The sequence below is a fragment of the Diabrotica undecimpunctata genome, chromosome 1, assembly GCF_040954645.1.
Source record: "Diabrotica undecimpunctata isolate CICGRU chromosome 1, icDiaUnde3, whole genome shotgun sequence".
Lineage (NCBI taxonomy): Eukaryota > Metazoa > Arthropoda > Insecta > Coleoptera > Chrysomelidae > Diabrotica > Diabrotica undecimpunctata.
In genome coordinates, this window is record NC_092803.1 from 32,300,226 (window position 1) to 32,423,417 (window position 123,192).

The following is a 123,192-nucleotide window of genomic DNA, read 5'->3' on the forward strand; positions in this document are numbered from 1 at the left end:
CTTGAGTATAAGAAAATCTGAAGACGTATCCTTAGCAAAAAATCGAGGCATGAACAAAAAGGATGTAAACGATTTTTTTGATCTGTTAGAGCAAGTTATTCTAGAAAATGAGTTGATAGAGAAGCCCGATAGTTTATTTAATATGGACGAAACAGGACTCCAACTAAATAATAAACCTGCATTTGTTGTAGCTTAAAACGGATCTAAAAATGTAGCATTAGTAACTTCTTCGGAGAAGGGGAAAACAATTACATGTATCACCTGTTGCAATGCTGAGGGTAACTTTCTTCCCACGACCTGCATATTCAAAGACAAAAATAAAAAGCAAGAATTCCAAGACGGAATGCCCCCAGGATCAAAGGTTTACATGAATGGAAAGTCCGCTTACATAAACACATATATATTTATTGATTGGTTAACACATCACTTTGTTCCTAGAAAGCCTCCAGGAAAAGTCCTACTAGTTTAGGATGATCATGCATGATATTGCAACTTCGTCCAAATGTTGGAGTATACAGACGAAAATGTGTCAGAAAAACATTCTACTGTGTTTACCGAGCCACACTACACAGTTTTTGCAACTATTAGATCGTTCATTTTCAACGTCGCTGAAGTCACATTATTACAATGATTGTAATTCATTTGTTAAAATGAATCCTACAAAGAAGATTAATCGCTTGCAGTTCGGCAAATTATTAAATGAGGCTTGGACAAAAGCTGCCTTAGTACAAAATGCCGTATCTGGTTTTCGCGCATGTGGTATTTATCCAGTCGACCGGAATGCAATTTCAGAGTACGCCTTTCTTGAGAGTTCAACAACACAAATTACTGAAATAGATGATTTCCAACGTCTAAACCTACCATCTACAAGCAGTTCGACGCCGTATCACATGTCACCATTAGAACTACCATCCATACCTGGTAATAAGTCGACCTGTAAAGAAAACATTACTTTCGGTAAAATTTTAAATAATATCTCTCCAGTACCTTCTACATCAGGTATTTCACAAGTAAGGAAACGCGGTAGACAATTGGCTGCAGTACTTACTAGCCAAGTCAATTTGGCGATACGCAAAAATTTAGATGTAAAAAGAAAAAAAGGATGCTAAAAAGAATAAAGGGCCTCTGGAAAAAAAGTCAAGAAACTCAAAAACCAAAAGAAGATGTTTTGTGAGTCATCTTCTTCCGAAGACTCTGACGATCATATGGAAATTACTAAAGACTCTAGTGATGATCTACAAGATGAAACAAATTGTGAATGTGCCGGCTGTGGGGAAATATATTCAACCACATCGAAACAAGAAGACTGGGTAAAGTGAGTGCATTGCAATTCTTGGTTTCATGAAAACTGCTCAAAATATGTTAATTTAGGTGATATACGTGGAAAAGTGTTGGCAAAAAAACGTGCCAAATAAAGTTTATGATCAAGCTATATCACCCTTAGTGTCCGAGTCATCTCACCCTGACACATCGGGTGAGTTGGCCTTTTACAATTTTTTGTGTTTTGATGTTTACTATTTTTGTATGTAAGTGTTTAGCTTAACCAACTCTGTACACTTTCTTCTAATGGTATTTTAATATAAATATATAAATATTTCAGAGCGTAGCCTTTTTTGTGCTAAGATACAGATAGTCAAAAAAATGTGAGCCATCTCTCCCGGACTTACCCTATCAACAATTAGATAAAGTAGCGGATATACATGTTTGTGTCCCTAACTGAAAAGTCTATTATTATAGAGACTTGCGTAGGTACCATTTTATTTTAGAAAAGATTGATCTTAATCCTATTACAAAGTCATTTGTATTAGAGTAATATCGATAAATTTCGAGAGATGAACATACTGAGTGGCAAGTAAAGAATCCGCCAAATTGTAACTTATATCCAAACCATTTATCAATTTCCAAACAAAAATATAACGATCTGAATAAATTGTGCCATTCGAATGTAATACCCTTGCAATATCATAACGAATATTCAAATCTACTTAGAGGTAATAGTGTAAATGATGTCCTTCCAGAGGCTTATGAAGAAGATAGAGTTGAACTTTAATATTGTTGATGTGTTTTTATTATTTTTGTCATAAACCTCACTTGTTTTTCTGTAGAAATAAAGTATTTTCTAGTAACTTAAACTATTTCTTTTTGTCTTTTGATGTTGTGTCACAATATAACTATGTGGGTATCCTTCTAAGTTGTTGGAAACGCCGTTTTACAAATCTCTCAGATGAGAGACGGCATAAAAATAAAACAGTGACTACTTTTTTGAAAATTGACACATTACATCGAGTATAATTCACTTTTTTACAACAAATTTGCCGGTTCCTCCGAACTACCCACTCCGCGTCTGCTCTCTATAAAATCTCTTCCAAATCTGACTTACTGCACAATTAACTGCCACAATAGTACTAAACTTCACTATTTCCGATAATAAAAAAAAAAACAATAAGGAAAAATCATTACGAATTAGATGAAAATTCGGACCAACTGCCTCTGACAGCGGCTGAGAGTAACTTCATAAGCCTCAAAAAGCATTTATCTCTCCGCATAACGTTCCCATTGATCTAAGTGACTAATATCCTAAAGTGACTCTCGATCAAAGAATACCGAAGAAATACGCATCTGTGATATATAAACAAACTTTAAAATGTGTTTAATATCAATCTCAGCGACGCAAAAAGGATTGAAATAATATTTCGATGTTTTAACTTATACAAAGTGATTTAAAATGCTACAATGACACTTTCAGGATACGTAAAGATTTCCACATTTTCAATCTGCATGTTGTTGATAGTAAATAGTAAGTTGTTTCTTGCATTTACTCTCATGGATTTGGTTTTATTAATATTGATTTTGAAACCTACTTTATTGGCTTCAATAAAAAGTGTTTCCAATTGATCAGTCACATCTTGGAACCTTTGTTCTAATAGGCAGATATCGTGGGCGTATTCCAGATCACTTAGTCGTGTGGTTAACGTCCATTGCATCCCTCTTGTGTCGGAGTCTAGTTTGGAGAGAACATGGTCTACTCCTATGTTAAAAAGAATCGAGAGAGCACGCATCCTTGTCTGACTCCAGTAAGTATGTCAAATTCTTCGCGTGACTATATGATGGAAATTATTTTTAAGAAGCAGTAATATACTTATCGAATGCAAACGGTGGTATGCTGTAACGAAATCAGAACTAAGCAGTCTATATTATTTTTATTATTTTACTCTAGTATGGAGTGTTACGAAATCATTTTTACGAAAGGATTTCTTTATAGACAAATTGTGATGATGTGGGATACAATTATAAACCCCTTTTCCAGCGCATTTTTGTGGTCAGCTTGTTTTGCAACGTTTAGAAAACACAGATTTAGGCTGAATCCTAAATTCGATTTCCCATTTATATTCTCCGATTTATATTCTCAAATAACTAATACTTTGTACAACGAATAAGTTAAAAATACAGCGGCTTAATTTATTTTACTTAACACAAACAAAAATTTTATTCATATTCCTATCTTGCATTATTTTTCCAATTTCTTGAAGAATGAATCTTGAATGATCTTGAATTCCGGTGAAGAAATTCCACATTCTCAGTGTTTACGTTCAGCCTGAGATTAAACTGTAGGAAATAATAATAAGGAAAGTTAAGAAGAAATTAAAAGGAGGAAGAAAAGACAGCCGGAGAATATCTTTGTCTTGAATTATATATGGCCTAGGAGGACAAATTCGTTAAACTTCCCGTGCTCGAATCGGTATCAATAAAGTGTTATGATCATTTCGGCCTAGCCCAGCCTCATCCGCCACTTTGGGCTGATACAAATTCAAACTCGGAAAGTCCAACGAATGTCTCCCAAAACTTCACTACAACATTAGTTAGCTACAAAGGCGCCACCTGCTTTGGCGGCCGTGAACGAAAACGATATGATAATATCGTTTTCTGTATCCTCTACGCTATGCGAAATGTGTAAAAGATATAATCTTTTAGCGAAAGCCGCTATCGCTTTATTAAATTAAAATTTAATAAAGCGATAGCGGCTTTCGCTAAAAGATTATATCTTTTACATCTTTGTCTTGGTTTACATAGGGACGTGCAAGCCACTGAAAAGCATGATTAGAACAAAATAAGGATGTCCATTGGAACCTCGGCAGAATATGTCCTAACCGTCCAAAAACACCTTTACCTCAATAATATGCAAACAATAATAGACTTAACAGAATGGTAGATATAATAGATATATGTAACAGAATAGAATAGTCTCGCAAGTTACTAGCTATTTCCTCGTATCAACTTGACCACAAAGATACTCAGTATCTAGTCAAGTCTAGTCTCCTTTCTCGTTTCTGATTGTAAGTCCATGGGCTCCGATGTACTGTATGTTAATCCGATGTATTGTGTCCTGGAATTTTCTGTATGTTTCTGTTGATTTCTAAATATAACTCAGTTGCTTCTTCTTCCTCTTTCTGCAGTGGGAACATAAATTTAAATGATGTTTATATTGATGGGTTTGTCTTAGACTTCTAGTAACATGAGTTTTCTGATATTCGTGTAAAGTTAGTAAAGCATTTGCCAACCTTGAGTGAAACGATTACTTTGACACCATATTCATGTGATCCTTTTTTCCCGTGTCGTATACCTTTTGGTCTTTCATTTGTATTTCTTTAGAATCTGACCACATTATTTGATGGAGATTAAACGGAAAAATCGTACGTGATGATTTAGATTTCATCGAATCAAATCTAAACATTAGTACCTTGTTTAAGGTTACGCTTCTTCAAGGAGTGGCTATTCCCTTATTTTGCTAGAATTTTTCAGAGGGGAGCGAGCAACGCTAGTTGCGAGTAGTGTCTTTTGGAGTGGTATGCGGCTATAGAGCGGGAGCTTAGATGGTAGTGATGTAGAAAAGGAGCGCTTCGAGGGAGAATTAACTCCCAACCTAGCTATAAGCAGAAGGTACCTTCGGTGTTACCAGCCATAATAGGAACGGTTCCGAATTAGCGTTTTTGGCGTGCAGTTAATTTATCTGCGATATTTGAGGTGAGTTGCTTTAAGGATGTCGTAATACTCATCAGAAAGTTCGTTGCCAGTAAAGTGCATAAGCTTGGCTGGAGGGAATAGAACTTTTGTTAAGGAAAGAGGGTGAATATGTGCCCTCTACAGTGACAGGGAGTACTTTAAGTTTACTTAACTCTGCTGTTTTACCTAGCTATTGTGCAGAGGACGTATATTTTGCTGAGAGATGGAACTCTGTCCTTTATTGATGTTATATTTACAATTTGCTTGAATTAGTGCTGACTGATAATCTTCACGTTTTCTAATGCATTTTCTGAGAATTTGTCTCCCAGTTGCCATTATCGCGTTGGTATGACGAGAATTAAGTAACGCGTAGACAAACGCCTTGTATTCGACAATAGGCCTGATGCAAGTCTTGTAGGTGAGCAAGAGAGTTTTATTGATTTCCGAGTTTTCCAGATAGCGCTCCCAGGAGACTAGCTCTTTTTCTTACCCTGTCTAAAGTGTCTTTGATGTCAATGTCCCGCTTAAATGAGAGTCCTGCTTAAATGAACTATCTATCTATCTGGAAGAACTATCTGGTTCCTCCCATTATCACGGCTGTGAGGTGATTTGAAAGAAATTAATTGGGTTCTGGAGTGGTACTATCCACATAATAGTGTAAGAACTGATATAAAAAATTAGTATATATTAAAAGATGAAATCCAATAAAATTGAAGTTAATAATTTTTTTTAAAATTGGGTAATGGTGGTTGCCTAACAACGGTAAGAGACCTGGTGTGTAAATCCCTGAGAGTCTAAAAATTTAATTAGTAAAATGAATAAGCCTATTAAAAAATTTTATGAGATAATTTGATACAGAATATGATATTCTAACTATTATTATATTGTAGTTTTGATAGTGTTAATATAATACTACCATATTGTGAAGTATACTAAAATGAATATAAATGAAGCTGAGAAAGAATGAATGAAAATATTAATATAGAAAAGGGGAAATGTAAAATGTTGGTTGAGTAATATACAGCAGCAAGAATAAATTGCATACTATGTTGTTGTGAACTGCATGGACAAAGTTAGATAATTAAGTATGTAAATGGAAAACCAGACAAAATAATATGTGTGTGAATATGTATTAGAGAAAGAAAGAAATAATAGAGACTATATTATGTTGAGTTTACTGTGAGGGGATTAGATTGACTGCTTATCTGAGTTGGTTAAGTGAAATGTGTAGTATAGCTATATATTCTATACTACACATTTCACTTAACCAACTCAAATAAGCAGTCAATCTAATCCCCTCACAGTTAACTCAACATATAGTTTGTATTATTTCTTTCTTTCTCTAATACATATTCACACACATATTATTTTGTCTGATTTTCCATTTACATAATTAATTATCTAACTTTTTCCATGCAGTTCACAACAACATAGTATCCAATTTATTCTTGCTGCTGTATATTACTCAACCAACATTTTACATTTCCTCTTTCCTATATTAATATTTTCATTAATTCTTTCTTAGCTTCATTTATATTCATTTTAACATACTTCACAATATGGTAATATTATATTAACTCTATCAAAACTATAATTTAATAGTAGTTAGAATATCATATTCTGTATCATATGATCTCATAAAATTATCTTATATTATCTCATGAAGTGTTTTAACTTCTGTATGTTTTTTTAAACGATAGTCTACAGCCAACTACTGGGATTTCCCCATTAATTTTTATTTATTGATCTAGTCAACGGGATGCCCCGGGTACAGTTGGCTCCTGGGTCAAGATTGGTGCTACAGTTGGCCCCTGGGGAACTTCAGCTTGTGGATTAAATGGTACTGATAGTGTGTTAGAGACAAATTGTTCGATTGTTGAGTAGAAGTAGATTATTTTTACAAAGGAATAGGCAGTCCAGTAGGGTGGAGCTTTTAAAACAGGCCTGTTTGCCAAACCTGATCGAAGGCCTTCTGGACATCAAGGAAGATGCCTATGGAGTATCAGTTTGTTTCATTAAGTTCTTGTGATATAAAGTCTGCTGCTTTAATCGATGCATTTTGTGTGGATTGTTCAGCTCTGAACCCTAATTGACACTTGGATGTGCGTCTAGGCATTCTACGAGTCTCTCCTTTAGAATCCACACGCAGACTTTACCTAGGCTGTTGAGTAAAAAGGTATGTATGTAGGAGTCAGTGTTGGTTAGGAGTTTCCCTGGTTTAGGAATTAAGACTGTGTTAGCTTTTTTCCAAGAAGTAGTAAAGTAGTTAAATAGAAGGCATGCATTGATTATGTTTATATGCAGCGGAAGAATACTCTATAGGAGTTTTTGAGGCATCTTATGTCATCAATGCCAAGGGATGTGTTTCTACCTAAGTTACACATCTGCCTGACGGTGTCCTCTAGCATAGGTGTCACCATCGGATGAGGATGGAGCTCCATCCTCATTTAGCCGAGCTCCATAAGAGCTCGGCCTTATCTTGTGGTTTATTGATGATAATAATTTTGAATAAAATCCTTTATAAAAAGGTATATAAAAAACCCAGTTGGGCTATGTTGCATTGACAAAACGTTTTCGAAATAAATATTCCATCATCAGTGTCCTAAAATAGTATTTAACCACTTAATTAAAAAGAACATGAAAAGATTTAAGTTTTGACTAAGGTTAATGTAAAAGTGTGGTTAATACTTACAAGTTAATACATGGATGTAGCCACTAAATATGTGGGTAAAAACCCTTTAAAAATTATTAAATAAGATTTGATCTACATTATGTCTAGACATAATGTAGATCAAATCTCGACTTGCGCTTATATAAGTTTTATTGTCCAGATAATACTAGTCTTGGATTTATAAGGATACGCAAAATTTGGTAAAGCTTTATTGAATTAGCATACAACAGTTTTGGTACAATTATCAATAAAATGTAAATGTGAAAAAAATATAAATTATCTTATTATATTTGTGTTATGTGCTATGTTATAATTGTTGAGCTTGGGGATCAATCCAGTAGTTCAAGTTCATTTGGTAGATAAATGCGCATGGAATTGGAGAGTATCTAAAAAATAAAAAGATTTGTTGTCAAATACTGGATATAGAAAAGATTATTAACTATTTATTGTCATTACATATTATTTTAAACGCCAAGTAGAGTAATCACAAAGGTTTGCATATTTTCTGGTAATGCTTAAAATAGATTCCTGACAGGTATATTTTAATTCACGTGTTAGCCTAACATTACATCTCCATTGATTTTTAACTCTATGCACAAATGTAGTTTAGTGGCCTAAGGTGTTAAGCCATTCTACTTTAACAAAATTCACAGTATCCTGACTGTAAACTTTTAAGAAATTTTGAGAAATTTTGAGAAATTTTGAGAAATTTTGAGAAATTTTGAGAAATTCTGAGAAATTTTGAGAAATTTTGAGAAATTTTGAGAAATTTTGAGAAATTTTGAGAAATTTTAAGAAATTTTGAGAAATTTTGAGAATGAGAGAAATCTAATAAAAAGGTAGATGGCAACAAAAAATAAATAATGCTAAATAATTTAGCAGAAAAAGTGAAACTGATAATAATACTTAACTGTAAGCTATTATTTGAAATAGCAAAAAAGGTCTTCAAAATATAAATAATTACAAAGTAAATAAGGGAAAATAAAAAAAAATGTTGGAAGACCTAGTTGTTAGAGAAACATCTAAAAAATCTTGTAGTCAAGGCGTGAAGTTCGGGTTCGTCCGGAAAAATATTCCCATATTTTTTTGCATAATCACTCTTATGAGATAGGTATTCCAAAATAAGGTTCAAGAGGTCAGCCAGGCGAAATTTTTTATACATATTGTAACAAAATATTTTTTTGGATCGGACATTTTTTTATATTGTTTTTTTTTATCAATATGAACAAAACATGTATAGATCTAGTTATAAATTAATTAAAATGGAAATAAACGAAATATATGACGATTTTCAAGACATTTGACATATATTCAATATATATTATTAAATACGACTAAAAACTGACACTTTTCGTTTTTTTAGTTTTAAATTGTTATTGCATAACTCGAAAACTCGAATCAAGTTTACGGAAAAAATAAGTTATTATAAAAAAAAATATAAAATGTTAATAAATACATAAAATTAAATAAAATTTAATAAAGAATAAGTAAAATTAAATAAAATTTAATAAAAAGCAAATAAAATTAAAAAAAATTAACTAAAATTAAATAAAGTTCAATAAAATTAAATAAAATTCAACTAAATATAATTAGATAAATTTAAATAAAATTAAAAAAAAAATTTAATTAAATGAAATTAAATAAAATTATATAGAATTAAATAAAATTAAGTTAAATTGTATAAACTTATATAAAATATAATAGCCTTAAAAATTATAAGCCTTATGAGCCATTTACTTAAAACATTTCTAAAGGTCATTCACAAAAGAATATATACAAAATGTGAGTAACAACTAACAAGAACACAATTCGGATTTCGTGATGCTCTGGGAACACGGGAGGCCCTTTTTGCTGTAGAGGTGCTATTTCAGAGATGCAGGGATGTGAATTGTGACATATACGTATGCTTTATAGATTACCAGAAGGCATTTGACAGAATAAAACAGGACAAATTAATGACTCTAATGCAAGAAATTGGAATTGACAACAAAGATCTTAGAATTATCAGAAACATTTACTACAATCAAACGGCCAAAATCAAAATAGAAAACCAGTTAACTGATAAAATTGCAATAGAACGTGGAGTACAACAGGGCTGTATTTTGTCTCCATTGTTGTTCAACATTTATTCTGAATGGGTATTTAAGGAAGCTTTAGACGGTTGTGCGAAAGGAATACTAATAAACGGTGAATGGTTGAATAACATTAGATATGCAGATGACACTATAGTTTTTGCCGATAATCTGAATAACTTACAGATATTAACAAATCGCAAAACAGAAGTCAGCAACAGATACGGACTAGCTCTTAACATAAAGAAAACCAAATTTATGACAATTAGTAAAAAACCAATACTAAACGCTCAACTTACAATCAACCAACAGAATATCGAAAGAGTCGAGCAATATATATATATATATATATATATATATATATATATATATATATATATATATATATCTAGGCACCAATTTAAATAGCCAATGGGACCACTCAACAGAAATTAAACAGCGAATAATAAAAGCAAAAGCAGCATTCGTTAGAATGAGAACCATTTTCAACAGTCGAGACATATCATTAAAAACAAAATGCCGTCTATTGAACTGCTACATATTCACAGTTTTGCTCTACGGAATGGAAGCATGGACACTGACTGTTGCATCTATGAATCGGCTCGAAGCTTTCTAAATGTGGTGTTATAGGCGCATCTTACGTATATCCTGGGTTGACAGAGTTACTAATGTGGAGGTCCTGCGTAGAATGGGGAAAGAATGTGAAATTCTCATGGCCGTCAAAACTAAAAAGTTGGAGTATCTAGGACATGTAATGAGAAATCAAGAACGTTACGGCCTTCTCCAGCTGATTCTCCAAGGGAAAGTAAATGGTAAGAGCGGACCGGGAAGAAGACGCATTTCCTGGCTTCAAAATTTACGAAAGTGGTATAACACGACTACCACTGAACTGTTCCGCGCTGCAATAAATAAAGTAAAGATAGCCGTGATGATCGCCAACATCCGGAACGGATAGGCACTTTAAGAAGAAGAAGATATAAAATTAAAAAAAAAAACATATAATTTAATACCTAAATATATAAAATTAAATGAAATTAAATAAAACTAAGTAAAATTAAATAAAATTCAATAAAATTAAATAAAATTAAATAAAATTAAATAAAATTAAATAAAATTAAATAAAATTAAATAAAATTAAATAAAATTAAATAAAATTAAATAAAATTAAATAAAATTAAATAAAATTAAATAAAATTAAATAAAATTAAATAAAATTAAATAAAATTAAACAAAACTGGTGACAATGTCGATAAGCTTTAAGAAATCTAATCGAATTAAAACGAAACTACTGTGACAACAAAAAAAGTTAACAGGTGTCATGAAAAGTTAGGTTCAGTAAATAAGGAAATAAAAAGAATTATGAGGTTCTACAGGTACTTAGAAATGATAGATAAAGTTATCAAATTATAGGTAATGAATTTGGCAGGAAGTCATCGTTTTTAGTTTGGTCAAGCTTTAGTGAGTTTTATACAAAATGATAAAAACTAAGATTCTCGGTATTGCTATTAAAATAATACTTACAATCCCTCCGGTGGTTGAAGTGCGTCTACTTGCATCGTATCTATATCATTGCTCATTAAACAGATCAATCCGGCAAACGTGGTTTTTCTGATTTCCGCTAGCTGGAAATTTGTGAAGACGCCAGGGTGTTCGAAGAAAAGCCTGTCGCATCTGCGGAGTCGCAAGAACTGCTCTGTTATTATACAAAAGCCCGTTGGACCCACCTTTGCACCAGACTTAAAATTTTCAAGATGTATTCCCACTATTCCATCTATGTCGTCCACCGATTCGTACAATGAGGACAATTTAGCAATATTCTACAAAATTAACAAAATCAATCAACTACTGTATTATGTATGACGCAAAAAATTATTAAAAAAATATAAAACTGTATTTTTACCATGTTGTGCTACTAAAATATTGATATCTAAAATTATTATTCGTCAAAAATAAACAGGATTTGGAAGACAATAATATCAACCTTGAGTTATAGGCGACTTAAATTCCTTCTGATTCTTTCGTAGGAACGTGTTTGAGACTATTTGGTAGGTTTGGAGTATACAGTGATGAGTGCCTTAACAACCGGCAAAATAACGCAAAAGATAGAAAACATAATACGTTGCGAAATAAAAAGAGAGGAAAGTAGTAGAGGTGGGAAACTATCGATAGAAACCTCTAATATACATTACATTATATTAGGACTATCGATAGTTTCTTACCTTTAGTTAGCTTATGAGCTAGTTGACTTCAGTCATAATATTACAAGTATGACGTCGAACATTAACATTTGTTAAATTTCGCATAAAGTAAAAACGAATTGAAGGCAATAAAGCAAATACAAATAAACAGTTTAATTAGTAGTAATTTGATAATTAATTCTGTGTTGACGAATACAGAATAACAAGCTATGATCATTTTGTATTGAGAAGAGTGTATGCGACGTATCAAATCATAGTTTATTTTTGATCAATACTTTAATTTTGGATAAAAAAATACTCCTACTTACACTGTTTTTACTTACATTACGTGATACGTATTACTATGACTGAAGTCAACCAGCTCATAAGCTAACGTCTAAAGGTGGGAAATTTTCGATAATTCTAATGTAATGTAAAGTAAATTATAGGTTTATATCGATAATTTCCCACCTCTACTACTTTCATCTCTTTTTATTTCACAACGTATTATGTTTTCTATCTTTTGTGTTATTTTGCCGGCTCTTAAGGCACTCATCCCTGTATGCAAATTACATTATGCAAATATACGCTGCGTATTTTTCATGTTTTCATTAAATGCATATGCCTTGCAGTATTTGCAGATTTAAAAGCATATAATTGCATATATTGATAGGATAAGCAGTATACTAGTGACATATGTTAAAATAAAATGTGAAAGTATATATTCGGCTGACAAGCTCATCTGTTGTTAAACCCATAAACATAACGGGCATTCACTACAAGTATTACCGTCCGAGTGTTTAGAATTATAGATTTTCCAGAAAAGATAACGTTAGTAAATACCTATTTTATTATATTATTTATATTATTATATTATACTATTATATTATACTATTATATTATACTATTATATTATACTATTATATTTTGAATATTACAAATGCTACCAGTACTTTCTGCTGTATGAATTATTCTAGAAAAAGCAAACGAAATTAAATTTTAAGTTAGCATTGGACACCAATTTTAGTCGGTTTGCAACGTGGCCAGATAACTTAATTCGTAAAATAGTTATTTGTAGAGTTTTTATTTAAAAAAACTAATAGGTGAAATAATTTATTAAAATTAATAACGTAAGTGCCGTAAAAAATCGGATTCTGAGTGCACAAGCAAGTGAAATCATATACTCTTTTAAAATTGATGCAACCGGAAGCAAAAGGAGTCTTATTATCTTGAGTTATTCAAAGTACAATAACGACAGCTGCTTTGACAGGTAAATTGATGATATATTTATATTATAAGAAATATTTTATAGTTCTTCAAACTTAGATTACAATTTTTTTGTTATAAAACAAATATAAAAAAAATGTGTAAAATTATGAAGTCGTGAGGTTGAAAAAGCAGAAACTCTTGGATTCGCCACACCTAATAAATAAAGAAATAAGTCCTCAAAATACATCTAGATATATGTTATCAAGGTATCTTATGAAGACAGATATAGTTTGTATCTTATCGTTTAACAAGTTCCCACAGTTTAGAAAATTCATCAGAATTTTGTAAGCGAACTCAATTATTCAGGAAGTAGACAAAAATCGGTAGAGGAAGTCAAGGTGATTTTATTGGAAACTTTGGACTGGGCACCCGTAACGAGAGAGGAGACAGATTGGCTCAATTCTGCCAAGAGACCGATTTTATTGTCGCGAATACTTATTATGATCTGCCGCCCAGGAGACTCTTTACATGGAAATCTCCAGTAGACAGCCAACATAACGTCATCAGAAACCAAAATGACTACCTTCTCATCTGCAAACGATACCGAAATTCCATAAAATTAGTGAAATCATACCCCGGAGCTGATGTGAGATCAGATCACAACCCAGTTGTAGGAAGCTTTAGAATTAATCTAAAAAAGCTTGTGGCTAAAACTAAAGTAGAGAGGATACAAGTATCCCGTTTGAGAGATCCATCAACAAAAGAGCAAGTCACACTAAAAATTAAAGAAGAGCCCACCAAAATAGAAATTATTCCTACTGAAGATGCGAACAGGAAATGGCATATGTTAAAAGATGTTCTTATATGCACATGTGAGATAACACTAACACCTAAGCTGATCAAGAACAAAAATGAATGGATAACCGATGAGATTCTGGATCTCATGGAAGCAAGAAGATCCTATAAAACCAAAGACAAAAACATGTATAATATTATACACACGCCATGTAGCATAGCCATATGTAGCATATGGTCCACGATGGACCATATGCTACATATGGGCCATCTTGCTTTATGGCATGGAAACGTGGACTTTGAAAAAAACATCTATCAACAAACTTGAAGAATTTGAAATGTGATCATTAAGAAGAATGATGCGCATACCTTGGGTGGATAGAGTTCGAAACGATGACGTCCTTAAGAGAGCCGGCGTGGAAAGAGAACTCTTTAAATTAATTAAAAACCGCAAGATTGGTTACCTTGGGCGCATATTGAGAGGAGCAAAATATGAAATACCACAGTTAATCCGACAAGGGAAAATCGAAGGTAGGAGAGGAGTCGGCCGCAAACAATTATCCTAGTTAAGAAATATTAAAAAATGGACAGGAATACACAATACAGGCGAGCTGTGTCACGCCGCCAAGAACAGAATTCTAGTAATGAGATAGTCGCCTACGCACTTTGGTGTATGGCATGTTAAGAAGAAGAAATTAGGAGGTAGATCACAGATGCAAAGAAAATATGGTATAGTGACAGATGCGAAGAGATTAAACAGTTGGTACAGAAAGATAATAACTTAAACATTCATAAAAAAATTAGGGAAATAACAGGCACTTATATTAAGAAAAAATCAAACATACTGCTGGATAAAAACGGCAAAGGCTGGAGATAGCACTAGAGCAGGAAAAGTTCGACAACGGCCCAGACATAACAAAAGATGAGGTATTAGAGGCGATAAAGCGAACAAAGAACAACAAGGCAACGACGAAATACCTGTAGACATAATACGGTTAATAGAAGCACAGCAAATTGGAATATTGGTCGAGTTATTCAATACAATATACATTATAGGAATCATTCCCAGATATTGGCTGATGTCAACATTCATAACACTACCAAAAAAACCAAATGCAAAAGAATGCCAAGACCACCAGATAAGTTTATTGAGTCATACGCTCAAAATATTTTTAAAAATTATACACCGAAGAATACACAACAAACTTGAGCAGGACATAAGTGATAGACAATTTGGATTTAGAAATGCACTGGGAACGAGGGAAGCCCTGTTTGCTGTGAATGTACTTGTGCAAAGGTGCATGGATGTTAATCAGCCAGTATATATGTGTTTCTTGGATTACAACAAAGCCTTCGATAAAAACTTAGATATGATAGACATTAGGATCATTAGCGCTATCTATTATAATCAGATCGCTGTGGTAAAAGAGAACAACGTCTTTTCAAATGAAATACAGATTGAGAGGGGCATCAGGCAGGGCTCTGACCTGTCTTCTACTTTGTTTAATTTGTATTCAGAGGAAATAATCCAAGAAGCACTAAAAGAACTAACTATGGGAATAAAAGTAAATGACCGACCAATCAACAATATACGGTTTGTCGACGACACTATTTTATTAGCGAAATGTCTTGATGATTTACAACAAATGGTTGACAGAGTGGTAGAAGTCAGTGAAGAAAATGGACTGTCACTAAACACAAAAAAGACACAATTTATGGTAATAACAAAAGCCCAATAGCGCCAAGAAAACATAACAATAGATGGAGAACAAATATCTGGGTACAATAATTAACGAAAATAATAAGTACACACAAGAGATTAAGGCAAGAATAGGACAGGCAAGAAATTCTTTCAACAAACTGAAAAAAGTACCCTGCAGCAGGACATTTCAATTTTTTTAAAGATAAAACTTCTGAGATGCTACTTGTTCTCCGTATTATTTTATGGGTTGGAGGGTTGGACTTTAAAGAAAGATGTTTCGGACAGATTGGATACATTCGAGTTATGGGCCTACAGAAGGATATTAAAAATAAGTTGGGTGGATAGAGTCACGAATGTCGAGGTGTTGAGAAGAATGGGAAAAGATAAAAAGGTTTTAAATACAATTAAAGTCAGAAAACTGCAATATCTGGGACATGTCATGAGGGACGAGCGTTATAACTTATTGCAATTATTAATGCAAGGAGGAATATAGGGTAGAAGGAGTCGCTGAAGAAGACGCATCTCCTGGTTGAATAATTTGAGAGCTTGGTTTAACTGCACTTCTGATGACCTCTTTAGAGCAGCGATGATGAAAGTGCAAATTGCCATCATGGTTGCCAACCTTCTTAGAGAAGATGGCACGTGAAGAAAAAGAAGATAAAGTATGAGAAGGGAATGTCATAAACTTGAGTTTCGATGAAAAAAAAAACAGTTGACAATAGAAAAATATTGATAGAAAAACATAAAGTTAGACATTTAAGACTGCAATAACTGAGGTACATTAAGGAAGCTAGAATAGCAAATAAATTTATGGTGTTTACTGACGAGACCTATTTATTAACGAGTCCTATTTCCATAAACAATTGCTGTGACACCAGCAATAATACAAGGTTTTGTTCCTGGATCTTATTTGAGGTGGAACTCTACTTCAAAATATAGAGACTTTTATAATAACATGTTGAAATAACCTGTTATTCTTCCAACAATAACAATTGTTGGAAGAACAACTTTTGAGTAACTTGCCTCAACAAATAGTGTAACAGTGTTGCACCAGTAGAGTAATGCACCATATCATAATAAACAGGAATTTAAAATGTCCCACATCCTCATCGAAGAAGTGTGTTATGCATGAATGTCTTCGAGAAAAAATCATCCCATAATACTGCTTCTATGTAGAAGCCTTGATCTCTATAATATAATAGCATTTCATAAACCTCGTTATGTAAAATATGTAATCGATGAAATTATACGAGCAGAAGGACATGATATATTTAGACTCCCACCATACCTTCCCGATTTAAATTCTATTGAAATGGTTTGAGGAGCTTTGAAATCCTATGTGGGAGCCAGAAATATAGATTTTATATTTACGTCAATACAGCAGCTATCGGACGAATTTTTTTAAACATTTCCTGTGAAAGAATGGAAAAAAATAATTGAAAAGTCATCGCAACTGAACGTGAACTAATTTTAAAAGAGCCATTAATTGATGTAGTCGTGGATAATATGGTTATCAATGTACACTAAGGTTCAGACAGCAAAGATTTTCAAACAAATTCTTATAACGAAAACAGCGATTTCGATGATGAATAAAAACTGGTTTTTTTAAAAGTTTATTTTTATGAGCTATTACCTCTACCGTTGAAAAAAATTGATTTTACCTAAAAAGGATGTTAGAAGCCTTTTAATTTAGTAGACATTTGTCCATTTTAAAAATTATGACGAATTATTCTTCACCTAATCATTTTTTTTACACATTTTATCAATTATCTCAAACAACTTCGATGTTAGTGCTCTGATAATAAATATTTCATAAAACCATTACTGTAATTGTAGAGTATTAATTATTTTACAGTTCAAAGACAAACCTCTAAAATAATAATCGATTAGGCAACGCCACATGAATGACCCTCTCTATCGCTTCTCCTGCTCTCGGTTTCAGATAAATATGTTCTACTGTAAGTATATTAGATTACTATAAAGTTGGTTGGTTTTAAATTAATCTCGGGTTGTTCAACTTTTGTGATTACATGTTATTTTCTGTTGTGTGGAAAAGAAATGATTGTATTATTTCTTATGAAAATGTCTAAAGTAGCAATTAAAAAATCAATTGGTTAAAAGCAAAAATCAACTAAAAGCTTTTGACAATGTATTTGTGATAACCTTTGTAAATTTGTCAAACTTCTTTACACATCTTTGTGTCTGTCGCTATTTAATGTTCTGAAGCTTTCTGAAGAACGATTTCCGAAGTGGAAATTGAAACGTCAATAAACGTACTTTAACCTTTAATTGTGGCTTATTCCCATTTAAAAAGTAATTATCGTTATTTCAGGTGAGCAACAGTCCCATAGTTTCGTGATTATCTTGCTTGCTCAATGATATCTCCACTATTAAATAAGAACCCTAGAAGTAAAGGGGAATAAGTGACATTTTTATAAATATTGAGAAAACTGCATCTTCTTCTTCTTCTTCACGTGCCATCTCCGCGACGGAGGTTGGCAATCATCATAGCTATTCTGATCTTAGATGCTGCTGCTCTAAATAGTTCAATTGATGTGCATCCGTACCATTCCCTCAAGTTACGCAACCATGAGATTCTTCTTCTTCCTACACTTCTCTTGCCCTGGATTTTCCTTTGTATAATCAATTGAAGTAGGTTGTATCTCTCATTACGCTTAACATGCCCCAGGTATTGCAGCTTTCGTGTCTTGATGGTTTCCAATTTTTAAAAACTGCATCGCTGAACTGTAAATCTTTCAATATATTTGAAGGAACTAAGCGATAAGTCTAATCGGTGCTGCTTTTTAGGGGCAAGTTACTTAGCCTCCTAGCCAACTATAAATAGGGCTTGGAAGAGAATAGATACAAGTGCACTTGTACACCTGTTCCACTGTGTCAGACTGTTAGTTGCGTTTGTTATCGTTTTGGATAGGTAGTAGTATAGCTCTTCTAAAGCAATATTGTTTCGTTGTTAAAGTAATACTTTAATGTAAATTTCAGCGTTTCACGTTATTATAAAGTGCAGTGTTTTTAGGAAAAGTTCGTTTCGGATTCGTAGGCCAGATAAGTAAAAAAAATAGAGCTAAAATAGCAAGAAATTTAGGTAAGCGTATATGAACAAAAAACACAATACCAATGAACCAAAAAAATTATGAAAATCATAATTGTAGGAATAAATGTACCAATATTTCACAAGAACAAACACTTTCAATTTTTAAAGAGTATTGATCATTGGGCACTGGAATCTCCAAAAATGGATGGTTTTGGAGTATGTAAACAGTTTATAATGAAAACTCTTGAGGTCTTTAACAAACGTTTACAAAATGTAGTTAAAAACAATAAAAGTCTTCTAAAAAAGACAAAGGCGTGTCATGTATAGACAAAAGAGGAAAGCAATCACCCACGAACAAAACTTCTGAAAGGGCAAATTGTTGTAAGTAAGTTGTTGCTTTGTGCGTGTGGTTTGAGGTTGGTATGTCTTTCGTTGTCCAAGTACTTGCGCATGGTGAAGACGGTGTGGATGATGATTGTGTGGATTGTGTGGACTTCGCTCAGAGTTTAGGTAGTGTGTCGCTAGCGCGAGGGAAAATTTTCTTCGTCTAGTTTTTCCTCGTAAATTTTCCTCTGGGAAAGGGAGGTGTTGTTACGTTCCAAATTTAAAGTAGAAAGTCCCACCTCTATTTTATCAAAATTTAAATAATTCAGGACGTGTAAGAGCGGTTGCCTATAATATATTATAAGCAAGGTGGCGAAAATAAAATTAGTAATTTTCAAATAGGGGTAATGTCTGGCAAATTGTGCTGAAGTTAAGGGAACACGTCCTCTTTTTTGTGAAGAAACTAATTTAGATCGTTCTTTCTAGAGTTATCTTGGAAGAATTGGGATCATAAAATTGAAATTTTTGAATCTCGGTACTATTCGGTGACCTCCGTGTGTCAAGTTGTCAAGTGTTCGGAAAGACGACGGAAAGAAAGTGATTCCAGGTTTGAGAGTGTTACTGAAAGGTTGGGCTAGATTAAAAACGGCATTTTTGTTTTTTTGCTTTTGCTGCTGTTCCATGTGGGATCTGGACTAGTCCGAACCGTGTGGATATTCAAGGGGATTTGCTGCCTTCGTGGAAGGGTTTTTTTTGGAATATCCACAATTTCGCTAAAAAAAGCGGATCTACAGTACACGTGAATACCGGGAGTCGTATTTAGATCAAGAAATTAGCCTTAATCACGAGTCCAAATAGCCGGCTACGCTTCGGTCCAATTTGGGATATTTCAAACCCCTAATCTGGCTAAGAAGGGGTTGGTTGGTTGGTTTGTTTGTTTTTTTCTGCTTCTTCTTCTTCGTATTTTTCCATCTGGCTGTAATTTTCAACTTTTCAACATTGTCACACAAGTCTATGTACATCGGCAATCGTATGGGATTTTGGATTGAAGACACGCTGAACTATAACTGGAATTCCACGCGGTGAAGTATATGAATATTCGAGGTATGGATCGATAATTAATTTTCAACGGAAGATTTAAGCACCGTCTAATTTGGTTTGCGGAATACAATAGTTTTTTTTTAAAGATTATTTGCTGTTAGTTTTTATTTTCATATTTACAAATACTTTACAGATTTTTTTTAAAGATAATTTGCGGTTTATTTTATTAATTCAATATTTACACATACCTATTTTAATTTTGTAAACTGCGTCTAAGGGGGGGTTATATATTTGAGATTTATTTTTTTATATTATTTTCTGCGCACGCACTTGAGCTCACGTGGTGTCCTATTTGCGTTAATTATTTTTTTTTGGTTGGTATTGAACCGCACACCCCTTAGCGTCCGGTACTTTTGACACGTCTTACCTTTCATTTTGTTCTGTTAAGTAGAAATAACTTATGAATTTTTGTTAGGCAAGCAGAAGCCGCATTTTTATATTATTTTTTTATTAAGCCTATGGTAAAGTTAAATAATATTGTAATATGTAATATGTATGTATTTATTTTCAACTATCTTGGGAATCTATTTATTAAAATTGACTAAATTCTAATCTGACAATTTCATTTATTTTTTTATTTATTCAGGTTGTATACTGTTACTTAGTATTTTAGTAGTAAACCTATTGGTAAGTTGGTGGTTTATTGAATAGCAACGTAGGGAAGGCTGTGGGCCAATTTACCTGGCGCCCCTGATATAACTTCGGATTTTTTTGTTTTGTGGACCGCACGACCATCTCCACTGTTTTGTCTAGCCGCGAGCCATTCCCAGACTGTCACCGTATAGTACTTTTCTTTCCGGGTGTACGTCTGATTTATATTTGGTACAATTTGTAATTTTTTTATATAGATTCGGTTTTGTACGCCACATATTTTGGCGCCCAACGTGGGGCCCTTAATTAATTAACCTTTTTTTTGTCAACCCCTTGTGTAGATTCCTTTTAATTAGTTAACCTAACGTGTTTGGGCTTTAATTGACTAACTTTGATTTATTTACTTTACCACTGGTTTTGCACTTAGTAGTAGTCTTAGAACTTCGTGTTTAGTGGAAGTGTATGCCAAGAAGTGCTTACTAGTTTTTTTTTGTGTGACGTGAAGTTGGAAGAAGCCAAAAATGGAACTTAAAAGAAGATACTTTGAAGTGGTGTTGTGGAACTTAGAAGAATTATGGATATATTAGGACTTTGAAATATTTCTATTTCAGTTGGAGTTCAAATTTATTTTTTTGAGAAGTTGGACTTCGAAATTCTACATTGTGGTTTAACTTACTTATGTTAGGGAATGTAAAATCTTTTTTTTTTGAGATTATGTTGTGACTTGTAATTTGTTCTGAAACAATGAAATTTTGAAAATCTTTTGTGAAATTTTATAGATTGAATAAAGCGACTATTACTTTTATTTTGCTTTTGGTTTGCTCCCATTAATAAAGTAAACTGTACCTGTGTGTTAATATTTTTACTTATATCTTGATTTTGTTTGAATATTTGCTCCTTTCGGTTGATACATTTTTTTTTAAATTTTGAACTTTGGCAAGATGGTGCGAAAACTTGTACCCAACTACTTAAGGAAAGAGGAACTGGAATATGAACTCAAAATTCGTGGAGTGTCTACTGGCACTGTTGAGTCTATGAGGTCTAGTCTGTCTGATGCACTTAGTCGTGAGGCAGCAAATGAAAGCTTTAGATATCCTGAGCACCCATTCACCTTTTCACAGGATAAAACTGCAATCGAGACTAAACTTGCGGAGCTGAATACGGCTGTTGGAAAGTTTGCCGGAACTCCTACTTGTGCTGAGTCCTTGAGATTGCGGACACAGATTAACCATGTCTTGGGGAGAATTGATCTTATGGTATTGCCAACAGGTGATGATGCAGACGCAGCCCAGGTTGTTAAGTCAGACTTTCTTGCTGAGATTTTGAAGTTGTCACAGGATTTACATGATAAGCAGCATCCAATCGGATCTGGTTCGGTACCAGTAGCGCTCGATGTGATTTCGGTTTTAAATCAGTCTTTTCAGGCAGGGGTAGGACAAGTTCATGCTTCTTCTCCTGGAGCGATGTCACAAGCTGGTAATAATGTTTTTTCAGGGTCTGTCTCTAGTTTTTCTTCTGGGATGATACTTCCTCATAAATGGGGAATAGAAAAGTTTTCAGGTTCTGCTAGGGGTATGTCTATTTCTGCATTTTTTGAGATGGTGAATGAATTGAGTCTCGCTCGTCATGTACCAGATAGTATACTTTTGGAATCAGGTATAGATTTATTTTCGGATAAAGCCTATCAGTTTTATAAAGATGTTCGTCTACGTGTAGGGAGTTGGGCTGAATTAGTTGAAGAGTTTCGTAGGGAGTACCTGTCAGCTCACCATGGGGAAGCGCTTTTTGAAGAGCTTCGGAGGAGAACTCAGCATTCGTCTGAGACTATTGGAGTTTACTTGGCAATAATGAATAGTTACTTTAATCGCTTGCGTTGTCATGTTCCAGAGGAAGTTAAATTGTCTATAGTTATTAGGAATTTGCATCCGTTCTATCAAGATAGATTACGTGATCCTTTGCCAGCTACCTTGGAGGAACTTCGTGTTCTATGTCGCAGTATGGAGGAAAGACGTGATTGTATTAGGAACTATGTTGAACCGAATAGTAGGAAAATGAATACTTTGGAAAAGGACCTAGCTTATATCAGTGTGGATGCTGAAAGTTGTAGTAGTGTTAGTGAGGGTCCTGTTGTTTCATCCGAATCGGAGTCCGCTAGAGGAAAGTTTAGGACTTTAATCTGTTATCGTTGTAATCAGTCAGGCCATAAGGCAGTAGGGTGTCTAATGAAGAAGGAGGCTGTTCACTGTTTTAAGTGTAAGAAAGAAGGGTTTACAGTCAGAACTTGTCCTTCGTGTAATTCGGGAAACGGAAGGAAGCGCACCTAACTGGTCGAAGAGGTGTTGCCGACGTTGACTCGACCAACCTACGTCCTATTTTAGACTTTATTTTACATCATTCCGAAGGAGATGAACGTCCATATTTGAAAGTTAAAGTCTTAGGAAAGGAAATTTTGGGATTATTGGATTCTGGTGCTTCAAAGACCATTGTAGGAAGAACTGGTTGGAAATTTTTACAAAACTTGGGTTTAGAGTTGGATACTTCGAAGAAGACCGTTTGTAGAGTGGCGAATGGTCAGATGTGTGAATCGTTGGGGGAATGTTTAGTACCTTTCATGGTTAGGGATCGCTTGCGTGTCTTGCCAGTATTAGTTATTTTGGACGTACCGCACATTCTGATTTTAGGATCTGATTTTTGGCGTGTTATGGGTATCGTTCCAGATTTGAGGCATAACGAATGGTATTTTTCGGACGCTCCAGCAATGGTAGGTTCAGTGGATCATCTCCGAGGTCAAACTATTTTGACCGATGCAGAGAAGTCGCAATTGGAGGAAGTTATTAATAGAAGTCGTGAACTAATGGGCACTTCTCTTGGTTGTACTGATGTCACTGAGCATGTGATTGTTTGTAAATCTGCACCCATAAAACAACGTTACTATCCTGTATCCCCAGTAATCCAAAGCCATATTGATAAAGAGCTAGAAGATATGTTGGCGAAAGGAGTAGTGGAGCGATCGAATAGTGCTTGGTCGTCCCCGATTCTCTTGGTGAAGAAAAAGGTTCCAGAAGGTGAAGAACCAAAATGGAGGTTCTGCGTAGACTATCGAAAGCTTAATGCCGTAACAGAGAGGGATGGCTACCCATTACCGTACATCTCTAATATTTTAAATAAATTAAAGAACGCGCATTATCTTTCCACCATAGACATTAAGTCGGCGTATTGGCAGGTACCTGTTGCTAAGGCTTCCAGGCCTTATACTGCTTTTACGGTTCCTGGTCGAGGTCTTTTTCAGTTTTGCAGAATGCCTTTTGGATTACATAATGCCCCGGCTACATGGCAGAGGTTGATAGATCGTGTCCTCGGTCCGGAGTTGGAACCCTATGTTTTTACTTACTTGGATGACGTGGTCATCGTGACAAAGTCTATTGAAGAACATGTAAGGATCTTAGAGGAAGTCTTTAGACGCTTGAGAGAAGCTAAGTTAACCGTTAGCTGGGATAAATGTCAATTTTGTAGACCGGAACTAAAGTATTTGGGTCATGTGGTTGATAGGAATGGACTACATGTTGATGGTGATAAGGTCAAGGCTATGCTACGTATCCCAACACCCACATCCGTCAAGGAAGTTCGTAGCATCATAGGCACATTTTCCTGGTATCGAAGATTTATTCCTTCCTTTGCGACACTACTAGCTCCAATTACAGCGATATTGAAGAAAGGAAGAAAATTCAATTGGACCCCGAGTTGTGAAGAATCTTTTCAGAAAATAAAAGAATGTCTAGTTTCTGCTCCGATACTTAATTGTCCTGACTACAATTTGCCTTTTGTTGTCCAATGTGATGCCTCAGGATATGGAGTGGGCGCCGTGTTATTGCAGCCAGGCCCGGATGGTGACGAAGTAATTAGTTTCCTGAGCAGATCACTAACGCGTCAAGAAAGGAATTTTTCCACGACGGAACGGGAATGTTTAGCTGTGTTATGGGCAGTCGAAAAACTGCGTCCTTATTTGGAGGGTGTTCCGTTTACGGTCGTGACTGATCACGCATCCCTCGTATGGCTTCAAAATTTGAAGGATCCTACTGGAAGATTAGCTCGATGGGCGGTAAGATTGCAACAATATGACTTTAAGATTGTGCATCGGAAAGGAAAAGAACATGTTGTCCCCGATTTGTTATCTCGGTCAGTTCCCGTGCTTGATATGGTTGAAGAGGTTGTACCGCTTCCTAGTGGTGATAGTTGGTATGATAAACTTTGTAGAAAAATCGAGTCTAATCCCTTGAAGTATCCTCAGTGGAGAATGTCTGGTGGCAAACTTTATAAATACATCCGTCCCAGTTATGGATTTTTGGTCGAGGAAGCGGACAATTGGAAGGAAGTCGTTCCTAAGGGTCAACGATTGGAAGTGCTGAAGTTGTGTCATGATAGTCCTTTAGCAGGTCATATGGGGATCCTGAAAACTTATAAGCGTATTAACGAGAAGTATTTTTGGCCGAAACTGCGGAGTGATGTGTCTCGTTACGTTGGACGTTGCTCACTGTGTGCCATGCATAAGGTGGAACAAGGTAAGCCCAAAGGCTTTATGACTCCTCAACCTAAAGCTACTCAACCATGGGAGATAGTAGCAACCGATCTTATGGGACCTTTCCCAAGATCAACTCAAGGCTATAAGTTTATCTTAGTGGTAATGGATGTGTTTAGTAAATTTTCTTTGGTATTTCCGTTGCGATCCTCAAAAGCCGTGCATGTCGTTAAGAAAATAGAAGAAGAAGTTTTCCTCGTATTTGGAGTTCCACGTCTGTTACTATGTGATAATGGTGTCCAGTATACTTCGGGTATTTTCAAGAAAATGATGGAAACCTATGGTGTCTCAGTTCGTTATAATGCGTTGTATCATCCACAGTGCAATCCATCTGAACGCTATAACCGAACCCTTAAAACAATGATGGCAACTTATATAGCTGACAACCATAAGAAGTGGGATGAAAATTTGGCCAAACTAGCATGTGCTACGCGCACTGCATACCACGAGTCGACTGGTCAAGATCCCTACTTCATAAATTTCGGTCGGAAGATGGTAGTGGATGGACGAGATTTTTCCCGAAAGGACAAACTCGGAGACCCGGAGGACGAAGTAGCTAAAATGGGATATAATCGATCGCGTGGACTCCAGGAATTATTTGTTGATGTTAGAAAACGTTTAGATAAAGCTTCGGCTAAGTGTGAGAAGACCTATAATCTACGGAGACGTCCAGAGGAATTTCAGCCCCATCAGTCAGTATGGCGGAGAAATTTTGTGTTGTCAGATGCCGCTAAATATTTCACGAAAAAGTTAGCTCCTAGATGGATAGGACCCTACTTCGTGAAGAAGAAAGTTTCCCCCTGGACATATAGTTTAGAGGATGAAAATGGCAAGGATCAAGGTATTTGGAATATTAAGGATTTAAGGATTAGTAACCCGACTGGTGATCCCGATAGGATTTAGGTCGGAGTAGAACGGACTAGCAAAGTTTTGTCTAGTCTAAGTAAATTCTTCTGAAATTGGTTGTATTTATTTTTTTTTGTTGTGTCCGTGAAGGATGACTGAGTGTTGGCTATGATCGGTTCTTAGGATGTATTTGGATGGTCAACCGATTCGTTTTTTTTTTGTGTTAGGTAGCCAATACGAAGTCGTAGGGTTGCGGTAGCCTTAATTTCTTTTGATTTATGGAATTGAATGTCACTTAGGTTTGGTCAGAAATATGTTGTCTTCGATGATATGGCGTTGGGATTTGTTTTGATGTTAGTAAGCCATTCTATTTAATTGGGATTTTTTCGAAGCCACATAATTATGTTTTGGTGAATCTTGTTGGATAATAGCTTAGTTTTGGATGATTCACTAAATTTCGTTGTATACGGATTTAAATTCTGAAAGACCTATCTCATTTTTATTTTAATGAACAATTGGAATTACACTACTGTTTCGGTAGATGTTTCTCGCAGTATCAGTAAGAGTCGAGTGGTGGAGAGTTTCTTATGGACTCATGTTATGCGAGGTATAGTGAAGTACTAGCGATGCCCCAGAGCTGGGAGGTCGCGAATAAGGGCAACATCCAGTAACCGACCAAATCAGTGTTGTCAGATTGACGTTGGAATTTGAAACTATTCTACTTGATCTCATACGATGAGAGATGACTGTTGTGTGGAAGTGGAGTAAGTGTTGTAAGTAAGTTGTTGCTTTGTGCGTGTGGTTTGAGGTTGGTATGTCTTTCGTTGTCCAAGTACTTGCGCATGGTGAAGACGGTGTGGATGATGATTGTGTGGATTGTGTGGACTTCGCTCAGAGTTTAGGTAGTGTGTCGCTAGCGCGAGGGAAAATTTTCTTCGTCTAGTTTTTCCTCGTAAATTTTCCTCTGGGAAAGGGAGGTGTTGTTACGTTCCAAATTTAAAGTAGAAAGTCCCACCTCTATTTTATCAAAATTTAAATAATTCAGGACGTGTAAGAGCGGTTGCCTATAATATATTATAAGCAAGGTGGCGAAAATAAAATTAGTAATTTTCAAATAGGGGTAATGTCTGGCAAATTGTGCTGAAGTTAAGGGAACACGTCCTCTTTTTTGTGAAGAAACTAATTTAGATCGTTCTTTCTAGAGTTATCTTGGAAGAATTGGGATCATAAAATTGAAATTTTTGAATCTCGGTACTATTCGGTGACCTCCGTGTGTCAAGTTGTCAAGTGTTCGGAAAGACGACGGAAAGAAAGTGATTCCAGGTTTGAGAGTGTTACTGAAAGGTTGGGCTAGATTAAAAACGGCATTTTTGTTTTTTTGCTTTTGCTGCTGTTCCATGTGGGATCTGGACTAGTCCGAACCGTGTGGATATTCAAGGGGATTTGCTGCCTTCGTGGAAGGGTTTTTTTTGGAATATCCACAATTTCGCTAAAAAAAGCGGATCTACAGTACACGTGAATACCGGGAGTCGTATTTAGATCAAGAAATTAGCCTTAATCACGAGTCCAAATAGCCGGCTACGCTTCGGTCCAATTTGGGATATTTCAAACCCCTAATCTGGCTAAGAAGGGGTTGGTTGGTTGGTTTGTTTGTTTTTTTCTGCTTCTTCTTCTTCGTATTTTTCCATCTGGCTGTAATTTTCAACTTTTCAACATTGTCACACAAGTCTATGTACATCGGCAATCGTATGGGATTTTGGATTGAAGACACGCTGAACTATAACTGGAATTCCACGCGGTGAAGTATATGAATATTCGAGGTATGGATCGATAATTAATTTTCAACGGAAGATTTAAGCACCGTCTAATTTGGTTTGCGGAATACAATAGTTTTTTTTTAAAGATTATTTGCTGTTAGTTTTTATTTTCATATTTACAAATACTTTACAGATTTTTTTTAAAGATAATTTGCGGTTTATTTTATTAATTCAATATTTACACATACCTATTTTAATTTTGTAAACTGCGTCTAAGGGGGGGTTATATATTTGAGATTTATTTTTTTATATTATTTTCTGCGCACGCACTTGAGCTCACGTGGTGTCCTATTTGCGTTAATTATTTTTTTTTGGTTGGTATTGAACCGCACACCCCTTAGCGTCCGGTACTTTTGACACGTCTTACCTTTCATTTTGTTCTGTTAAGTAGAAATAACTTATGAATTTTTGTTAGGCAAGCAGAAGCCGCATTTTTATATTATTTTTTTATTAAGCCTATGGTAAAGTTAAATAATATTGTAATATGTAATATGTATGTATTTATTTTCAACTATCTTGGGAATCTATTTATTAAAATTGACTAAATTCTAATCTGACAATTTCATTTATTTTTTTATTTATTCAGGTTGTATACTGTTACTTAGTATTTTAGTAGTAAACCTATTGGTAAGTTGGTGGTTTATTGAATAGCAACGTAGGGAAGGCTGTGGGCCAATTTACCTGGCGCCCCTGATATAACTTCGGATTTTTTTGTTTTGTGGACCGCACGACCATCTCCACTGTTTTGTCTAGCCGCGAGCCATTCCCAGACTGTCACCGTATAGTACTTTTCTTTCCGGGTGTACGTCTGATTTATATTTGGTACAATTTGTAATTTTTTTATATAGATTCGGTTTTGTACGCCACAAAATAAAAACATATTATAAGTTCCCTAACAAGCCACTACACTAGAAATAAGACTCCGAATATGAAGTATCTTCATCGAGAGTGTAATTTGAAAATAATGTGTAAACTTTATTTTGATTTCTGTAAGGAAGAAAAACAGAAAGAACTTGTAAAGGAATATTTATAATACTCAGTTAAACCTTAGTTTTAAAAAGCTAAGTACAGATACTTGTGATAAATGTGACAAATAGCAGATAGAAATAAATCATGGTTCGGCAAAAAAAACCCTTTAGCTCAGACAGAAAAAGATTTTTACTTGCGTAAGGCGGAAGCCGTATGAACAGCAAAAGATAAGTGTCATGAACTAAAGAATGCTAGCAAAATTATCTTTAACTTGCCAAAAACTATGCCAAGTCCTAATGTGTCAACTTCTAAAGCATATTATTTAAGACAACTATAGATGTATATCTTAAAAGTCCATAACCTACAGACTGGAACGACCCATTTCTTTATGTGGCACAAAGGTCAGAGTCACGTGGATGTCAGGAAATATCGTCTTGTCTCCTAAAATATACCAGAAGCCTTCCCCATCTGTAAAACTCATGACAGCATTTAGCGACAACTGTGGAGGCCGAAATAAGAGTCACCTGACTGTCAAATTTTAGCTCTGCATTGTCAGAAACACTACTATTCAAACAGTAGATCATCGCTTTTTATAATTGGTCATTCTTATAATGAGTGTGGCCAAGACTTTGGTTTGATATAGTTAAAAATGAAAAGAACCAAAAAGGACCTGTATGTATCCTAACATTGGATGGAGCTAGTAACTTCTACAAGTAGAAATTCTTTTACATTACATATGGAAAATGACGATATTTTAGATTTTTAAACACTTGTGCCATACTTTAAAAAGAACATAAGTAAAATACAGAGCATCCAATGGTTACATTTTCAACAGGACAAACCTTTCACCCTGTTTTACAAGAAAACAGCTGGAAGTATCATAGAAGAGTTTAGTGAGTTATGTATGAAACCCACTCGAGCTGGCAAAACTCCGCCGTTCTTCCAGATCTCTTGCCAGTACCGAGATTGACAAAAGGCCTCTCATTAAGCTAGCTAAATATTTAAATCTTCAACAGTTACTCAACTACGTACCATGAGTTTTTCCTAAATCTTGGACATGATGGTCAACAAGCTGGAGAACTAGTAAACTTAGAAGATGACACTAATGTTGTTGAATAATAAGTTAATTATATATTAATGTTAGAGTGAAGAATAAATTTATACAAAAACTTTATGATCTTTTCATATTTTTTACCTTTATGTTGCATTTATTAGAAGTAAAAGGGTACAAGTGCTACCTAACAACCTAAAAATAGCTCCAAGATAAGTAAAATCAATAAAATTATGATTTGTTGTTACAAATAATAATATTAATAATGCCTAAAGTTACGAAATTATAGAAGAAAACTAGCATTAAAAAATCATTTTTAATTTTGAAAATTAAAAAAAAATTCTAACCGTGGAATGCAAAATTATTATGCAAAAACTGTTAAGCCTATCTTATGAAATTAAGCATACGTTTAAGTAATATTAAAAATGTTTTCCTAGACGAACCATAAAGGCTTTAAGTTATGTCTAAAAGATCAAAAAAATTGAAAGCAAACACTCAACTTTTTATACTTTTCTTTCCAATTATTCTTCTTCTTCTTGTGCCACTCCTATCGGAGATTGGAAATCATCAAGGCTATCCTGACCTTGTTTACAGCTGACCTAAAGAGTTCATTAGTGGTACAGCCAAACCACTCTCTCAAATTACGCAGCCATGACATTCTTCTACGGCCTGGATTCCGTTTTCCTTCTATTTTTCCTTGCATTATATTTTGAAGTAATGCGTATTTATGTCCTTTCATCACGTGACCCAAATACTCGAGTTCTCTTCGTTTGATCGTTGACAAAATTTCTGGGTCTTTTCCTATCCTTAGCGGGTTAAATACGTAGCCTGTTAGCATTCTTAATCGGAGAGGGATGCTTATATCTCTGTTGCAGAAGAATTTCCTCATCTTTATGAAAGTGGCCCTGGCAATTTCGATACGTCTTTTTATTTCATTGTTTTGGTCTCCAGTTTCATTTATTGAAGTACCCAAGTATTTGTAACTTGATACTTTTTCAATTTGAATGCCGTTTATACTAACATGTGTTGGTTGTGTCATGTTCTTACTGAAGACCATATACTTAATTTTTTTTGATATTGATACTTATGCCATAATTGTTGCAGGCAATTTTTATATTTGTAAGTAATCGTTGTAATTCTTCTACTGTTCTTGCAACTAGTATAGTGTCGTCTGCGAATCGAATATTATTTACAACCTCTCCATTGATTACGATTCCTTCGTTTGCTTACAAAAGGGTTTATTGGCAGATGCTTTCACTATAAACAATAAATAGCAGCGGTGACAAAATGCATCCCTGTCGTACTTCTCTACGTATTTCTACTGCTTGTGATATCCCATTCCAATTATTACTATTTTTTAAACAGTAAACATCAAATTTTTAACTGGTTACTAGTCGAATATTATGTATAATTGAAAAATAAAATTTTTGCCCTGTATATGTTTTTTGTACGAAAAATATCTTTGGAGATATATTCGAAAGTATGAGCGCAGAAAGCAAAAAGTTTCGATTTTTTTCATAGTTTGTTAAATAAAGAATTACAAATAAGTACAAGGTTCGCGTGATTGTTGATGCAATTACTTACCGCATCACTCATAACGTCTAAAAGATCGCTGAAAGTCGTAGCCCTAGGCAAACCGCAGTGAACTCTCAAATTATTGTAGGTTGGTACAAGATGATCTCTGCTTCTCTGAATATCAACTGCAACTAAATCTAGTCCACATTGCAGTAGTCGTAGAAATAGTCTGTTCGTAACCTAAATAAAACAGATTTATTTATAACTACTTAGCATTTTATCAAAATTATTTAAGAAAAATAAATTTTATATTACCTCAGGGTCATATTCCGGACCCAACTTGTGTGCTCTTTCTGTAACTGATCCCATAAGTAATGGTTGAAATTGTTCTTTAGTAATTTTAGGTCTGAACAGAGTGTCTCTAAGTGGTACTGAAGAAATGTGATTTCGGCAGTCATCATAGAGGCTATAAAATAAATACAAAAATATAGTAATGGGATTCTCGATTGAACCTCCGAACAGTAAACATATCAGCAATTAGCGATAATTGATATTTAATATTAGCTTGTTAGTTTGGACAAAATAAAAAATTTTTTGTTTCAAACGTAGAATTTTGTTTATATCTAAAATTTAAACCATGGTGCAGTGTAAAAGTGTTACTTTTTCTGGACTAAAAACTGTAAGTGTGATTTTCCTATTTCATCTATAACAAATCAAGGGTAAACAACTATTTTGCCGATTTGGCGTGAGCTTAATTACCAGTTCTTCCGGTAATGATCCATTATAAGCCCCAGTTCCGTATTCGGGTTATTTAGCCCAAGCATGGAAATGGATTCAGCAGCTGGAACTTTTACCATGGAAATTTTTTGGCAATCTACTTGTAAACCAACCATCAAAATTATATTCTACAGCTCTTAATCAACCTACAAATAAATTTCCAAACAAAAAACAAACAATTCTTCTGCCAAACTCTAATATCGAAGTTTACCTTAATGCAGTAATTTCTAAAGTAGATCCCAGAAAAATACATTCTATTTCTAAAATTATAAATGATCGTATTTTTATCTCCTTTACCAGTGAACAGACAGTTGATAAGTTTTTAGCAAACGACAATGGAATTGTAAGAATTAATCAAGAACGTATTCAAGCTCGAAGACTAATAACACCAAATGAACGACACAGTCGAAGTATTCGACACAGCGTTATAGAAGGACAACTGAAAAACTTAAGTATACATCTTATAACTCCAACTGATTTTCTCAGGATAGGGACTTCAAATCCAGCATTCAAGCATATCTTGTTAACTAACTTAGACAAATTACCTGATTCTATATTAATTAACTATGAGGATAACAATTATCTAATTTTCTTTTCCATCGAAAAGCAATCTTGCTACTTATGCAAGCAGCAAGGACATTTTGCATCTCAGTGTCACAATAAAAATAATCAGACTCCTTTAAACAATATCCAAAATACTGTTCATCTAAACTCTCTACAGAAAGTACACCAATCAGCTCCCCTTTCGATAATTTCTTCTACACAATCCTCTCCTACTGTGACTGAAACTACAATACAACAATCAGCTCCTTTGTCGATAAATTCCTCTACACAATCCTCTTTTACTGAGGCTGAAACGTCTAGAAAAATCATTACCTCTTAATCAAATAAGCATACTCCAATAAGCTGCGACCTACTCAATGAGACTCAAATGAATACCTTTGATCAAGATACATCCTCATCCCAGCACCCTAAACAAAACTTATCTGAAATAATATCCCCCCAATAAGAGATAACGAAAATGCCTTCGTTGAACCGAAGCTACGAAGCAAAAAACCAAAAACTCAACAAGAAAACAATAGAAACCTAGTAGAAAATTTTACCAAATGCACCAGTCAATTCTTCAAAGAAAACTCCAACAATGAATACTTAAGACAGGAAGAACTTTTTGACTTCTTTGAAAATGCGCATGGTTCTTCAGATCCTCTCAGTGTCGCCAGAACGTACTCAGAGGATATCGAAGGATTGATAGACTGTCTAAAGAAAATACATCGTATGTTAAGTTCAATATATTTTAAATACCGTTGTTCTAGAATTAAAAACAAAATTATAGAACAAATTTTAAGTTAAAACCGATGATCCTAGTGATTCCTCTGCGGAGACTTATTAATTAAACTATTTTTAATTCTATTATTGAATGGAACCTAAATGGATACCATACCCTACCCATTTAGAAGATCTTAAAATTCTTATAAATAAATTTCATCCATCCATCCTATATTTGCAAGAAACACATTTCAAAGGAAATTCGTGTCAGAATCTTAAAAACTTCATGTCCAGACTACGATTAGGACACACCAAGATCACACATGATTCCTTACTACTGAAGTAACCAAACCTTTGTGATACGCGTGTGATAGTGATCTAACAATACATCACTGATTAGTGGAGTGTCCTTTATACGCATTTGAAAGACAATATTTATACCTACAACAATAAAAGACATTCTAAGTGAACATAGTGTCCGCAATCATACCATACTTTTTTTTTGGTTTCCTCAGAACTAATTAACAAAATCGAATTGTATTCTTTATTTTTTTTTATATTTGGGCTATCTGTAAAATAGACCATCGCTAATAACCCTTGTGTTTGTATTTTTTTATATTTATGCTATCTGTAAAATCGACCATTGCTAATAACCCTTGTGGTTGAAGCAGTTTCAAATATCTATATATATTTATATATATACTGTTATGGATCAGTTTATCGATCAGAAATAGAATAAAGAGTTTTTTTATTATTTTAATATACCGCGGGCATATAAGTTAAAATACAACCCTGTACTTATTTGTAATAGACCATAAGAGAAAACATTGTTCCGTGAAAGACTGAGTGAATAGTGAAAGGACAATGGAACCCGTATAATTATAGATTTAAGGAATAAACTTTGTAATTGTATTTTGCGGTGGGCATTTTTCGAAAGTTAATAAGAATTAGATTTAGATATGAGATAACAAGAATTTGGAAACTTATTTCTGTTGAAAAAGGTAAAATTGTTAATGGTTTCTGAAAAGTAATTTGAGTGAAAGTAGTTTATTTGTTTTAAATATCATGTTGGAAATTTTCTAAATCGAAAATAAGTGGGAAAGATGAATGCTTATGATTGGTTAAAAAGGAATGGTGGGAATGAGAGAGTTGAGAAGGTTGTCTGGGGAGATTGAAAAATTTATTATGTTACCGGCAGACCAGAAGAGAAGACGTGTTTTCGTGTAGTCAATCTGAGTACTAGTGTTTTCGTTTGTTAGTGAAAAAGGTGGAAGCTGAGAGCAGATCAAAATCGAGAAGATTAATACCTCTTTTGAGTCTGCATAGTCCACGAGATATAATTGAGAAAGAAAGGAGAATTTGTGAATAAAGAGTACCGGTCAAAAGAGGCTTGGGCTTGTGTTTTCAGAGGAGTAGTTTGCTGGTATGCGGTTTGGATCGATGCTGAGAACGGGAAAGATTTGATGGTAGCCGGACATAATCAATCAAGGAAGGAACTGTGGTTTGATCGAGAGGAGACATCATTGGTGTAAAAAATAAAGGTCAGTCAAATAATTTGAATGAAAGAAAACTTTAAGATATTCTAAAGATAAAATCAAATATAAGCATACGAACTAAGATTCCAAGTTTCAAAGAGTTATTTTTTTGTGAATAAATTATATTTTATATGGTCAATTTTTTTAGTAGTTATTATTATAAAACAGATCAATAGATAGTTTGTAATTAAAATTAAATTTAGAGTATAGGAGTTTGTTGGGAAAGATAATTGCCCACAAAAGTTATTTATTAATATTCATCGTATTGCTTATTGAAAATAAATAATAATTTGTGTGCATATTTATGTTGTTTTAATGTTAGTTGCGTTTCCTGTTCTATCTCGATTATGAGCAACTAGGAGATACTGAACCCACTAGAAGAGATATACAAAGTAAACTGATTAAAGTAAAATTAAAAAGGCACCCTGAGAATGTTTAATAGTAATTGAATTGTATGACTCTGCATAAATTAGTAAATTAATTAATTAAATAATTGGATTAATTAAATTAGTGTTAATTAATAATAAAACATCATAAAGCAGATCACAACAATATATATATATATATATATATATATATATATATATATATATATATATATATATATATATATATATATATATATATATTGTTATGATATGTAAAATCAAGAAAATATTGGTTTGTTTAAAATATTTCAAAGTTCAACAAAAAATTAAAATAATTTAGGATAATATCCAACAAACATTTCGGAGAAGGAAAGTTATTAAATCCTTGAATTACCTGTACCAAACAAAATGTAAGCTTTACATCAATCATTTCTTTGTTATACTTAAGTGACCCGCATAAGTTTAAGTGAAAGACAAATTGAAACGGGTTTTTACAAATACATTAGTGCAGTAATTAAAGACAATAGAAGATATTTTAGAAAGAGGTTTTTGTTAGTTTTTAAGATTTATAGAAAAATATTATTTGTAAATAAGTTTTAGGAAATTTATAATTATAGGTAAAAATTTGTTTGTTATCGAAATGAAGAAATGGGGGAATTGTGACGAGTTGTGATTGGCGGAGATTGAAAAAGGTGGGATAAGTGTGTGGGAGAAAGTTTAGCGAGATTGAGGAGAGAGAAAAGATATGGTAGTTGGTTTCCAAGTCTTCAAGAAAGAACAGTGTTTGTTCTCTGTCGGTTCCCGAAATGTAGCAAGCAGTAGTGTTGAATGTTAGTGAGTTTTTGTGGAGTTAGTGTATCTGACAGAAGCTGAAACAACAAAATATTGTAAGTCATATTTCTCTACTTATATTCCAAGAGTCACTGTTCAGGCCAACGAGAGATTCAGTTTATCGTAAAGAGAAGATATTCCAAGAGTCAATTTTTCACTCGGGCCAACGAGAGATTCAGTTTATCGAGAGGAGAAAGGCTATCATAATTTGAATGATTTGTGCTTTTGAAGGAGATCATTAAGGACGATATACTTGCAACAATCTGATGTAAGATTGCTGATTACATAGGGAGCGGTTGAGAGGAGATAATATAATCTACAAGGAACAAGGATTTGGACCACTCATCATCAGAGAGAGATAATTTTGTTTTCTGCAGTTTTTTTTCTTTTATTGATAACACAATTTTTACACGTAATTTAGAAAGGATATAAATATTTGGATTAGGAGAGTTAGAATAGTTTGGGATTTTGAGATTTCAATTAATATTGTTTGTACCATTAATTTTTGATTGTTCACGTACGGAGAACAAAATTTTGAGAATCCTTATATGAGATTTGTTTATTGAAAACTTTTGAGTGTGAATTATTTCATTATTATTTATTTCAATATATAGTGTTAGATCATATGTGTTTTTTATTGTTCCGGTATTCTCTGGACCTTACCTTTCACATGTAATAGCATAGATATAGAAGCACGAATTGAACCCTGAGATAAAAGAATTAAAAATTGTGATAGAGTCATAATCATATCATTTAAATAATATTAATTATTAAAACAAATTAATTAGCTAATTATTGCTTGGCGCACCAAGACTTTAAATATCACAATAACTGGCTTCCAAAACGTGGGGCTTGAAAATATCGCAGCTTTACATTTGAAGGAAGGGAAAGAGATCTGGAATAAGTACAGGTGATCCAGAGATAAAAACATATAACATTGAGGGAATTTGAATTTGAAAGTATTTTGACAATTTTTCCAGGGAATATAAATTTGATTTATTGATTGATCGTAGTTAGTGGATATTTACTGCTATTGAATTATTTGATTTTATTTTCTTTACCAATCGTACATGTGATATTTATTTTGAATTATTTGAATTTTACTGATTGCATATTTGATATTTGTCGTGAAAATTTAATACATTTGGGGAGAAATATTGTCGTGTTCTGAAACATATATAGAGTGTTGTAAAATTTCACATTTGGCGGGGACAAAAACAGTAACGAAAAGAAACAACATGTCGACCACAAGGAGTCAAAGCAAATTGCAAGAAAGGAAGGAGGATAACAGAGAAGAGGAAACAATTATTGATGAAGGATCGGATAATGAAGGAAATGCCACAATAATGGAGAAAAGAAAAGAAACAGGAATGCTGGAAAAATTATTAGCAATGATGCAAATACAGACACAAACAATAGAGAGAAACCAACAAGAAACATCACAAAAAATGGATGAAACAAAACAAACAATGGCTGAAACAAAACAAACAATGGCAGAAACGAAACAAACAATGGAAGGAAACCAACGGGAAACAAGGCAAGCAATAGAACTATATAACAGGAATATAGAGAAGCGTTTGGAAAACTATGAACAAGAAATTAAAGGATGTGTTGAGGGGATAAAGAAAGAACTGATACAACAGATAGAAGAAATAACCATAAAGAATGCAAAACAAGAGACAGAGATTAAAGATATCCAAAATACAATGAAGGAGATACAAAATTGCCAGAGAAAGGAACTAGAGATGCAGAGAGAAGAAATAGAAACTAAAATGAAAGATAGTAAGACTGTCCAGAAAAAGGAATTAGAACAGTTAGAAGAAAAATTTGAAATGGCGCTACAAGAAGACAGGAAGGAAATAGAAAGAAGATTAAAGCAAAATGAAAAATAAATGGCAGAAATTGAACTAAGAGGGGTAGAGAGAAAAGAAGTTATCATCCATGGAACAAGCGAGGCGAAAATACAATTTGGCGGGGATATTCGGAAAACACACCCAGTACCGTTTGTCAAAAATTTGAAAACCAAATTACAACATATTAGATATTTTGACGATTGCAAAGAAACAATTAGAAACCATTTGAAAGAAGGAGCAGCGTTATGGTATGAAAGCAAGGAAGATGAGTTTGAAAATTGGACAGATTTTGAAAATAAATTTCTCAACTATTTCTGGGGGAAAAATAAACAGAGAGAAATCAACCAAGAGCTACAGAATGGAAAATATCACGAAAAAATGGGAATATCTGAAGAAAGATATGCTTTGCAGATATATAACAATTCAAAATATCTAGAATACAAATATTCTACCGAACAGCTGGTAGAAATGATCAGCAGACATTTTGAGGAAACGTTGGAAGATCACGTGATTTTGAGAAACTATCAAGATATTGATAGTTTGTGCCAATTCCTTCAATTAAAAGAAGCGAAAAGAAAAGAAATGAGAAATAGAAGACAACATGACCAATATAATGGACCGGAAAGAAGGTATTCATCAAATTATGACCAGAGAAACCGACGTCCCAGATCAACAAACGAATATAGGCCGAGAAATTACAATAATTACAATAGACAACAAAATTACGATAACAGGAATGACACACAACATAGAACATATGAAAATCACAACAGGAATAGAGATGCACAAAATACTCCGAATAGGAATACTAACGAACAAAGGGATGATAGAAATAACCAGAGCTTCCAACAACAAAATAGAAGGGAGATGAATCATGTAGCAATAGAAAACGAAAGACAAATCTCTAATTCTAATCTAATATTTTTAGATGCATTTATAAAACATAAAGCAATTAAAATTGTGATTGATTCTGGCTCGGAGATATCGCTAATCAATAAAAAACTAGTAAAAGAATTAAATTTGGACAGATTTGTGTATAAGATTCCTAGGGTTGATTTAGTGGGTGCAAACAATAAAAATTTGACGACAGTAAACGAAGGTTTGGGAGTACAGATAAGAGTGGGAAACAAATTCCATATTATGAAATGTGTGGTGATTGAAGACTTAAATCATGATATGATAGCGGAAATTGATGAATTGAGAAAAAAAGATATCACCATAAATTTTGCGGAAAATAAAATGGAAATCAGAGCAGAACCAGACAACACAGGAGAAGAAAAGCAAACAGATAGGAAAACAAATTCTGGAAGGATCAATGCACAGGAAAAACACAAAGAAATCGATATGACTGTAGAGAATAAACCGAAAGTACAAGAACAAGATCTAACAGAAGAGAAAAAGAGAAGGAAGAAAAAGAAGAAGAGTTCGAAAAGAAAGCAGGAAAATAAGATGGAGACCAGAGAAAAACAGGAAATAGAAGGTACAGAAGAATTGTCGGCAACCGACGATAAAACAGAATGGAAGCAGGAAGAAAAAGAAAGTATCATCAGAGAAATGAAAGGAATAGAAACATGGTGCTCGGAATACCAAAGGGAATTAGAGGATAAAAGGAAAACAGAAGAAAAAATGGCACTAATGGACGAGAATCCAGAATTGTGTGAAGAAGTATTATGGACAGTGAACACATATGAACAAAAGGAGGATGAAAGAAAAATAAATTGTGGAGAAAACATAGAGAAGATTTTAAGAAACCATGGAGATCTTGTTAATAAAGTAAACCGAGTGGCTAAAAATTATGAACTTTCTTTGAAGGGAAAATACTTGGAAAAATTTAAAACGAAAATATATCCAATCCCGTATAAAGACAGGCAATATACGGGGTATTTTAACATTCACGACATTTATCAGTATCATAAGTAGATTTTAATAACATAGTGAAATGATTTGATCCTAGAAAACTTTTGTCATTTTAAAATTTAACAAAGAGTTTTCGGCAGATCAAATGGCGGGGATTTGTTATGATATGTAAAATCAAGAAAATATTGGTTTGTTTAAAATATTTCAAAGTTCAACAAAAAATTAAAATAATTTAGGATAATATCCAACAAACATTTCGGAGAAGGAAAGTTATTAAATCCTTGAATTACCTGTACCAAACAAAATGTAAGCTTTACATCAATCATTTCTTTGTTATACTTAAGTGACCCGCATAAGTTTAAGTGAAAGACAAATTGAAACGGGTTTTTACAAATACATTAGTGCAGTAATTAAAGACAATAGAAGATATTTTAGAAAGAGGTTTTTGTTAGTTTTTAAGATTTATAGAAAAATATTATTTGTAAATAAGTTTTAGGAAATTTATAATTATAGGTAAAAATTTGTTTGTTATCGAAATGAAGAAATGGGGGAATTGTGACGAGTTGTGATTGGCGGAGATTGAAAAAGGTGGGATAAGTGTGTGGGAGAAAGTTTAGCGAGATTGAGGAGAGAGAAAAGATATGGTAGTTGGTTTCCAAGTCTTCAAGAAAGAACAGTGTTTGTTCTCTGTCGGTTCCCGAAATGTAGCAAGCAGTAGTGTTGAATGTTAGTGAGTTTTTGTGGAGTTAGTGTATCTGACAGAAGCTGAAACAACAAAATATTGTAAGTCATATTTCTCTACTTATATTCCAAGAGTCACTGTTCAGGCCAACGAGAGATTCAGTTTATCGTAAAGAGAAGATATTCCAAGAGTCAATTTTTCACTCGGGCCAACGAGAGATTCAGTTTATCGAGAGGAGAAAGGCTATCATAATTTGAATGATTTGTGCTTTTGAAGGAGATCATTAAGGACGATATACTTGCAACAATCTGATGTAAGATTGCTGATTACATAGGGAGCGGTTGAGAGGAGATAATATAATCTACAAGGAACAAGGATTTGGACCACTCATCATCAGAGAGAGATAATTTTGTTTTCTGCAGTTTTTTTTTCTTTTATTGATAACACAATTTTTACACGTAATTTAGAAAGGATATAAATATTTGGATTAGGAGAGTTAGAATAGTTTGGGATTTTGAGATTTCAATTAATATTGTTTGTACCATTAATTTTTGATTGTTCACGTACGGAGAACAAAATTTTGAGAATCCTTATATGAGATTTGTTTATTGAAAACTTTTGAGTGTGAATTATTTCATTATTATTTATTTCAATATATAGTGTTAGATCATATGTGTTTTTTATTGTTCCGGTATTCTCTGGACCTTACCTTTCACATGTAATAGCATAGATATAGAAGCACGAATTGAACCCTGAGATAAAAGAATTAAAAATTGTGATAGAGTCATAATCATATCATTTAAATAATATTAATTATTAAAACAAATTAATTAGCTAATTATTGCTTGGCGCACCAAGACTTTAAATATCACAATAATATATATAATATATATATATATATATATATATATATATATATATATATATATATATATATATATATATATATTGTTGTGCTTCAAAATTAATTTAAAAATAAAATAATTTTCTTATGAAAAACACCATGGGACTATAAATTGTCAATGCCCTGTATATGATAGATTTGTAAATATAATAATTTATATTTCGAACAGGACTTTTGTAGTGATTTAAGTTATATGAATAATTTGTATTAATAAATATTAGAAAGTTAGCTAAATACAGTTTAGAAGCTTATTTAGACTTGGACGTTTTAATAATATGTCCAGGAAATTTGGGGCTTAAATAAACAAAGCTTTGGTTGTTATCAAAAATAATAGTTGTTTTAGATAACAAATTCAAAGAAGCGATTAGTTGGAGAAACTTTTAATGTTTTATTTTCAGTCAATGTTTTGTGCTAGTTAATAAAAAAGAATTTTTGTTCTGATTGTCTCCTAGGAAGTTGGGAAAAATCAAGTTATATACAATATCGTTGATTTCTTAAAAAAAAATAAAGTAGGGATTTTTTGGAAAGTGGTATAGTGAGGATGAATGTTGTGTAATTGGCTATATGAAAACGATGGGAGCAGAATAGAGATTCGATGTAAAATTGAATGAGAAAGTTTTGATCATGGTGTTTTTACCATCCGGAAAAAGCAGTCCAGTTAAAAGCAGCGTGTTACAAGTTATGTTTTTGTGTGGTTAATTTGGTGATAGCAAAATCATAAAAGGCGAAAAGAAACCAAGTCGAGAATTTCAAACTCTTTGTGTCCGAAAAGGTTACAGTTTCTGTGAGTAAAGAAAATAAGCATTATATAAAATTGGCACGAGGCACCAAGTCGAGGAGAAAAATCCTTGGGCCTAAATATTGATTATTTCGAACGAGTTGTAGACTTGATTTTTGAAGAGAGGGCTGTTTTGAAATATTGTGAAAGGAGAAAGCAGATTTGCAGAATCAGAATAACACGTTTGTTGGAGAACTTTATAAGAGTTTGTGATAACACAGTTAAGGAGAATAAGTGTCCGTCGGAAAACGTCGCAGAGCCAACATTAGGGCAAGGTCAGTCAAAGTTTTTGTGACGTAAGAGTTGTGTTTGTATTGCATACCATATTTGTTTTTGAAAGCCATATACCTAAATTTGTTATTATTTCGACATAAAGTATTTATCCATACATTCTTAGAATTATAACGTTATTATTTTAAAGACTAGAATTCATCCATCAGAATAAATTAATTTGAAAGTAAAATTAACATCAGGATATTTGTACAGAATTAAAATTTGTGTTTCTTATAGAAGTAATAATTAGAGCAAATTTCATATTAAATTAAATAAATTTGGTTAAAAAAGGAGATAACAAAATTAAAGATTCTTTTTCTTTGCAATTAGCACTCTTTGATTTTTAAAACCAAAGTGACAAAAATCAGAACATAATAATTAAAAAAATATATTCCCTTATGGGAATCGAACGACTTCTGGTTATAAATACCGCGCTTCAACTCAGTCAACCAGTAACCTTAAATAATAAGATAGCTAATCAATGTCATTATTTGACAAGAACATTATTTAAGATGTGATGTTTTGGTTGTATTTTGTATTTGTGTTTATTTATTTATTGTATTCTAAAAATGAAAAGTTATTACGAATCGTAGAAGTTCCAGGAAGAATATTTATTTGTAAAAGACTTTGGCCAAATGTATATATATATACCGAATTAATATAAAATAATAATAATACTAATAAATATTAAATATATTGTTATGGATCAGTTTATCAATCAGAAATAGAATAAAGAGTTTTTTTATTATTTTAATATACCGCGGGCATATAAGTTAAAATACAACCCTGTACTTATTTGTAATAGTTAGAATAAGAGAAGACATTGTTCCGTGACGGGACCCGGACGAGTTTTTCCTTGAAAGATTGAGTGAATAGTGAAAGGACAATGGAACCGGTATAATTTTATAGATTTAAGAATAAACTTGTAATTGTATTTTGCGGTGGGCATTTTTCGAAAGTAAATAAGAATTAGATTTAGATATGAGATAACAAGAATTTGGAAACTTATTTCTGTTGAAAAAGGCAAAATTGTTAATGGTTTCTGAAAAGTAATTTGAGTAAAAGTAGTTTATTTGTTTTAAATATTATGTTGGAAATTTTCTAAATCGACAATAAGTGGGGAAGATGAATGCTTATGATTGGTTAAAAAGGAATGATGGGGAATGAGAGAGTTGAGAAGGTTTGTCTGGGGAGATTGAAAAGATTATTATGTTACCGGCAGACCAGAAGAGAAGAGGTGTTTTCGTGTAGTCAATCTGAGTACCAGTGTTTTCGTTTGTTAGTGAAAAAGGTGGAAGCTGAGAGCAGATCAAAATCGAGAAGATTAATACCTCTTTTTGAGTCTGCATAGTCCACGAGATAATTTATATAATTGAGAAAGAAAGGAGAATTTGTGAATAAAGAGTACCTACCGGTCAAAAGAGGCTTGGGCTTGTGTTTTCGGAGGAGTAGTTTGCTGGTATGCGGTTTGGATCGATGCTGAGAACGGGAAAGATTTGATGGTAGCCGGACATAATCAATCAAGGAAGGAACTGTGGTTTGATCGAGAGGAGACATCATTGGTGTAAAAAAATAAAGGTCAGTCAAATAATTTGAATGAAAGAAAACTTTAAGATATTTTAAAGATAAAATCAAATATAAGCATACGAACTAAGATTCCAAGTTTCAAAGAGTTATTTTTTTGTGAATAAATTATATTTTATATGGTCAATTTTTAGTAGATATTATTATAAAACAGATCAATAGATAGTTTGTAATTAAAATTAAATTTAGAGTATAGGAGTTTGTTGGGAAAGATAATTGCCCACAAAAGTTATTTATTAATATTCATCGTATTGCTTATTGAAAGTAAATAATAATTTGTGTGCATATTTATGTTGTTTTAATGTTGATTCCGTTTCCTGTTCTATCCCGATTATGAGCAGCTAGGAGATACTGAACCCACTAGAAGAGATATATAAAGTAAACTGATTAAAGTAAAATTAAGAAGGCACCCTGAGAATTTTTAATAGTAATTGATTTGTATGACTCTGCATAAATTAGTGAATTGATTAATTAAATAATTGGATTAATTAAATTAGTGTTAATTAATAATAAAACATCATAAAGCAGATCACAACAATATTTACAAAAGGAACATTTTTATTCTCGAGAGAGAGAAAGAGAGAGAGAAAATATTTCTTCTGTCTCTCTCTTACCTACATCTTACATATGATTTTGCCGATTCACTCCCGTACAAATTTCCAACATCGAACGCGCGTGTAGAAGTATAACTCCAAAAATTATTTACAGTTTCAATGAAAATTCGAATATCTTCTCAAGGGGTGTTTTTTTATAACAGTAGAAATTATGGAGTAAAAAATTTAAACTGCAAAGAAATCTAAATTTGTCAAGAAATGTAAATGTCACTATATAATTAAATAATTCCAAATTGCTTGAATTTACAATCATATGATTTTTTCTAATATGGGTCGTTTTCAAACCTAAAAAATGCAATTAACAGCACAAGTTTAATTTTGAAGTGAAGAGTGAATCCAAATTTCTATGCAAATTAGTGTGGATAAGGTATTCAATGACATTGTTTTAATTATAACTAATATAGGGGGTGATATTTAGGGGTTAAACTATGATAAAATCCTAAATTATGTTGTTTAATGTTAAGTGACATTCATTCACTTCATTAAAGGATGATTTGAATCAATTATCTGCTTTAATTAACAATTATCCAATTTTTTCTAAAAGAGGTAGTTTTCGCCCCTGAGAAATAACAAGCAACTAATGGGACAAATCCAAAAGTGAAGTGGACGGTAACTAGAACCTAAATACAAATAATTTTCATGCAATTTAGTGGTGACACGGAAAATTACAGGGTATCGCTGTATTTCACGTTCATTTACTGGCTTATTTTAAAATACTAATGAGGCAGTTTCATTACAAGTAAATGTTATCTATAATATTACTAATAGTACTAATAGTTATTAATAGTACTTACCCAAGTTGTCCTTTGATGTATGGATGAAATACTTTAAACGCAGCTGTTGCAAACTCATTAAGAATATTTGGACTACAATACGGATCGTAATCGTCAACATATAAATAATAAAAGGTTTCAAATATCAAATCATTTTCATACATGTTGAATTTGCCCAAAACTTCTGGCAAAACTTCGTCATATATAAGCCATTGATACACACCAATATTAATTTTTCTGGCCTCTTGGAAAATTTTTTCATTAGGCCAGCGTGGATTTATAATTTTTAGACTTGTAGCTAAATAGTTGTGAAATCTTAACCAGAGAATATGTTGAATGGTCAAATCAGGATTCTGATTTAATCTTGAATCACCTAAAAATAACATTGATCTAAATAATTTTTAATTACTAACTATCTAAAAAGAATTGTGTAAAATACTGGAAAAATATTATTTTATATCTTTTTTTCTTCTTCCAAAAATGCCTCTTCTAGTGATGATGGCTACCACATTGACCCATCTTATTCTATTCACAGCAGCTCGAAATAAATCAGTTGACGTTAGACCAGTCCACTTCCTAGGATTGGCCAGCCAGAATATAGGTCTGCGTCCAGGGCCTCTTGCCCTCAATTTTGCCTTGAAGAATCAATTTGTAGAAGTCAGTAGTTATGTCAGTATATTTAACGGTGTTAATAGTTTCTTTGCCTTTCTTTAAACCTCTGGAAAATACTTATGTTAATTGTGCGGTGTAAATACGACCCTTAATACACGTGGGTGGCACCACATTTCAAATACCTCTAACCATTTTATGGCATCTTCTGTAAGACTCCAGTGTTCTACTCTATAGAGGAGGATACTAAAGACCTAACATCTAAGAAGTTTCATGCGTAAATTGATACTTAAAGGTAAGTTGCAGAGAATCTTCCTAAAGCAGTGAAAAGACTTTTGGCTTTTCAAATACGAGTTTTTATTTCGTAGCTATGATCCCAGGTATCCTTATTATTGTAATCTAGATAGCATATTTTGTCCACCCTTTCCCACAGTGTATCGTTTATCGTCATTTGGGCGTTAATCTTGATGTTTCTACTAATGCCATCATTATTTAAAGCTCCTGCTCACTTTTTGTCTGCATTTACTGCAATACCATCTTCTGATCTATGCAAGGCTTCTCTAAAAATGTTTTCAGGAGGAGCATAATCCATTGTGGATCTCTTTTTATCAGCACCTGTCTCTTTAAGGGAAACTCTTTTTGAAAGATATCGGATACACAGCCAGTGACCATAATGTGTTACTATAGGAAGTATCTACACTTGAGTGCAAAATAATCGACTCAAAATTATTTTGCGAAAGTACGTCTCCTGTTTCAATCTAAAAAGTGTAAATTTAAAAATATTTAGTGTACAATCATTAACCTCATTATTGAGTTTTAAAAAAAGTTTTGTTTTTTGGTGAATCCGATGACTTATTGCAAGTAAATAATGCAACACCGACTTAACACGTTCGGTTAACATCGTACGTATCAATTTCCATAGCAACTCACTAATACATCAGTCTCTAAGTTCGCAACTGCATTACAAATGGATACCACATCCGTCAAAGCAGCTCAAGCAGTAGCATTATTGTGAGAAGGCCTGAGTCAAAGGGCCGTGGTAAATCGACTAAATTTAAGCCAATCAGCTGTGTCACGAGTATACTGTCGGTACCAAGATACTGGTGATTATGTCCGCCACTAAGGTACGACACTAAGGAGGTCGTAAACGAATAACAACGGAGAGAGACGATCGATTTCTTGTATCGAAATCCCTGAGAAATCGACATTTAACTGGTGCTAATCTCAAAGAAGAGCTTAGAGATGTAGTTACTAGTGTTTGGACAGTCATGAGGAGACTGAAGGCAGCTGACCTGACACCAAAAAGAGCAGCTACGAGTCAAAAGCTAATTGCAGTCCAGAAGAAAAGGCGATTAGAATTTGCTCGAGAACATCTGGATTGGGACGACGATCAATAGTCAGGTATTATTCTTCGACCAAAGAAGGAATACCTACATGGCAACGACAAGACCGTCGAGTCTATAGAAGACAAGGAAAGCAATTTGCTCAATGTTGTATACGAGAAATTGTGTCATATGGAGACGGTTCTTGTATGTTTTGGGTAGGCATTTCCACGGATGAAAAAACCGAGTTAGTTTTCGTGCCCGGTGGAGGACGTTGAGGAGTTTTAACGGCGGATCGTTATATCAGAGACATTTTGGAGGAACATGTGGTTCCATACGCGGGATTCATTGGTGATGCCATTATTTTAATGCATGATAAGGCACGATGCCATACCTCACGAGTCACCACCACCTATCTGACTGAGATCGGTATACCTACAATAAATTGGTCTGCGTTGAGCCCGTACTTAAATCTAATAGAGCATATTTGGGATGAGCTTAAACGAAGTGTCCAGGGTATAAATCATGCACCAAGGAGAAAAATGGAATCGAGAGCTGAACTTAATGATGAATGGGAAGCAATGCCTCAAGAATTTATTATAAAAGTTATCCAATCCATGCGAAATCGATTGGAAAGTGTAATTAGGAGTAGGGGTGGTAATATCAAATACTGAAAAATAAAGAAATTCATTTTTTAATTGATGATTTTTCTGTTCATAACGTCTTTCTTGCGTTAGTTCCAATGATTAATATTTAGGGAACTTTGTTCGTATTGCATATTGTTTTTATAACGCGTCTTCCAAATGATGCAATAGCAGTTTTTGTAAGTTCAATAATAAAGTTATTGTTCGCACATTACATCTTGTTATTTTCATACTTCTTACATTGAAACAGAAGGTGTAATCTCAAATATCACTTTTGAGTCGATTGTTTTGCACTCAAGTGTATTAAACAGAGTACCGGAATCAGACATACGGGAACTCATACAGTTAGTTAGAGTGGAAAATCTTCGAATCCAGTTGCCTTTACATTGCTATAATGGCGTGCCCTCCAAGTATTAAACCTGGCAGGACCCTGGGCTACCTATCTCACGACATACGCCCGTTAGTGAAACCTCTGCCCCTACGAGTCCGACACCAAAGTGAAGGTGCCACGCGGCGCGTACCAAAACGTCCCGTGGGACCCCCCGTGGGGGTACCCCGTGGGGTTACCACGACACGTCCACTATACGCGACCCGTGGGGGCTCCACCTTCCCCGTAGTACCTGTGTTGTGAGTACCTTGCCTACCCGTTACTCCCACACCACGGGCGGGTAGGTTCGGCAGGCGGAGGAATTTCCACCTCACACGTAGACAGGTCGCCGCCGAGGATCTCTCCTCTTCCACTCTTGGATCTCCCGGTGGGTACGTGCCGGGACACCCACACCACGCCTGACCAAGGTCAGGAGAGGTATATATGGGCCCAGCTCGTTCAACCTCACCAGGCTCTTTTGGAATGAGAGTAGAGTGGTCCCACGAGAGTCTCGTCTCGGATACTAGGAATGTAGACCGGTGACCGTGTCGCCGAAGCGACCGTGTGCGTTTCTACCAACCCGACACCTCAAGCGACGGCTCTCCACCTCTTGATTTCTACCCATTTGTCGCCTCTTACGACAGGCAGGGCTTTCTGACCCCGGCCGTATTCTTATCTCCGCGAGCCGGACGGAGAGTTGCCTTTACAGTAGCTCTAGATGGAGACTCAATCGGGGCTGGAGACACACTGAAAATAACACCGAGAAACAAATTAAAGGAGTCATAGAGACCGGCGATGCAAGTATGCCCCGAAAACACGACAAGAACCAATGTTTACCGGTACACTGGTGGAATGACCACATAAGTGCTCTGCATAAAGAGTGCCTAAAAACCGGAAGAGCTTCTTAGCGCGACTGGAGACAACAAAACTCTGCAAATCTAGTAACAGAGTACAAGAACGCCCGCAGAAGACTAAGGCAATCAAAGACAGCAATAGGCAATGCTGGATAAACCTTATCAATGAGGTGGAGAATGATCTACGGGGCAGGCCACAGAAAGTGATCATGACTGACCTGAAAAGCTATGAAATGCCCTTAGCTTCTAGAGAAAGTCGTTGCTACGCAATTCGCTCAAAAAAACTTTTATTATCCAATTGAGGAGTGCGAGGCTGAAGAAGTCCCGCCGATCGCTGAAGATCAACTGATGGGGGCATGTAATAAAGTAGGACATAATAAAGCTTCGGGCTTAGATCGAATACCAAACATCGCTTTAAAAGCAGCTTTTAAAGAATCTCCGGCAATGTTCTTGGAGGTTTATAATACATTCCTTAATTCTTCCTCCAAAAGGAAAGAAACCACCAGAGGAACCATCATCTTACCATCTACTCTGTATTGTATACAGCTGGCAATATATTCGAACAAATAAATTCATAAAATAATCGAAGCAGCTATTAAACTGCTACTCAACAGCAATTAGTATGGTTTTCCAAAAACACTCAACACTCGGTGCGATTGATCTTGTTATTAAGACAACTTAGGAGGCGATGTCGGGGACTAGATCTCAAAAATGCTTTTAATTTTGCCAACTGGAATTTCATTATTCGATCTTTAACCGAAACATGGTACCTGCATGTCTAAGGAAGGTAGTGACTAGGTACTTCACTAGGGAATCACTTTACTTCACAAAGGAATATTAAATCACTGAAGTAGTACTACAGGGCTCTTTACTTGGTCTTCTTTTGTAAAATATTATGTACGATCGGTTGCTAAAACTAGAATTAACCAGAGATGCTAGGCTCATGGTATACGCGGTATAAGCCAATGACGTGGCTGTTGTGATCATCGCAAAGCACCTTGAGAAAATAAATCTCACGTTTACGTAGATGAATACAGTTAATTTGAAACTATCGAAGAGAAAAACGGAGGCAGTGCTTATTATTAGTCGTAAACAGGAAGAAACCGTAACACTGAGCTTTGAAAAACATGAAATCACATCAAAACCATTCCTTCAGTATTTGGACGTACTGATTGATGCCAGGCATAGCTTCATGCAGCAAGTAGAGTTTGTCAGTGCTACAGCGTCAGTAGTAAGAGTAGCCTTGTTACGACTAATACCGAATGTTGGTGGTTCAAAACAAAATATGAGGAAGTTATTATCTTCAGTAGTCACGTTAGTATTAACATACGGAATATCGATTTGGGCTAACACCCTCGGAACCCAGGAATTACGGAGAAAGGACGAATCAGCATATCGTTTGAGTGCTTTGAGAATTGTTAGTGCATTCCGCAGAATATCGGAATGTTACCCATTGGAGGGCAAGCTGAAGAAAGAAAGACTTTTTATCGGCAAAAGGAGTCAACTACATCAACATTGTGCCAAGATGAACTTAGAAAAAGAGAAGTCAAATCATCATTGGTCGATGGGAATAACAGTGGTATTCCGCAACAATATGCACGTAAATGAATTGTCCCATATCACAGACGAATGTTTGGCTGAACTGCAAGCATGACGAGATCAACTACTATCTGAAGCAGATTTATTTTGGAGCATGACGATTCTCCAGAGTCCTCATCCTGCCACGGGGTCCGTAAAGATGCGGAACACGTATTCTTCGTGTGTCCTAGTTTTTCATTCCTCTGTCCCATATTTCGCTAGAAGCAGATATTGAAAAGAAAATTCGACCGGAGACAATGGTAGATATGAAACATGGAAAGGCTGATTATCCAAGGAAGGGTAGAAGGCCGAAGATCATGAGAAAGATCTCCAACAAGGTGGATCGATCAAATTACAAGGTATGCAAAAGACCTATGCATGAGTTAAAAGAAGTGACCAGAGACAGAGATCTTTAGAGACTGACAATACACGACATCACGATGACCACTACACTCCCTTCGGGGGTTTAGGATTGAAGAAAGAAAACGTTAAATATAAAACAACTGCAAATTTGGCTAATACAATTTTAGTAACTATCAAATTTGTCTTAAATTGGGGGCAATAACTCCTGGCATGTCTCGAAGAATGAAGGAAGGCTCGGAGAAGAATCATATGTCAATTTTAACAAATCCTATATTTATAATAGTAGGTGGCTACAGATTACTGAAATTAACACATATTTAACTTACCTCCTCTAAAACAGGTCGTTTGGGTGCTGTAAGGGCAAAGGCTATTGGTCGGATCATTGGGCGGAAAAGGATATCCATTATATGATTCGGTTATTAATAAATAACTGTTAGGTACTCTTAAAGAGTTACTTTCTTCTATGCTACTTCCATACACAATGTTTAGATCGAGGAAAGCTGTTGATTTCGTTATCTGTAATATTACTCTTATTAATAAATGAGAACTCCATAAATTGATAAACTTGCACTTCTTGAAGCAGTTTTAAGCTAAATGCGTGTTTAACCCCAGAATACTAACGTTTCTTTAACATACGTAAATGCTAGCTATAGTATTTTCTTTTTATTTCATATCTAACTAAAGCAAAATAGTTTAATTTCAAGAGAAGTTTATTTAAGAACTATACAAATAAAAAACATTGAAATATTAATAAGCCAAACATAAACAACATAAAATAGATACTTTTGACACAGAACAGAATCTTGTAATAATATGTACACGATAAACCTGTGCATATAATAAACATCACAAATATAGAAACGATAACCTTCTATTGATGTACACATTCCATACACATTTTTATTAGATGCTCTCCACACAAGGCACTCCCACACTTGTAACATTTGGTAGTTGTCATTCGTTTCTTTGCTGTAGAGCATAAACTACAGTAAGTCCGTTTTCCTTTCCCTTGGAGACCTCGGCGGTCTTCAGCAACATGCGTTAAATTCAAAAGTATGGAAAGAGTCTCTTTGAGACTTCTTGATAAAGTTGGTACTGTTTGGAGTCTTATTTGTTGCCACGGCTTCGTTAATTGTTTATGAAGTTTCAGCATAAAATTTAATCTTGATAATGGCTCCTGTTTGTTTTAGTTGCATTGTGGTGGTAGATTACAAAAGCGTTTACTCCTGCAATATTCATCATATTGTATAATATGCATAGCGGCCACCTTCTAGTCTTCCTCTATATATACAGCCCTTGCTGTACAATTTTGCTTATAGGCCTCCTCTTCCTTCCTCCACGTCTCTCTATTGTAGGCAGTTTGTATCCACTTCGGGCCTGCGTGTTTCTTCAAGTCATCTGACCATCTCATTTGTGTCTTTCCTCTTTTTCGTTTGTAACTATATGGTCTCCAGTGTATAACCATCTTATTCCATCTGTCGTCTTTCTGTCTCATGGTATGTCCAGCAAACTTCCACTTAAGTTTTGCTAGCTGCGTTAATGCATCGGTCACTTTTGTTTTGTTGCAGTTGTTCTGATAGCCTGATGTTCAGCATTTGCCTTTCCAAGGCTCTTTGGGTTTTTGCTATGTTTTCCATGGGTACCTTTGTAAACGTCCAAGTTTGAGAACCATAGGTATCTCATAAATAAAAATGAAAAATACAGATATGCTTGCCAGGGATTCTTGTTATCAACATTTAACATAACTCCGCCTGCAGTTTTGTTGTGTGGATCGAGTAGCTCGACAGAACTGTTGCCGGTCTTAAGCCCGGATAAAGGAGGAAGGGCTCTACAGCCAGGTTAGCACCCTAATGATAGACTTTAAAACCATACAGCTCATAGAAACAGGATTATGCCTCGGAACAGATATGATTTCATTATGATGACTAACGTGAGAAAGAGGACAACGAATTTATGGAAAACGAAAAATATACTTCGCATCGGTACTTGGAACGTAGTCTCTAAACACAAGAGAGCAGGAAATTAAAAAAGAGCTTGTAGAAAATATATAGATAGATGTGCACTACAAGAGACCAAGAAAAAAGGAAAGGGTCAAATTATGCTAGATGACTATCTGATGATTTACAGTGGTGTTGCGAAAGACATCAGAGCCAAAGAAGGAGTCGCCCTGTTAGTACACAAAAAATTTTTACACCAAGTACAAGAACGTAAATATTGAAAAAATAGTAAGTGTAAAAGGTAAACTAGATGTCAAACCTCTGAATGTGATAGCAATCTATGCACCAGAGAACAACAAAGATTCCACCACAAGGGAAAACTTCTACGAACATCTTCAGACTGTAATCAACGAGACCCCAAATGATGAATATGTAATCATTATGGGTGATTTTAACGCCAGTGTTTTCAATGATATAGTTCCAGGAATAAAATAGCGATATAACGAAAATATCAGAAATGAAAACGGCGAAAAGCATTTTTCGCGACATGTTATGAATATGATTATATTGCTTATTTTTTTTTGTAGCCTGGCATGTTGCTAAAGAGCAATATGTGTATTATGGAGCCCAGATCCAACTTTATGTCCTGTAGTATCGTCTACTATGTCTCGCAATACCAAAAGATTATGTGCTTCGTCAGATTCGACAATTTTAAAATAAGGAAAGAAAGAAAATGCACTTGTAAATTAGCCACAATTAGAGATGTCTTTGATTGTTTTGTATTGCAAGAAATCTTTAAATCTATCTGAATAGTTGTGCGTGAATAAACAGTTAATCCCATTCTCAGCCAACGCTTCTCTTCGGATTTACATGAAGAGACAACTACGGTCTAAATAAATATATTGGGCTTGGCTGATTGTAGTTTGGCATATACCGTCAATACGATAATTTATTTAGGTCAGCTATTTCATAGAAAAAAACAAAATATTAAAAAACTTATACTTTTAGGCAAAGAAGTAGTGAATGAAATAACTACTGATAACTTTTTTACCAGTATTGAGTTGGCCGATAAGCTTTAGCAAAAACAACTTCTACCAGCAATATACAGGGTGGTCCTTAAGTAATTGTACAAACAGAAACCGCAGATTCTGCACTTTAAAATATTACGATTTAAGCCAACTTGCTTTTATAAAATGTTGATATTAAGAAAGATACAGGGTGTTAAAGTGGAAATTTAAAATTTTATTTTTCACTATAACTTTTACGTGTGTATATCTTTTTGGACAAAAATTTACATTTGGATGCTTTTGACTAGGATAAATTATAATTTTATACATACTTTAATGTAACTATTAGAAAGCACCACATATGCCACGTTTGTGGCATACATTTGCGCTTAACTTTTTTGCTCTTTCAGTTAGCTCTATTTGTGTTAAAAAATGTTAAAGATACATTATTTTTACAAAAAAAAGGTATACCTGTTAGTAACCTGAACATTTAACCGTTTTCGAGGTAATCGCATTTTATAAGTCAGCTGCATAATAATTCTTAGTTTGATATTTGTGCGGTAAAGCACTGAATACCTGTAAATAAGCATAATTCATAGTTTATTCTTATTAAAACAACTTAAAGATGATAATGTAACATCATAAAATGTTTTGTTATGGGTGCTAAATGTCTTATTGGAGAAAAGATTCTTCATCTTTTTCTTTAGGTGCCGTGTCCGTATTCAGACGTTGGCCGTCATCATGTTTACAATTTCCCTGTTCTATCGCTTCTTAAATTTCTATAATGGCTTTGTATTACTTTTTCTCTATTATAAAATGCTGAAAACCCAAAATATGTGGTTTATGCAAGATGGTACACCACCACATTCTAGAGAGAAGGCAGTTAGAACATACTTAAATACAACTTTTCTAAACGTTGGATTGGTCGTGGTAGTCATATTCCTTGGCAATGTGATGAGATATTGATATAATTATTTATTTTATAAAAATCCGAAAAGAATACTTATTATTCATTACGTACATTATTTACCCATTTTTATTAGGACAAATAGAAACTAGATCACCGATATTAAATGACACATATGTGTCTTTTTTTATAATAATTTTGCTACAAATCTAACCTTAAAAACTCAGCATTTTGACAAAAACATCATCGTTGGCCTAATAACCGATATTTTTATAAATATAGTAAACACAGGGGCAATGTAGTTTATCATAATATTAGTTCGTTAGTAAATCATAATAGTCCATTTGTTTGAGATGTAATTATAGTTACTCTACTACTACTTACTACTATAGTAAGCTGTAACGTAATCATATAAATAAGTAATGTAATCGATAGGTTATTCCGTGTGTGTATATAAGTAACCAATAAACGAGATACATCACAGTTTAATACATTATTTAATCTCTGTGACAAATAAGATGTAGTTCTATAATATACCATAAGATTTGGGTATGTATACAAAAGAATATATTCATCCATTATACATTACAGCCACCACGTAGCCCAGAATTTAATCCGCTTGATTTTGGTATATGGGACGCATTAAAACAATGTGTCTATAAGAATCCCGTAAACATTTGCAACCAACTATGGGAAGAAATAAATTCTGCAGCAGTTTTTAGAACCAATGATGCTATTTAATATGAGACGATCTTTTATGGAATATATTGACAAATGAATTTAAGAAAATGGACATATCCAACACTTACTTTGACAAAACGTTATGTTATTTAGTTTATCTATTTCTTAATTTGGTTTGTAAACAAAATGTTTTGATTATGACTTTAATTTAACATAAAAAGTAAAATGTTTGATGTAAAATCCTATTATTCTCTTATTTTGTCAAATCCTATTATTAATTATCCTGCTGATATATTTATTTTATTTAATATTTCGTTAACTATTATAAAGGTATTTTATACCAAAATTCAGAAGTATTAATGTTTTTGTCTATTTTTTCTTCGTTGCCTGGAGTAATTGCCTTAAATCAGAATTATGCAGCTGATTGGTAAAATGCGATTATCTCGAAAATTGTTGATTTTTAAAGTTATTAACAGGTATACCTTTTTTTGTTAAAATAATGTATGTTTAATATTGTTTATCCCTAATACAGTTAACTTAAAGAGCAAAAAAGTTAAGTGCAAATTTATACCACATATGTGCTGTATGTGGTGCCCTCTATCAGTTACATCAAAGTGTGCATCAAATTATAATTTCTCATATATAAAAGAACCCAGCTGTGAATTTTTATACATAAATGTTTACAAACATGAAAGTTATAGCGAAAAATAAAATTAAAGTGCAAATTTAAATTTGCACTTTAACACCCTGTATCTTTCTTAATATCAACATTTTACAAAAGCAATTTGGCTTAAATCGTAATACTTTAAAGTGTAGAATCTACTATTTCTTTTTGTACAATTACTTATGGACCACCCTGTATAAGAAAGACTTTTCAAATATGTTCGCTTTTAACCAAAAACCTTAGTTCTTACGTCCCAACAAAAATGCAGAAGTTATTCTTTTATCAGAAAAAAGAATACAAACGGGTTATTATATTACACTACAATAACACAAAGGGTGCATTGTATACAGCAGATTAATTGGCAAAGGAGTTTACAACTCAAAGAAAACCGAACCGGTAGCCGATGGCAATATTTTTTCATCTGTTGGACATTAGTGGTATCAACGCTTATCAACTTTGGATGTAGAAAAATATCGATTGGAAAATTAATCGTTCAGATAGGAGATTATTGATTTCAACGGACCAAAAATTAATTAAAAAAAATATAATTTGTAGGTATAAAAATAAAAAGTCATTACATTAAAATGTAAAATAATTCATGTTAACCATTTTACCAGAATGAAACCTAAGTAATGAACAACTTGTTCTCGTTATTACCAGACAGCACAGAAGTTTTTATGAGCCAAAAGTAAAGAAAGGGTGAAGGAAGTTCATAAAACATAACAGTTTGCAATAAGTGTGATAATTAAATTATTATTTAAAATTTCACAGCATCCTATTTATTTTTCTTGATTTTTTAATCAGTTTATATAATTTTTTCAAAGGTGTCTAATCCTTAATCAATGTTTACGGCATATAAAATATATATTTTTTATAATCAGAATGTATTCCTTTTTGATATTCCTTAATTATAATAAAAATTTAGCCTAAACTGTTGGGGTTCATTTGCACCCTATTGCTATTTAATGTAAGTTTCTGACCATGGGTTTATGAAATTTAAATATAATGTCCTGTATATTTTTGTAGTATCAGTAATATATACAATAGTAAAATAAATGGACGCGAAAAGCGTTTTTTCCGGGTACATTTACAGTATAAAAAGTTTCTAATTCAAATATTATGTACTCAATGTTTATTAATTTATAAAAAATATTTACCTTTTTGGCGTATGGAGAACTTAGATCACACCCTCGGTCAAAATTTGTCAGTGTTTTGACCACGGGCATACAAGTCATACCACATTCCACAGTCTCTGGGTCATTTGGAGGTAAAAGAATATTTATACAATAGTCTGGCGGATTTGGCAATGTTTGCATATCATCTGTGCAGCAGACAAAAAAATCGTCGTCTAAAAAATTAACATGGTATTAAAAATTAATTAATTAATTATATAAAAAACAGTAGAACTGGCATCATAATTATTGATTAAAATAAGTTTTGGCACTGAAAGAAGATCTGTAGTCCCGATTCCAAGATGTGACTAGTCTGAAAGTGCCAACTTCGTTTATCAAACCTTTCAGCGTACCTTTAACGGTATGTTTTTCTCTTCAGGAAAACTTGATTGATTTGAAACATGATGTTGAAATTGAAAGTTTATTTCGGGAGTGTGGGTATGAAAGATTTTGGCCGCGGATAAAAGAGCTGTATCCAATCTTGTGGAATGCAATCAAATTAATATTGTTCTGAAGCTATTTTCTTGTGGCATTTTAAATTAATTACTATTTAAATGGGAATAAGCCACAATTAAAGGTTAAAATACGTTTATTGACGTTTCAATTTCCACTTCGGAAATCGTTCTCAAATTACAAAAATTAGTAAATTTACTAATGTTTGTATTTTGAGAACGATTTCCGAAGTAGAAATTGAAACGTCAATAAACGTATTTTAACCTTTAATTGTGGCTTATTCCCATTTAAATAGTAAGCAATCAAATTATTATTATTAGCATTTCCCACAACATATCTAGTAGAGAACGGTTTTAGTTCTGTGTGTACATTGAAAAACAGACAAGGAAATAGGCTCGACATAATAGAAAGAGGGGATTTAAGGTTGGTATTAACCAACATTGAGCCAGACATAAAGAAATAATGTGAGGAACGCCAGGCCCAAGGAAGCCATTTACACATGTATAACCATTTATCATTTTACGAAATGTAAAAATAAATAAATATGGATACTTACTTCATTATTTGTTTTAATTTAATTTGGGGAGGGGCGGGGGGCGATTGTAGTATTCATAACTGGTGAAACCTGTCTAAGGGGGCGAACATATAAAAAAAGGTTGGGAATCACTGGGTTTGATAGATAAACAGGGTCGGTCTTTAAATTTTAAAATATATTTGCATATATAATTAATATATCTGGCGTACAAAATACGCCGGCGCGTGTAGTTAAAGGTTAGTGGAATTTCTTCTAGTGATGCTTTAGATTATAACGAAATCGGTCTAACTGTAGTAATTTATATTAAAAAATCTATTACAGTTTGCATACGGAAATAAATTTCAGATAGATTAACATGTCAGGACTGCGTCACCTTTAGCCCAAAGAAACCAAAATAATACTGGAGAAATATATTAAGCTTTGGTTTCCAATAAAATCATCATCATAAGTGGCTCGATAATCCGTTGTGGATCTTGGCCTGCTCACAAAGAAGTCGAAGTAGTAGATACGTATGTATTTCATCACGTATGTATGTATATCTACTAGTCGTCACTATCTATAATTAGCCAATTTTAATCCAAATGATTAATTTAATAATAATTATTAAATAAAAAATTTTTGCTTGAGTGGCAACGTAGCCGTTTACAATCTGCTCACAATAATCTAATCTGCTTTAATAAAATACCATTATTAAATATATGTTTTCATTGAAAGTATGTATACCCATTTGCTAAAAAAATGCAAATTTTCTAAATGAAATGCATATTTTCTAAATGAAATGCATATTTAATGAATATTTATGTGCATATTTTTCACTTTTTTTTGCACATTTGCCCAAGTCTACGTAATATACATACGCTGTGAAAACTGGTATTTTAGTCAATCGTATTATAGTCGATAATACAGATTTTATACACCCTTATTCCCGTTAAAGGCGATTTATGATTATCAGTAACTTAATTATGGAAGCTAATGTCCTGGTTGATCTTATATGTAGTTATCAGATTTGAACGCACTTTACTACGAAACGAAGAAATATACGTACTAGCAAAGAAAGCACTGCTCATATCATGGGCCACAAATTGAGCAAATCCATTAATACTACGGGTTGTGTATGGTTCTTGTTGGAACTGTAGATCATCTGGAAGGCATGTTTCGCGTACTTCTCTTGCATTTGGAAGTTCGTTACCGCTTTTGGCTCTTGGCATGGACTGTGGACCTATAAATAGTTATGTTTTATATTAGTTTAGATTGGAGAACAAATTAGGAAATAAAACCAAAATTATAAGACTAAAAGATAAACATGAAACTATTGTATAAAATAGAGAAGAAATGCTAAAATCTACATAAAATTTTTATAATAATCATAATTAGCGCATCGATCCTAGTAAGCTCATGGCTTGATTGACCTTTCTCCTCTATCCCTTCTTGTCCATTGCTTTTATTCTCCAAATTGTGACGAATCATTTTTTGACCATCTTCTACACACATTTTCCACATTGCTTAGAGTCGACCTTTTCTCTGACGTCCTTTTATTGTACTCGACAGCAGAATTTTTGGTAGTCTGTCTTCTGGCACCCTATGTATCTTAGTCGTTGCTAACTCATTCTAACCCTCTCATATCTTCATTCGTCTTTCTGATTTAAACCCCGTTCTCCATTTTTCCTCCAAATATTTCCTTAGAACTTTTCATTCCCATATCTGCACCATTTTTATTGTTTTCTATTGAGTCCATGTCTCCGATACCTAAGTTACTATAGTTCTAATAGCCGTTCTATATATTCTCAATTTGGCACCTCTTGATGTATGCATTTATTTATTAGTAACCAATTAAATGCTTAAACACATTAGTTAGCTTTTATTAGTCCATTTTGGATTTTTTCTTCTTAATTTAGTTTTCGTGTTATAATTATTTCTAGACATTTTACCTTCCGGCGGGCGTAGCTGTTCCAGCAGATACAGCAGTCTTTATTTTGTGTTATGTGCAGTCTTTATAGTCTATTTATAAGCCTTCAGTTTGTATGCTAGTAATTGATACGTCCGAGACAGCTAGGCCTTTGTCCCACCAATATTATTTGTTTGTTGGGTAGTTTCTGATTGGGCTGTAGATGTAACAGAAAATCGATTACAGCTTCCTTGATTAAACTTTGTGGAAATACGATTATACGGGTCACTCGAGAAAAAAATTGTGTCAGTCTTTCAAGTTCAGACGCAGAATTAGTAGTTATGTGCAGCAGTGCAAGAGTGTTTATGGATTAAAACATTTCTTATTGATAATATGAAGATAAAACTTCAAAATTTCATTGTGTATGAAGATAATTAAGGGTGTATTATATCTTATTAAAACCCCAGAAAATAACAAAAAAAATAAACATCATCATCATCATCATCAGTAGCTCGACAACCCTTTCTGGGTCGTGGCTTGTTCTAGGATTTTCCGCCATTCTGTTCTGTTCCTTGCTTTGTTTTTCCAGTTTTACCAAATGGAAAAAATAAACCTATATAACTTAAATATTATTTTATTTGTGATACTTTAAAATCAAGTATCATGAATCTTTGTTATGTAAGTAGAATATTGCAGTTGGCAGATATGTTAATAAAAAGCTTCATAAAGTACAGTTTTGCAATAATAGAGATAATTTAGGATTGTATTAGCTCATTACAACTATCAACCATAATATACTGAAATATTTTGGACATATACAGTGTGGAAACCACTTATGGAATAAAATTGTTTGTGTCTTTATTCTAAAAAATTATAAAAAACGTTGAGATACCTTAACTTTTAAATTTAAATGTGCGCTTTTTAAACATAATTTTGAATGAACAAGCTGATCCACGCAAGTCTAGCATAGTCTCAACGAACTATATATTATGAATAATACAAGGTGAAATTTTAAAATTAAGTATAATTTTCTTCAAGACAATTAATTCATAGAATACCCGAGGTAATTGATTGGTTTACATTAAAATAAATACTTAAAATGTTCTCCACCTTGTTGTTGGCAATAACACAGTCTCCTATAAAACTCGCCCCGAACTTTGTTTAAAGTTTGAGGTAAAATATTCCGTATTTCTGTAGTTATCGTTTCTTTGAGGTCTTCAATGCTAGTTGGTTGTGATGCATGTCCTTTGTTCATGAAATAACCCCACAGAAAAAAATCCAAAGGCGTAAGATCTGGCGACCTAACTAGCCACTCTATAGTGCCCCTTCGACCAATCCATTTATTGAAGAAGATTTCACTCAAGTAATTTTTCACCATTAAAGCATAATGGGATGTTGTACCGTCCTGCTGGAACCAGACAGTTTCATGCGGTAGGGTCGGATCTATTGGATTGGGATTTTAGTTAACCAACTGAGGAAGAACATCGTTTCTTAGCATGCTTAAATATTTTTCCGCTGTCAAATTACCATCTACAAATATAGGACCAATAATATGATCTCCTATAATACCTGCCCAAACATTCAACTTTTGAGGATACTGAGTGTGTGTCTCACGCATCCAATGAGGACTCTCCGCTGACCAATACCTACAGTTTTGTCGGTTTACCTCTATGTGCAATATAAATGTTGGTTCATCAGAAAAAAGAATTGTGCCAAGAGCTATTTTATGTGTGTTAATTGTATCCATCATTCTTTCGCAGAAATCCATTCTACGATCTGGATCGTCTTCTGTTAGATCCTGCACAAAAGTCAATTTTTATGGATGAAGTTTTTCTTCATGGAGACACCTTAGGACAGTTGTGTGACTCACAAGTACGGTTTTTTTTAATGGTTTGACATGTCCAAGTTCTCTGAATTGTGCATAAATTTTATACACAGTACCCTGTGCAAGATTAGGCAACTAAGGATACCTCTGATTAAATAAGTTTGCTACTTCAACTTGACTTTTACAATTCTCCTCATAACCGATCATCATTAAAATCTCAATTCGGTGGGTTTCAGTTAAATATTTCATTTTTATTTCTGCAAGAAATTAGCTTTTAATTAGGAATTTATTATTTTAATGTAAAATGTCAACACACCAACAACTGATTGATAACAATCCGCATTATTTACCGATTTAGTTTAATTAACAGACTATCTAGACAGTTTTTACCTATTAATGATAAAAAATGTTAACACGGTTACTAAACAAACATTTTCCCCAATATACTGACAGAGTAGAAGTGTATTGTCTGTATTTAAAATAATACCATAACACGTGATAAATTATTAATTTCAAAATTTCACCTTGTATTATTTATTACAGACCCTACATGATATAGTTCGTTGAAATAAAGTTGTTAAGAATCTTTTAAAAACATAAAAATATACAGGGTGTTTCATTATAAATAAGGATTATGGACTATGCCAGACTGGCGTGGATCACCCTGTACATTTAAACTTATGTTTAAAAAGCGCACATTTAAATTTAAAAGTTAATTTGTCCAAGAGTTTTTTATTATTTTCTATAATAAGGACACAAACAATTTTATTCCGTAAGTGGTTTCCACACTGTATCTAGAAGAAGAGAAGGCTTGGAGCGAATGGTTGAAGATAACGTAGCGGGTAAAAGATCCTGGGGAAGATCTCCAGTACGATGGTCGGACCAAATAAAGGAGATGACTCGTTACTCATTCTCCGAAGCAAAACAACTCGCACAGGAGAGAGATAATTGGACAGAAATAGTCAAACAAATTACATGGCGCCACTAGATCCTTACGAAGGAGAAAAGTTTCAGGAGGAGGAGTTCAGAGGGGAGTTTCAATAAGTAGTGATTTAGATTGAAATAATTTTAAGTTTGTTTTATTGTTGAATATTTTATTTTTTATTTTGTACTGTACATTTATTTTTTATTTTGTACTGTACATTTATTTGCTTGTTCGCTTAAATATGAATAATAAGATTTTCTTTTGCACAGAATTAAGAAAAGTGTTAAGAAAGGGTGTAAAATGTAATACTTCCCTTAATACTTTTTGTGATTTTCTGTATCATTAAGTGAATTAGAATGACAGATGATTATAGATACAGGTTAAGTAGAATAGTTTATGGTGCTGAAGCACATGGTAGAAATTTATAATTTTTAAGTAGTATGTATTAATATTGAGTACAGTATAGTCCCTCTATAACGAACACGGTTATTACGAGGTTTCGCTTATAACGAGGTATATTAGATGTCCTATTTTTCTATGTCCTAGATTTCTATTGAACTATAACTCTCTATAGCGAGGCAAATTTGGTTATAACGAGAGAAAATAAGATCGAAAAACGTGTTTTTTACGTTTTTGACCCAGCCGTGGTTATAAATAAATACCCTTTTTAACTGCACCGCAACAAACTTAACTGCTGCTCGCAATAAACTTCTTTACAATAAATACAACTGTTTCACATCTTTAGAAAATATGATAGATACAATGATACTGGACAATTTAAAGCAGTCAAAAGTGACAGACTTCTTCCAATTGCAGAAGCAATAGTTTATAATTCTCCTTTAAAATAGGCTTTATACATTATGTAGTTGGAAAAAAATGTAGGTACAGATTTTTTGTTTTAACGTATATCATTGACAATAAAAATAAACAACTCTTTTTTGTTTTAACGTAATTCATTGACAATAAAAGTAAACAACTTTTTTTCGAAAACGCCATTTAAACAATATTTATTAGCATCTTATTTGCTCCGAATGGCTTCGCTATAGCAAGTTAATGTTTTAGAAAACTACATATTCATATATATTCACAGTATTATTGTTGTCTGATATAACGAGATCGGCTTATAACGAGGTAATTAGTTTGCCATTTCAGTTCTCGTTATAGAGGGAGTCTACTGTATAACACAGCTAAGGAACAAAGAGTGTGAGAGTTTTAATCAACAATCCGACATTTATCACATATAAATCAATACTACAATATGTAATAACAACTTTAGAAACTATGCTGTCAATCATTATCGGTAGACAAAGCATATAGTTTCCAATTATTAAGAAGTAACTTTCAAATTTTAAAGTAAAGACAGACATTTTTTTAATAATAAGAATTTGCTTTTATAACAAAAAAGATTTATAATAATTAATAAATTGTAAAATTTTAGGGTTTGACTTTAGCTGTCAATTTATTTGTTCAGTTTTTTTTAATTTAATGTTAACTCACGACAGCTCGTTTTATTATTTTTGATTTTAGTTTGTTTATTTTTAAAAAAAAGGTTAATCTCTGTGCGGTAAATTTTGTAAGTTTATAGTAGTATCTCCAACTCCTGGAATTTGTAAACAGATGAAACATGTAAGTCTTTTTTGTATTTTTGTATTTTGCGACTATTGTTGTATTATTTTTTCACTGTCTACTTTGTAACTGTTTGTGGTGACAAAAATAAATGTTAAATTTTGTTTCTTAACATTTTGTTTATTCTTTTTTTAACTAACCCTTTTTTTTCGAGTTTCCATTTGGAAAAGATATGGTTTTTTATGTTTAATAATTATATCTCCAGTTACAACTAGTTGTTGTAATAGTTATAATTAGGCACCTTGAAGTGGCGCTCTTTATAAATTACTAGAGGTGTTTCCTGTTTCTTTTTATTTTGTCCCAAGAGATTCATGACCGTTTGTTTCATATTTTTGTAGTTGCCCCAATCCAAACCCCCTTGTCTTTTACTTATCCACGACCCCAGCTCTCCTACCAAAACATGAGTGCCGTTCGCATATGTTTCGATTATTTTGCTTGCCCTTCTCCACCCCCAGTAGTTTCTTGTGGCCCCGTGTGGTAGGCAAAATATCTTCGTTACAAAATTATCCAATAAAAATCTCCCGTGGGCCTGTAGACTATAATTTATTATTATTGATATTTTTGAGTAATTACTGTAAAATTTAAATATTATGTAGTTTGTAGTATTGTAACGATTATTTTTCAAAATAAAGATTTTTTTTTTGAAAATAAAAGTGCAAGGTACATTTCTATATATATATATATATATATATATATATATATATATATATATATATATATATATATATATATATATATATATATATATATATATATATATATATATATATATATATATATATATATATATATGTATATATATATATCGAGATAAATGCATTTTATTAGTCAGCTGCACAATAATTCTTAGTTTGATATTTGTGCGGTAAAGCACTGAATACCTGTAGATAAGCATAATTCATAGTTTATTCTTATTAAAACAACTCAAAGATGATAATGTAACATCACAAAATGCTTTGTTTTATGTGCTAAATGTCTTATTGGAGAAAAGATATTTCATCTTCTTCTTTAGGTGCCGTGTCCGTATTCAGACGTTGGCCGTCATCATGTTTACAATATCCCTTTGGTATCGCTTCTTAAGTTTCTATAATGGCGTTGTATTACTTGTTCTCTATTGTAAAATGCTAAAAACCCAAAATATGGGGTTTATGCAAGATGGTACACAACCACATTCTAGAAAGAAGGCAGTTAGAACATACTTAAATACAACTTTTTTGAACGTTGGATTGGTCGTGGTAGTCATATTCCTTGTCAATGTGGTGAGATAATGATATAATTATTTAATTCATAAAAAATCCGAAAAGAATACTGATTGTTCATTACGTAAATTGTTTACCCATTTTTATTAGGACAAATAGAATCAAGAGCACAGGTATTGAATAACACATATGTGTCCTGTTTCATAATACTTTTGCTACAAATCTAACCTGAAAGACAGCATTTTTACAAAAAATCGGTTGCCTGTAAAGTCGGTTTTACGGGCGAAGATTTTACGTGACAACGTCTTTTTCTCGGTAGAATATTTATTGATATGAATATTATTAAATTGCACAATAGGAACAAGGAAATGAATGAAAATAAGAATTGCACAAATTTTAACTATAGAAATATATTTTGTTTACTAAAACATTGTACATGTAAACTTAAACTTGACTAATTTCTATTTGAGTGATTTTGTTGAGGATAGGACGATGATAGAAGAAATATGAAATGAAAGGAAGTGTTTCTGCTGTAATGTGTCTTGAACGCCAAGAACGCTCGAGAAAGACAGAGACACAAGCACGGAAGCACGCACCGATTCAACGCGCCTAATTCTCTAGTGCTGCGCGCGCAGCGGACCGATCATATTTGAGTGGGAGAGAGACGCAAGGTATTCGCCGGTCCGGCGGGCCTCTCTCTCGTTCGGTGACTCACTGTAACAGACGTGAGCGGGCGTTACACTTTTTCATGAATGACTCCGAGCCACAACCTAATTTAAGACGTTGTCACGTCAAAAACATCATCCTTGTCCTAATAACCGATATTGTTATAAATATAGTAAACACACAGGCAATTTAGTTCAGCATAATATTTGTTCGTGAGTAAATCATAATAGTCCATTTGTTCGAGATGTAATTATAGTTACTCGTAAGCTGTGATGTAATCATATAAATAAGTAATGTCATCGATATACTCATCCATTATACATTATAGCCACCACGTAGCCCCGAATTTATTCCGCGCTTGATTTTGGTGTATGGGGCGCATTAAAACAACGTGTGTCATAAACATTCGCAACCAACTATGGGAAGAAATAAATACTGCAGCAGTTTCTTTAGAACCAATGATGTTATTTAAAATGAGACGATCTTTTATGGAATATATTGACAAATGAATAAAAGAAAATGGTGTACATATCAAACACTTACTTTGAAAAAAAGTTATGTTATTTAGTTTAATATTTATTAATTTGGTTTGTAAACAAAATGTCTTGATTATGACTTAAATTTATCCTAAAACGTAAAATGATCTAAAATCCTATTATTCTGTTATTTTGTCAAATCCTATTATTAATTATCCTGCTGATATATTTATTTTATTTAATATTTTGTTAACTATTAACTTAAGTTAAAGGTATTTTATACCAAAATTCAGAAGTATTAATGTTTTTTCTTCGTTGCCTGGTGTAATTGCCTTAGATCAGAATTATGCAGCTGATTTTTAAAATGCGATTATCTCGAAAACTGTTGAGTTTTGAAGTTATTAATAAGTACACCTTTTTTTTGTTAAAATAATTTATCTTTAATATTTTTTATCCCAAATGCAGGTAACTTAAAGAGCAAAAAACTTAAGTGCAAATTTATACCACATATATGGCATAAGTGGCGCTATCTATCAGTTATATCAAAATGTGCATCAAATTATAATTTCTCATATTTAAGAGTATCCAGTTGTAAATTTTTATACATAAATGTTTACAAACATGAAAGTTATAGCGAAAAATAAAATTTTAATTTTGCACTTTAACACCCTGTATCTTTCTTAATATCAACATTTTATTAAAGCAATTTGGCTTAAATCGTAATATTTTAAAGTGTAGAATCTACTGTTTCTTTTTGTACAATTACTTAAGGACCACCCTGTATATATATATATATATATATATATATATATATATATATATATATATATATATATATATATATATATATATATATATATATATATATATATATATATATATATTTATAAATGATTAAATATTAAATGTATAATTTAATTACATAATAAATTTTCAAACGGCAAATAGTAGTATAATATATACATTAAAATACGTTGAGTTAAGATTACTCTTAAGATCCACTTACCAAATCCATCATTTAATTGCGTTGTGTTATCATACTCCGAATAGATAGTTCCGTACCATGGATATATTTGGTTATTGCATTCTCCAGTAAAAGTCCTGTATACATTAGTTTCTATCGGACAAAACGATGGTACTACCCCACAAACCTGGGCTGCAGCTTCTTTATAGAGAGTGTTATAAAAAACAAGAATACAAAAGAGAAGCAAATCGGTTGCTTGCTTCATGTTGAAATTGTTTCTACTGACTTGTTTTGTAAAAGATTTGATATTTTATAATGGGAAAATTATTTATTTTAGTAAAAAATAAAATAATATTTTTTTGTTTTTTTTTGTAAACCAATGCGACAAGATGTAAGCAAATCCATATCTTCAAATAAATATATATGCAGGGTAAATATAAGATAACAATAATATATTTACATTAAACGTTATTAAACAAATATAGGTGTTAATATATTTTTTTCAAGTTACTGTCTGTATACAAACAATTAACTGCGAAATGAATAGACCAAAAAGTTTTTTTTATCTTTAAATGCATATTTACAATCTACTCATAAACAATACATTGAGTAATTAGTAAATATGATGACAATATTGACTTGATTTGGGGACGCTCCTCCGACAGTTCTCCACTTTCACCTATCTAATCAGGTCTTTTGGCCAGGTCTTCAAGTCGTCTTCAGTCTTCGTTCCTCTATTGGTGGCTAATATAATTCACTAATCATTTAGCTGTGGTGTATTGAATTAAAAAATTTTGGCCTTGGCGGCGTGAAGTGATATTACAACTTTTACGGCTGGTACTCCTAGGCATCGAGCAAAAAGACAAAAGAGGGAATGTAAAGGTAGTGGGGGCAAAAATATTGTTGACAGGAAGTGCCATCTTGAGAGGCCAAATTAAACAAGGAAAGAGAGTCTTTCCTTGTTTAAGAAATCAAATTTAGTTGGGTTATGTTATTATTTGTCCCAACTGTCACATGAAATCTTATTTATATTGAAGTTTTTTAACAATTGTTTCACATTTTAGACTGTTATCGTTAATATTTAATTAAAATTTTCTCGTCTAAGACACATTCTGAAAACTATTTTATAGCTACTGTTAATAAGTGTCGGAAAATTTAAATTTGTCCGCCATCAGAGGCCACTTTTTTGGTCGCCTTTTCATAACGATTAGATTCCCTCTTTTGTCTTTTTGCTCGATGCTCCTAGGTCATTGTGGATGGTTGCATTGCTCACACACCAAGGGGCGTTAGTTATCATACAAACTGTTTTTGATTGGAAAATCTGCAAAATTTTTATGTTTGAAGGCTTGCTACAGCCCCAGAATTGTACGCAGTAAGTCCATATTGGTTTTATTATGACTTTGTAAAGCAATATTTTGTTCTCCAATAACAGTTGTAACTTTCTGCCAAGTAACTAATTCGTTTTTTTTAAACTTTTATAATGAGTTTTTTGACGTTAATGTGTTTCTTCCAGGTCAGCTTTCAGTCCAAATGCAACCCAAGATATTTCACAAAGTCTCTAGCAGGAATGGGGGCATTGTTTAGACTAACTTGTAGACAAATGATTTTTGGTTATTGACTTTAATTTACCATTTTTTCAACCAATTTTTTAATGTATGCAAGTAATTTTGCAGCTTTTCAGATAGTATATCTGGGTCTTTGTTTGAAACTAAAACAGCTGTATCATTGGCAAAAGTCGCCACTGTGACGACATCTCTAATAGGTATATCAGCAGTAAATATTAGGTGCAGGAAGGGACCGAGACCGATTGGATTGAGTGATAGATTGAGAAATCATGATTGATTTTTACTTGGAACAAGCATTCGTTCATATAGAACTGCAGGATAAGGTACATACGAGGTCTGGCTATTAATTAATATTAATAACGAGACTGCTTATAAAAAAAATTTTTATTTTAAAATTATTCTACAATCGAATGCTCTTCTTCAATATATTTCCCTTCTATCGTCACACACCGTTCCATTCGTTTTTACCATTAGTTTATCAAGTAAACCTGGAAGTCTTCTTTTGTTAGAGCTTTTAGGAGCTCCGCCGGTTTTCGCTTCACCTCTTCCATGGATTCGAACCGGATTCCTTTAAAGGCAGACTTGATCTTCGGAAACAGGAAAGAGTCGCAGAGTGCTAAATCAGGCGAGTACGGCGGATATTCGAGCACTGAAATGCCTCTAGCGGCTAAATAACGCTTCACAGACGGCGTGTTATGGACATGTTAGTTGTCCTGGTGCAAGATCCACTGCTTGTTTTTCCACAACTCCGGCCGTTTTTTACGAAATCGCTCTCGCAGCGTTGCCAAAACTTTCAAATAGTAAGTTCGGTTTACAGTTTGACCCTCTGGAACCCATTAAGCCGTTAATGTCGAAAAAAACGATTAACATGACTTTAACTTTTGATGTCGACATCTTTGCTTTTTTCATTCTTGGCGATGCAGGAGTTTTCAAGTGCATGGATTGTCGCTTAGTTTCAACATCGTATTTGAATATCCAGGTTTCATCGCAAGTGATGATGTTTTCCATTAATTCAGGCTCTTCATCTTACCTTTTAAGAAAATCTGAGCAGATCTGTTGACGGAGCTTTTGGTCAGGGGTCAAATTTTTTCGGACCAACTTAGCACAGACTATCTTCATGTTTAATTCGTCATGTAAAATTTTTTTGACAGTTTCTTTATCGGCTTTTAGAGTCTCAGCAATCATCCGAATGCTCATATGACGATCTCCGCGCGCGCACAATTTTATTAATTTTGGTCATTGTTTGCGGAGTTGAAACAGAGACAGGTCGACCTGGACGTTGGTCATCTTCGGCGCTCTCTCAGCCTTCATAAAACCGTTTATACCATTCAAAAACACGCGAACGAGGTAAGAGAATTCTCACCGTAGGCCTTTTTCAACATATTATAGCACTCAGTCGAAGTTTTTTTTTTAATTTAACGAGAAATTTCACATTAATCCGTTGCTCATGTTTTTCGTCACACATTGTTATCGGCACGAGAAAAAAACACCTTTTTTTCTAACCTCTACAAAAAAAAATACTACTACCGACAGCGACAAAAATGTATTTTTGTACTGAAAGAGTAGACACTTCCAGCTATCCAATGCTGCATTCGTTTCCCACTCTACTCCTCTAGGACGCCTTCTGCTCGCGCAGTCTCGTTATTTAATAGCTAGACCTCGTATCGCTAGGCAGTAAAGATTTTAGTTTATATAACAAACCGTTGTGCCAGACTTTATCGAAAGCCTGCTAAATATCAAGAAATACTGAAGAGCACATAGTCTTTTCTTCCAAACTTTTCTTGATTTTATTTACTATTCTATGACATTGTTGGATTGTTGACTATTTTTGACAGAAACCAAACTGATGTCCGGGTATTATGTTCTCAAGTAGTACAGTTTCACTTATCCTATTTAGCAGGAGTCTTGCAAATATCTTGGACATCAAGGGTAACAAGCTCATCGCACGACAGAAAGAAGGTTGTCTAGGAAATTCACCTGGCTTTACAATCATTTTAATATGATCATATCGCCACTGGACTGGAAAATGGCTTAAATGTAGCATTCTCTTATAGATAATAGAAATCATGAGAACTGCTTTTCTGGCTGGATGTTTTAGGATTTTCATATCGATTAAATCGTATCCTGGGGCTTGGTGAGTGTTGGTACTTATTACTATTCTACGAACCTCGAATGGAGAGAATGCATGCTTTTGTTTGAGGTCATAGTTGACAGAGTACATCTAGATATTCGCTAACTACATCACCATTCATGTTTTGACCTAAATTTGGAGTAAATAAATTTTCTTAATATTCTACAAAAAATACATTATCTTTTTCATTATCAGTTTGCGCCCAACTTTTTTCAAGTTTTCTTATAGGAAGAATTGGTAGTGTCAGCATCTTGAATCTTTTAGTTGCTTTCCATATTAAGTAGTCATCTGGAGAGAGATTGTTAATATAAAAATTGAAGGTGTCATTACGAGCTTGATTTAGCACTAACGTTACCTGGTGTTTTAGTTTATATAGCTGTGTCTTATCGAGTGGTTTTCGGGACCCTTGCCATTTTGCACGCGCTCTCCTTTTTTCGGTTATTGTATGTTTGATATGTATAGAATCAATCAGCGGTACTCCGAATAGATGGAAAATATACAGATCAGGTCAAAATCTTAAGAGGAGTGAGACAGGGGTGCATCATTTCACCACTGATATTCAATCTGTACTCGGAGCACATTTTTGAAGCAGCTCTAAAAAATATTGATGAAAGCATCTTGATAAATAGAGTCAAGCTCAATAACCGGTGGTATGCAGATGATACAATAGTGTTTTCCAATACTATAGAAGGGCTGCAAAACTTAATGAACAAAATACCGGAAACAAGTAGAAAATATGGACTGGATATAAACACCAGCCAAACCAAGCTAATGATCATCAGCAAGGAAAACTGGAGCAAATCTGTATGTGAATCAAATGAGAATTAAACGTGTCTCATAATACAACTACTTGAGAACTATAATCAATGAGTCGTGAGACAATACCCAAGAGATTAAATGTCGCATCAAAAAGGCAAAAAGTGCATTCTTGACTTTGAGTTCTGTGTTCAAGAGCCATGACCTCACCCTAAAAACAAAAATAAGGCTCCTTAAATATTATGTGTACTCAGTGCTTCTGTACGGACTAGAAACGTGGACATTAAAGGTGGAAACTCTATCAAAACTTCAGGCTGCTTCTGAGCTATGGACATACAGAAGGATCCTGAAGATACCATAGACAGACAAAGTCACCAATGAAGAAGTACTGCGAAAGATGAACACAACTGCGGATTTGGTCAAGATCGTGAAGAGCCGTAAGCTGCAGTACTTAAGACATATAATGAGAAATCAAGGCAGATACAAGCTACTTCAGTGCATTTTGCAAGGTAAAATTTAAGGAAAAAGGGCCCCAGGATGAAGGAGAATATCCTGGCTTGCTAACGTGAGAGCATGGTATAGAAAGACCTCAACACAGCTATTTCGTATAGCAACCAACAGAGTCATCATAGCCAGAATGATCGCCAACGTTCTGAACGGACAGGCACCCTAAGAAGAAGATGTAATGACACATTGTTGTGTTCAGGTGTTGTTGTGTGATGTGTGTTGTTTCGTTACAGGATTATATTCAATATTTCTTTAATCTGGGCTAAAAAAAAATTTGGTAAGTGATTTGGTAAATATTTATTGCGTCTTTGGATACTCAATAACTTAACTAATAATAAAATATATACTTACATAAAGATAAAGGCAAAGATAAAGGCATGCAGTTTTGTTATGTTTAATTCGTTCTAAAATACAAATAACCAGCATAATCGCATAAATAATTATGTTTGCATAATTTTTTGTATTTAGTTTAGCAAATATTTATTTCGAATAAAAAAGTAAATATTAAAAATACTCTAGGAAAATTACATACAGACATATATTTACTTGATTGTTTTTACTTCATTAAGTAACATAAAAACAACGGAAAAGTACTGAAAACTATAAAATAAAATGAAAAGTACTATCGAAAAATTTTATGAAGAACTGTTTAACTAAGTCTTTGGGAAGTATGTGGGAGGAATATTTCCAAAATTTAAATTTTTGTTTTTGAAACTGCTTCAACCACAAGGGTTATTAGGAATGGTCGATTTAACAGATACCATAAATATAAAAAAATAAAGAATACACCTAGATTTTGTTAATTAGTCCTGAGGAAACCAAAACAAAAAAAAAAATGGTACAATTGCGCTCACTATGTTCACTTAGAATGTCTTTTATTGTTGTAGGTAACTGTTCATATTGTCTTTCAAATGCGTACAACGGTCACACCACTAATAAGTGATGTACTATTAGATCACTATCAGATGCGTAAAACAAAGGTTTGGGTTACTTCTGTAGTAGGAAATCATGTGTTATCTTGGTGTGTCCTAATCGAAGTTTTTAAGATTGTGACACGAATTTTCTTTGAAATGTGTTTCTTGCAAACAAAGGATATATGGATGAAATTTATTTATAAGAGTTTTAACATCTTCTAAATGGGTATGGTACCCATTTAGGTCCCATTAAATAATAAGAATAAAAATAGTTTAATTATTAAAGACTTATTAGAGTCCAGAGAGGAATCTTTGGGATCATCGGTAGAAGTATTACTTAAATTTTTTTCTGTAATTTTGTTTTTAATTCTAGAACAACGGGATTGAAAATATCTTGGACAACATAGGATGTATTTTCTTTAGAAAGTCTATCAATCCTTCGATATCCTTTAAGTAAGTTCTGGCGATACTGAGATGATCTGAAGAACATTCGCATTTTCAAAGAAGTCAAGTTCTTCCTGTGTTAAGTATCCATTGTTGCAATTTTCCTTGAAGAATTGACTGGTGCATTTGGTAAGATCTTCTACTAGGTTTCTGTTGTTTTCTTGGTTTTTTGCTTAGTGGCTTCGGTTCCAAGAACTATGCAATAGAGGACAAACATGGTATTATCATAAGTGATATCGACAGAGTGTTGGAAACATGGAAAAACTATTGTTCGGAGCTCTACAGGGAAGAACACGTAAATCTAGGCCACACTTTAGCCCTCGAAAACATCGCATACAACCCTGAACCTGAAATTCTGCTGTCCGAAATTGAAGAAGCTGTAACTCACCTCAAGAAGAATAAATCCCCTGGCTGCGATGATATCACGGGAGACCTCCTTCAGAACATGGGAGACAAAGGATGTTACATAATGTGGAAACTTTGTAATAAAATTTTGAGATGCGGAAAGTGGCCCAGAGAATGGCGCACATTATTGTGCATACCAATCCATAAAAAAGGAACAACTACAAAGTGTAGTAATTATCGTACCATCTCACTGATTTCCCATCCAAGCAAAATATTACTAAGAATCATTAAACGCCGTTTGCAACAATACTTAGACAAACAAATTCCCCAAGAACAAGCAGGCTTTGTCAAAGGGAAGGGTACGAGAGAGCAAATCCTTAATATGCGGCAGCTCATAGAAAAGGCCCGCGAATTTAAAATTCCAATAATAATCTGTTTTCTAGACTACCAAAAGGCATTTGATTGTGTGAAGTGGGAAGTTATCTGGACAGTTCTTCATGAGATGGGAGTTTCAGATCATTTGGCAATATTAATTAAAAACTTATACGAAGATAACTCAGTTAAAATAAGAATTGAAAACCAGCAATCTGATACCTTCAAAACCAGCAGAGGTGTACGACAAGGGTGCATACTATCTCCAGACCTGTTCAATTTATATGGAGAATACATAATGAGGAACGCACTCGATGGATGGAGAGGCGGCATCTCCATTGCAGGAAAAAAGATCTCAAACTTAAGATTCGCAGACGATACAACACTGATAGCAACATCTGAAGAGGAGATGTCGAGACTGATAAAGAGAGTAGAAACCAAAAGCAACAAGTGTGGGCTCAAGATTAATAATCAGAAAACAAAAATCATGATCGTGGACCACGCGAATATCCTCCAAACAACAGGCGCCCTAAATCAATTCGAGAAAGTAGACGAGTTCACGTATCTAGGATCTTCCTTAAGCAATGAAGTCTCCTCCCATACGGAAATTCGCAGAAGAATAGGGATGGCCAAGAACGCGATGAGTCGATTGTCAAAAATATGGAAGGACCGCTCTTTATCCAAAAAACTCAAAATGAGACTGGTACGGACACTCATTTTTTCAATCTTCAGTTACGGTGCCGAAACATGGACAATAAAATCAGAGGATAGGAAAAGGATTGACGCATTTGAAATGTGGTGCTGGAGACGAATGCTACGCGTCTCGTGGACGGAGCACAGATCCAATCAGTCAATTCTCGAAGAGCTAAACATTCAGACCAGACTCTCCTCTCAGTGTCTTGCAAATGTTTTAAAGTTTTTTGGCCACATTGCGAGAAGAGACAATGACAACTTAGAAAGACTAATTGTGTGCGGAAACGTAGAAGGACGTAGAGGCAAAGGACGCTCACCTATCCTATGGTCAGATCAAGTACAGAAAGCCACTGGAGAGACGTTTTCCGAGTCCATGAGAGCAGCCCAAAATCGCAAGAGATGGAGATAATTGACAGCCCGCATTGTAGGAAATCACGATCCTCAGCAATGAGGAAACGACAAGAGAGAGAGGGGCTTCGGTTCAGCGAAGGCATTTCCATTATCTCTTATTGGGGGGAATATTATTTCAGATAGGTTTCGTTTAGGGTGCTGGGATGAGGATGTGTCGTGATCAAATGTATTCATTTGAGTCTCATTGTGTAAGTCGCAGCTTATCAAAGTATGCTTATTTGATTGAGAGGTAATGATTTTTCTAGACGTTTTAGCCTCAGTAAGAGAGGATTGTGTAGAGGAATTTATCGATAAAGGAGCTGATTGTTGTGCTGTAGTTTCAGTCTCAGTAGGAGAAGATTGTGTAGAAGAAATTATCGAAAGGGCAGCTGATTGGTGTACTTTCTGTAGAGAGTTTAGATGAACAGTATTATGGGTGTTGTTTAAAGGAGTTTGATTATTTTTATTGGGACACTGAGATGCAAAATGTCCTTGCTGCTTGCATAACTAGCAAGATTGCTTTTCGATGGAAAAGAAAATTCGATAGTTGTTATCCTCATGGTTAATTAACATAGAACTATCTAGTTTGTCTAAGTTAGTTGGCGCTATAAAAGTGTATCGTCGGAAACTCAAGATATGCTTGAATGGTGAATTTAAAGTCCCTATCCTGAGAAAGTCAATTGGAGTTATTAGATGTACACTTAAGTTTTTTAATTGTTCTTCTATAACGCTGTGCGGAATACTTGGACATACGTTGGAAAAAATCAATGGTTCATTTGGAGTTATTAGTCTTCGGGCTTGAATACGTTCTTGATTAATTATTACAATTCCATTGTCGTTAGCTAAAAACTCATCAACTGTCTATTCACTGGTGAAGAAGATACAAATACGATCATTTATATTTTTAGAAATAAAATGCATTTTTCTGGGATCCACTTTAGAAGTTAATGCATAAAGGTAAACTTCAATATTAAAGTTTGGGAGTGAGTGAAGTATAATTGCTTGTTTTTTGTTTGGAAGTTTATTTTTAGGTTAATTAAGAGCTATAGAATATAATTTAGATGATTGGTTTACAAGTAGATTGCCAGAACTTTCCATGGTAGAAGTTCCCGCTGCTGAATCCATTTCCATGCTTTGGCTAAATAACCTAAATACGGCCCTGGTGCTTATAATGAATCATTTTCGTAAGGACTGGTAATTAACCTCACGCCAAATCAACAGTTGTTTACCCTTGGTTTGTTATAGATGAAATAAGAAAATCAAACTTATAGTTTTTAGTCCAGAACTTTTACACTGCACCTTTGTTTAAATTTTAGATATACACAAAATTATATATTTGAGTCAAAAAAATTCCTTATTATGTCTTATTAACTATTAGGAATAATTCCTATTATTCCTTATTATGTTTAAAAGAAGTGCATCGTATGATTCTACGGCACATTTATGTCTTAGGAGTGGGGAAACACACAACGTCGTCTTTCGGGTAATTTGTAGGGGTTGAGAAGTGAACGTTTGTTGTTACCGGACAACAGTTGTATCTGACAGATACCGCGATCTTGCAGATCTAACTTATATTTTTTCGTGTTTATTTCGTTGTGTGATCTATATTACATTCAGAATGTCGAAAAAGGTATAAAAGTTGGATGAGCCAAAGGAGGTTGAAGAGCTTCAGAGTATGTTTCTCGATTCTGACGATGGAAATGAAAGAAATGAGTTTGAAGACGAAAGTGGAGTGGTCGAAATCGATTATGTCGAAGAGCGATCAGTAAACTCGGACAGCGAACAAGATATTTCTAGTGAGGAGAGCGAAGAGAACGTATATGAAAACGTATATGAAGACAAAGTAACAAAGTGGGGAAAAAAGCCAGTTTACGGAAATAAAATTAGGCGGCAGAAACAAAATATTCTGTTGTCAATTGCCCTTAGTAGGGAATACTGCATAAAATGCAAAAACTTAATATAAATGCTAAAGCTATTTTGTGTCAGAAGAACTTTTAGATTTAATTTTACATTATACAGATAAATATATGTAGACTTTATTTTAAGTAGATATTCCAGAGAAAGAGCTATGACTATGAGCTATGAGAAATGCTAAACAAACCGACAAAATATAACTAAAATCATTTTTGGGCCTTTTGTATTTAGCTGGCTTACACCGCAATAATCGACTAAATTTGAAAGATTTATGGGCAACAGATGGTAGTGGAATTGAATTATTTAGACTTATGTTGTCAATGCGAAGATTCTTATTTATTCATAACTGTATAAGTTTTGATCACAAGACGACTCGACCAGATCGACTAAATATTGATAAGTTGTCAGCTGTTGGACAAATCTATTCACTATTTATAGAAAATTGCAAAAAAGGATACTCTATAGGACAAAATGTAACTATAGACGAGATGTTGGCAAGCTTTTGGGACAGATGCGGATTTAGGAAATATATCCCATCAAAACCGTACAAATATGGGATTAAAATTTTGTCCATGGTTGATTCTAAGCTATTTTACACAGGCAATATAGAAATTTATGCAGGACTGTAGCCTGAAGGTCCATTTCGTGTCAGCAATAAACCAGTAGATGTAGTCAAGAGATTAGCTGAATCTATCTATAATTCAGGACGAAATATCACTGCTAATAATTGGTTCATCGATCTAACTCGTCAGCGATTTGAAAAAGAACAGACTATCATATGTAGAGACAGTCTCTTGTCTTGTACTCTTGTATCACATGTGCCGAAGAAAGGAAAAAACGTAATTTTAATATCTAGTATGCACTTCGATGACGTAGTAAATTCAGATACGCACAAGCCAGAGAAAATCAATTTTTACAATCAGACGAAGTCAGGGGTTGACACTGTAGACCAAATGGTTGGTTCGTATAATGTAGCCAGAAACAGTAGAAGGTGGCCTATGGTGATATTTTACGTCATCTTAAGCGTTGCTGGGATCAACGCACAGTCCATTCACATGGTAAATCAGAATTCAAAAATACGACGTAGACTCTTCAATCGACACCTTTGAAGTCAGTTATAGTCAGAGCAAATAACACGGTGATCGGATAATAAGACAGGTATTCACAGACCCCGTGTCCGTCCCAGCTTGTATGGAGGAGGAGTTCTGAATTAAGTAGGGACTCTTCTGCACTTCGCGGAAGACGGACGGGCGGGGGAGTCCTCAACCCGACACGGCCCACTGGCTGATAGGGAAATGTCCTACAGATATGTAGGATAGGTGTGAATAAGGTTTTACCAAATAAGCACCCGCGGACCAAGGAATAAGGTTTTACCAAATAAGCACCCGCGGACCCGAGGACATGGCATAGCGCAGCAGCTATGACATTACTTCATTAAGGCTATAGTGGAATGATTTCTGCTGTTGGCTTAATGACAGATACTCACGGGCGGATATCACATAATGATTTAATATACTGCGTGATACTGCGATCAATCAGGCAAGGCGAAACCACCTGATTATATTCCCGTGACTTCACCATCATGAATGTATCGAATCAGTTAGATATGCTTAGCGATCCGATTAGCAATCGGCGCTCAGTTGGTTCTGGGCCAACTAGTGTCAAATGGGTTACAGGGCATGTATTTGTGAGCAACCAGGCAAAACATGCGAAATTGGCGCCTGGAAGAAAATCGGATTGGCAGTTAAAAAAATCAATGGGAATAGCAACCTGGAATGTTCAAGGAATATTACAACCAGGCAAACTGCATATACTACAAAGAGAAGTCGAAAGAGAGGATATAGAAATATGCGGACTTTCGGAGACCCATTGGAAAGGACAGATCATGTTGTATACATATCGGGAGCTAAGAAAGAAATGGTGTTGCAATTATGGTGACTAAAAAAGTTTCACAATACGTGTATGATTACCAACCGATAAATGATAGACTTTTAAAAATAACCTTACTAGCATCACCAAACAAAATGCACATTCTTCAAGTCTATATGCCAACCTCAGACGCGTTAGACAATAAAGTGAAAGACGTATACTCCGTTATTGAAGACACAATAAGAAATATTCCATCTAAAGAACCACTCATAATAATGAGCGATTTTAACGCTAAGGTAGGAGAAACAAGAAATGATAACATCCAAAATGTAGGAAACTATGGGTTAGGTATTAGAAACAGCCGAGGCGAACGTTTAATAGATTTTGCAATCGAAAACAGTTTGGCCATTGTAAACACAATGTTCAAACATCATGCCCGTCGTTTATCGACGTGGACCAGCCCAAATGGAGAATACAAGAACCAAATCGACTACATATTGATTAGAAACAGATGGAAGACATGTTTTACAAACGTAAAAACTAGACCAAGAGCTGAATGTGGATCCGATTATAAATTGTTATGGGCTTGCTTCAAGATGAAGCTAAAAAGAACAATGCCGCACCAAAATCAAAACAGGCTAAAGATTTCAAATTTGAAAACATTTAGAGATGCATTAAAGGAAACTAGTATGTTGAACACAAAAGATAACCCAGAATAAATATGGAAAGTTTAATATCTACAGCGAACACATTATGCGAAAGGTACTAGACGGATGGAAGGGCGGAATATCAGTAGGAGGTCAAAAAATCAATAACTTGAGATATGCAGATGACACTTTAATAATCGCGACAAATCAAGAAGAAATGGAAGACATAATGAGACGTCTGGAGGAAAAAAAGCAAAACATAAATAAATAAGAGTAAGAGTAAGATCATGATAGTAGAGAGAGCTCCAAGTAAAGAATCTTCAACACATTAAAGAAATTGGGGGCTTTGAAGTAGTAAATAGTTTCATATACCTGGGGTCCCTAATAACAAGGGTGTGACAGGGAGATACGTAGAAGGTTGACTATTGCGAGAACAGCTATGATGAAACTGGTAGCAATTTGGAAAAATTCTAGCATAACAATACACACAAAACTAAGGCTGGTAAGGGTGCTTATTTTTCCCATAGCGACATATGCATCCGAAACGTGGACCTTAAAGAAAGCGGATAAACATAAACTGGACGCTTTTGAAATGTGGGTATACCGCCGCATGTTGAGAATATCCTGGATTGATCATCGCACTAACGTATCGATATTCTTCTTCTTCAAGTGCCATCTCCGCGGCGGAGGTCGGCAACCATCATAGCTATTCGGACTTTTGAGACAACTGCTATAAAAAAGTATCGATAATAGAACAACTTAAAGTAAAAGATAGATTGCTTAAACAAATACAACAGAGATATTTGCAGTATTTTGGACACATTGCTAGTAGAACAGGTACGATAGAAAAACTGATAGTCGAGGGTAAAGTTGAAGGAAAAAGACCTAGGGGAATATCTCCAAGCCGTTGGGTATATTAAACAAAAATACTGATTAACCAAGGGTTACATGAAGCCGAACAACTAGCCCAGGACAGAGAAGGATGGAGAGAAATGGTGCAAAAACTGTAAAGGCCTGATGGTGTCACCACATCCCAAAAGGGATTAGGACTGAGGAAAAGGATTCACAGACCATTGCCGCTTTAGCTTTAGAAACATAAGGAGGAAAGTTCAACCAGTGGGGCAAATCCGAATGTTGCTAAAACGGGCAATAAAAGAAAAAAGGTGTTCTTCTTGCTATGAGACAAAGTATTGTAAATATTGTACCACATTTTTATGTCTTGAGCATAGCAATTTTTTTGCCACAGTTGTTATAACCGTTTTACTAATCCTTTTGCTAATGATTCTGATTAAGTTTAGCTAAATCTAATAACCCAAACACATCTTATGTGAGTATATATCTTAGATTAGTAACAACAATAATAATAGCTATTACATGTTTGTATTTTTTTATGTTCTTAATACTTCATTTATTTTATATCCTCTTGACAATAAATTAATTTAAACCCGCTTATTTTTTGATTAGTTATGTATAAAATAAACGTTTCTTTCGATCTCGATCAGGAATTTTTTTTTAATCTTATTGAAACATTAAACTTAAACGAATGTGTCTCTGAGATACACCGCGACCTATACAGTAAACTTTATGACCGCGACCTCCGAAGGGTTAACATGTACATCCAGATAGCACTGATGATGAAATATTAATTCCGAAGACGTTCTGTGATGTAGCCCGATAGGGTATTTATTAATATACCTTTTATAAAGGAATTTTTAAATAATTTTTTTGTTATACATTGTATACAGCCAGCTACAAGTATTTAGTTTCCTTGTGGTTTTTTGAAATATTGTCAATTGTAATATATGCCTGTTACTGTTGACGAAAATCGTATGTAATTAGTGCAATGGATTATTATTTTTTAGGTAATACTGTAGTTGTTAATTACTCTTATATATTATTATTACTTATTTTTAATATGCTACTTATGCGTTAAACAAAAAAAATAGTTTCATTCCCACAATGGATTCAATTTTATAATAGGAATTAAAAATAAATTTTTGTTTTTCCCAGTGTGTATGTAAACAATGCACAAAGATAAACGCGCAAAACTATTTTTACCTAACCCTGACAGTTGGCGACCGAGTTTGTTTCAGTATTAGTTCTATTCCTGACCCAACCAGCTGTTCGGCGTCGTAGTGATGTCGCCGAAACTCCCAGTTATATCCTTAAAACTTCAATGTTTGAAAATCATCTCCAACAAACTTATCTTCGCCCTCTCCGACGACGAGGGAAGGAACTACGAAGTAGTCTCGAATTACTTAGCACCAACTACTTACGAAGTTTTGCAGGACTTGCTAAAAATCATTCTGAGTTCGGTGAATTTGGATGCAAGTATCCGGTTCAGTTGCCTTGAAGTGCTGCTTCGAGAAGATGTCGGTAAATTGGACACGGGAATGTTTCCGCAATTTTACTACGATAAAATTCTGAAAGTTATTATGGGCGGTGGAGTAGGGTTGCAGCATCTTAATTTAAAAGGGGTGTGGGTAAGAGACTTCCCAGAACAGTTAAGTCAAGTAATAAGGAGTTTAAAAGGACTTAAAACTCTTGTTATACCTCACATGGCTAATGACGAGGTGTTGGAGGCTATACTAAATTTGGAGAATATAAATGTACTGGATATTAGTGGGGAGGCTTGTTTTACAGGTATGGTAACTTATTATCTGATTGTTTTTAATTACTAAAACAACTAATCAATCAAATTTATTTTTGTTTACTAATTTATTTCCTTTCATGTTATATCTTTAATTGTCACTCTGATTCTACTGATATAGCTCTAGAGCCATTAGTTTACGAGTATATCCGCACAGAATTCTTACTTATTTCTTCCTCATCACGTGCTTTATCAGAATTATCCGACGTTTGCTATTACCATTGCGGAGGTTCCTCGATCTTCTGCATGAAATAATTGTCTTGTATTTAATATGTCAGTCATTTACTAATGTCTTAACCAAGACACCTGTTTTCTTCCTACATCCTTACGGCCTTCTATTTTGCGTTTGAGGATCAGTCGTGGTATTGTATATCGATTTTTTCCCACTATATGTACCAAATATTGTATATTCTATGGCTTTTAACAGTCTTTAGCAATTATCTATTTTTGTTAACCCTCCCAAGACTTCCTAATTAGTTTTTCTTGCTGTCCAAGGTATGTTCAGCGTTCGTCTATGAATCCTTATTTCCAATTTTGTTTTAATTATGTTTATAATTGATATTTTTAGTATCCACACTTCTTCTCCCTACAAAAGCACAGACCAAATATAGCACTTTTTCCAACCAATGTTTGTGTTAGTCATGAACTGAGATGATTATTGCAAATAAATGTTTTCATTTACATAAAAGTAGTTTAAGTCATTACTATTCTGCGTTTTATTTCTCTGTCTGGATCTCGTTGGTTCATTTATTTATTTATTTAGCGTATGGCTCAATACATGGAGTAAATACAGTAATAATTGTAAAAAACATAAGTACATAATTCAAAAATACAAACATAAGATTATATAAAAACGAACATAGACAAAATACAGATAAAATACAAGATAATACAAACGGATAAGATTATATCTTTAAGTCAAGTTGAGTTATCCATTCAAGGCTTGCAGGCGTAGTTTTGAAAAAGTCTTTTGGGTCCCCTCGTTATGCCCTCAATTCACATGTCTCCCCATTTATGTAGGTTGTGTGCGCATACTGCATGTCCCGTTCTAATTCGATTTAGGGTCTTCCATATGTTTCGTGGCTGGTCGAAGCCATCAGGCTTTTGGACTGGGTCAATAAGGTTAGATACTTCAGGTGGGGCTTCCTCAGTCCACAGCGTGCACCATCTGGAGGTAACATTGAAATCATCTGCTGTTAGCTGTTGGGCTGTTTTTATGGGTGGTTTTCTGGATGGGAGTCGGTTTGCTGCTAAACTCGGGATGTCTTCATAGATTGGTAGTTGCAAGTTGCTATTTACTTTCGAATACTCCGTTATCAAGGCCTTTGTCTTCGTAGAATAGGCGGAGGAATATGGCTAAGGATCGGAAGCCAATATAGTGGAGTAGTCTTGATGCAGCCGCTAATCATTCTCATTGCTATATTTCTCATTCTCATTGCTATTTAGCCAGACCGGTGCACAGTACTCTGCCACAGAATAAACCAAACTTAGCACAGATGGTCGTAGTGTGTCCGCAGTTGCGCCCCAGTTGGTACCACAGAGATTCTGGATAAGGTTATTTCTACTACTTATTTTTTGTGCAGTTATTTGTAGATGTTTTTTAAACGAGAGAGTCCTGTCCAAAGTAACCACCAGATATTTTGGGTAGGATTGGTAGGGTAGTGCTACATTTCTCATTTTGACCTCTAATTTTTGGTTTGCCTGTTTGTTATTGAGGTGAAAACAGCTTACCTCAGTTTTATTTAAGTTGGGTATCAAGCGCCATTTTGTGCAATATTCATATAGTTTGTTGAGGTCGTTTGTCAGCACGTTTTGAGTAATTTCAAACCGTTTGTGTTGTACTGTTATTGCTAGGTCGTCAGCCATACTTTCTTTCATCAGTGTCAGGTAGGTCCGATATAAATAAGTTAAAAAGCATCGGAGCAAGGACTGATCCTTGGGGTAGTCCATTATTTAATTTCCTCTGTTTGCTTATGTCATTACCGTGGATTACCTGGAAGTATCGATCAGAGAGCATGTTGTTTATTAGTTGCAATAGTCTTTGGCATAAGATTAGTTTGGTTAGTTTATAGAGGAGTCCCTCCTTCCATACTGTGTCGTAGGCAGCTGTCAAATCCTCAAAAACTACAGCCGTCTTTTGTTGCTTTTGGAAGCCTGCTTCTATATAAATAGTTAGACTTAGGACCTGATCTGCGCAACTTCGATTAGGTATGAAACCTGCTTGTTCGAGTGGGATATTTTCAATAATTTGTGGGCCTATTCGGTTTAGGATAAGTCATTTCAGCAGTTTATAGCAGCAACTGAGAAGTGTTATAGGACGGTAACTTTCAACTTTATCGTGGGGTTTATTGGGTTTTAATACAGCATTTATTTTTCTCTTTTTAAAAACTTTTGGTATGTTTCCAGTTCTAAGGATCAGTGAATAGAACGCAGCCAACCATTTTCTGGTCCTTTGACCGCACTGTAGTAGGAACTCAAGATGCATCCCATCAAAACCAGGCGCCTTGCCAGTTTTCATGTCTCGGAGGGCTGATGTTATTTCTTCGTTGGTGAATTCGTGGGAGAACCTTGGGTTATGTCCAGCTGTTTGACGTAAGTTGTTGAGTTCCTTTTTTTATATATTTTGTATGTTCTTTGTCACGTAGAGCCCTAGATAGGTCACTATTCTGCTAGCTATTTGGTCGGGGGACAAGAAGTAGGGTTTTCTAACGGGCGAGGCACTTCCCCCTAGCTTTCTAAGTAGGATCCAAGATTGTCTGCTCGATCTTTTAAAGTCCATTTTCTCCGTTGTTTTTATCCATTTATCTCTCCGGGCTTCATTTAATGTTTGTAATAGGTCATTAGCTACATCTGGGTCACCATTCTCTATATAGTCATTGTACACATTTCACTTCACATACACACTTCACATTCATTATTCCAGCCTGGGATATACTCTTTGCGGTAACCTCTTGGTATACACTTTTTTGAAGTTGATATCACTGAAACTACAAATCTATCATAGCTTTCCGGTGTGGCTGGAACCCATCTTATAACTTGATCAAGTTCAATAGAGAATTTTTGCCAGTCTGCTTTCTGAAAAATCCATCTTGGTGTGGGAGTGGACTATCGGGACCTGGATACCTACTTCATATATTATTGGGCGATGTTGGCTGTGTGAGAAATTATTTAGGACTTTTCTTGTTATATTGACAGGTTGTCAATATTTTGAGATTTTGAGAGTTTTGGGTTGAGAAACAGAGGTCTGGGTTGTATTCCTTTCTCCACGCTGCGGATCTAAATGTTCCCCTGTCTTTTGCATTAAATATTAGACTAAGGTTATTTTCTTCTGCCCACTCTACAAGTGCTTCGCCGTTCTGGTCATTGCTATGATATTTCCACATCGTATGGTGGCTCTTAAAATCTCCCATATAAACTGCCGGATGGCAAAGATGAGGCAATACTTCTGGAGGCCACTGGGTTTCTGGGGGCTTGTATATATTAGCAATTGTAAGTTCTTCGATTATTACTGTAATGATTTGAATGTTTCCATTGGTACTGGTGTCCACTAGATGGGCATTTTCTATGTTGCTGCGGATGTATGTTATACAGCCGTATATATGTTGATATGTTACACCAAGAATTTCATATCCTGGTACTTTGCCCTTACGTTTTAGATCAGTTTCATCATCTATATAAGTTTCTTGAATGGTAGCCACGTCAATGTTATTTTATAGCAGGATTTTAGATAGTACCTCACAGTTTGATCTACTAAGTGCCTCTATATTTATTTGGCATATTCGGAGCATTGGTCCAATGCTTCTTGTCATATAGTTCTGAGAAGAACTAGTTTTTGTAACCGTTTCCATGTATATCGATGACTAGGAGATCTTTAAGAGATAGACTAGTTGCCAACTATCGCGCTAGCTCATTTAGCACTACCCAGGGTGCAGGGTGGTTGGTTCAGAATTGATTTTGGTTTTAAATATCAATGACATAATGTCTCAAACTTGTTCCATGTTTTTACAGGAAGGCCTTCTTTACACCTTCTTCTTAAGGTGCCCTCTCCATTACTGAAGGTTGGCTATCACTACAGCAAATTGCTCTCTATCTTGAGCTGTTCTTAGTATCGAATGTGTGTCCATGCCTGTCTAGTCTCTTACATTCTTCAACCAGAAGCATTTTCTTCTTCCTGGACCTCTTCTTCCTTCAGCTTTCCCTTCCATTATAAGTCGTAGGAAGTTGTATTTTTCTCCTTTGTAAACATGTCCCAGATAACTCGTTTTTCTGTTTTTCACAACATTTAGGAGTACTCTCTCAGTACCCATTCTTCTTAGCACCTCGTTGTTGGTCACGTGCTCTGTCCATGAGATCTTTAGCGTCCTTTGATCTAAATAGTAACTTTTTTTAACACTTCTCGTGCATATTTATCTGCCAGATCATTTTGATCATCATTCTGGCTTTACAACCCTGAGTAGGTCCTAACTTCCTCAAGAGTTTTTCTCCAGTCGTCCCTATCCATCGCCTTTCTCCGCCAAGCACGTATTCCCATATTTATCATGTCTTTATCGATGTTATTAAGGAACATTGTTCTGAGTCTTTCTCTTCTTCTCTGACCAACAGGTCTATCAAGGAGCGTTTTAATAACTGAGTCATTTTGTTCCATCCACATTACATGCCCTATCCACCGCAGGCGTCCAATCTTAATATGTTTTACGATATCAGGTTCCTGGTATATTCTATACAGTTCAAAGTTGTATCGTCTTCTCCACACTCCATTGATATTTACTGCTCCATAGCAGTACTTTTCGCCTTAGTACTTTTCGCCTTAGTACTTTTCTTTCGAAAGATCCTAAGTGTTAAGAAGCGCTCCCAGGTATACAAATTCGTTCACTGCTTCGATGACGTCGTTTTCTATAATAATTGGTCGTAGGATTTGTGGTTGCGTGCTTATTTTCATATACTTCGTTTTGTTTATTCTTTAGGTGCCGTCTTCTTAGCGAAGGTTGGCGATGACCTCTGTAAAGTCTTCCCTATTTTGGGCTTTCCTTATTAAACTTTGAAAGTCTAATCCTGTCCAATCTTTGATGTAGCGCAGCCAGGTCATTTGTCGTCTACCTGAGCCGCGTCTGCCTTCTATTTTCCCTTCTATAATAAGCTGAAGGAAGTTATAAGTGTCGTGTCTAAATGTGTCAAAGATAAGACGTTTTACGCTTCTTGACAATTTCTGTGAGTTCACGTTCTTGGGTGTTTATTATTAAACCCATTTTTGTAGCTGATTCTTTTAATGCTACATACGCCTCTCGTACAGCATTTTCCGTTCTCCCAACAATATTCATATTATCAGCATAGGCCATAATTTGTACTGATTTATTATATACTGATCCAGTGGTTGTGATTTGTGACATACGTATTACTTTTTCCAGAGCCAGATTTAACAGTATACAGAGGAGGGAGTCTCTATTTGTTTTAAAAGGTTCAGACAGTTCCCCCTGAATTCGTACTTTACATTCAACCTTTTCAAGGGTTAGTTTTGTTGGATTTACCAACTGATTCGGTATTCCTAGCTCTTTCATTGCTTTGAACATTTCTCTTCTATTCACAGAATCGTAGGCTGCTGTGTAGTCTATGAATATGTGATGAGTATCAATTTCATATTCCAGTGTTTTTTCAAAAATTTGTTTCAGGATTGCAATCTGATGAATTGTAGATTTCTTCTTCTTCTTCTGGTTCCTATCCGTTTCGGATGTTGGAAATCATATTGGCAATCATGACCTTGCTCGCTGCGGCTCGAAACAGCTCCGTTGAGGTTTTCTTAAACCATGTTCTTAAATTCCGCAGCCATGATATTCTCCTTCTACCGGGTCCTCGCTTACCTTTGACTTTACCTTGCAATATAGACTGCAGCAGGGAGTAACGGTGCTGATTTCTCATAACGTGTCCCAGATATTGCAATTTTATGCGTTTGATCGTAAACACAATCTCTGGTTCCTTCTTCATTTTTTCTAGAACTTCCTTGTTCGTGATCCTTGCTGTCCATGATATTCTCAGCATTCTTCTATAAAGCCACATCTCAAATGCTTCAAGTTTTTTAATAGTGGTGTCTGTAAGCGTCCATGCCTCTGCCCCGTACAACAACACAGAGAAAACATAGCATCTCAAATGTCTCATTTTTGTATCCAGGGATATGTTGTGACTTTTGAAGATGGCGCTCATTTTGTTAAAGACCGTTCTTGCCTTTCCTATGCGGCACTTTATTTCCTGTACATTGCTCCACTGTTCGTTTATAATAGTTCCCAGGTAGCAATACTGTTTTACTCGCTCTATCTGCGTCCCATTAATGTATAGATGAGCCCCATTTATATTCTCCTTGCTGACAATCATTTGTTTGGTTTTGTGGGTATTAATGTTTAGTCCGTACTGTTGACTGTACTCGTTTATTCTGTCCATTAGCCTCTGAAGTCCCTCTAAACTATCTGATATCACCATGGTGTCGTCGGCATATCTAACATTGTTTACTCTTTCACCATTTAGAAGGATGCCTTCGTCTATTCCGTAAAGAGCCTCGTTAAAAATTTTTTCTGAGTACATATTAAATATCAACGGCGATAGAATACATCCCTGTCTAACTCCGCGTAGTATTTTTATGTGATCTGTTTCTTCTCCGTTAATTTTCATGTATGCGGTCTGATTCCAGTATAGTTCTGAAATTATTCTGAGGTCTTTGTCATCCAGGTCTGCTTCTTTTAAAATGTTTATCATCTTTTGATGTTGAACTCTGTCAAATGCCTTTTCATAGTCGATCAAGCACGCGTATACGTCGCAGTTAACGTCCCTGCATCTTTGAATCAGTACCTGTACTCCGAAAAGTGCCTCTCTGGTACCCACTGCGTTAATGAAGCCGAACTGTCTGTCTGATATTTGTTCCTCGTACTTCTTATAAATTCTTCCATGGATGACTCTAAGAAACAGTTTCAACATGTGGCTCATTAGGCTGATTGTTCGATATTCTTCGCACTTTTTAGCCCCCTGTTTTTTAGGTATCGCTATGAATTCTGATTCTAGCCATTTATCAGGGATGATTCCTGTATTGTATATTTTATTGAAGACAGCCGTGATCCAATTTATTCCTTCATCCTCCAAGAGTTTTAAAAATTCAGCTTCGATATTATCAGGCCCTACAGCTTTTCTGCTTTTCATCCGTTTTATTGCTTCTTCTACCTCGGATTTAAGTATGTCCGGGCCCGTCATCCTCTCTGAAAATGGATGCCTATAATCCGTTCTTTGATCTTGAAAAAGTGTCTCCAAATATATTCTCCATTTGTCCTTCATCTCTTGGGTGTCAATGATTAATTTTCCATTGGTGTCTATGAGTTTCATTTGTGTTCTCTTTTTAAAAGTACCCGTTATTTCTTTTACCTTTTTGTGTACATTAAAATTGTCATGCTTGGCTTGTAGTCTTTCTATTTCTTTACATTTCTCTACAGCTTCTTTTTCTTTAGCTTCTCTTATTTTTCTTCTGATGTAAGCCTGCATTTTTTTGTATTCATCTTTATTTCCTTTAATTAACCTTCTGCGTTCCATTAAGTGAAGGATTTCTGGAGTCATCCAAGATTTCTTCTTTGTTTCTTTGTTTGGTTTTAGCAGATCTTGTTTAGTTTTCTTAATTATTTCTTCGAATTGATTGATTTCTCGTTGGATGTTATTTTCTTCTTTTAGTTGCTTAACTTTATTGTTAATATATTCCCCCACTTGCTTTTTAACTTCCGGATGTTGCAGGGCTGTCATGTCGTAGTTAGGTCTAGACTTTTTCTTTATTGTCTTCAGTCTCACATCCATGACTCCCACTAAAGGTATGTGGTCAGATTCAATGTCCGCTCCTGGATATGTTTTGACAGATTTAAAACTGTTTCTGAATCTTCTATTTACCAATATATAATCTATCTGGTTTCTAATTACTGGGGTTTATCTGCTGGTGCCTTCCATGTATACAATCTCCTCGGTGGTAGTTTATAAAATGTGTTTAGAACCACTAGCTTGTTATCTTCTGCGAATATTTCTAGTCTGTCACCTCTTTCGTTTCTTTGTCCTAACCCAAAAGGTCCGATTAGAGACGTTTTCCGTTCGGCCCCAAGTTTTGCATTGAAATCCCCCATTATGATGCTGACTTCGTGTTTAGGTATTCGTTCTAATATATCCTCTATGCTTTGGTATAGAGTCTCTACTTCCTCGTCGTCTTTATCTGCAGTGGGAGCGTATATTTGTATTATGTTTACATTCACTACATTGGCTCTTTTGTAGATTTACCACCTCTAAAACCAGCCTGGTATTTTCCTACTATCCGTTCTGCATATGGTACCATACGCTGACGTAGTACTGTGGAGAATATTTTATACGCTGCTTAGAAGCGTAATTCCTCTGTGGATAGAGCATTTAAAGAAGTATTTTATTATTCCAATTATTGGGGAAGAATTTCTGTATCCCTAGTTTTTCTATAAGCGGCTGTAATGCCATAATAGTATCATGGCCACCTTCTTTATATAGTTCATAGTATTCATAGTAGTATTCATCATAGTATAGTTTCTGCTAGTTTTTTAGAATCATTGGTGGTTCCTCTTCCCTCTTGTCTGCTCCCCTTACCTCATCTCTTTCATCTTCCAGGTTTTTTTCTTCTTTTTCCCTAATAAGTACCTGGTTAAAGTATTCCATCCATCTACTCAATACATATTTTCTTGTTGTTAATAGGTCGCCATTCTGACTTCTACATTGTCTTGTAATTGCCTTGAATTCTTTTCTGTTAATGTTAACTTTCTTATAGAATGCTCTGAATTCTTTCTCTCTATTAAAGTTTTCTATATATTTAAGTTCCGTATTTAGGTGGTTTCGGTTTTTTCCTTTGTGTAACCTCTTTTTTCTTCTCTTCTCTTTGTCTGGTAATTCTCTACAATTGTTCTAGTTTGTCGGGTAAGTATCTTTCTGTAGGCTTCATTTTTTCTTGTGTTGGATTCTTGCATTCATCGTCAAATCAATGACTTGTACGGGCTTTGTGTAACGGGCACTCCACTAGAAGGTTTTTTATTATTAGCGGCGCGGCGTCTCGCAAGCATACCACTGTGAGAAAAACGATTTTTGGAATTATCAGACCATGGCTGAAATTTTGGATTTATCCCAAGCAATTTTGCCTGTTTTTGAGCTATGTGCTAGTCCACATGTCAACTATTTTTACGTGGAAATATGATTTAAGATTCATTGCTGGAGTTTTTGGATAGATCTGAATAGTTACGTTCTCTTAGACTTCTCGTGCATATTTATCTGCCAGATCATTTTCCGTGATTCCAATATGAGATGGCACCCACAGGAAAGCAATTACTGGGTAATTTAAATTGTGCAATTATTTTCTAATGAGTTTGGCCAAAGGATGTGAAGAATATATTTAAGAGATGACTTCTAGAGTTGTCAAAAACAAGAGTAAATGACTCTGAGAGTGTTCTAAAATTAAGAATGTGATTGTACTCCGGCACAGAAGCACTAATTTTTAGAAATGTCATGGGAAGCGAGGAATTGTGCCGATTTTTTGTAACTCCTTTATTAGCAAGTCGTGTGGTATTGTAGGAGAGCACAAGTCGTTCCGCTGGTGTAACTAACCTTCTTGCTCTGACAATATCACGTTGTATTCATATTTGGGCATGATTATTTATAAAATCGTAAGTCTTCTTTTTCTTCTTAGCCTTCTGTCGTCCATGTTTGGAGATAGGCCTCTCCCAACTCCTTCCATCGGTCTCTATCTTGAGCAACATATTTCCAATTTGTTCCGGCTATTCTTTTAATATCATCAACCCATCTCATCTGTGGTCTTCCTCTTGGTCGTTTACTTTCGTAAGGTCTCCAATGTTGTATTGTAGTATTCCAATGTTGGTCTTTTTGTCTAGCAGTGTGGCCCGCGAAGCTATTTAAGTTTGGCAATTTTTGTTGCTATGTCCTCGACTTTTGTTTTGGATCTTACCCAGTCGTTCCTCTTTTTATCTGACAGTCGTATACCTAACATTGCTCTTTCCATTGATCTTTCTGTTGTGGCTAGTTTATTCATGTTTGCCTTGGTTAGGGTCCAGGTTTGACATCCATATGTCATGATAGGAATAATATTAGTTGAACTTTGCTCCGTATGTATTGGGGTATTTTGCGGTTCTTAAGTATCCATTTAAGTTTTCCAAATCTTGCCCATGCTATTCTTGCTCTTCTAGTAATTTCCGCACTTTGGTTCTCTTCGTCAAGTCTTAGGATTTGGCCTAGGTAGATATATTCCTGGATTTGTTCTATCTCACTGCCATTTATAGTTATACGTCTGGGGTCATCTGTGTTTGTCATTATTTTTGTTCTTTTCATATTCATTTTTAATTCAACGTATTGGGAGCTGGCTGCTAGTTCCCCCATCATAATTTGCAGTTTCTCGAATGTGCTCGCTATAATAACTATGTACACCAAATCGTACACCATTTGTTTATTGGATGAACACACACATATGCGATTATTAGATAATCTAGAAGAGAAGATTGTGTTTTTCTTATATGGTGTTAAAGTTTGGTGTTTTCTAAGGAATTAAAAATAATTGAATGTTCTTTGGAAGGAAATTGCAGTTTCGACGCTACCGAAGAATATGTTTGTGATAAGTTTATTTTAATTTGATGGTTTTAAATTGTAGAACTGTTGTGTGATTCCATGTTTGAATTCATTTGGATAAATGTTATGTGAAAAGTAAGTCCGACCCTGCACACTTTTTAAAGCAGGTATATGGGCCTTTACTAAAAGCGGTTATTTTGCTGATAAAACTGGATTTGTATATTGACAACAATAACAAATAATTGCAATTTAGTTGACTTTATATTAATTTAACTGGATATTATATAAAGAGCTTTTACACTTAAAGTTTATTTCAGTATAACACAGATTCACAATTTATAACTAAACTTCGTTAATATTAAAAATATTCGGAACTCAAAATGAATATAACATTACAGTTATCGATGCAGTACCAAACCCTTTCATTAGATTGCTCTACATTATTTGTCATCATATGCTTCACATCATTAAGTTGGTTTTTGTACTAAGTGTAATGAATTTTTTTGTTCCCAGCATATTTTAAGACTCTTGATATTGTTTTTTTTTTGTTTTAGTGGAAGGAATTAGAACGCTAAAAAGCCAAAGCTTACAAATTCTCAGCATTGGCAACTTCGGCAAAACTCTAATATGCGAAACAGACGAAAACAGCGGCAGTCAACTAATAGCAGATCTATTAGAAAATTTGCCCAATTTAGTTTCTTTAAGGACGTATTCATTCACTGGCAGCGCTCTGTTTCTACTCCATAATAAACTTCCGAAGCACAAAACGAAATTAAAGTATCTCCATGATACCGGAACAACGAACAGCGTAATGGACAGCATTGTGAGTCTGTGTCCCGACTTGGAAAACTTACATCTGGACGGCGCGGAGAGAGGCGTCGTCGAAAAACTGGCAAAGTTACAGAAACTCCATGCGCTTAAATTAACCAAATGTGACGTTGAGGAATTCCTGATGTTTCTCACAATCTCCGGATCCCAATTGGAGTCGCTTAAATTGAATCATAGTAAAAACACTTCGTTGGATTTGTCGCAAATTTGTCTCTTGGCGCCGAATCTCCAGACATTTGAGTGTTATCATATGAAACTTACTTTTACTAACTCAGATACTTATTTTATGAGCTTGGATAATGTAGAATTTTGCTACTGTGAAGTGTCAGATCATGTTATTAGGTTTATTATGGAGAACTCGCCATTTCTAAAGAGAATAGTCGTGGGATCGATTATACGTATGACAGATGGAGACGTGTTTAGACTTTGCGCTGAATGTGACTTTGCTAGTTTAGAAGAATTGTGGTTTTCCTGTGCTAGGTGTCTGACTGCTACTAGTGTGGAACTATTAATGGGACATTGTCCAAAATTAAGGGAGATTGGGCAACTTAACGGATGGGATGTTCATCAAGAAGAAGTTGATTATTTACGGGCTGTGATACAATGTACAAATACTGACTTAACTTTATTACCCAGTTATTTTTAAATAAAATGTTTTTTGAAAATTCATGATAGCTTTTAATTAATAGTTTAAAAAAAATTATTAAAATACTTTATAAAAGGTATATAATTAAAAAACCCAATCTAGCTATATTATAAAGACAAAACGTTTTCGGAATCCATATTCCATCATCAATGTCCTAAAAAGTATATAACCACTTTAGTTAAAAAGAACGAAGTCTTTTAGTATTAGTGTATATGGATGTGGATGCTAAGTCTATGAGGATCTAGTACTATTTCTACTAGATCCTCATCATTTTCATCCTGTTCTTCATTAATCAGCTCTCTAAAATGCTCTTGCCATATATCTATCTGTCCCCTGTTTATCTTCTATTACGTGAGCTTTTTTACTTTTGTAGTAATTCTGTTTGATAGCTTTTTCTTGAGTTGTGAGATATGAGACGACCAGTTGAGTCGAATATCTATGGTTATTCCCAATAGTTTAACAGTGTCTTTGTTAACTAGATCATTGTGTAAATTACTTGCAGATATAACCAAATTTTGCATTTTATCAGAGTTAAGTTTTAGTTTGTTTGCAGCAAACCATGAGGTAGATTTAGTAGAAACTTCTTCTTGAGACATTTTTAAATCATAATTATTTTTTTCTGAAATAACGTATGTCGTATCATCTGCGAATTGTATAGTTTTGTACGGAGATATGAATTTAGGCAGATCGTTGACATAAATAATAAACAAAAGAGGTCCTAAGACCGAACCTTGTGGGACTCCATGTTTTACGAATAGAAAATCGGAGAGATAACTTTTAGACACTACCGCCTGGTGTCTGCCACATAGATAAGAAGTTATAAGCTTAAGAGGAACACCTCTGATTCCATAGTAATTTAATTTGTGAAGCAAAATGTCGTATGAAACGCAATTAAAAGCCTTCGACAAGTCGCAAAGAGAAATTGCTATGCGATTGCCGCGTTCAAGCCCCTCAATCACCTCGCTCACAACATTAAATACCGCGTTCATAGTAGAACGAGCACTTCTAAATCCATATTGTGAGTTGCTAAAGTAATTATTTGACTCAAAGTAGGAATAAAATTGTTGTTTGATAATCTTTTCAATCACTTTCCCAAAAGTAGAAACAATGCTTATGGGTCTTTAATTGTCAGTTTTTGAGGAATCACCTTTTTTGTAGATTGGTAGTACTTTAGAGTATTTTAGTACTTCTGGAAATACTCCAGTTGATAGAATTAAATTAATAAGATGAGTGAAAGGTGTTAAAACTATTTGGTAAGTTTCTTTTAAAATTTTGCTATTAATTTCGTGAACGTCCCTACAATTAGAATTACTAAGAGACTTTATTATTTGAGAGACCTCTTCTTCCAGAAAGGGACGAAAAAAAAAGGACTTGCGCGGAGAAGGATAATTTCTATAATTGACGAGGACATTGGCGTTAATATTGGGAAGAGATGTAATTATATTCTCTGCAACTGTAGTAAAAAATTGATTCATTTCGTCTGGAGGTAGATCAGGTTGTACCGAACTGGATCTTGTGTAGTTTCTTTCGAAATTTACTATTTTCCAGCAGTCTTTAGGTTTATTATTGGAATTAGTAAAAAAATTACAGTAAGCTGACTTTTTAGCAATTTTTAATTGCCGATTATATTCAACTTTTTGTTGTTTATATACTTTGAACAAATCGGGATCCTTAGTGGCATCTGCAATGTGTTTAATAAGAGAAATATTGGATCTGTAAGACCTTAATTCATTATTAAACCATTGCACAGGTGTTTTTTCAGCCATTTTTCGTTTTTTTTTTAGTGGAAAATACTTTAATATTAAATTGTTATAAGTTTCAGTAAGAAAGACTGTTAAAAAATCAGGATCATTATTAATATCGTAGAAAAAGTCCATATTTGTACAAGCTAGCGCACGTTTAAGCTTCTGTAAACCAGAAGAAGTAATAAACCGTTGAAATGTTTGATAAGTGTCAACAACTTTATGTTCAGAGTCAATAAATAAAAACTGAGCTCGATGGTCAGAAAAACAAGGTTCAAATACGCCCACTCTGTAGATAGTTTCAGAAAAATTTGTCATATTGTTGTCGATACAACTACTAGACTGGGATGTGATTCTAGTATAATCGTTTATAGTTGTTTTTAGATCAAAAGATGTTAATAGATTTTGAATATCAAAAAAAGGTTCAGATTCAAGTTTAAAATTTATATTAAAATCACCAAGTATGATAAGTTTGTCTGCTTTACTAAGCAAGGATGTTATGACATTTTCAAAGTTCACCAAAAATAAGTCAAAGTCACCCTTACCCGATCTGTATACAGTTAAAATATTGGTTTTTATTGAAGGTACATAAATTACACAAAACTCAGAACTTTGCTCTACATTATATTCATTTAGATTAAGAGAAGAATACATAAGATTTTCTTTTACATAAATTGCAACTCCGCCTTGTTTCTTTTTTACCCTACAAAAGAAATTAGCTAATGAAAAGCCGGAGATATTAATTAATTTTAAATTTTTTTCACTTTGCCAGTGATAGAAAAAACATATGACGTCATATAATTTTTTATCCGCAAGAAAAGCATTTATCATATCGACTTTATTTGAAATACACTGCAAATTAACATGAAACATGCTTACCGTACCTTTTGGAATTAGTTTATTTTGATAAAATTTTGCAGAAACTTCTAAGTTTCTTCCTCCGTCTTCTTTTTATGCTGAAAATTTCTGTTGAAGTTAAATCTCCTAACGGCAGCTCCTTTGGCCCAAATATTCGGACTGTAGACTTCGTCAATTTTATCGAAAGGGAAAGATACCTTATATGTGCAGTATTTGTCAGTTCTATGCCATTCAACGCAAATAAAAGTAATATTGGGTACCGTCTCACCCAAAAAATTTAGAAGATATTTCAACCTGCTGCTTAAAACGTAAAACAAATCTAGAAGCTTCTTGTTTACGTCGTGTATTCGTTCTCGTAATAGAGCTTTTTCCAAGCAAGCTTATATTCTATTGGCTTGACCTGTCCTGATAGATCGATTTGTTCGTAAATAATTCGGTAGTACCGCGTTGTCTCGACATCGTGATAGAAAAGCTAACGACACAAGAAGTTGAGCTTTCTTCTTCTGTAGACAATCTAGTCTTCTGTAGTATGTAGTTACCTCCTCTCTGTAGAGGCGACTAATAAAATGCGAGAGGCTTTCACGGCCATCGTCTAACTTGTTAAAACTGTTTGTTTGGGCTATTAGGCCGTTGTCTTCTGAGATTAGTTCTCGACGTTTCGCAAACACTAGGGGTTGGCATGTTCTGGAGATGCTAAAACTACAAACGACGATACGCCCCCACACGCCGAAACCAGTGGAGGGATAGGCGAGTAGAAAATTTAAAAATGACCTCCGTATTACAACGCGGCGTCAGTTTCAGCTTACAAGCGAAGCTGTAACATCTCCAGAAGATGCCAATCCCTAGTGTTGGCGAAACGTCGAGAACTAATCTCAGAAGACAACTTCCTAACAGCCCGAGCAAACAGTTTAACAAGTTAGACGATGGTCGTGAAAGCCTAACGCTTTTTATTCATTGCTCTTGATTCAGACATTTCTGATTGTTTTCTATTATCACATTAATCTCGATAAAGAAAAAGTTACTTTCATCTATAAACCATGCAAAAACATTAGTTTATAACCTCAATTTTTACACAGCTGACAGGCGGTTTTTCATACAGATTGGACAAGTATTTTTGTATTAACACATGCAAAAAGTGCCTCTCGTGTTTCTGAACCGTTTTTAAAACCAAAAACGTGAGTGTCTTCTGTTTTCTCTTCATCATCTTGTATCTATCGGGATTAGAATGTTTAATAAAATTTCGTCGATTTATACTTATTATTGTCTAATTGTGTACCCCGGAGGTAAAGGACACTATGTCCATTTTTATCGAAATTTAGATTATTGCACTTTTAAATATAACTTTTCTGGCTCTACACATGGGTAAAGCATATTATGTCCAGAGACAATTTTACGGCAAGTTACCGACTTTTTAATAAACACCAAGTCCATTTCCAGTCAGAGGTAAACAACACCATGTGGACTTGGTGTTATGACACCGTCATTTACCATCCGGACATAGTGTTATGTACCCTTGTACACTTCCCGTCATATAAAAATGGTACACTTTTTTTCCCAATGTAAACCAGTGTTCAGACCAGAGATATATAAGAGAGCCTCTCTTACATATCTCTGGTTCAGACTGGAGACAACGGTTCGTGAAACAATTCATTGTTGCCATCACAGATAACGGAATTGCACTTAATCTAAATAAAAAAAACAACGTTTAAAAATGTGTTTAGATAAATATTATTTTTATTATTAACAACAAAAAACGGTATCTAATAAATTAAATAACCAGAGGGACGGTTGAGTTAATGTCCAAAATGTTTGAAGAATTTTTTAATAATGGAGATATGACAAAATACTATTATTTCAGCAGTTTCGAATTATAATACATATACTTAAATTCCACACTTGTTCACTATAAAAGTTATTCATTTTGTATTAATTTCAAATTAAATTTTTAATTTTTTCAGTGTGTTTTATTTATTCTAGTATGCCAAAACTCAATACAGTTTTGTTCTACACTTTACGAGCAACGAATGACAGCTCTCGATTTAAAATTAAACATAATAATTTAAAGTCATGTCTAAATTTTTTATTTCTTTTAGCTGGTTTGATATAATATATTCGTTATAAGAAAGAAGTGGACGAAAATGATAATTTGTTTGGAGATGAAAATTCTGATATTGATAAAATCTATGAGCCTCTAAGTGGTGAAAGCTCAGAATCGGACGACATTGATATGAGACGTAAAAGTAAACCAGCGAAAACAAAGGTAAAAGAGAAAGCGTAAATGTAAAAGGTAAATGGTAAAAGAGAAAGCGTAAAGGTAAAAAACGTGTAGTAAGTGAACAAAATTGCCTGTAATGTTCGCAAACGAAAAATAGCTGGTGGGAAAGAGTATCAGTAAAAGAGGAAAAGACATGCCTACAAAAATGTTAAAGCTTCCTTGCATGTGTCACATGAAATGCTCTGAAAGATTGCCAGAATACGAAAAAAAAAATTTCAACTCATACTGGACTGAGACAAACGTTTCAGATCTTAAAAAGCAATTTATCTTCTCATGTATCGACATCCAACCTACTCTTCGATCAAGAAAAAAGATTTAAATTCTACCAAATCTAAAAATAATACACTACAGTACCATTTTACAGTGAACAATCAGCTATTGAAGGTGTGCAAGGTTATGTTTTTAAACACACTTTGTATATCTAATTTAGTAGTAGTAAATATGTTGAAAAAATTGAGCCAGGAGGTTTAATAAAAGCTGATCAAAGAGGTAGACACACGCCAACCAATAAAACTCCTACCGAAACCATAAAAAGTATACATCAACATATTAAATCAGTCCCAAAATACGAGAGTCATTATTCCAGAGAAAGGAGTAAGAGAGATTATCTGGGCACAGAACTTACAATAGAAAAGATGTATCAACTGTATATTGATAAATGCAATGAAAGACATGTAGATCCAAAGCTCAGAGCAAAAAAGTGGTTGTACGCAGATATTTTTAATAAAGACTTCAAGTTGTCGTTTAAACCGCCCGAAAGAGACATTTGCGATACATGCAGTACATTCACCGCTCAATTAAAAAATATTCTTACTGCAGATGAACTAACCAGTGCACAGGCTGATCATGATGCTCACCTAATTGAATTTAAAACTTGGTATAACTTAAAACAATTGGACTTTATAATAGCTAAAGAGTCAAAGAGCCAAAATACAAAGTATTATCTGGTGATTTGCAAAAATGTTTGCCTTTACCATTAACAAACAACTGTATTAGTTTCTACAAAAGGAAGCTTTGGACATTAAATTTTACATTACATGATGCCAGTGATTCTTCTGTACAATGTATAATGTGGGACGAATCGAAAAGGGCCCGAGGTGCAAATGAAATTGCCTCGTCAATTTTGAAATTGGCTGACAATACAATTCCAGGTAGTCAAGTAGAGGACATCACTCTTTGGACCGATAACTGCTATTGACAAAATAAAAATATAAGTGCTATTATATAATAAATATTATTATAATGTGCTATTTTTGGATACTGCAAATAAAGACTCAAAAGTGTTTACTGAAAGGGCACACACATATGGAAGCAGACACTGTTCATGCTTTAATCGAAAGAAAAAGAAAGAAACTCTCCAATTTGGTCATTTTAACACCATGGGACTGGCAACAACTAGTTAGGCAAACATCAGGTAAATACACAGTACACAATATGGAACTTGCTGATTTCAAAAACTTTAAAAACTTCAAAACGCTGTTCGATAAGAAATTGTCATCTAATCCTAATTTTGTAAGTAGAAAAAAAAATGTTAATAAAGACCCTGTTCTACTGTCAACATGTGTTTTCCTACAACTCCAACAAGAACACATTGGAAAGTTCTTTTATAAGACCGATTTCAAAAATCAAAATATGTATGAAGTGAACTTCATGAGGTATCGAAGACAGCAAGTAACGTTTCCAGCCCAATTAAATCAAGTCTCAGTAATCCCATTACCAATCACAAAACAAAAGTACAATGACTTAATGGCACTACTGCCTTTTGTTCCGTCAGCTTGTCATGCTTTTTATCAAAATTTAACTCATAGCGATGTAGCCACAAACGATTACCCACAAGAATATGAAGATGATATGGAGCATCTTTAACAATTTTGAAACTTCTCGTCTATAATTTTACTTAATTATTATAACATTATAATATTTACCTCTAATAAAATAACAGTATAGGCTGTTTAATGTGTTTGTATTGTTTATTTCGTAAAGATCTTAATATGCAATGCCACATTATTTAAAAAAGTTGTTAGAGGTAAACAACACTATGTCCAACTACACATTTTAAAAAAATTTTTAAATAATGAACGGTAAACCTCAGGTATATAACACTTCATGGAATGAAAGACGATTATATACACCACAATAATAATATATTAATCTTGGTTAAATATAAGAAACATTTGAGTATTTACTGATTAAAAATTTAAAAATTTTTAAAACTGCTCTCCTGAAAAAGTAAGAAAATGGACATAGTGTCCTTTACCTCCGAGGTACCGAATTATATCTTATACAATCTTTTCTATTTAAACGAACATTAAATTTCTTTTGACGATAATTCTGTTGTTTGTATATTCTGATCGAAAATTGTTGTTTTAGTAGAAACGATAAAAAGTAATTTAGGCTCTTATATTTTAAATCTCTTTCACTATAATTAGTCTCCTTTAAATTACAAAAAGTGCCTCGGGGGCACAAGAAATCCAGTGTTAACTAATTACCAAACAAATTTTCTTCATAAGTCTGAAAAATGTGACGCGTTTAATTTAGTCGTGGGCGAAGTTCGACAAGTTTGTGAAGTATGGAGCGCGGTGGTTGTGGTCGTTTAGAGACTTATTAGACCCTCTAAACTTCCCTTCTTCCAACTTTCCACACAAACAACTTAAATAATTTAGAGTCGAGCTATTTTCTGTAAAAAAGGAAGTGCGGATTTTGAAATTTTTTTTAACAGGAAGTGAAAAAATTGTTCAATATTTCACGACATAATATATAATTGGTAGCCATTTCGAAAAGTACTACGCAATTTTAGTAAAGACATTAAAAATATATCGTATACACATTGATGAATAAAACAACTCGACGATTGATTAATAAAAAGTTTATTGAATAATAACCCTAAGAATATTAACAAAACATGTGCTTACATATAACAGTTTGACAGGAAGTAATATAACCTAAAAATTAAAATTCTCCTCTTTTCAAATCTTAAATATTACAATAGTTCAGGAGCTTACTCTAACACAAATTAATTCCAAAAATACACATTTGTTATTGTTTGGGAAAGTATTTATAGTCCAAATTCAATAGGATTGTCAGGGTATCGCTTTAAAATGATAGACTCAGGAGGGGCACGAAACTAGAGACGGGTGTAGTTCAATGGTGGAGTGTAACATTTTTAAAATAAGGGAAATCATTGTGAGGACTAATTCGAAAGGAACCTTTTACATTAGACTTCTTTAAACGTACCGATATTGGAATACTGATCTTATGTACCTATTGATATTTTTAAAATAAAATTTATATTCAAATATAAACAACAACTGCTTTACATAAAATAATAATAATAATAATAGTCCCAGCAGCCTAATGTACACCCTAATTTTGAGAAACAAATTTGCCATAATAATAATAATAAAGTTATTACATGACAGAAGGACATGACAAAACAACAACAGCAACAAAAAACAAATACACTAGAACTAAGTATATTAGTTTTTATTAAAAATAAATCTTTTCATGCTGATTCACTTTACCAGATGTTAATTCACCATCACTACTGTCTTCTCCTGGAGTAATAATAATGGGCTCGATAATAACATCAACACGCGTGTCTACGTCCCACATTTTATCTTCTTCTTTCTGTGCATGTTTAATGCATGACTGCCAGTTGGAAGCGGTTATATTTTGTATGGTTTGTTCTAATAATAATTTGACATCTTTTAATTTGAAGGGTATGTTTTTTGCGCTTCCTCATTTTTTATATATGCCATATCATCAGTTTGATAGGATTCAATTTACAATGATACGGTGGAATCCGTAACACGGTGATGCCATGCTCACGTACCATTTCGTTTACTGCAAATCTGATGTAGGAAGTCTTATGTTTCCGCACTTCATCAAGTAATTAAACTTTTTTTCGTGTATTTATTAAAATCTATATTTTTGCTTTTTTGTCAATCTACTATATCTGCCTTTCGAGACACCTAAATCACTTCCTATGTGCATAATATTGAGGCGTCTTTCTTTGCCCGAAGGTGCTTTTAAGCCGGTTGAAAGTCCCTCATGAAAAGCCTGTCATGAACTTTTAATATTTAAGTGTTGCCATACTTAGGATTTCGTATGACCCTCATTTAACCACCTCTCGTCCAGATAATAAATTTTACGTTCCAAGACATCTAAAATCACGAAATTTTGTAAATATTGTCTCTGCCATATCACCAGTTCGTCTCTCTCGATTAACAAACTTTTCCGACTTCTCTTTACATACCGAAAATCCATTTCACATAATGTTCTTTGTAATATCCGCAAGGATATTTTATTTAAAGTATCATCTGAGTCTGCATTAATTTCTCGTTGAATAGCATTTAACGTGGGCATTTCGTTCCTAAGATAAAATCCATGAACTTTTCTTCGGATTATACTTTTCGTAATATCGTCCTATATAATTTTTGTACGTCCTTTATGAATAGATTTTTGAAGTGGTTAATTACCTTGAATTATTCGAAAAACCGTACGAGCCGATACTTTCGTTAAATCACCACACAATGACGCGACGTCCTCTATAAACATATCTTGATTTCTTCTACGTAATCCCTCATAAACCGATTTGATCATTTGTTTTTCTTTCACAGATAACCACCTCCTTTTATCCGCTTTATCAATAGATGTACTGCATGTTGGTTTTGATGCCATATTACCCGACTGTGCGCTCATGTAATAATTCTGAATACCTAATTTTAATATTTATTTTCACTATTTGCCGTCGAGTTTTAACAATGTTGCTGTATTGCAATAAGAATATTATTTTCGAAAAAGATAACAATGTCGGCCTGTCCCTTTCTTGACATTCAGGTACACCTCAACGACACCGGTAAGCTGCACGCGGTACTAAATAATAAATTTCGTAACAAATCAGTATACTTTATCCAGCTCGGACTTATATCAGATGTAACCGGCAAAAATGATAATTGAGAAGTAAATTTGTGTGCTAATAAATAAATAAATATATAGCCGCTTACTATCAAGTGTTTACGAACTACAAAATGTCTGCCCTGACAATCCTATTGAATTTGGAGTATAGTATTTATTTACATATTTTACACTTAATATTTTAATTACTATATTATAATATGATCTTACTTAATGGTATATTCTATCTACATATTTACTTTAAAAGATATTATTATCTTCTATTCAGTAAAACCTCATTGCCTGGCTAGCACATGTAGTCTGTTTTTAAGTTTAATGATATTGACTTGTCTTGTGTTATTTGGAAATTATGTAGCCAGCACAGAAAACCCTGTAAAGTATCATATTTATATGACCATTTTGTAAGATTATCACCATTTAAAAGCGCATTACAATATCGCTGATTTATGGGGGTACACTTGTCCCATAGATCACCTAAGAATGATTAGGGTTTTCTGTCTCTCTCAAGACACACTTTAAGTCGAGACAGCCGCGCGCAGGCGTCGTGACGGGCAAAAACCACTCTACTAATCTACTGCTTGCTACGATTAATACAGCAATATCAAAAGTAAGTCTTTTTTTGTACAGATAACAGCAATAAGTTAAGAACATATCACAAACAGAATATTGCATTTTTTCTTCAATGTTATTCTAATTTCATTTACCCAGGGACCTCTAGTTTTACACAAAACATTTATATATCTAAAATCGTAGACTAATTTTCAAAACCAAATTGATGTCGCTACATTGCGTCTATACGAAGCCATGTTAGATTTGCCAAGTTATCAGATGTCGCTACATTGCGTCTATACGAAGCCATGTTAGAGTTGCTTCCTAAGACAGAAAAGATTTATTTCACGTTCAAAGGGTTTGCGAAAGACTGTTCTGATGAGGCCTATTGGGCCGAAATACGTATAAACGGATGCGCAAGCTCCCTGTACGTGAAATAAAATCTTAACTGTCTTTTCCTTTTTCTATTTATATATCTGTTTCGCTGTAATAAAGATTTATTAATAAATGCGCTTATCGGATTCCGTATGTATTTTTAATTCCAAACTAAAGAGTAGTAGAAATGAGGAACTTACACTTTAACGATTCGAAAAAACTTATAAAGCTTTAATTCACATATGTCAAATCACGCCATTTATAAAGTTTGGATTTGAGTGTTGCAATTATATATCCGAACAATCGGGTCAAGTAATTACATTGAATTATATACATCCTTCCGTGAATGGTGAGTTAATACTAATATTCCCTTTTAATAACAGAAAGGACCCGTGTCCATACCTACTAAAACCAAGGTCCCACGGTGAAATTAAGGGGACATAGACACATCCATTTGAAATTATTTTGATCGATACCATTGGTGGTTTTTGGAGCATCTCGATCAACAAAAAAATATTTACACCTTTTATTAGACCATTTCTGGAGATACACCTATATTTATGCATCGAAAACTCAAAAAATTCTAGTGACTTCATAAAAATAATTAAAAAGGTGACACAAGATCACAAAATTAAAACTGTGTTGATTGATCAATGTCCTGGCATAAATTTCAAAGAATTCATAGAATTTCTACGAAACAATCAAATTAAAATGATATTCACTCCTATTGATGCAGCATTTTTAAACGGTATCAGTGCAAGACTAAACCAAACATTGGTTAATAAAATGAGATGCAAAATAAATGAACGTAAGTAGAAAACAGCATAATAATGTGTACAAAAATATAATAAGACATACAATTACAAAATTTGCACCAAAATATTTATTAAAGGGAGAAAATGTAAGCATTATGTCTAATAAACTAAAGTCTATAGGTACACATGCAGATCTCAAAAGAAAACGAAAAATTTCTTTGGAAAACAAAAAATAATCAGACGATTATAAAGGCTGTTTGATCTACATATAAAGAAAATAAATAAAATGTTGAAGATTTAGTATAGGTGAAGAATGGAAACCGTCTAAACAGAAAGAAGTTAGATGAACTAAGAATCATACTATACAAAATATTAAAGTCATACGAAGTCATACGAAGTTGACACTGGATCAAACCTTTTTCATGTAATTGGGGTGGGGGATAGGAAGGAGATGTAAAAAAAAGCAGAACACTCTTTTTGCGTGATTTTTTTTAATTTATGTAATTTAGGTTTTAATAGTTTCTTACGCCACTGTCAAAATACTTAAGTTTGTATTACTTACTTTGTAAGTCTTATTTTGCTTTTGACAGTGACAATGACTCTTGTCATCAATAATTTTTATTACTGCCATAATAGACGTCACTTTAATATTACGAGGGCTGAGAACCATAGGGTTCCAATCGACAATTACAAAAATTTTCAGGAAACGAATTTGAAAGTTTGCTGTAAAATAAAACGGTTCTGACAAAATTATACTTTTACATAAATGGTATATATTATTATTTAAGGATTTGGTAATACAGGAAATCATAAATTAATGTTCTCGTTGTGGTATAAAATGCAAATTTTATGGTTTTTTCAAAATGTTACACTTGTAGTTGTAACCTCATGGTACTGTAACCGCTGTACTTGGAACTTGGTGTCCCTAAATAAATTTAAAGTTTTAAAAATATATCATCATTGTAGACTTATTGCCTTTGTAGCACTGATAAAAATAATAGCCTATATATTGATGTTGAAAGAATTTTTAAAACCATAGGAAAAAAAATAACGAAGAGTAGAAAATTAACTTTTACAACTTTTTCGTTTTAAAAATCAATCATTTCATATAGTGTTTATCTTCCAGTGGCATCCATTTATACGCAAACTCAATGTTCTCAAGCTTTTTCTCAGTCAGAGATTTGTGTTTTGTGTTCTCGGGAATTATTTATAGGGACCACTCTTTGTTTCTTCCTAGTACTGCTAGTAAGTTTACTGACATTGACAGAAGAAAATTTGGCGCTGTGTTCATTCAGCTTATCATCATCATCTTGGTGCTACAGCCCTTAGAGGGCATCGACCTTCTCAAGCTTTCTACGCCATTCTATTCTGTCCCTCGGTTGCATTTTCCAGTTGCCAACTCCGATCTTCTCGGCATCTTGTGTTACCCCGTCCATCCACCTCAGCTTTGGTCTACCCCGTCTTCTCATTCCCACGGGTTGCGCTGTTAGAATCTTTTTTATCATGTTCGATTCAGGGGCCCGGGCTACATGTCCTGCCCACTGCAGGTGGTTTCGCTTAATTATAGTGGTAATATCTTTACCACCAAACGTATGCTTGTAGATATTCTGCAGTTCAAAGTTATATCTACGCCTCCATATTCCGTTCTCACAGACTTCTCTGAATATCTTGCGTAGCACCTTTTTTTCAAAAATGGATAGAGCGGATTCATCCGTTTTCGTTAGCGTCCATGCCTTTTTTGAGAAAGACGTTTGTTAACTAAGTACTTTGATAGACCATGATAACACCTGTTTGCAATTATTATTCGCCTTTTTATTTCCTCAGATGTGTTATTATTGGGGTTAACCGATGTCCCTAGATATATGAACTCTTTGACTGCTTCGAAGTTTTGGTCATTGATGATTAAATTTGTGTCAACATTTCCAGCTCTTGTGTTTGTGTTAGTCGCCATGAATTTGGTTTTATTTTGATTTATCTGTAACCCCATTCGTTCCGCTGCTGCTACTAGCTCGGTTAGGATTTCCGCAGTTCTCGCCCTAGTTCTTGTTATAATATCCACGTCGTCTGCATATGCTAGAATTTGGACTGATCTATTAAATATTGTTCCCCTGCTATCTAAATTAGCGTCTCGTACAACTTTTTCTAAGGCGACATTAAAAAGCTGACACGCCAGCGCATCTCCCTGCCTTAACCCCCTATGTATTTGAAATGGGGTTGACGAGTCGTTTTGAATTTTTACTGCTGATAGCATCTTCGCCATTGTCACTTTTATCAAACATATGAGTTTTTTTTGAATTCCTAACTCATTCATAGCGTTGTAAAGACTTGGTCTTAAGAAACTGTCATATGCCGCTTTAAAATCGACAAAAATATGATACATATCTATGTTAAAGTCTTGCGCCTTTTCAAGGATCTGTCGTAGTGTAAAGATCTGGTTAATAATTGAACGTCCATGATATTCTGCCTGATATTCTCCTAGAAACATTTCAGTATAAGGCTTTAATCTCTCGTGCAAAATATTTGACAATATCTTGTATGCTGTTCATTCAGCTTATACTGAACAGTAAACATGTCCCCTTGCACAAAACGTAGTTGACAAACTTAGTGTATGGTATTTTATTATATTGGTATAATGATGCCGTTTTTTAAGTTTTTAAAGTGTGTTATTTTCATATTACTCCCATAGAATGGCTTTCGTCTGTTAACTTTTAACAAAAGTCTAACAAGCGCTAGTGGAGACTAAATATCCGTAACCTTCATAGCTTTTTCTATGCGAGAATGGATATTATCGATAACCTGTATGCACGAATTACTAGGTATGGAGTATTTCATAGTTGACATTTGGATATTAGGATGTTTGTTCAGGAAGTCAGTGATTGCTACTTAGATCGGGAGTTCCTGTTCTAAGGAACACAACTATCACTCCACGTGATTATCCCATTTATTTTAGGAAACTTTCTCTAAAATTTATATAAGGGTACCTACTAGACAAATCATTGCCTGATCTCCCACATAATGTTTCTGGCCATATTGCACAGTAAACTTCTGAATCAACAGAACTATAAGCTGTCAGATCAGACTTTGTAATGTGGGAGTGATATGTCTGTTCTTCTTCTGCGTACACCCTGTTCTCTTTTTTTTATCAATCTATAGTCCTCGCAGAAGTCACACCTATCCGTTTTCGGTTGAAAGAACTCTAGATTATGCTCAAAATTAAAAATTTGCCTTTACAACGACAGCTTTTGTGGAGGTATATTATTTGCATTGCACATTTTAATGTGCAAATCATACATTTTTTGAACGTTAAGTGTTGGGTCTAGATATCTTCTTTTTGAATCTTTCCTACAATAATATGTCTCTACATATGGAAAAGATTGTATGTGTTGTGTTATTACTTTCTTTTCTTTGCTTGAAATGTGATGTTTGGTCCCTTTCCCTCTTTTATTAGAGTGTGGGTTGCCTGAATTACTTTTCTGTAAATGCACAGTATATATTATGGGCTTCTGGCTTATGCAAAACGTATTCGAGAAAAATGGCTCACATACTCTCAATTTTTTATTTTCTTTCTCTAAGTAGTACTCAAATAAAAAAGATTTGTATTTTGTTTCAGTACTGTGTTTTCTCTTAACTAAAATTGTTTTGTCATATTTAATATAAATACATACTTTCCATTTTGATCCAATGAATAAATACCTGTTTTGTGTCTCCAATCTTTCTTCATGGTTAAATTTTTCATTACATCGGAAACGACAACTTTGGTTGTAATCTGTACGTGTATTAATTACTTTAGCAGGCCTAGCTATACCTTTACCACATCTGGGGATTGCGCTTTCGTTTTCGAATTCTATTTACTTTCTTCATTGGGGTTTTTTCAGATTCTGATTCGGAACTTGAGCTGGAACTGTAGTCTACTAGGCAACAACTGGCATTATTCCTAAAAAATGTGTTTGTGTCAAGGATAGATGTATAAAGTATTTAATTTTTCTTACGTTCTTAAGGCAACAACTTGATTGTTTGGACAAAGAATATTATGAATAGTATTGATACCTTCCCTTAGACTTGCTACGATTCCATCTCAAGCTTTAGAGGACTCTCTAGTTTCGGAATTTAGCCTGAAAATTATTTGTCAGTCAAGACAGTAAGAAATCTTTTTTAATAATACATTTTTGTTTATAAGTTTTGTTTTATTTGTTATAACAGTATGCATTAACGTGTGCCTGCAACCCCTTAAAGGATGCATTAAAATTGTTTCATACTTTTATAAAAAATGTACCTTCTTTTTACTGGTACTTCAGGAATAAGTATCCGTTGTTTCTCATTAGAAGTGGTATTCTCTGTGTCAGAATCACTAGAAATATGAATAGCAGCCAGCGACCACCTAAAAAAGTAAGGTTATATTTTTTCCGAAATGCAAAGTACAATGTTTAATAGGTTACCATTTCTTTCCACTGCTACTTTCTGGTAGATATTTAGAAACGGAGCTATAATAATCCACCCAAGATTAATTTTCGGACACAGAGCAAAACAAGAAAATAATAATTTTAACAGATAAATCTGACATTTAACTTTCACTAATACTCTCACTGTGGTATATGCAATCATATAATTCTAACGTTTAGTGTGTGTGTGTGTGTGAAGATGGTCACACACACACACTAAAGGTCCTAATAGAAAAAGTTAACAAATACAATTAACCAATCTGTTTAGCATTTATAGACTACGAGAAAGCTTTTGACAGCATAGAATTATGGGCTATTGAGGAAGCACTGGTCAACAGCAGAATAGATTCTAGATATAGGATATTAATACATAATATATATCAACACGCTGAAATGGTAGTCACGATGGATAACGGAATGAAAACGAGGCCAATAAAAATCAACCGAGGAGTAAGACAGGGAGACACCATATCTCCAAAACTATTTACTGCCGCACTTGAAGACATCTTTAAATCACTAAATTGGGAAACGAAGGGACTATCGATAAACGGAAAGTATTTAAACCATATAAGATATGCAGATGACGTAGTACTAATAGCCGACAGCTGGAAAGAACTGAAGACGATGATCGATGAGCTTCATACGGAATCTATAAAAAAAGGACTGAAAATGAATCTGAGTAAAACTAAGCTAATGTCGAATAAAGATGATCAACCGACGATAACCATCCAAGGAACAAAAGTGGAACATGTAGAAGAATACATATATCTGGGTCAGAATATCAAGGTAAACAAAGAAAACCAAACTACCGAAATAAGCAGACGAGTAAGAATGGGATGGGCCGCATTTTCAAAACTCTCATACATACTGAAAGACAAAAAGATACCCCAAAACCTTCGAACTAAAGTGTTCAATTCTTGTATCCTTCCCGTTCTCACTTACGGAGCTCAAACCTGGACATTCACAAAAAAGAACATGGACAAGATTCGAAAAACTCAGCGAGCCATGGAACGACAGATGCTTGGTATCTCACTAATAGATCGGCAAACGAACGAAGCAATCCGGAACAAAACAAAAATAAAGGACGCCGCGAAACAAGCAGCTAAATTAAAATGGAAATGGGCTGGACACAACGATCGTCTCGAAAATGGAACAAAGAAGTCGGAAACTGGCGACCGTACGATGCGAAGAGACCAAGAGGAAGACCTCAAATGCGCTGGAGCGACGATATCAAAAGAGTCGCAGGACCAATGTGGAAACGCCTAGCACACAACAGGGATGAATGGCAAGAAATGGGAGAGGCCTTTATTCGACAATTCGGATAGAAAAAGGGCTATAAAAAAAAAAAAATCTAACGTTAAAGCATTTCGTACACTTGTAACTATATTTCATTGTTGACTGTGGTGCAATCTGTCAACGAATGGCAAAACTTTCAATACCATTCTATGCAGAATTCAAAGAGTAATATATTTCTGTTAAAAAACAAATTTTGTACAAACTTTTGGTTGGAACTCTATGGTTCTCAGTCCTCGATTAGTTAAAAGCTTTAATTCTTGCCTGTTGTTGCAAGTAATCTAATTTTAATTTAGTATTGTACAGCTTTATTCACATTTATGTACGGTTTTTTTTGCAGAGAAACTAATTGAGTTTTATTAATGAAACTGCTGATTGAAGAAACAAACATTACATAATATATATATATATATATATATATATATATATATATATATATATATATATATATATATATATATATATATATATATATCAACCTAGAGTGTATCTGGAACTCAGGAGACTAAGACATCGAAAGAGAGAGGATGTCGAAAACTCGGCGCAATGGGAATTTACGCGGTTCAACCCGGAAGACTGTTAAGTTTATGTTGAGTTATATTTATTTTTTAAGTAGTATTAATCTTAGCTCTAGGTTTAATTGTACTAACCGCGGAAATTTTTCGGAAATTATCGTGGGGTTCATGAATGTTACTAAAAATATGTCAAATTAATTGTAACATAGTCGCTAAGAACCAATCTGGTTGATGTCATAATTTTCGTTAAATAAGAAAAGAACGGTATTTATATTCAATGAATTGATTATTTGTTTTTTCTGGTCAGCATGATCATACATATCAAGTAATTTCATGTAACTTCCCGTATGTACCAATGATTACCATACAACAGTCATGTACCAGAATAGATTATGTCCAACACGTTATAACATAAAGTTGCTTAAGATTTCAATAAAGCACAAAAATTGTAACTTTCCAAGCATAGAATTTAATAAAAGAGAGAAAAATGGATTTTCCGTAACCCATCCAATCCAATTTCTCGAGGATAAAAACAGCGTCTGTTATAAATATATATATTTATAAGGCACTTTTATCTCGGGCTTCTTTTTATTTAATAAGTTCCTTATTACCTTTAAAGATATTATATTTGGTCACAGCGTGAGAAATCAAAATGATTATGTCCTTTAAATGAAAAGGTATTTTATTTGGCACCAAATTAACTTATTCTTGTTGAAATAATAGAGCTTTAGATGGAAGGTAATTGGTTTTTCTTAATTTTTCTTTAGAAATAAAAGCAGTTTTTTTAAATGCATCGCACTTATAAAAGAGATTGAGAAAATTATTAGTAAAATATTTTTACAGTAATAAGTAGCAGACATCCCAACATTATTTGTAGTTATAGGTATATTATAATACATAGTTTACCTTTTTGTCCATCGCGTTTAGAAGAATTCATCAAATAGGATGTAGTCTGCAAAATGTTTCTTCAAAGAACAGCAATATTTCGATTTAACACCAGATTAGCAATTATTTGCTTCTCGTTCATATTAATCTTTTGTCCGACCTCCAAGAAACTGTGATATAACTTTTCAAACATACGATCGGCCATAAGGACGATGTCATCTGCAAATCTCAAATGACTGAGCATCTCTCCATTTATGTTGACACCATGCTCGTTCAGATGTGCCTTCTAACAAGTGTGTTCTAAAAGCGTCGTGAATAGCTTTGGAGAGACGGTATCTCCTTGCCGTACTCCTCGCTGTTTACAGAATTTATTTGTTTCTTGTTCAGATATTCTTACACTAGCTGGAGCATTTTGGTAGATATATTTGATTATGTTAGTGTAACTATGGTCTATTTGACATTCTGTCAATGCAATTAACATTTTCTGATGACTTATGGTATCAAATGCTTTCTCGTAGTCGACAAATACCAGTTCCAATGGTTTGCTGTATTCTGCAGACTTCTCTCATCAGGTTCTTTATTACTAGTAAGTTGTCGTTAATGCCGTATCCCAATATAAATCCAGTTTGTTCTTTGGACGGTGGTTTTTTAGATTTGTTGTGTCCTTGCTTGTTTAATAAAGTAATGACTGCAATGTTCCATTAAGAAGGAGTTTTTCCTTGATAGATGCATTCGGTGAAAAGCTTGGCCAAAGCCTGGATAATTTTATTTCCACCTACTTTGATCGCTTCGATCAGTACTCCGTCATCGCCAGGGGATTTGTTATTTTCAATTTCTAAAAGTGCCATTTTGATTTCGTATGGAGTTATTTCTGGCATTAATTCCGATCCTTGGGTTTTTGATTTTGGGCAGAGGCTGAGCTTGCCTTTCGTCGGTGCTCTCATACTTTTCACGATAAAAGGATTCGAAAACCTCAAGGATTTTGAGGCATATAATGTGTATAATAATTAGTTTCGCACAACGAAAAAAATATTTGTTTATTCAGTACTTAAAACCTCTGTAAGCGATCACTCCTATAAACTGACTAGTTGAGTGACCTATAACGACTGATTCTCAATTTTAGGTCATTAGAAATGGAAATCCCCGTTTTTGTGTGCCACTTTATACCGACCATTCTTTTAAACAACCGCTGGTACCCATCATCGGAATTACTGCGAAATTAGTACTACGAGTAGTAATATACTATAAAACAACAAGATCTAAAATAAAAAGCACTTAATAGAGGCGTATACAAACCTAAATGTGGCGACTGCTCAAAAACTTACATCAGTCAAACTGGTAGAACTTTTAACAAACGTATAGCAGAACATAAAAGTGCTTTCAATAATAGAAAAACAGATTCTAAATACATACTTCACCTTCTAACAAAGTGGAAGTTTTGAAAAAAAGTTTTTAGTATTTTATTGTTATATAAAATAAATTTCCATCAAGTAACGGTCGAATTCATCACTTATAAACTTCTTGCTTTGGGAGCTAGTATTATAGTTTGAGGATTCGCTAAAAGACAAGCCTCAAAAATTGCGATATGATATATAGTTTGACAACTTTTTCAGCTACTGCTCTTGCAAGAACTTACATTAGCGAAATGTAAAGAAACATGTGCGTTCAAGGGAAAATTGTCTATGTGAATATTGCGATATTGTCGGTTTGAACACATTGACAATGTCCAATATTCTCTATACTACTGGATTTATTCCGAAAAACCTCCTAAAACATAAAAAAGTGGATCTAAATGGACAACTTATAAGACATAACATATAAGACATTTCATACACATAATGTGTATGAAAATCCAACACTACAAGTCACCAAGGGCTCGATAACATGGGTATTTCTAACAGATCTCAATCGTTTTCATACCTTAGGTATCTGGGTGAATTTTTTCCATAAATGGATTGAAAGTCATATGGATTGAATATGATAAATAGCAGATAACGGGGATGTAATACCGTCGTAAAAATAGGTAAACTAAGACACTCGGGACACTTGTCATGAGCAAATGAGAACTACCTTAAGGTACGAACTATATAATCAGTCTCTGTGAGAAATGGGCGTAGATGAGGCAAACGCTGAAATGGAATGATGGTGTAAACAACAAGGTGAGGAGAATTGACAAGAAAAGTAACGATTAACATTGCTAACTGCAAACGAGAAGAACTACAAAAATTACAGGTGAAATAGAGTAGAGAAATTCGAAGTGTCAACTGTTCGTTCATAATATACACAGCTGACGTTGATAATTGTTAAACGCCTAAGTATTTTAATTTTAATATTTATATTTATCTTTACTTTAATATTTTTATTATTTTTTTAACAGGATAAAAACAAATAAATATTATAGAAAATATTATTTTAACGGCAGTTGCAGACTTTTTGATCATTACACCAACCTCCTCGTTTTCCAAGTGAAAGGCAGTGAAGGGCGCAGGCCGAATCGTTTAACGTTACTCCTTTGGCTTCGACGCTCAGTACATCACATGTGAATCTTTTAAACCTACCATGTCCTAAAAAAAGTAATGTTGCATAAATTATAATATGTATATTTCTCAAACATAAATAAAAAAAATATATCTAATTCTACAACGATCCTACAACGATATTTAATTAAAAATAAAGATAAACAACCAATTGTCAGATAAATTTAGGGATTAAAAAAGGGACTGAGGTAAGGCTGCAGTCTATCTCTAACACTTTCTAAAATCTACCTGAGTGAGGCACTAAAGAAATGGAGGAGCTAATGTTCTGGATGGGGTATATCATATATTATTAAACGACAAAACAACCCTATATACTCTTTATTTCTATGACGATAAAGTAGTCATCACACAGGACCAGGAAGATCTGCAATTAATGACAAAGGGATTAATACAGCAATCCGAGCGACAGGGGTCAAATATTAACTCAATAAAAAGAGAAGAAATCGCTAAACTAATTACTCTGGACAAAAACTAACTCTAAACAGAAAAAGATACAGCAATATAACAGAATTGTTAAAAGAGTTGTACGTTATTGATGCGAAACTTGGTAGCTCACCAAGAGAATGGTACAAAAACTCCTTTTCCTAAAAATTGATTTTTGGTAAGGATTAGCAGGTATATCCAGAATAATGCACATAACAAATGAAAGAAAAAGACAAGACATGGACAAAACAACCACCATCAAAGAAGAAATATAGTAAAACCAGCTTATTTGATACGGATATTATGTACAGACATATACGTATACATGAGCAGGATTTGGAAAACTTAGTTGGAATAGTCGGATACTAAAGAACCGCAAAATACCCCAATACTTAAGGAGCAAAGGGTTCAACCACTTTCATCGGTGCAGCACATCCTACCTATCATGACATATGGATGCAAAACCTGGACCCTAACCAAAGAAAATATGAATAAACTAGTTACACTAGAAAGGGCAATAAAAGAAGCAATGTTATGTATACGACTGTCAGATAAAAAGAGGAACGACTGGGTAAGATCATAAACAAAAGTTGAGGATACCACGACAAAAATTGACAAACTCAAATGGAGCTTCGCTATACAAAAAGACCAACGTTGGAATGCCACAATACAACATTGGAGACCTTGCAGAAGTAGATGATCAAGAAGAAGACCAAAGATGAGATGGGTGGATGACATAAAAGGAATAGCCGGAATAAATTGGAAGAATGTTTATCAGAATAGAGATCGATGGAAGAAGTTGCGAGAGACAGAAGGCTAACAAGATGTACGGACAATGACATATCATCGCCTATTAAATATAATATTGGATTAGCAGCCAACTGAGTGAAAAAAAAAAACGAGAAGGCAAAAAACAACATGGCTTGATGGAGTCCAAAATGCAATGTCAGAGAGAGATCTACGAGAAGGAGATTGGGTTAATAGACGTGAATGGAGATGGAACCAGAAGGCGTAGAGCGCTATTAATAGACCAATTTTAACATAAAACAGCCATAAACAATGGATTTTATGTTAGGAGATCTAGACAAAATTAAAGTTGAGAACCGATGGACAAGAATATTGAACATCTATCGATGTTAAGATTGCTAACGTCGAACAATTCAGACGTGAAATAAAAAAGGCCAATTATACAATTACCATTATCATTGTCTTGAATAAAACTTTGTAATTTTTCCAACAACTCTTCCCTATCTTTCTTTTGTTTTAAATGACAAAAACATAATTTATGCCCTACAAATATTTTACAAGCAACTACAAATAAATATTTATTTACCTTGTTGATTTTTAACATGCTGATCTACATCCTTAAATGTGATACGGGCAGGCGAGGCAAAGACAGAAGCTATCAAGCAGATCACAAAAAAGCTAACTATTATGTTCTTCATTTTTGTTCGGCGATTCTTGTTAATAATCTAATTATACTGTAGTTGTTGTATCCAGTCTTTCTTTTATATATTTCCTCTGGGTGTTGTGTGTTAGGAATTAATCACTGGGGAATTACTTTGTACTGTGCAAGTCTGCAATGAATATGACTATAGAAATAGGCCAGTATATTGCATAAGGTAAATATATTAATATTATTGACACTAAAATAGAGTAACTAAGAGGAACTTATGGAACAAAAATTTAGAAATACAGACGAGCATTTATAAAAATGGAATGATAATTTAACTCTTAACTGGTCACTTCACAAACACGTAATTGGAAGTATGGGGTTAATACGATTCTTCATATTTAAAAGCAATAAAAACTAAATCTATCCAAATTTTATGTTTTCATAAATTAATCTCTGTGAAAGAGTATATTCATGAAATCTTAGAAAAAAAAAATAATTGCATTTACGAATAAGAGACAAACGCGTTGGTGGAGAAAATAAGAAAATAAGTAAGGAGGCCATCTTCTTCTTCTTCAAGTGCCATCTCCGCGGCGTAGGTCGGCAATCATCATAGCTATTCGGACTTTTGAGACGGCTGCTCTGAAAAGTTCATTTGATGTACATCCGTACCACTCTCTCAGGTTGCGCAGCCATGACATTCTACGCCTCCCTATGCTTCTCTTTCCTTGGATCTTTTCCTGTATGATCAGTTGGAGCAAGGTGTATTTCTCTCCACGTGTAATATGTCCGAGATATTCCAATTTTCTTGTTTTTATTGTATTTAAAATTTCCACATCTTTGTTCATCCTTCCCAGAACCTCTTTGTTTGTGATCTGTTCTGTCCATGATATTTTCAGAATTCTCCTGTACACCCAAAGCTCAAACGATTCCAGTTTTTTCATTGATGTCGCATTCAAGGTCCAAGATTCCATTCCATCAAATAAAGTCGAAAAATCATAGCACCTCGCCAACCTAACTCTTAGTTGCAGTTTTAAATCCCTGGTACATAACACTCTTCTCATTTTATTGAAATTTGCTCTAGCCTTTTCTATTCTTATTTTGATCTCCTGATTGTAATCATTTGGAGTTAATCATTGTTCCCAGGTATGCATATTTGTCCACTTGTTCGACGTTGGTTCCGTTTATTAGAAGATGCTCGTCATTTCTTTGAGTTTTCGATATTCTCATAAATTTTGTCTTCTTAACATTCATTGTTAGACCATACTCTTTACCATACTCTGCTATTCTGGTCACCAGTCTCTGAAGATCTTCAATGTTTTCGGCTAAGATCACAGTGTCGTCCGCATATCTAATGTTGTTGATGGGAACTCCATTTACCTTTATTCCAGCTGTTTCACCCTCAAGAGCTTTTTTCGGGACCTCTTCGGAGTAGGCACTAAAAAGAATTGGCGACAATATTCATCCCTGTCTTACTCCACATCTAATTTCAATTTCTTCTGACAGCTGTTCGTTAACACGTACTTTTGCTCGCTGTTTATAGTAAGGAGGCTATCAAATATAGCTAAAGAATTGAGGAATTGGAAAATATACAGAAAAATATTTACTCAATACAACAAAGGGATACGAAGAGCTAAATGGAATCTTGGAAGAAGTTATCAGATATACGATCTCAGAGAAAAAGGGTATCCTGAAGGAAAATGTATCATTTATACATGCCAGCACTAGAATCCACAACATCCTTTCCAACGATCTGGCACAGGGACCAAATATACCTCATGGCACCTTTACCAGGTCTAAAAAGGAAACGCTAGAGTTCTTACTACAGAAAACTTAAGTTCCCAGGATCAATAATTATTGATGAGCACAAAAGTGTGAACGACCTAAAAATCCTAGGAAATAAGACTTGAATTTCACTGCAATAAATATCAAACCGAAGTATGTAAGGTGGGTTATAAACAGCTTTGCTCTATTTAAATCTAGAAGAGAAAATGGAATATTTCTTGTCCCACTAGAAAAAGAATGGGACATTTTATTGCTCATCTCTTTATTGCTATGTTAAGGACTTAGACAACTGTAAGTATGGTTTACATACACAGAATAGAACAAGACAACGTCCTAACTAAATCCTACAGACAGATCCGTCTTACATCATTTCTGTAGAAGGCCGTAGAAAAAAATCTTGATAGATAGATTAAAAAGGAGCTATTGACGGATCATCATACCAATGTTAACCAGCATGCATATCAATAAGAAAAATTAACAGAAACAGCACTAGACAAAGTAGTTTAGAAGATCAGTCAATAAAGAGATTTTATTAACCGCCTTTTTACATATAAAAGGCACATTTATTATTGCACTAAAGTAAAAGCCACTTAAAAAGACATGTTGGTAATTAGGCCATGTTGGTAATTAGGCGATGTATCAGATAATTTTTAAAATTTTAAATTTAATTCCATTCACTTGAAAAGTGAATTATTTAATTTCATCTATTTTATGTTCTATATAAATATTTGATTTTGTTCTGTTAAAAGCAAAAGAAATGAATATAATATTTATATATAATTTATTACACACAATAAAATTTCTTTTATTAATGACATGTTAAATATAGTAATCATTCAGTTTACTGCAATATACTATAGTATAACTCTCTATATTGATTTTGCCAGTTTCCCATGACGCTACAGTCCACGTCACACCCTGTGCTTTCCCAACATTCACCTCCAAGGATCCATTTCGTTGGCTACTCTCCTCCAGTTATCCACCCTCATTATCTCTTTAGCATCGGTTCTTACGTCGTATATCCACCGCTTGCTTGGTTTTTCTGCTGGCAAACGTCTCACGTTAGTTCTAGTTAGTGTTCTATTATTATCCATTCTTATAAGGTCCAGTCTAATCTTTGCATTTTTACTTAATTTGCTATAGAGGATTCTTTGTAATATTATTATTCCATTTGTAATATACCATTGTTGTATATTAGTCCCAATATTCTTCTCAATTACTTTCTGGCCAAAGTTTTAATATGGTTTATTGTTTTTTTGTGTCATGATCCATGTTTCTGCGCCATATGTTGTTATTGGTCATATGGTGATTTTATATATTTTGAACTTTACTTCCCTATGAAGTTCTTTGGCATTTTCTTTAAGCTTAACTTTTTTAAGGACCATTACTCGCTTTCTCGTTGGCCCTGACCCAACCTTCCACTGGGGTTGGTTACACAAACTCTGGTAAAGTTGTTCGTGAACCCCGGGTAATTAGATCGGTGATAGCACACAAAGCGAAAGTAATGTGTCTCACGAAAAAAGGTTAAGTAAGACTAAGTATAATTAAAAGAAAAAATTATGAGAAGAAAACACGGCCCAATAAGGACAGAACAGGGAGAATATAGAAGACTAATACACCATGAAATAACAAATAGTCTTCCTAAATAACAAATAGTATATCTTCCCAAAGGAGAAGACATACTAGAATTTATTAAAGTAAAAAGACTGATATGGTTTGGATACATACAAAGAAGAGAAGAAGATGAAATAACTAGGAAGATAACAAACTGGAAACCAGTAATAAATAGACCAAGAGAAAAAACAAAAATAAGATGGAAAGACCAACTATTAAAGCATATATCAAAAATGGAAATTGCAAACTGAAGAGGAAAGATTCAGTACCGGAGAGAATAGAAAAAGATAGTAGATAAAGCAAAAACAGATCGAATAAAATTTTTTACGATTGACCATTTATCCAAAAAAAATGTAATATATGATGAAAAGTATGATGGTAATACGATCTTCACATATATCGCCGCCGCAGTACATATTTCTTTGTCATAGCAATGTTTAGATTACATGAATCATTTTTCAATAATAATTGTGGATGGAACCTTATTTTTCTAATAACAATTATGATCTTGCAAAGGCATAACTTTGTTAAAACAAAAAACATTAATACAGTTAATGCATGTTTGTTAATAAATTCACTGTATAAATACGATGAATTATATTCAGTAGCTCCTATTTCAATAAAATAATAAATCGAAAAGAAGTTGTTGATCAGAGTTGATTGACACAACAAAGCAGTAAAATGTTCTACATAAAGATGTAAAAGATATCTTCGCTTACTTGATCTAGTAGTGACAAAGTTAACAGCATTAAATGGCAAAGCGGTTTTTGTATGTGGCTTTAACTTTACCAAATTCTTTTTACGATGCAGCAGCATCACAAGGTTGCTACCGTGTGCAACTGGATTAAAGCCAGGCTGTAATTAGGCTAATTCAAATGGACCTGCAAGTAGACGATATTTTGTCTAAGACAGCTAAGGCGTGGCCACAGTCATTTCTCCCTCCTGTGATCACAGAAGGCAGAAATACCTATGCAGATGATCAATTACGTTAAGGGTAAAATACGGTAATATTCTATTCAGCACACTCCAAAGAACATATCTGTCAATCCTAGTAAAATAGCAGTAGTCAGTTTTACAATGAGACGAAACCTAGATAATATTTTGGTGCCCGTTCTGTATGCAGAAATTGTCAAAGATGCAAATGAGGTCAAATACCTAAATTCTTGCCAATTAATGGCTTAAAATAATGGTATTATTTGGATAAAAAACAAATGATTTATACATTTATAGTTTTCGTATAAGAAATTTTATATTTTCAATTTTAAAAGAGTAGTTACGGAAAGGGCTTATGTTGGAAAATATCCCATATTATGACCAGTCAGTATAATATAATAAGCTCAATCAGAC

The 123,192-nt window shown here is 34.1% G+C and overlaps 2 protein-coding genes across 2 annotated transcripts; one reads left to right on the top strand and one right to left on the bottom strand.

The window, feature by feature from the left end:
- Positions 1-7,879: 7,879 nt before the first annotated feature.
- Positions 7,880-68,488, bottom strand: LOC140436568 (peroxidase-like). Its single transcript, XM_072525531.1, has 9 exons — positions 68,266-68,488; positions 59,703-59,876; positions 57,655-57,845; positions 51,628-51,817; positions 45,586-45,937; positions 31,785-31,935; positions 31,539-31,709; positions 11,266-11,561; positions 7,880-8,058 (listed from the first exon to the last, which is right to left on the bottom strand). Exons 1-9 carry the CDS (start codon positions 68,486-68,488, stop codon positions 7,980-7,982), a joined length of 1,827 nt encoding a protein of 608 aa, XP_072381632.1. The 3' UTR covers positions 7,880-7,979.
- A 14,381-nt stretch (positions 68,489-82,869) lies between these two features.
- On the top strand, positions 82,870-95,507 carry LOC140447586 (uncharacterized). Its single transcript, XM_072540322.1, has 2 exons — positions 82,870-83,413; positions 94,571-95,507. Exons 1-2 carry the CDS (start codon positions 82,909-82,911, stop codon positions 95,488-95,490), a joined length of 1,425 nt encoding a protein of 474 aa, XP_072396423.1. The 5' UTR covers positions 82,870-82,908; the 3' UTR covers positions 95,491-95,507.
- Positions 95,508-123,192: the final 27,685 nt, after the last annotated feature.

Excerpts from the sequence above, each read along its gene's own strand:
- LOC140447586 (XM_072540322.1), top strand. The coding sequence starts at position 82,909 with ATGTCGCCGAAACTCCCAGTTATATCCTTAAAACTTCAATGTTTGAAA. Across the intron at positions 83,414-94,570 it reads TGGGGAGGCTTGTTTTACAG|TGGAAGGAATTAGAACGCTA; the intron begins GTATGGTAACTT and ends TTTTTGTTTTAG.
- LOC140436568 (XM_072525531.1), bottom strand. The coding sequence starts at position 68,488 with ATGAAGCAAGCAACCGATTTGCTTCTCTTTTGTATTCTTGTTTTTTAT. Across the intron at positions 57,846-59,702 it reads GAGCAGTGCTTTCTTTGCTA|ACGACGATTTTTTTGTCTGC; the intron begins GTACGTATATTT and ends TTAATTTTTTAG. Across the intron at positions 31,710-31,784 it reads GTCCGGAATATGACCCTGAG|GTTACGAACAGACTATTTCT; the intron begins GTAATATAAAAT and ends TGTTTTATTTAG.